The 144,179-nt window shown below is 48.8% G+C and overlaps 5 protein-coding genes across 17 annotated transcripts in view; 1 reads left to right on the top strand and 4 right to left on the bottom strand.

Moving 5' to 3' along the window:
• The window catches only part of LOC144737631 (uncharacterized), a 21,532-nt gene extending 21,472 nt beyond the window's left edge, over positions 1-60 (bottom strand). Inside the window, exon 1 of the mRNA XM_078620399.1 lies at positions 1-60. This exon is cut by the window's left edge and continues 328 nt beyond it. The gene's annotated coding sequence lies outside the window, so the exon portion shown is untranslated.
• Positions 61-8,912: 8,852 nt separating this feature from the next.
• Positions 8,913-40,578, bottom strand: LOC144737649 (uncharacterized). 9 transcript variants are annotated; one of them, XM_078620426.1, is made up of 8 exons: positions 40,416-40,578; positions 29,336-29,553; positions 28,761-28,919; positions 28,192-28,377; positions 23,208-23,612; positions 14,727-15,577; positions 11,358-11,399; positions 8,913-10,136 (listed from the first exon to the last, which is right to left on the bottom strand). In XM_078620426.1, the coding sequence occupies exons 2-8, from the start codon at positions 29,376-29,378 to the stop codon at positions 10,074-10,076; spliced, it is 1,749 nt and encodes a 582-aa protein (XP_078476552.1). In that variant the 5' UTR covers positions 29,379-29,553; positions 40,416-40,578; the 3' UTR covers positions 8,913-10,073. The 9 variants fall into 9 exon arrangements, with proteins under 9 accessions (XP_078476552.1, XP_078476554.1, XP_078476553.1 ...); XM_078620428.1 differs by having other exon boundaries at positions 11,338-11,399; XM_078620427.1 differs by having other exon boundaries at positions 8,913-10,139; positions 11,338-11,399.
• A 3,136-nt stretch (positions 40,579-43,714) lies between these two features.
• On the top strand, positions 43,715-70,406 carry LOC144737670 (uncharacterized). Its single transcript, XM_078620482.1, has 5 exons — positions 43,715-44,991; positions 49,466-49,585; positions 61,488-61,607; positions 68,199-68,492; positions 69,610-70,406. Exons 1-5 carry the CDS (start codon positions 44,952-44,954, stop codon positions 70,302-70,304), a joined length of 1,269 nt encoding a protein of 422 aa, XP_078476608.1. The 5' UTR covers positions 43,715-44,951; the 3' UTR covers positions 70,305-70,406.
• On the bottom strand, positions 47,070-109,983 carry LOC144737678 (uncharacterized). Of its 4 annotated transcripts, none has more exons than XM_078620503.1 (8): positions 109,858-109,983; positions 105,660-105,929; positions 100,491-100,901; positions 99,727-99,861; positions 97,640-97,665; positions 95,329-95,457; positions 78,813-94,103; positions 47,070-56,864 (listed from the first exon to the last, which is right to left on the bottom strand). In XM_078620503.1, exons 1-6 carry the CDS (start codon positions 109,916-109,918, stop codon positions 95,335-95,337), a joined length of 1,026 nt encoding a protein of 341 aa, XP_078476629.1. In that variant the 5' UTR covers positions 109,919-109,983; the 3' UTR covers positions 47,070-56,864; positions 78,813-94,103; positions 95,329-95,334. The 4 variants fall into 4 exon arrangements, with proteins under 4 accessions (XP_078476629.1, XP_078476626.1, XP_078476627.1 ...); XM_078620500.1 differs by having other exon boundaries at positions 105,516-105,929; XM_078620501.1 differs by lacking the exon at positions 47,070-56,864 and adding an exon at positions 66,423-68,448 and having other exon boundaries at positions 88,835-94,103; positions 105,516-105,929.
• Positions 109,984-135,843: 25,860 nt separating this feature from the next.
• LOC144737671 (junctional adhesion molecule-like) overlaps positions 135,844-144,179 on the bottom strand; it is a 16,795-nt gene continuing 8,459 nt past the window's right edge. Inside the window, exon 5 of one of the 2 annotated variants that reach the window (XM_078620484.1) lies at positions 135,844-137,706. In XM_078620484.1, the coding sequence (XP_078476610.1) occupies positions 137,584-137,706 (123 nt within the window). In that variant the 3' untranslated portion in view covers positions 135,844-137,583. Of the gene's footprint in view, positions 143,469-144,179 lie in introns of both variants that reach the window. The other variant, XM_078620485.1, reaches the window with a different exon arrangement.

Below are 144,179 nucleotides of genomic sequence, written 5' to 3' on the forward strand. Positions count from 1 at the left end.
AGACGCAAACTTAGACACTCACTTAGACACTGGGTCATTGAGACACTCAGACACTCACTTTTTCACCGTGGACTGCAAGATTCAACAAGCCAGCTCACTTAGACACTCACTTAGACACTGGCTCACTTCGAAACCGTGGACTGCGAGATAAAACAAGCCAGCTCACTTAGACACTCACTTCGACACTGGCTCACTCAGACACTCACTTCGACACCGTGGACTGCGAGATACAACAAGCCAGCTCACTTAGACACTCACTTAGACACTGGTATAGTAGTGTATAGTGCAATGTATAGTAGTTTAGTCTATAGTAGTGTAGTGTGTAGTAGTGTAGTGTATAGTAGTGTAGTGTATAGTCGCGTAGTGAATAGTAGTGTATAGCAGTGTAGTGTATAGTAGTGTATATTAGTGTAGTGTATATTAGTGTAGTGTATAGTGTAGTGTATATTAGTGTAGTGTATAGTATTGTAGTGTATAGTGGTGTAGCAAGGCCGTAATTATATATATATTGGGGTGGACCATATCCCCCCAATATTCAAATATGCTCAAAATGTCCCCCCCAATATATTGCTATAAAATAGATTTCTGTTTATATTATTGTGGTTATGGTTGTACTTTATTAATCCCTAATCTCTGCCATTACATACAATGAAACAAAAAAAGGTAAAAAAGAAAAAACAGAGCAATGTAATACAATACACTATTAGACATTATTGTAAAAAATAAATTAAAAGTCCATCCTATGTGTTAGTGACCCCCAGACCCCCTGGAAGATTTGGTCCCCCCCAATGTTGACTCCATGGCTACGGCCTTGTGGTGTAGTGTATAATAGTGTAGTGTTTACCATTGGAACCTCATTTGCCAGAAGAAAAAATATGATAATAGTTTTTTTACCCTTTTATCTGGCAACAAAACTGACACCTTTTTTTTACAAGGAGTCATGTTTGCATAGACCACAATACCTGCAGTCGTAATGCAAACAAAAAAACATAACTCTGATAATGTACATTATATGTTTTTTGTTTGCATTACGACTGCAGGTATAGTGATCTATGCAAACATGACTCCTTGTAAAATCTTAATTTGGAGCTTTCGTGACTGCAGGAATTACTCTTTAGTTCTTTCTGTAAAGTCACGTATAAAGATAAAATAATAAATTAAATAATAGCATACGACGTTTCGATTGCAACACAAGCAATCATCAGGTATAAAAGAAATAGCAACAAAAATCTAACCAGAAAACTATAGACAGATATATAAGCAGACAGATATCACAAAGATACATAGAGAGAGAAGACACATCGGCACACAGAGAGAGAACGGCTCTGTGACGAGGCCTTAAATAGAGAGAGGGGGTGGGGCGGAGAGAGGGAGGGTTAGAGAAAAATTAGCATGTCAATGAGTAGGACGACGCGTGGTAAGGTACGCAAGCTTGAAAATTAGGAGAGCGGGAGAGAGACACACTAAATTAAATAACCTAGCAAAATATCGAAATGTAATGTAATGCAACACAGAGAGTCGGTCAACACACAATTAACGCATAGCCTGGTTGATTACGTATTTCAAAGATTGCTAAGTTATAAGTTAAGTGTGAAATTTGAAAGACACAAACACGAAGATCGATACACAGGCAGAGAGAGAGAACAAAAAACCCAGAGAGAGAGAAAAAGATCAACTTAAAACTTCCCCGTAGAAGTGGTTCAATCTTAATTTGGAGCTTTCGTGACTGCAGGAATTACTTTTTGGTTCTTTCGGTAAAGTCACGTATAAAGATAAAATAATAAATTAAATAATAGCATACGACGATATTTTGCTAGGTTATTTAATTTAGTGTGTCTCTCTCCTGCTCTCCTAATTTTCAAGCTTGCGTACCTTACCACGTGTCGTCCTACTCATTGATATGATAATTTTTCTCTAACCCCTCCCTCTCTCCGCCCCCACCCCCTCTCTCTATTTAAGGCCTCGTCACAGAGACGTTCTCTCTCTGTGTGCCGATGTGTGTTCTCTCTCTATGTATCTTTGTGATATCTGCCTGCTTATATGTCTGTCTATAGTTTTCTGGTTAGATTGTTGTTGCTATTTCTTTTATACCTGATGATGATTGCTTGTGTTGCAATCGAAGCGTCGTATGCTATTATTTAATTTATTATTTTATCTTTATACGTGACTTTACAGAAAGAACTAAAGAGTAATTCCTGCAGTCACGAAAGCTCCAAATTAAGATTTTACAAGGAGTCATGTTTGCATAGACCACAATACCTGCAGTCGTAATGCAAACAAAAAACATAACTCTGATAATGTATGCACTGTCCTTGAAGTTGATTGGTCCACACCCGAGACAGCTTTCCTTAGAGACTAGACTGTAAAAAAGGTGTCAGTTTTGTTGCCAGATATGAGGGTAAAAAAACAATTATATTTTTTCTTCTGGCAAATGAGGTTCCAATGGTGTAAATGCTTACCCCGAGCTCTCACACTCTGATGGTGCATTGTCTTTGAGTTGTGCGCCTTTTGGCGTCATCTGGTCCAACACCATGTGAGACTAGGCTCTAAGGAAAGCTGTCTCGGGTGTGGACCAATCAACTTCAAGGATAGTGCATACATTTTCAGAGGTATGTGTTTTGTTTGCATTACGACTGCAGGTATTGTGGTCTATACAAACATGACTCCTTGTAAAAAAGGTGTCAGTTTTATTGCCAGATAAAAGGGTAAAAAAACAATTAACATATTTTTTCTTCTGGCAAATGAGGTTCCAATGGTGTAAATGCTTACCCCGAGCTCTCATACTCTGATGGTGCATTGTCTTTGAGTCGTGCGCCTTTTGGCGTCATCTGGTCCAACACCATGTGAGACTAGGCTCTAAGGAAAGCTGTCTCGGGTGTGGACCAATCAACTTCAAGGACAGTGCATACATTATCAGAGTTATGTTTTTTGTTTGCATTATGACTGCAGGTATTGTGGTCTATGCAAACATGACTCCTTGTAAAAAAAGGTATCAGTTTTGTTGCCAGATAAAAGGGCAAAAAACAATTATCAGTGTAGTGTTTAGTGTAGTGTATATTAGTGTAGTGTATAGTAGTGTAGTGTTTAGTAATGTGGTGTTTAGTAGTGTAGTGTATAGTAGTGTATAGTAGTGTATTGTAGTGTATAGTAGTGTAGTGTATAGTCTAGTGTATAGTAGTGTATAGTAGTGTATAGTGTAGGGTGTAGTAGTATAGTGTATAATAGTGTAGTGTATAGTAGTGTATAGTGTAGTATAGTGTATAGTAGTGTAGTGTATAGTAGTACAGTGTATAGTAGTGTAGTGTATAGTGTAGTGTATAGTAGTGTATAATAGTGTAGTGTATAGTATTGTAGTGTATAGTAGTGTATAGTAGTATATAGTGTAGGGTATAGTAGTTTAGTGTATAATAGTGTAGTGTATAGTAGTGTAGTGTATAGTGTAGTATAGTGTATCGTAATTTATAGTGTAGTGTAGCATAGTGTATCATAGTGTAGTGTATAGTAGTGTAATATAGTGTAGTGTATAATAATGTATAGTGTAGTGTATAGTAGGGTGTAGTGGTGTAGTGTATGGTATTGTAGTTGTCTATAATAGTGGAGTGTATAGCAGAGTATAGTGGTGTAGTGTATATGAGTTTAGTCTATAATAGTGGAGTGTATAGCAGTGTATAGTGTAGTGTATAGTAGTGTATAGTAGCGTAGTGTATAGGAGTGTAGTTTATAAGTGTCGTGTATAGTAGTGCAGTATATAGTGTAGTGTAAAATAGTGTATAACTGTTTCTAGTAGTGTATAAACGTGTAGTGTATAGTAGTGTATGTATGATGAACTTCTTTCACGCCGTACATTAGCCAACCATAGCTAATCGGAGGTGCGAATACATATACTGTATAACCATTTTTAAAAATGAGATTAGGTATTTTATTAGTTGATAAATGTCACAAGGTTCGGATATATTGCCCGCGCGGCTGTATTTTTACATCGCAGATTAACAACGGAAATATTATTTGAGCAATTTTACACTTGCAAATAACACAAACTTCATAGTACGATCTTAATTTTAGAACTTTCGTGACTGCAGGAATTATTATTTGGTTCTTTCGGTTAAGTCACGTCTAAAGATAAAATAATAAATTAAATTAAATAATAGAATACGACGTTTCGATTGCAACACAAGCAATCATCATCAGGTATAATGAAATAGCGACATAAAATCTAACCAGAAAACTATAGACAGACATATTAGCAGACAGATATCACCAAGATACATAGCGAGAGCAACACAGGTAACAGAGAGGGGTGATCGTCTCTGTGGGGTGGCCTTAAATAGACAGTGGGGGGGCGGAGGCAGAGAGAGGGAGGGGGGTTAGAGACAAAATTAGCATATCAATGAGTGGTTAACAGACGTGGTGCTGCAAGTAAACGGCAAGCAAGCCTGAAAATCAGGAAAAAGACACACTAAAATTAAATAACCTAGTAAAATATCGAAATGTAATGTAATACAACACAGAGGGTCGGTCAACACACAATTAACGCATAGCCTGGTTGATTACGTATTTCAAAGATTGCTAAGTTAGAATTTAAGTGTGAACATTCTAAAGAGGACACAGGCAGAGAAAACAAGTCGCCAGAGAGAGAGAAAAAAGATAAGTTTAAAAGTTTAAAACTTGAACCACTTCTACGGGGAAGTTTTAAACTTATCTTTTTTCTCTCTCTCTGGCGACTTGTTTTCTCTGCCTGTGTCCTCTTTAGAATGTTCACACTTAAATTCTAACTTAGCAATCTTTGAAATACGTAATCAACCAGGCTATGCGTTAATTGTGTGTTGACCGACCCTCTGTGTTGTATTACATTACATTTCGATATTTTACTAGGTTATTTAATTTTAGTGTGTCTTTCTCCTGATTTTCAGGCTTGCTTGCCGTTTACTTGCAGCACCACGTCTGTTGACCACTCATTGATATGCTAATTTTGTCTCTAACCCCCCTCCCTCTCTCTGCCTCCGCCCCCCCTCTGTCTATTTAAGGCCACCCCACAGAGACGATCACCCCTCTCTGTTACCTGTGTTGCTCCCGCTATGTATCTTGGTGATATCTGGCTGCTAATATGTCTGTCTATAGTTTTCTGGTTAGATTTTATGTCGCTATTTCATTATACCTGATGATGATTGCTTGTGTTGCAATCGAAACGTCGTATTCTATTATTTAATTTAATTTATTATTTTATCTTTAGACGTGACTTAACCGAAAGAACCAAATAATAATTCATAGTACGACAAAAAATATCCAAGATCATATTTTAACATCCCCCCCCCCTCTTAAACTCTTCTACTACAACAAGTAACAACGACAAACAAAAATCATTATCAACAACATCATCTAAAGACCACATTATTTGGATGGTCGCACAGATACAATAATAATTTTGATTTTATATCCTGCGTCATTTATGCTAAACAGCATCCCGTAACGCCGTGACATCAATTATATATACGTGGACCAAATGTCATATACACAGCCACCACTACTACTACCAAGCAGTTCGAATCTCGGTTAATCCGTGACACTGGGCTAGAGGTTCTTGCACGATCCATCTGTCCAGATGTCTGGCCTGGACCCCTCAAGGCGCCAATGGGTGGTGCAGTATTAAACCGCTTAGGGGCTGTCCATAATGACGTCACGCGATTTTGGACGATATTTGACCCCCCCCCACCGTCACAAAAAGTCAGACCCCCCCCCCCTCAAATATGACGTCACAAAGCTCTGCCCCCCCCCCAAAAAAAAAACATGCTTCAAATTGCTTTAAACTATTGTCATTGTAGTGCGTATTTAATGTGGCGCTGCACTCTGATGTTGTAGGAGAATTAAGTAGAACGTGTTGTCTATATTTATTTAAAGTTACGCATTTTGATGTGACGTCACATTTCTCAACCCCCTCCCCCCCCGTCATCACACATCGACACAAATGTCTGAGCCCCCCCCGCACCCCCTAGGTGCGTGACATCATTTATGGACAGCCCCTTACAGTGTGATCAGGGAGTGCGTCGCTGCTTCCGAGCATCGATTGGGGCATCGTGACTGCCACGGGAAGCCAGAAGACACTATGGGACGTTAGAGCTGTATAGTAGTGCCTAGTGTATAGTAGTATGTAGTAGTTTATAGTAGTGTAGTATGTAATAGTTTATAGTAGTGCAGTGTGTAGTAGTGGAGCATACCTGTTAACCCATAATCAGTCCCCTACCTTATTACAGACCAATTCAGACCATTTTGATCACCCCGTGACCTTATAAATCTCAAAGTTCATCCTACAAAGTCCCATCACAAACGGCTGTAACGCCGTATGGTCCTGAAAAGTTAATTTCCCTGTACAAGAACACGCGGTAAGACCGTGTGGGAGTGCAGGACTGGTGGCCCCGCACGTGCTGGAGGTGGCTCCAAAGTGGCTTCGTGGCTATGTGGGGGTGACTAACGTCTACTCTGAGAACGTTGATTTATTTATCTAAATTTAGTGAAGGTATCTGACGTCATTGACTGTGGGCGTGGCTATGTGGGGGTGGCTGACGTCTACTCAGATAAAGTTGTTTTATTTATCTAAATTTAGTGAATGTATCTGGTGTCATTGACTGTGGGAAGACACGTGAAATAGCATTGGCTAAATAAATAACTTTTTTTGCGGGGGTCACCGTTATGCCTCCCGTAGTGAGCCGCCTTGTTGATGTGACGGTACGCGTTGACGTCATGCGCACGCGGTGGCACGCAGTTTCGGCCAATCAGAGCTGCTCGGAAAGTAGGGGGGGGGCTGAGCCGCGTGCAACCTCGACCAACCAGTGACGTCCCCTATTGTGAGCTGATTTCGACCTCGACTTGACTTTGTTTAACATTATACGTTTTTTTTGCTTTGCCAATCATGATCAGCTCTCTCTTGTGCAGACCTCAGTGATTTTTGTTAACTTCTTTTTTCAAGTTTAAGTGAATTCGATTCGAAGTTAAACTAATCTGTTAAACAATTTTAGAAACTAAACATTTGTTTTTATTTTACCAGGTAAGGGCCTCACTGAGCTGCGTAGTTCTTTTTTATGCACGATTTTATTTAACTCACTGTCTGTTGTTGTCGTATCCTCAAATATTGTAACTCAATTTTAACCCACTTCCCAATGTGGTATCGACTGCAAACTTGGTATACTTATGACAATACTATATTCTGTCATAAAAATATATAACATTTAAACCATCTTTTTTATATGTTATGTTTCGGCTTGGGTCTAATTGTCCACGCTCAACTGACGTTGGCTGTGAATCACCACGGTCCCTTACATTATGGTAAACTTCGGGGCCACTTCCTGGAGTCGTGGAGTTTTGCCATTACAAGTACGGTACATTTCATTAAAGCATGTTTAAAAAAAAGTATTTTTAAATATTACTTATTTTCAGAAGCGACCTGGCCATCACAAATGACAGCATTTGTGGCCAAATTATTGACGAAGAGGTATACGTTGGCGTCATGCACATGCGGTGGCGTCAATTTCGGCCAATCAGAGCTGCTCGTAAAGTGGGGGGCTGAGACCATGCCCTCGAGTCCTAGATCAATCAGCGACGACCCATTTGTGAGCGGGTTAAGACCTCGACTTGGCTTTGTTTAACATTACGTTTATTATCCATCAAGTTTTTTTTGGGGTTATATCGCGTGAATATAAGTATGTCATTATACCCGCAACCATCACCCAACACAGCCAATCAGTAAGGGGTTTGTCACGTAAAAAATCGTGCCAATTAAATACTAGTACAGCACTAACAGGACCCTGCGGGGTGGGCTGGTAGGAACGAATAACCAAAGAATATAAACATAATGTATTATTACACTTGTTTAGCCAGGAAAGCCCCACTGAGTCTAAAGGTTTTTGTAGGGTCCTGCCAAGTGTTTGCAGTAGGGGGCGATGTTGCTACACCTAATCGGACGATACGAAGGGAGAGTTTGAGGCCTAGTTCTAGGCTTTAGGCCTAGCTGTAGGCTTTAGGCCGCTGTGAGTTAATTTTTAATTTAAATGTTTTAATTATTTATGTAAAAGCTTTAAATTTAAATGTTTCTATTTAAAAACATCAGGGAATGTAACATTGTTAAACATTAACTCCCTTTCACACACGCGGGGGTACGATACGAAGGGAGAGTTTGAGGCCTAGTTCTAGGCTTTAGACCTAGCTGTAGGCTTTAGGCCGCTGTGAGTTAATTTTTAATTGAAATGTTTTTATTAAAAGCTATCTCAGGGAATTATAAGGGAATGTTACACTTGTTTAGCCAGGAAAGCCTCATTAATTTAAATGTTTTAATTAAAAGCTATCTCAGGGAATTATAAGGGAATGTTACACTTGTTTAGCCAGGAAAGCCTCACTGAGTCTAAAGGTTTTTGTAGGGTCATGCCAAGTGTTTGCAGTAGGGGGCGATGTTGCTACACCTAATCGGACATCGGACGGACGGATGGACGGACGATATAATCTATTGTAGGCTGGTTCGCTTCGTTTCTACCAGTATAACCCACTACATTTACAATTCGAGTAGCTGTGACATTTTGCCAGTAATTACAACAGCAACAAGCATCATCTGGTGACAGCCACAGAGTTGTGGAGAAATCCTCCTCCTGTTTCGGTCTTAAATAGAGGGATGGGTGATTATTTTTTCTCTTCTTCTCGGGTGCAATTGTGAACAACGGCCATACGAGTCACGAGTACATCCAGCTGGCGTGATCATTGGGTTTCACTGCAGCTCAAGGACTCGGTCCCTGCAAGGCAATTTGGTGCTTTGTTTCTTGTAGCAATTGGAGAGTTCCGGGTTGCCGGGCCCTTGAGCAGCGTGATGGAGGTGTTTCAACGCTGCACACGACCGCGATCCGCAAGCACCCAAAGACTCATAGCAGAATGTGCTTAGGCGTGAGCCACTCCCTCAAGGTTGGGCTCACCAGCTTTTTTTTTTTAACGGGTGCGACCGGCGTGGATTTCATACACGATTGATGCACAGCGTTATGGGATGCTATCAAGCAAGAATGACGTGATTTTATATATATAGGGTGCTTCAAAAAATGTTAACTTGAGAATTTGCAACACTACCACGAGAAATGTGCCTCCGGGCTCTGGAGACCACCTGGAGAAGATTCCAGTTCATGTGTTAACAGTGATGTCGAACAAGTGGAGCCTCGTTGACTTTTTGAAGCTATAAACATACATTTATCATGTTAGTGTATCTTATCCGTTATTTTTCCATCAAAAACGATCGTCCCATGTAAGTTAACAAGTTTTTGAAGCACCCTGCACATAAAATTACAGTACAGTAGACTCCCGATTATCCGCCGTGCACTTTGATGTAAATGAATAAACCCGTGGATTTTCCATTAAGAACGTGGCTCCTCCACACCCACCACCGGCGGAAGGGGAGTTTCACAATGAGCGATTCACTTTTTCGCCACTCCACCGCTGCCCCTCCTGGCGAAGGTTGCCCGGCTTTGGTTGACAAGTTGGGGCAGTGTGCTCTGGGTTGTGCAGTAGACCTCGTGGACTCATTTCTTTTGTCTTGTTGTTGTTTGGGTGCTATTTACAAGAGGTTTTTGGGCTAGATCACGTAAATATAAATGTGTCGTTAAACTCGCCACCACCCGTCTTGGCCAATTAGTAAGGTTTGTCACGTCAACAAAACCTACCAATTTAGTTACAAATTAAGCACACCGGTGTGTTGGAGAGTTAATCCAAAACATCTACAATTCAAATACTAGCTCCGATTGGCCGAAATTGGCACCACCGCGTGCACATATAACGTAAACGCCTTACAGTTACGCCAACAATTGGTAACATTAAGTCAAAACCCATGGCAGATTAACCGCGCACCTGAGATTTTGACAAACATTAAAAACTCATGTATTTTCCCTTACGCTCACATTAGTAATCTAAAAACAGCTATGCATTGTTATTCTTGGAAATATTTATTTCCAAGTCACGGTGCTTAAACTGAACAAATATGTTGTGCCACTTAATTTGATATCCACGTGATCGCACCTACAGTACAGTAGTTGCAACATCTTTATAACAGTGGGCTAAGTTTGATTGATGTTGATTGGCTGTGGCTCTGCTGTCATCCACTTAGTGGGCCGAGTCTTCTGCTGGACGAGAAGAGAAAAGTGTTATGATCACTGAGCACGCGCATCATCGATCGGTCGACCGTTAGTATTCATTCTACATCGAAAGAGTAACAATCGAGTTTGTGCTTTATTTTAAAAATTAGTTATATTTTTGTATTATTCATGATTTTGTATTATCCGCAGCCGTCCTCCCCATCATTAGCGTGCATAATCGAGAGTCTACTGTCTTATTATTAGTATATCTGTGCGAGCCTCCAACCTTCACAGCACTGGATTACGAGGCCAGGTGCATAGCCACCACCGCCCGGTTACCTACACCGAATATATAAAATCCACGGGGAGCGTTTTACAATCTGCGCAAAATACGTACGCACATTGAACTTCTTTCACACCCGTACGTAGCCGACCGTGCTCAATCGATGGTGCTGGGGGTGTTAATCGGAGGTAGCTTTATATTCTTAGGTTTTTTCGGTAAAGTCACGTAGGTAAAACATCAAAATTTATGAAAATAAAATAAAAACAAAAATCACGACGTTTCGGAGGCAACACAAGTCTCCGTCATCAGGTGGGACCGTCACAGCCAGATTAGCTGCATCAGGAGGTAGCTTTGTATGAGGCAGTCGTTTTAAATGATATAGGCAGGCCAGTATCCAATAAGGACCTTGGGCAGCAGCTAACTCTTGTGGCCGCAGGTTTCGCGCGATGATGGTTTATGCTGCACAAAAAGATCAGCGAGCTGTCGTGGTTAATTTGTGGCAAGAACCTCACGCGTGTGACGTGTGACCTCATTGAATGGTACGTCATCTTAGGCAGGCTGTAGTGGTCGGTTTGAGTTGGGCCACGAGTCAACAGCTGGTGACCTGCTGGTTCTGCGGCAAATAACACCAGTTTAATGAATTTGAATACATCGACAGCAGCGGTTTTACAATCGGCGAAATTACGGTACCATTGTGTGCGAATCGCCCGTGTTAAATTATGTGACGGGCCAGTATCCAATAAGAACCTTGGGCAGCAGCTAACTCTTCTTGCATGGGCGAATGGGCGGATGCTCTCAGATGTCCTTTGTGGCTGATCTCTTTCTCTCTCTTGTGGGAGACTGCATCGCCGTTCAAATGCAGCAGGACAAATAATGAAATCGCTTGCCTTTGTCACCGCTGCACTCACCACCAGTTTGAAAGTTAACTCACAAACAATCAAATGCCACGTTGGTGTGAAGTACCCAAAGCAGAAGATCCCCACCTGGGGTTTTGATCTTCCACGAAGCCGCTCATGGTCCACCGCCTAAACCGCATCCATACAAAACATGGCAGTAGATGCAGATACCTGATGCACAAATGGAAAATTATAAACTCTCTAGTAGTAGTGGTGCGACTGTGGTCACCCAGAACAGAGGCCGTACACAACGTATAACGACGCAATGGCCCCATCCACAAATACGAGGGAGACATCACAGCGATGATGATACACTACTCCGCTTGCTGACGCGGTTGTCTGGGCTTGACCACATGAATGTGAAACTGTAGTCGTTGCTCTGCGGACGTCTAGAACGCTCTTCTGCGGCTGTCTGGAAGGCTCTTCCTTCCGAAATTAGGAATCCTTTAGGAGCTACGCACTTTTACATCATCCAGATTGACAAACTATAAAAAAAAAACTGCTTGTTTAGTTTCTTGTCCTTCGTCTGCCCCCCCCTGCCCCCCCGGCACTTCCAATTAGCACGGTTGGCTACGTAAGGCGGTGCAAAAGAAGTTCAACTTACACACATACAAACTACTATACACTACACTATACACTACAGACTACACGATTACATACTACTTTCCACTACACTACTATACGTTGTCCTCGTCATCGGCAGTCCCTCAGGGTTTGAATATGACGTCCATCAGGTTTAGTGTTGGCTCTTGAGGTGGCAGAGGAGTCCAATTCTGGAACCGCAGATCTTTGGCCATTCAGGGCACCACACAGTCCCGGAATGAAGTGGAATCCGCAGTGTGGGTTGGTTTCCTTTTCCTTTATTTTTTGGCAGCGATCCACTTCGGCATCGAGACCTTGGGTCTCGGATTCGGGCCGCGGCCTGGTGGATGCAGCGGCGCCACACTAGGCGGTCGGCAGCCTGTTCCTCCTAGTCTTGAAGGCTGATTTTTCCGTGCTTCAGGGAGGGTATCCTTGAACCGCTTCCTTTGTCGTCCCCTCCTCCGTTGATCATTTGAGAGTTGGGAGAAAAGGATCTGGCGAGGAAGGCGGTTCTCACGCATGCGGATGCAGTGGCCAGTCCATCGGAGTTGGTTTTTTAGAAGTGTCGCTTCACTGCTGGTGGTGTCAGCTTGGAGGAGGACACTCGCATCGGTGCAGTGATCTTTCCACTCGATCCCCTGGATTTGATGGAGCCAGCGCCGATGAAAGCCGCTCGAGCGTAGTGATGTGGTGCCGGTTGGCTGTCCACATTTCGCTGCAGTCGAGCAGTATTGGGATGACAACAGCGCACCGGTAAACTAGGAGCTTTGTTGTCCTGCAGAGATCTTTGTCATTGAAGGCGACGCTGGCGCACCAGACTCTGTGTTGGATCTCCTCGTTGACGATGGCCGTTTGGGAGAGATGAGGTAAGGGAAAAACACTCCACGTATTCAGGGGCCTCTCCATTGACATAGTCGGTGGGGTGTTTGGCTGGTTGGATGGCGGTTGGTGGAGGACCTTGGATTTGGTAATGTTCAGGGTTAAACAAAGTCTCCTATATGCAGAGTTGAATATATCGAGGGTCATCTGGATGTCTTGCGCAGAGTGAGCCACCGAGAATCTCTCTCCGATCACTAGCATGGACGATGACATAGTCCAGGAAGTGCCATTGCTGCAACCTGGGGTGTTTCCATGTAGTCTTTTGTTGGTCTTTCTGGCGAAAGACTTTGTTTCTTTTGATCCGGCCGTGTTGGGTACACTTGGTTAGGCAGAGGATGTCGTTGGCGTTGACTTTTCCACCCCGTCCATGCCAATGGTTCTGCTCTAGATGCTGTGGTCACATCCAACCTGGGTATTGAAGTCACCCAGGAGTATGACCTCGTCGCTCCTCGGGATGGTGGTGAGGGTGTCATCGAGATCGGAGTAGAACTACTCCTTGATGCTGTCATCAGTGTTGAGGGTTGGAGCATAGGCACTGATGACGGTTGTGGAGGCGGAGGGTCATCAGCCTTTCATTGACACCCTTGTGTGGGCAGTTCCAGGAGTGCATTGGCAATCTTATTTTTGACTGTGCAGCCAACCCCGTGGATCTGAGGTTCAATATCCATCTTCCCCTTCCAGGAGAAGGTTTAATACCCTCCTTTCCCTCCCCTCAGTTGCCCCTCTCCAGGAAATCGTGCGTCAATGAGAGCAGCGATGTCAATGTTGTGCTTCGCTAACTCTCTGGACACAATGGCCATTCCTCATTCAGGGCAATCACTCTTGATGTTGTCTGTGAGTGTTCTTACTTACCAGGTGTGCAAAATGTATCTTTCTTTTCGTTTGCTTAATGCCCGTTTAGTTTTTGTTCTGCAAAAACTATACGGTGATCACCCTGGGTGCGGTTTCCCAGCCAGGAAATGTGGAGTAGCCTATGTCAAGGTCACCTTTTCTAGCTCCTTTCCCCATGTGAGAGTGACCAGAGGGCATCCTAAAGAGTATTGCTCACCCGCCGATGTTACTGCCAAAGGACACCCCTATCCCAGTGGAGGGTTTCCAACGACCATATCACATCCACCGCATGCATGTAGAGTCTTGACCGAGGGCTTCCAGGTTCACGGCCCCGGCCCTACTTTCGGCAATCGTCCATCGCCGCAGGACTTTTCACGAACCTGATGAGAACCTGCGCGTGGATTTACGTGGGGACCCCGGTGCGCATGGGGTGGGGGGGGGGGATCCAAACAATCTTGACAGGTTAGTGGCTGGATCCAGTGGTGACAACTGGAGCCGCTTTGCCATTTTTCCCACTGCAGCCGTCGTTTGACCTTGCCGCCATGGATGACGCTACCAGGAGCACGAGGCTACCAGGAGCACGAGGCTCCTGACGGCTCTGCTCTTGGGATCATTGAAACAAGCAGACCTCTCCACCACAATACACTACTATACTACATTGAGAACTAATTTCTTTCGAACTGCTCGTTTGTTGTCGTTGCGTTTAGTTTTATGTTCTTCCACCACCTCCAATTAGTACGGCTGGCTACATACGTTATGGTGCACATGCACGCACGCGTACGTATGAAAGAAAAAGCGTGACATTTTCCCCTCCACCCAACTTCAGTCGACAGCCACGTAGCCTCCCCCCACCCTCTTCTTCTTCCCCTGCCGCCCCCTGCCACTGGAGTGGGTCGCCATGTGCCGCCTGAGCACCTTTGAGTGGGTGAAGCTTTTGCCACAGACGGCGCAGGCGTGCGGCCTCTCACCACTGTGGATGAGCACGTGGCTCTTGAGGTACGAGGGGTCGGCGTAGCACTTGGCGCACACGGGGCAGCGGTGGGGCCGCTCGCCCGTGTGTGTGAGCATGTGGCTCTTGAGGATGGACGACTGCGTGAAGCTGTTGCCGCACACGGGGCAGCGGTGGGGCCTCTCGCCCGTGTGCGTGCGCATGTGCACCCTCACCTTGGACGGGCAGATGAAGCGCTTGCCGCAGACGGCGCACGGGTGGGGCTTGTCGCCCGTGTGCGTGCGCATGTGGCTCTTGAGGTAGGAGGACTGCGTGAAGCCGTGGCCGCACACGGCGCAGCGGTGGGGCCGCTCGCCCGTGTGCGTGAGCATGTGACTCTTAAGGACGGACGACTGAGTGAAGCCGTTGCTGCACACGGGGCACACGTGGGGCCGCTCGCCCGTGTGAGTGCGCATGTGGATCCTGAGCTTCGAGGGACAGATGAACCCCTTGCCGCACAGGCGGCAGCCATTGGGCTTCTCGCCTGTGTGAGTCATCATGTGGATCTTGAGGTGGGGCGTCTGGGTGAAGGCCTTGCCGCATATGGGGCACACGTGGGGCTTCTCGCCCGTGTGCGTCATCACGTGAATCTTGAGGTGCGCTGCGCGGACGAAGCTCTTGCCGCACGCAGGGCAAACGTGCGAAGGCCCCGCACCAGATGCCCTCTCGCACGCCGGGCACCTGCGCCAGTGGTGGCTGTGGCCGGGCTTCTTGACGTGAGCCTCCCGGCGATCGTCCGGGCGCGAGGCGCCGCCTGCCGCATCCTCTCCGCAGTCACGGCACCGGAAGGACCGCGGGCGGGCGGTCATCGGTGCGGCCGTCGGAGCTTCCGGCCCCAACGGCCCTTCGTTCGCGATGACGGTCCGTGGAGGTTCGTCGTCGTCGTCGCCGCCGAGCGGGCGCTGCTCCGTTCGCAACGGGCGGAGGTCGCGACGCAGACTGTGGAAGCCGGGAGGCCGGAAGCCGAGCGCAGCACTGAGATTCTCCCCCCTGCTAAATGCGCCGGGGCGTCTTCTCACAGCTATCCCTGCAAGAGACAGAGGTTGGGGGGGGGGGGGAGGGGGATGCCGACATTGGTTGGGTCTTACGGTATGGACTGTAAGTAAAACTCGACAATTTTTTGTTATATATGACCAGGTAAAGGCCCCATTGATCAGCTCTTTTTTCAGAAGCAACAGCTCAACGAAGTGGCTGACATCATCATCATCATCATCACGTGGGAATTTGTAGCAGCCAAATATTCTGAACGTGTGTTTCTACAGACTCAGGAGACCCACCCAGACCCATAGAGACCCATACTCAGAGCCCTAGAGACCCCCAGAGATCCAGAAACTCGTGCAGAACCATAGAGACCCATACAGATTCACTCATCGAGACCCATACTAAAACTAAACTAATTATTACTAAGGAATGCCCCAAACTTAATTGTGCAACTTTTTTTTCCAGAAGTGACCTGGTCATCACAAATGATAGCTAATCGAAGTGCCTTGGTCACGTGGAAATTCATAGCAGGAGCCAAATACTCAAAATGTTTCTAAATGTAGAGGGAAAAAACTGGCGGAACCCAGAGAAAAATCAACGTCACCACGGGGAGACAGACACGGGCATACAGACATCCAAATATACAGCAGGCATCAGGGTCAAACCCACAACCTCCTGTATACCAGGCGAGGTAGTTAACATATCCTGGCCACTGTGGCGCCCAACTGCATAATTCACATCGACGCATCCAGGATCTCAATGCGTGATCCGAATACTCACACACATCAAAACGCAGTGTCGACAGGCAGACTGTGGAGACAATACAGATGTAGTGGTGGTGTTGACGCGCGCCCGCAGTGAGAGATCACGGGGCGGCGCGGGGTGCGTGGTTGTGCGCGCTGACACAAGGTGGGAAAGAAGATCGTGGGCAGCGCGCAGTGATTGGTCAACTGGGGTGGGTGCTCTCAGCGACGTCCGCATGAAGGACTATAAAGGGGGACGCGCGGGAGCACTCGGGGAGTTGTTAACCAGTCGAAGACCGAAGACGGAGTTCAAGGGGTAGGCCCTGAGACCCCTAGTCCTGCTGTCCTTGTCAGGACCGGGGCCCTGTGTGGCTCGGAGGCGAGACTGTGGGACCCGTAGTCTGACGTCCATGTGGGCCGAGACTGTGGGACCCAGAGTCGAGATGGACACCCCGGCTGGGTGTGTTCCGAGAGGCTACGGGGCGTAAGAGCCCGTGTGGGTGTAGCCGGGGTTACCCTGTGGGTTAAGGCTGGAGTTAGCCACCCGTGTAATATAAGTTGCTGTTAAATAAAGAGTGTGCTACCCGTAAGGTCGTCTCCCGCCAAGTTCCTAGATTACAACTGGCGTCAGAAGTAAACCTGTCTTCAAAAGGATGGATACTAGGAAGACTACCCGTACCCACGAGCGTGATCGGGAAGACGACGGCGTACCGGAGCCACAAACCTCGGAAGGCGAGGACGAGGAGTTGCCGCCAATGCAGCACTTCGCGGCTATGGCCGACGCTCCGCTCGCCTCCGACACCAGCCTTCAGGATGCACACTCCCGCCTGGCGGAGTTGCTGCTCGCCGCTGCTTCGATTTTGGCAGAAATCACCGTTGCAGCGGGCGCGAGGACGACTACGAGGTTGGAGGAAAGAGCGCGGCCGGAGGGATCCCGCCAGAATGCGCTTCGCGCCGAAAGTTTTGAATTTGGCGCCATTTCTGCAGGGTCCACCATCGGTTGGCGGGAAGCGTGGACACCACGTGGTCGGAGACCTCCACTCTGCACAGCCCGCGTCATCGGCGCGCGCCAGAGCTCTCCACCATGCGCCTGCCGACGGAGCCGACATTTTCATCAACCACAGCGGTGCGCGGGAAAAGCATTCTTCGGAGGACGACGACCAGGTCTTCCAGCAACGACTGCCCGCGCTGACGGCGTTCAAGGCGGATGGGGGCGATTGGGGGGCCTTCCAACGAAGGTTCCTCGCACATCAAGAAATGTCGGGGTGGTCCGACACCACTGCCCTACGCGCGCTGCCAGCGACGCTCGACGACGACGCGCTTGCGGCCTTCACATCCGCCCCAAGGTCGCCCCGCTCAACGCTCCAGGCCGCGCTACATCTAATGGCTAAGGTGTTCGGGCCGCCCTCCACCTGTCGCCACCAGTTCTACGAATGGCGCAAGATGGTGGGAGAAACTACGCTTGCCTATCGCACGGCGCTGCTCGCCCTGGAGGACGCCGCTTTTCCCCGCATGGACAAGGAGGGGAAGGACGCCATGGTGACGGAGCAGCTGCTGGCGTTGGCTCACGACCTGGGAGTCCCCATCAATACGGCGGACGAAATGGACATCTGCTCCTTGGGGATTGCTACAAGTATTCACGCACATGAGGTCCTCAAGCGCAAGCGGACGGTCGTCTGTGCGTCGGCGGGGATCGCGGCACCTGCCGCGACGGTCGCCGAGCCTCAGACTGCTACGGCTCGGAAGGAGACCTTCACCGTGTCGAGACCGGGGGAGTGGAGATCGGGAGGTCGTTCGCCCACACGTTCATCCCGCAAGCTGGAGCAACCGAAACCCACGACGTCCCTCGTCATGTGTTACAACTGCGGCCTTCGGGGTCACGTCGCGTCCGGGTGCCGGGCTCCGCGTCAGCGCGCCACGGGACCACGTCCGGACGACGACCAAGGCCCCAAGTCGTCCCAGCTAACCCCGGCAAGTCGCGGCACCCCACACGCTCGGTCCACATACACGGCACACTCGGGTCGCCGCTTCGCGGTGGGGGGACCGCGTATGGGTACCGGGGATTCGGTTCGGCGAGGGGAGTTCGTACACGGCCCGAAAGCAGTCGAATGGTCCGAATTGGCCCACAGGATAGTGGCTGCGTCGGCCGGGTCGTCCGTGGTAACGAGTTTTATTGACGGGGTTGAGGTCCGGGTGCTGGTGGACACGGGTGCGTCAGCCACTATCATTTTGGACCTTATTTATAACATCCTTCCCGTCCAATGTCGACCCCTTTTGCCGGTGGACGTACCATTTTACGCAGCGGACGGGGGATCTTTGGGAATCATCGGACAGATTCGGGCGACTATTTGTATTGGCGATATCAAATTGGCGGGTCCTATTTTTGTATCATCATCTCTGGCAGTTCCTTGTTTACTAGGTACGGACTTTCTCGCTAAAATGCCCATTAAAATTCTCATCGATCAGGCCTGCATTGAGCTTCCATCGGGACGGCGGGTTGCATTTTTGACGAGTCCTACAAAAATACGCACGGTTTGTGCGACGGTTCAGGCGCTGGCAACTCCGACTGTACGGGTGCCCCCGGGATCGCAAATGTTGGTACCCCTTCGATTGAGAAAACCCCTCGGGGTGGATGCGGGGGAACAGGGTGTTCTGTTTGGGCCGTCAAACAGAGCTGTTGGGGGCCTCGACTTAGCGGTAGCTCAGACCATGGTGCGGGCGGACAGTGAGCCGTTCGTTATGGTTCTGAATACGGGGTCGCGGCCAGCTGTAATTACACAGGGCACGGTGCTGGCTCACGCGGCGCCGCTACCCGTCGATGAACAGCTCGTTGCACACGCGGATTCTGGCCTCGATACGCATCCTCCATTTGAGGAGGGGATGGAGTGGTTGGACTCGTTGTGTGCTGGGTCTAGTAACTTGTCTAGTGTGCAGTTGGGAGCGTTGAGGGGCTTGCTACTCGAATTCGCTGACGTGTTTAGCAGACACAAGTACGATATTGGCTGCACGGACCTGTTGCGCCACCACATAGCGACGGGTGACGCGGCCCCTATTCGGCAGAATCCCTTCCGGCTCAGCCCAGCCGAGAAGGAGCATGTGCAGTCGGCTGTTAATGACATGTTGGCGGCCGACATCATTTCGCCCTCTTCCAGTCCGTGGGGTGCTCCCATCGTCCTTGTTAAAAAACAGGACGGCTCCTTGCGGTTCTGTGTGGATTTCCGCCACCTAAACAAAATCTGAATGGCCGACGCGTATCCACTCCCCAGGATGGATGAGTCGCTGGATGCCTTGGCGGGAGCACAGTTTTTTTCGACGCTTGACCTGCTTTCGGGATTTTGGCAATTGCCCCTCGATGATGAATCGAAACCAAAGACCGCTTTCCGGACACCGGGAGGCCTATTTGAATTCAATCGATTGCCCATGGGCTTACATTCCGCTCCCGCCACGTTCCAGAGGCTCATGGAATTGGTTTTGTCAGGACTCCAATGGGACACCTGTTTGATTTACCTCGATGATATCATCGTTTTCAGCCGGACTTTCGAGGAGCACCTCCAGCGACTGAGAGCGGTGTTCCTCAGGATGCGTTCCGCTAAATTAAAATTTAAACCGGCAAAATGTTACCTGCTTCGGGAATCGGTCAGGTACTTGGGGCATTACGTTGGCCATTCAGGGATCTCTACGGACCCTGCTAAGACGCACTGCGTCAGCTCATGGCCAACGCCAACCTCAGTCACTGAAGTCCGCAGCTTCATAGGATTCGCCTCCTACTACCGCCGTTTTGTCGAACATTTTGCCACCATAGCCAGGCCCCTACACGCTTTGACGGCTAAAGGAGTAAGGTTTCACTGGGGGCCGGAAGAGGAGGCTGCGTTCTGCTCCCTCCGAGACGCCTTGGTGCGGGCTCCCCCCTTGTGTTACCCCGATTTCACGCAACCGTTCCTGCTTGACACGGATGCCAGTAACACGGGTATTGGGGGAGTGCTCTCACAGGTGGTCGGGGGGGTCGAACGGGTGGTCGCCTACGGTAGCAGAGTTTTGTCACCTGCGGAACAACGCTACTGTGTAACACGTCGTGAATTGCTAGCGATCGTTTTTTTTATACAGCAATTCAGGCCGTATCTCTACGGCCGTCATTTTACTGTCCGTACGGACCACGCGGCTCTCCAATACGCTATGCGGGTGGCGCAACCCTCCGGCCAATTGTCCCGATGGCAGGAGGTCCTCCAAGACTACCAATTCACGACGATTTACCGTAAGGGATTGCGGCACTCGAATGCGGATGCCTTGTCGCGATTGCCACCTCGCTCGGAATGTGCATGTCTTCTGGGATCGGCGCGGTGTAAACCTCCTGTCGCCGTCCCCGCGGAAGTTTTGCTCGCCGCCACTGACGCTCCGGGGGTCGACGCGGCCGCCGCGCCCACGGGGAGGGACTCGTTACTAGCGTTGCCTCTTATCGAGTGGGGCCGTCTCCAAATGGCCGACAGCTCCCTACTCACGCTGCGTCGGAAGGCTGACGCTCCCGGGGGGGGGGGGGAGACGCGGGTCGGTTCCTGGGTGGTCAGACAGGGCCTCCTGATGAAGTGGGACAATATGTCTCGGCGTCATGCGCTCGTTGTGCCATTTGCTATGCGGGGTAAGGTCGTTCTGGCTGCTCACGAACGACTCATGCATTTGGGATTTCACAAAACGCTCGCCCTAATCCAACGGGACTATTATTGGCCGGGTATGGGCAAGGACGTGGCAAACATCCTTAAGGGATGTGTGGGGTGCGCCCAAAGGAAACCGCCACCAATAGCGGCAAATCCACCGCTACAATCCATTCAGGTTTCGCGCACGAACGAACTGGTTGCGCTCGACATCTTGGGGCCCTTTCCCGCTACACCTAGGTGTAATAAGTACCTGCTGGTTGGCGTAGAATACTTCACCCGATGGCCCATGGCATGGCCACTCGCCAACCAGTCGGCTGCGGCAGTGGCGGACGCCTTTGTCCAGGGCTATGTTTTGGACAAAGGCGCCCCCGAACGCTTGCTGACGGACCAAGGGAAGAATTTTTTGAGCGTTTTGTTGCGCGAGGTGTGCGACCTGTTGGGTACAAAGAAAGTGCGTACCTCCCCGTACCACCCGCAGACTGATGGAATGGTTGAACGTCTGAACAGGACCATTACTTCTATGCTGTGCCAACAGGTCTGCAACGATCAGGTTGATTGGGACTTACAGGTACCTGGGGTACTCGCGGCCTATCGTATGGCCCCTCATGCGGCGACGGGGTTTTCCCCATTTTTTCTCATGTATGGGCGGGAGGCCGATCCGGCCATGGATGTCCAACTGGGGATTTCCCAGCCACGTGCGAAATCTAAATTGGCCGACCACATCAAATTTAATATCGCCAAACTGGCTGAAGCGCGAGAAGCTGCGAGGTTGAATTCGAGGTCTCGCCAGATTGCTAACGAAAGATAGCACGAACGTAGGGTGCATACGCACGATTGGAAACCAGGCGATAAGGCCTGGCTGCACTGTCCACATGCACCGTTGGCTATGTCCCCTAAATTGTTGAGACCATGGAGGGGACCGGTGGAAATCGTGCGTGTTGCACGACCCCAGAGTATCCAGATGAAATGGGAAAAACGCCGTTGGTACGTACACCCCTTCCGGCTGAAACCCTTCGCGGCACCGCATGGCCTCCCTTTGTGCCGTAACGACCGAGCGTGTGATGTGGCCGTCGACTCGGGGAGGGATGTGTCGCAGGCTGATCCTCACGTGTCTCTACCTGACCCACTCCCAGGTGTCTCGGACCTGACGGCTGTTGACCGTCGGGAACCGGAACCCCGCGGCACGCGCGGATCTCCCATGCCTGCCCCGTGCCTTCCTGGACTGCTGGCACCACCGGTCGGTCAACTGCGTCTGGTGCCGTACGACGGACCGGCCAGACGGACTCGTGCTAAGACACAACACTTTTCATGAAAAAAAAAACGAAAGAGAAGAAAAAAATAAAAACCCGAGCTCGCCGCCGCGTCCCCCTTCTGCCCGGTGTAATGTTCCGTTCAAGGGGCGCTCGGAAATGAAGGGACGCTGCACGAGTCATTTTTTTGCATACACTTTATTGTTGTCGCTCGCCGCGTTGTACATATTGTTCTTGTTGTTGTTGTTGCTTGTGTTACGGGGCACACACGGGGGGGGGGGGTAATAAAAGTTTTTTTGTAGCAGCTGGGTCGACTGCGAGCTATGTGGTAGGGGGTGATGTAGTGGTGGTGTTGACGCGCGCCCGCAGAGAGAGATCACGGGGCGGCGCGGGGTGCGTGGTTGTGCGCGCTGACACAAGGTGGGAAAGAGGATCGTGGGCAGCGCGCAGTGATTGGTCAACTGGGGTGGGTGCTCTCAGCGACGTCCGCATGAAGGACTATAAAGGGGGACGCGCGGGAGCACTCGGGGAGTTGTTAACCAGTCGAAGACCGAAGACGGAGTTCAAGGGGTAGGCCCTGAGACCCCTAGTCCCGCTGTCCTTGTCAGGACCGGGGCCCTGTGTGGCTCGGAGGCGAGACTGTGGGACCCGTAGTCTGACGTCCATGTGGGCCGAGACTGTGGGACCCAGAGTCGAGACGGACACCCCGGCTGGGTGTGTTCCGAGAGGCTACGGGGCGTAAGAGCCCGTGTGGGTGTAGCCGGGGTTACCCTGTGGGTTAAGGCTGGAGTTAGCCACCCGTGTAATATAAGTTGGTGTTAAATAAAGAGTGTGCTACCCGTAAGGTCGTCTCCCGCCAAGTTCCTACATTACACAGAGACTAGAGGGATAGACACTAGACAGAGCAGGGCTGGTGGCTCCCTCCCTCCCTTCCTCTCCATCTCCCTTCCTCCCTCCCTCCCGCCCCTCCCTCCCTCCTCCGTGTCCTTCCTCCGTGTCCCTCCCCCCCTCCCTCCCCTTCCCCCCAACCTCACCTTTATCATCATTGTCGTCCTCCTCCACCTCCACCTCGATCTCCGCCACATCCACCGAAGCCGCCGGTCGTTCTGCCCACCGCCGCGAGCCCCACAGCTCTGCGGGCTTCACGCTGGGACCTCCTCCTGCTCCTCCTTCATTATCAGAGCCGATGGCCGCCATGCGACGACTGAGAACCACCTCCCATCCGGCGCCGGCGTGCGTGTCCACCTTTACGATGCGAAGATCGTGGCGTCGTGGGACGACGTGCAGTTCCTCGCTCTTGATCGCGCCTCCTCCCTTTCCACCTCCCCCCGCTCTTCCTCCTCCGTCGTCGTAGGAGCCGGTTTGATCGTCGACAATTTCGTCCTTTCGCTCCGCTTTGACGTCCTCCTCTTTGATGCGAACGTCGAAGGTCCCTCGAGCTGCGACGGGGGTAGGAGGGGGGGAGGAGAGATGATGGAGATGACCATGGAGATGACGACGCCGGTCTCATCGAGGAGAGGAAAAATCACCGCCGTCGTCATCGAGCGCACAAACTCCTCCCCCCCCCCCAGGGGGGGGGGGGAGGAGTTTGTCGTCGAACAAAGATGGTCACCGCACCGCGCGGCGCTTTCCGATGCACTTCTTCTGCGGTCGTCGATATTCGGAAGCCACAAACTCATTTCTTTAGAACTGCTTCTTGGTGTTGTCTTTTGTCCTAACCCCCACCCCCGCCCCCCCCCCCATGACACCTCCGATTAGCATGGATGGCTACACATGGTGGTATGAAAGAGAAGTTCACACGTACGGACATACATGATGACGATGATTATACATGTACGTTTGAGCACAACACAAACATACTTAACAAACATGGGGAACTGATGCTGCTCATGAAGAATGACGATCAGAGATACAGGCAGCAGCAGGAGCGGCAGTAGCATCGTTACGTTTAATATTTCCGCAAAAAACCTTGCCTGAAAATGTTGACGTTGAAAGTCAAACCTTCCCCTCTTGAATCACAACTTCCAGTCTTTCAACCCTTTCCCGTTCCGATAACGTATGTGTAAGTCATCAAAACAAAATGGAAGAAAAGGTAAAACAAAATAACATTCATCGGAACCGAGGCTCACCCCCACAAGGCGCAGGATGGTTGTGTGTGCTGCAGTGTGGCATCTGTGGCGCGGTACAGTTTGTGGCATGGTACAGTTTGTGGCGCGGTACAGTTTGTGGCACGGTACAATTTGTGGAGCGGTACAGTTTGTGGCACGGTACAGTTTGTGGCGCGGTACAGTTTGTGGTACGGTACAGTTTGTGGAGCGGTACAGTTTGTGGAGCGGTACAGTTTGTGGAGCGGTACAGTTTGTGGCGCGGTACAGTTTGTGGAGCGGTACAGTTTGTGGAGCGCTACAGTTTGTGGAGCGCTACAGTTTGTGGAGCGGTACAGTTTGTGGCGCGGTACAGTTTGTGGAGCGGTACAGTTTGTGGAGTGGTACAGTTTGTGGAGCGGTACAGTTTGTGGCGCGGTACAGTTTGTCGAGCGGTACAGTTTGTTGAGCGGTACAGTTTGTGGCGCGGTACAGTCTGTGGCGCGGTACAGTCTGTGAAGCGGTACAGTTTTTGGTGCGGTACAGTCTGTGGCACGGTAGAGTTTGTGGCGCCAGCTACCATAGAGAGTGGCGATGGTCATGCCGCTACAGTTCTCTGTGGTGAGTAACGACCTCTTTATGAAACACAATGGCGCTGCTGCCACTACTATGCCTCACTGCAATAAAATTAATGTTGAGCCGCTCCCACATTCCGAGATTCAGCCGCGAACCAGACACCACCCACCCTGCAACTTGTAGACATCCTGGGCATGCTAAAAGGGGCTAAGAAGCCTGCTGTCAAATCACCCAGGATCAGAATCAAAATGGTTTTTATACTGTAGTAATCCGATGAGCAACAACAACCGCCTATTCGCCACTAAGTGGCGGTGACGTAACCACAGCACTTGTGCCAGGCTATGTGCACGTTAAGGCCACGTGAAGTCTTGAATGCCCGCTGGCAGGAGGATACGGGACAGACCCAGGTGCCATGAGTTGACAGATGACTGGCCGATGCACCACCTGTGCCCTCTAGTGTGCCAACTTGCTGTGTTTAAGCCACCCGGCGCTGCGTTCATTGTTGTGAGCGTCGCTTCTCTGCCCTCCGTTGTTAATGGAGAGCCACTACCTCCAACTGCCCAGTATCATCCTTCACGAGCCTCCTCCGCAGAGGCCGATCTTGATACTGCAGGTAACAGTCATTGGCAGGTCCAATCAGCTCTACATCCTCTCGTGCCACATCATTCCACCAATGGGACTGTGCCCAGATCTTTCAAGGATTCGTGAGCTCCTCACACAATGCAGCCTGGTTAAACCCAAGACTGATCATAGGCAGGACAGCCAGCATATCTCTAACTGGCATATATGTTCCATTAAGGGGGTCCACGTTTCACAAACATAGAGAAGGGAGGGATTGACCGTGGTCGAGAAGACTTGAAGCTTTGCGTGGAGCTACACCGTGTTACGCAGCCGATGAAAAGACAATGCCGCTCGACGAATTCGGAGTGAGACTTCTGATGTCAAACCGGTGCTGGTCATAAGCACACCACCCTGATACAGAAACTTTTCTACTCTCTCCACAACTCCCCCACTAATAGGGGTTGAGGGGATGGAGTGCTCAATGATACAAAATACCCAGGCAGGTGCTTAGTTTTTGTGGGGCTGATGGTAAGGCCCCACCTCTTGATGGCACGCTCCAGATTCAGCAGCAGCGTCTCCAACTCCTTCTCTGAGTGAGCAGCAATCTCCAGATCATCAGCATACATAAAATGGTTGATCAATAGGGAGCCATCCCTTGACTGCACCCAAGCATCGATCAACCTTCCATTGTATCTGTACCAGATGGAGATTCCTACTGGTACAGCCATGGAAAACTTCTTGAACTACATGGTCAAAAAATATGTTAAATAATGTAGGAGCCAGAGGTCAATAAAGCAAAGATGTAGGTCTTTTTGGAATTCCCTACAGTTCTGCTGTAGCAGATGGACAGACAATACGGCATCCGTGCATGACCGCCCTGGTCTAAAACCACATTGGGGCTCCGCAAGCCTCTCCTCTGCATCCTTGGCAAGGCGATGTTGAATAATCCTTGCCAGGATCTTTCCCGGCACAATGAGGAGGGAGATGCCCCTGTAGTTGTTCCAGTCTGTGTGGTCCCCCTTCTTCTTCAAGAGGGGGACCACCAGGGCATCCTTCCAATCCTGCGGAACCCGTCCAGTGATCCATACAGTCATTATGTCATATAGGGCAGTCTACACACAAACTCCACCCTCCCTCATCAGATCGATTGGGGGATCATCTCTGCCCGGCACTTTTCCTGGTCGCAGACTCTGGATCAACTTCCATACTTCCTCAACAGATGGTACCTCAGCCAGCCACTCACAGGTGGTGACTACTTCCAATATTTGAGGGACAGCAGCCTCAGCAGGGTCATCCCCCTTTTGCCCCATGATGTTTTCTGGGCTGAGGGATTTCTGCTCCCCCAAGATCTCACATAAATGTTCAGCAAACCTGCAAACCTGTTCCAGCGGGTCAGAGATAAGATCACGTTTCTGTGTGGCACTGCAAATTACATTTTTGATGAGATTAAAGAGTGATATGTGATCATGGGCATTTGAGGCAAATTCCATCTCCTTAGCAACTCGCAACCACCACTCATCCTGGCAGTGCCGCACGGCTCTCCGAACCTCTGAGCGAAGGCTGCGGTACGCCTCCTCATTCACCAACGTGGGATGCTGTAGATCGTGGGAGTGGACCTGTCGCTTGTTCTCCTCCATCAGCCAGGGAAAGTCTGGGCTGCATTCCCAAAGCAGCCATTGCAGTTGCATGAGCCACAGTCCTAACCCTCGCTCATTCCCTTGTCATCAGGAGGAAGGGGGTGGAACGATGCCAACCCCAGCTGCAAGCGATGATGAAATTCTTGCAACTTTCATCAGCTCGCTGAGACCATGCCACTGTGGGTTTGAATGGGGTCCTTGATGTACACCCACCACCAGAGTGGAAGAATAGCAGGTGCATCTTACAGATGACAAGCCGATGGTCAGAGGGCAAATCAGGTCCACGGTAGGTCCTGGTGTCAAGGACATGGGCCCCCATCCGCTGTTCCGTCACTAGCAGCAGATGTTCGTGCTTGGACCCGGCATGCATCCATGATGTTGTGTGGATGCGTCAATGATGGAACAGCGTGTTGGTAATTAGAAGCAGATGGGCTGCAGAAAAATCTGGCAGCCTCCTACCGTTGTTATTGAGCTGATCTGGATATTTTTCACAGACGTCCAGTAGGGGTACGCGGGTCAGAAAGTTACAGCAACAAATTATATTAAAAACACGATAGGAGTGCAGGGTATAGGGAAGGTAAGCAGGAAAAGTCCACCGAGGTATTAGCGTATTTTTCAGAAGCAACCTGACCACAAATGATAGCTCAAAGAAGTGGGCTTATCGCCATCACGTTTAAATTCATGGCAGCAGCCAAAAACTCTAAACGCGTGACGTTCATTCTAAATGTGGAGGGAAAACCGTAGGACCCAAAGAAAAATCCACGTGACCACGGGGCGAGAGAGACGCGCAAACTGTGGGTCTCTGGTTCTATAGAAGTATGGGTCTATGGTTCTATATGGTTCTATATGAGTATGGGTCTCTCTGGATCTATAGGAGTATGGGTCTCTAATGAGTGTAGAATCAACGTGCTGCTATACATTTCCACACGATGATGATGATGATATCAGCCCACTTTGTTGGGCTATCACTTGTGATGGCCAGGTCACTTCTGACGAAGAGCTACACAGCTCAGTGGGGCCTTACCTGGTCACGTAAACATCGTTAATAGTTTAAGAGTTTAGTTTATGATGGCCAGGCTGCTTCTGATGAAGAACTACACAACTAAGTGAGGCCTTACCTGGTAAAAAAAAATGAAAATAAAGATTTAGCTTAGAGTCACCTGCGATGCCACAGACCCATGACATCCCCACAGCGGCAGTCTCTGGCGAACCGGCGGCATCGCGACCCCAGGCGTGGTCAAGGCAGCCGCCTGTCCCTTGCCTGGGCCATGGCCCGGAACGATGGCGACGGGACGAGCAAGGGGACGAGGGTGAGGGCACGACCGGAACCGGAACGCCACCATAGCCTTGCGCGCACGCACACACACACGCACGCACGCACACAATTAAAGGGGGTCCCCCTCCCTATCTAGCTCAAACAGTCTGTTGGGGCAAGTGCTGTTACTATTACTTACTGTTTTAGTAAGTAATACTAACTCATAGAGACCCGTACTTGTAAAGAACCATAGAGATCTACTCATATAGAACCAGAGACCCATGCTCATACCGAACCATCGACACCCATATTCATGCAGACCCATAGAGACCCATACTCATATAGAAACATAGAGAACTACAGACCCATTCTCATCGAGACCCACAGAGATTCAGAGACTTATATACAACCATAAAAGACCCACAAAGACTCATTCTCAGAGTCCCACAGAGATCCAGAGACTTAAGCACTCACTCTTGTCGTCGTCGTCCTCCTCCTGTCTCTCCACCTTCACCTGCACGCACGTCTCACTCCAGCGCCTCTCGACATCTCCTCCGCTCACCGACGGCTCCGTTGGACGAACGGCGGCCACCTCCTCCTCCACCTCCTCTTTCTGCTCCTGCTCAACATCACCTGCGCGGAGTGAAATTCAGCACAGCAGAGAGAGACTCAGGCTGCTGCTGCGGATGATGATCTCTCTCGCTGTAGACCAAATCAAGCCTCCAGTAAACCACGTGGCTTCTGTGTACGCAGTGTTAAGTCTATGGCGCAGTGTTGAGTTTGTGGGCAGTGTTGAGTCTGGGGGCAGTGCTAAGTCAATGGCAGTGCTGAGTCTATGGCAGTGTTGAGTCTATGGCAGTGCTGAGTCTATGGTGGCAGTGCTGAGTCTATGGTGGCAGTGCTGAGTCTATGGTGGCAGTGCTGAGTCTATGGGTAGCAGTGCTGAGTCTATGGCAGTGCTGAGTCTATGGCAGTGCTGAGTCTATGGGCAGTGCTGAGTCTATGGCAGTGTTGAGTCTATGGCAGTGCTGAGTCTATGGAGTCCTCACCCCCAGCAGCGTCTCCGCTCCGTGTGTCCCCTCTGTGCGACATCTCACGGCCCTCGCGGTCTCCTGCAGCTCCGCGCCACCGGACGGCGATGGCGATGGAGACTCTTCCTACTCCTCCTCTTCACACGATGATGGTGGTCGAGCAGCTTCCTTGTTCACCTCGGCTCCCGTGAACTCAAGACGCCGGCCATCGTGGTCGCCGTCGACTGGATAGAGATCTTTTGGAGAAAAAAAAGTTTCAAAAAAGTTAATTCTAAAAAAGTTAAAAAAAGAAAAGTAAACACAAGTCTAAAGAAAGTAAAATAAGAAAAAAGTCTATTTTTAAAAAAGAAAGTTTAAAAAGGTTAAAAAGGTAAAAAGAAAGTCAAAAAAATGTGAACAAAAAGTCAAAATAAAGTTGTGCAGATTCATCAATGTGGAGACCGCTGCTTCCCAGCTCCTTCTCTCTCCCCGCTCATGGCCTTATTTCGATTCAAAACCGTTGATTTATTTTTGTCCCACCAGCAGTGAGCCCCCCACCCCCGGCTGAGCTGCGTAGTCACTCTTTGTTCTTCGGAAAGCGAACTCCGGCCATCGCTCGTAACGATAGCCCGATGAAGTGGGCTTCATCGTCGTCATCGTAACCATGTTTATGTGACCAGGTAAGGCCCTACTGAGAGTGTAGATCTTCAGAAGTGACCTGGCCATCACAAACTAAACTCTTCAACTATTAACTACTAGCTTTTTTTGCCTGTCCAAGGACGGGTGTATATTGCAGTAAATCTGAAATATTCAATAGAAAAATTGTTCAGCTCATGATTATTAATGAGGGGGGGGGGGTTTGCCCCATGTGGAGTGACGTCACACGCTAATGGTTATTGTGGAGGGGTGCATGTGGAGTGACGTCACCCGCTCATGATTATTAATGAGGGGAATGGTGCGGCATGTGGAGTGCGCGACCTCCTTGTGCGTTAATGTAAAATTCCACGCAGGCATAAATATTAATAAAGGGGGGGGGGCCTCTTTTGCAGTGACATCACGCACGGATGTAGCACTGTGCTGCGTATAAAAATTTTCTGTAAAGAAATGTCGTCATATTTGAAGCGACTTTGCGTAATAAATAATTTGATTAATCTCGACCTTCCTCTGCGTTAGTGTAAAAATCCACCCAATCATGAATATTAATGAAGGGGGGTGGACCTCATGTGGAGTGACGTCACGCGGGGGGGGGGGCTCATGTGGAGTGACGTCACGCGGGGGACACACATTCTTGGCTCATTATATTAACTATGTTAACGTGACCAGGTAAGGCCCCTCTGAGCTGTGTAGCTCTTCGTCAGATGTGGTCTGGCCATCACAAACGAATCTCTTCAACTATTAACTATATTCTTTGGTTCTTTCGGTAAAGTCACGTAGGTATAAAATAAAATAAATTAAATAAATTTTCTACCTACGTGACTTTACCGAAAGAACCAAAGAGTATGGATCCCTACAGTCACGAAAACTTCAAATCTCGATTGAACTATTAACGATGTTTATGTGACCAGGTAAGGCCCCACTGAGAGTGTAGATCTTTTTAGAAGTGACCTGGCCATCACAAGTGATAGCCCAACGAAGTGGGCTGTCATCATCATCATGTGGAAATATATAGGACCCACATTGATGCTACACTCATTAGAGACCATTACTCATGTAGAACCAGATAGACCCATACTCATATAGAACCATAGACCCATACTCATATATCATCATCGTGTGGAAATGGATAGCTGCCAATTTAATGCAACACTCATTAGAGACCCATACTCATAAAGACCCATAGAAACCCATACAGAACTATTGAGACTCATACTCATAGAACCATAGATACCCACTCATATAGACCCATTAGAAACCCACTCATATAGGACCATAGAGACCATAGTCATATAAAGCTATAGAGAGCCATACTCATATTAGAAGCGTAGAGACCCAAAATAACCCATACCTATCGATACCTATATTAAAACGAAACTATTTTTTATTTCACCAGGTAATACCCACAGAGCTATGCTGTTATTGTTTTCAAAAGCGACCCTGACCACCACAAATGTCAGCCCAACAAAGTGGACTGATATCATCGTCGTGTGGAAATTTATAGCAGCAGCAGCCAAATAACTCTCTAAATGTGGAGGGGAAAATCCAGAGGATCCGGAGAAAAATCCACGCGACCATGGGGAGAGACGCAGACTCCAAACATACAGCAGGCTTCAGGTTCGGGATCGAATCCACGACCTCCTGCATACTAGGAGAGGTAGTTAACATCTCCCAGCCACAAAAAAATCAGCAGACTCCCTGCTGGATCTCCTCACTGTTTCGAAGAACAAATGTGACCCAAGGTCTTCGCTCATGTACCAGCATCACATTCCTTCATGTCATACAAATACAGGAGGAAGGGCCTTTGCTATTGATGCCCCCAGGATCTGGAATGCTATCGCCAATAAATTGCAACTTGGATCATTACCTTTGAGATCTTCACTCAAAACTGCTCTAGAGGAGCTGTACACCCCTAGCTGCCACTGCTATTCAGAGTGGCCTGAAATCAAAAGTATCACTCCGAATGACCGCTACAAAGTATGATCTTGAGTTTGTATTATCGTGTGCTGATCTTTAAAGGTGCATTGAACATTTTTTATACTCCTACTGATACTCCTGGGGTTATGGAGTGACTCATGCTGCCAGCTATGGCTGCAAAATTTTATCGTACATGTTATGTATATCGTTTATTGTTAAATTTTTACATTGCTTTTACAGATAGTCCCCGAGTTATGATGGTCCGACCTACGATATTTCGATCTTTCGATGGCGATACGACAAAATTGTTAAATATTTTAAATTTTGCGCGGCAGGCAAACGCAGCAGCGTACGAGGTACGATACTGCACGTTGGGACGCTGCCAGGATGTACGCATCTCCCGCCTTTCTATTAAATTGCAGCTCATGTAGGTCGGCTAAGAATTTACCTTATTTTTTTACTTTACATTTTACTGTGCAATACAGTATTGTAATTAATAAATACATACAGTATATAGTTTATACAGTACGGTACTGTAAATTGCTCTGTTTTGCTAAATTATTATCATTCTTTAAGACTCCTGGGTAGGCTAGGCCATCTTCGACTTACGATGGGGTCGTCGTAACGCATCTCCATCGTAAGTAGAGGACTACCTGTATAGGTTTATTTTGGTGATTTTGAAAACGTTTTGGTTTAGCCATGTTTTTTTGTTGAAGTTTCAGAGTTAGCCTGAAAACTTTACTCTAAATTGTCTTATGGTTATTGTTTGACTTGTATCCCACTGGGATTTTTGTACACAGCATTGATATGCGGTGCTTTTTCTGGAAGATTTTGATGTTTTTTCCTGTTGCGTGTAGTCACTTTAAGATGTTCTTTGTTCATGTTTTTGTTTGTTGCACATGGCTCACAGAGCTATACCTAATACATGTGTAGTACCGTCGAATACAGGTCGACACCCGGGATTGAGGCACACTGATGTTTATTTACAGTAAGCACAGGGGACACGTAATACTGGAGGGGGTAACGGCCCCCTCACCCGGATAGCTGGGAACACACGGCTATCTATCCTAACCTGCCTCTTAATCCTCCAATTACTGGGCTAGGGGAGGCTGTCTGGCCCGACACTGGTGAGTCGGGCTACGGCACCCGGAGTCCCAGAGTCCTAGCTCTGATTCACGGGGCCCCGCCGCTGGCTCGGTCCTGCGCGGCCCTTACAAGGGCGGCGTTCCAGGGGAGACCAGGGCTCTCACTAGGCAGTCTTCAATCTTCAAGAGTTACCAACATATTCTGCCCCGAGCCCTCCGGCTCATCCCCTTATATCTCGAACCCCTCCCCGCTGGGGTGGGCCCTGTGCGGACGTCGTTGCGAGCACCCTCCCGTGTGCTCACGAAGCCCCGCCCACTGTGCTAGTTTCTCGTACGATCCCATACATATCACCTCTACACATATCTCCTCCGTAAGACCCCTACATCACCCCCCCCTGTACAGCTCGCAGCCGTCCCGGCTGCAACATTGACATTAAAAGTGTAAACCATCTCCATCCCCCCAGCGTGTGCCTCATTTTTTTTCAACAATAACGCAACGAGAAGAACAACAGGAAGGAAAAATAACCCGACGAACCCCCCCCGAATAAATACGAAATCCGTAGGACGAGCGTATATACACGTGTTTCTTTTCCTGGAACCCCCCCAGCACACACAGAACACACAGAACACACACAGCACGCCCAACAATCGTACAATGCAACGTGCCGGGAACACAGCACGGACGCCCCACACCGTGAGCACAACATGCGAATGTACACCGGAAAAGAGAAACCAAAATTTTTTTAAATTTTTTTTTCCTTCTATTTTTTTTCACAAGAGTTTTCGCATTTTTGCGCGCGTCCTCGCCGCAGGCCCGTCACACGGGACAGGCCCGGCCGGCAGGTCGTCGGCCGGCAGGTGTTCATCACCGAGTGAGTCTGTTGCTGACGTCGCAAGACCCTCAGCATCCCCTGTGGGGGTCGTCGGGCGTGAGCCCGTCACTCCCGGTGCACCTGGGGGTGGGACAGCCGGCAGCACGTTAGGCGAGAGCAACGGAGAAGACCTCTCTGAGTCGGACGCCCCCCCACGTTTGGCCACGCGCGTGTGTAGTGGGATCTCGCACCGCAACGAAGGGTTTTAGCCTGGAGGGGTGTACAAACCATCGGCGCCTCCCCCATTGAATGCGCACGCACTGAGGTCTCAGGACCTCAACCACCTCGACGGGACCCCGCCATGGTCGCAGCAGTTTAGAGGAGGACGCGAGCGGTACCTGGGGACAGTGCAACCATGCCCTGTCCCCCGGCTTCCACTGTAGCACATGCGCGTGACCCATTCTGAGGCGCTCATTAGCCCTCTGCATGGCAGCATCCCGCGCCTCCGTCAATTTTTCCAGGTTGAATTTAACATGTTCGGCCAATTGAGTTTTTCCCTGCGGCACCGGGATCTGCAGCTGGGCCTGAACAGGTGGCTCCGGTTCGCGGCCATACATAAGGAAAAAGGGGGAAAATCCCGTCGCAGCATGGGGGGCCAACCGGTATGCTGACAGGACCCCCTGAATTTTCAAATCCCAATCTGTCTGTGAGTCAGAAACGTGCTGCGACAACATCGACGTGATGGTACGATGCAACCGCTCGACCATCCCGTCGGTTTGTGGGTGATATGGAGAGGTGCGAATCTTTTTAGTGCCAAGGATCTCACAGACCTGTTTGAGCAATTTGCCTGAAAAATTTCTACCCTGGTCGGTCAGCAGCCGCTCGGGAGCACCTTTGTCAAGGACATATCCCTGGACAAAGGCCTCCACGATGGCTGCTGCCGACTGGTTGGCCAGGGGCCAGGCCATAGGCCAGCGCGTGAAATATTCAACACCGGTTAGCAAATACCTATTTCCCCTGGGGGTGGCGGGGAACGGTCCTAGAATATCCAGCGCGACGAGTTCGTTCACCCGGGAAACCCTGATAGATTGCAGGGGCGGGTTCGACTCCTTCGCTGGTGGTTTTCGCTGTGCACACCTAGGGCACGATCCTAATAGATCCCCGACATCCCTCGTCATGCCCGGCCAAAAGAAATCAAGTTGAAGCAAGGCCAGGGTCTTTTGGGTACCCAGGTGGAGGAGGCGCTCGTGAGCGGCCCACACCACCCTACCCCGTAACCCCGAAGGGCCCACCAGCCGGTGTCGATGGAATTTCCCGTCCCAATGCATTAACAACCCACCGAGCATTTCCCATGCGTCGGCATCACCCCTCCCCCGCCCCCGGTCCCTGACGCGGCGGCGCCACGCAAGGAGGGAAGTATCTTCCATTTGCAACCGACCCCATTCCGTAGCAGGCAACCCCAACAGGGAATCAGAACCCTGTTGTGCGATGGAATGAGTCATTGATGCTGCGTCGTCAGCAGCCGCCAAGACCGGAACAGGCAATTCAGCAGGATGCCTGCACCGACCCGACCCCAGGAGGCATGCGCATTCGGGGGTGGTCGGCATGCGTGACAGGGCGTCCGCGTTGGTGTGGCGAACGCCCTTACGGTACGTGGTCTGAAAATCAAAATCCTGGAGAACCTCCAGCCATCGAGACAATTGTCCCGATGGTTGTTGGACTCGCAGGGCGTACTGTAGCACCGCATGGTCTGTACGGACGGTGAAACACTGTCCGTACAGATATGGCCGGTACTGCTGGATGAAGTAGACAATTGCCAGCAGTTCCCGACGCGTGACACAATATTGTTGCTCCGCTGGAGACAACACTCGGCTACCGTACGCGACCACCCGTTCCACGCCCTCAACCACCTGGGACAGCACGCCCCCAATACCCGTGTTGCTCGCGTCGGTATCGAGCACAAAGGGTTTTGAAAAATCGGGATAAACCAGGGGAGGGGCATTAACCAGAGCGTCCCGAAGTGAGCGGAACGCAGCCTCCTCCTCCTGTCCCCAATGGAAGCGGACCCCCTTTGACGTCAAAGCGTGCAGGGGCTTAGCAATGGTGGCAAAGTCCGCGACAAAGCGTCGGTAGTATGACGCAAAACCAACAAAACTCCTGACCTCCCCCACCGAGGTGGGAGTCGGCCAGGAGCTGACGCACTGCGTTTTGGCGGGATCGGTAGCAATACCCGAGCGTCCTACGATGTGCCCCAAATAACGTACCGATTCGCGCAACAAATGACACTTTTGGGGTTTAAATTTCAAATTAGCAGCCCGCATTTTGAGGAAAACGGCCCGCAACCTCTGGAGATGCTCGTTAAATGTTCTGCTAAAGACGATAACGTCGTCCAAATAGATTAAACACGAATCCCACTGCAATCCAGCCAAAACCAATTCCATCAATCGCTGGAAAGTCGCCGGCGCCGAGTGTAATCCCATCGGCAACCGGTTAAATTGGAAGAGACCAAGTGGTGTACGGAATGCGGTTTTAGGCTTAGATTCATCGTCCAGAGGAAGCTGCCAGAATCCCGAAAGCAAATCCAATGTGGAGAAGAATCGCGCCCCCGCCAAGGCGTCGAGCGATTCATCAATACGGGGAAGCGGGTATGCGTCAGCAACGGAAATTTTGTTGAGGCGGCGAAAATCGACGCAAAACCGCAACGATCCATCCTGTTTCTTTACCAGAACGATCGGTGCTCCCCACGGGCTGGTAGAGGGAGAAATGATATCGGCGGCTAACATGTCATCAACAGCCGATTTGACATGGTCCTTCTCGGCGGGACTCAGCCGGAAGGGATTTTGGCGTATGGGCGCGCTGTCACCAGTATCAATATGGTGACGCAGCAAATGGGTGCAGCCCAGATCGAATTTGTTTTGACTAAACACATCGGCAAATTCGCGCAATAGTGTCCTAAGTTTTTGACGCTCTACATCCGACAGGTCCGTCGATCCCGCACAAAGCGCCTCAAGCCACCTTTCATCGGTGTCCGAATGTGGAGTCGGCAGAGTGGCAGCGCGCACGTGATTTGTGACAGACTCCTCACAGGGCACCGGCGTTGCGTGAGCAAGCACGGTCCCTTGGGGAATTACCACGGCCTGCGACCCCACATTGAGGACCGCGATGAAGGGGTCCCTGTCCCCCCTTACGATGGTCTGAGCGGGAATCAAATGCGGCCCGCTAACCCCAGCCCTAGATGGCCCCAGCAGGACACCCTGGTCCCCAACACCCTTAGCGAAGGGCCTACGAAACTTTAGGGGCACCAACATTTGTGCCCCCGGCGGCACGCGAACCGTTTGAACTACAAACGCGGGTACCGTCGCGAACGCCGACCGATCCGTAGTAGGGGAAGGCAAAAACGCCATCCGTCGTCCCGACGGGAGTTCAATGCAACCCTGATTAATCATAATCCGAATCGGCATTTTGCCCAAGAAATCCGTCCCCAGCAGGCACGGAACCGCCAGCGAGGAGGAAACGAAAATAGGGCCGGACAATTTAATATCACCGATCGAAATTTGCGCGCGAATCTGACCCATGATACCCAATGAGCCCCCGTTAGCAGCGTAGAATGGGACATTAACCGGTAGCAAGGGACGACTTTGGACAGGGAGAATGTTGTATATTAGTTCCGAAATGATGGTCGCCGACGCTCCTGTATCGACGAGGATACGCACTTCGACCCCGTCAATATACCCTACTACGGCCGACGACCCCGACGGCGCAGCCAGAACGCGATGGGCCAACACGGACCACTGGGCGGGTTCGATTTGGGTCCCCATAGTGGTTCGTGTTGGCCCCACGGTGTGCAATGTTGGCCCCCCGTTCGTTGCGGTGTGTACATGTGTAACGGGTGTGTGCTTTGGCCAAACATGTGGGGTGCCGCGACTCGCCGGGTCATGTCGGTGGAGCTTGGGAGGAGGAGGAGGGCCGGCGTCCCGGCGAGGCGTCGTCCCCCGCTGTCGAGGGGAGCGGCACCACGAGGCGACGTGGCCCCGGATGCCGCAGTTATAGCAGCGCGGGAGCGCAGGTGGTGAAGACGGGCGGTCGGAGCGGGCCGACCCATCCCGGTCCGCCCGTACTCCCATCCGCTGCTGCTGTCGGAAGTCGGCGGCGTAGACCTCCTCCGTCGGTGGGGTGATGGCAGCCACCGTACGCCCGGCCGCTGCCCTGCTGGCCTTCCTTCGCTGCGACAGGAGGTTAGCGTGGAGGTGCCTCGCCGCTTGGAGGGAACCCATCTCTGCGTCCTCCTGCGCGACGATAGCGACGTCCAGGTCGTCCGCCAGCAGAAGGATCTTCTCGGTGACCATGGCGTCCGCGCCTTGGTCATCCATGCGAGGGAAGGCCGTCTTTGCCAGCGCCAGAAGGCTCGTACGGTAGGCGAGGGGCGACTCCTTCGCACCCCGCTGGCGATCGTAGAATCGCTGCCTACACTCCGCCGAAGGTCCGTAGACCGCAGCCAGCAATTGCAGCGCCATCTGAAGAGTAGAGCGCTTGTCCCTCGGTGCGGACGTAAGAGCGGCGAGGGCGTCGCCGTCAAGGAGCGCCGGTAGCGCGCAGAGGGCTTCGGCATCTGACCACCCCGCCATCTCTTGATGCGCGAGGAAACGCCGCTGGAATCCCCCCCCCCCCAGTCGCCCTCCTCAGCCACAAACTCCTTCAGCGGGGGCAGCCTTTGGTGTAGCGCAGCGACCGCCGTGGAGGCCCGCACTTTGCTGTCCCCGCAACTCGGCTGAGCGTCTGCACGAACGACAGATGTAATCGCCTGTCGCGCAGATAGTGACGCTCCGTCCGAAGGAGGTGACGCGGCAGCCCCAGCGGAGCCGATGTCGGACCCCAGGTTGAGGTTGGCCACGCCCTCGGCAGCTGCTGCGGCGATGGCGGGACTTTCAAAAGTGCCGTCGGTAGAAATGGCGGGAAGGCGCAACGGCCGTCGGCCGTCCTCGCCCCGCGGTGGTCCAGCAGCCCCCAGCCGAGTGATGGTCTCGAGTGTGGCGGCAGCAGCATACAGCAGCTCCGCCAACCTCGCGTGCGCCAGCCGAAGTCCGTCGGACAGCGACTCCCCTTCCTCCCGATGCCCCGGTAATGATGCATTCGGTCCCGGCTGCTCGTTGCCCCCATCAGCCGTCTCTGGTACCGCACTTCCCGTGGTGTCCTCCGCCTCCTGCACCCCGGCCCGAGCTGTTCGGCGCGTGTCCATGTTCGTTGTTGTTTACTTCTGACGCCAGATGTAGTACCGTCGAATACAGGTCGACACCCGGGGTTGAGGCACACTGATGTTTATTTACAGTAAGCACAGGGGACACGTAATACTGGAGGGGGTAACGGCCCCCTCACCTGGATAGCTGGGAACACACGGCTATCTATCCTAACCTGCCTCTTAATCCTCCAATTACTGGGCTAGGGGAGGCTGTCTGGCCCGACACTGGTGAGTCGGGCTACGGCACCCGGAGTCCCAGAGTCCTAGCTCTGATTCACGGGGCCCCGCCGCTGGCTCGGTCCTGCGCGGCCCTTACAAGGGCGGCGTTCCAGGGGAGACCAGGGCTCTCACTAGGCAGTCTTCAATCTTCAAGAGTTACCAACATATTCTGCCCCGAGCCCTCCGGCTCATCCCCTTATATCTCGAACCCCTCCCCGCTGGGGTGGGCCCTGTGCGGACGTCGTTGCGAGCACCCTCCCGTGTGCTCACGAAGCCCCGCCCACTGTGCTAGTTTCTCGTACGATCCCATACACATCACCTCTACACATATCTCCTCCGTAAGACCCCTACACATGAAACTGAAATGAAACTGAACCGTGGCATTAGGTTCCGTATGGAACCCACGACCTCCTGCATACTAGGAGAGGTAGTTAACATCTCCATAGCCACCGCTGCGTTAGATTGGGGATCGACCCCACGACCTCCTGCATACCAGGAGAGGTAGTTAACATCTCCCAAGCCACAGTGGCACCCTACAGCATACACACAGTGCGAGTCTACTGCACAGGCTGGCTACGCACGGTACCTATGGTGCGTATGAACTTCAACATATATACGCTACACTACTATACACTACATACTCTACATACTCTACACTACAATATTATACACTACACTATACACTACACACACTATTATACACCACACTATAATACACTGCACTATAAACTACACTATATACACTACATTATACACACTACACTATATAAACTACACTATACATTACACTACAATGAGAACTGACAACTGTTTGTTGCTGTTGTTGTTGATATATCTATGTGTCGTGTATTGTTGTTGTGTCGTTTGTTGTTGGTGTTGTTGTGTCGTTTGTTGTCATCCCCCCCCACCCATCAACGCACTTTCGACGAGCTACGGGCTGGCCAGCGTACGAAGTTCACACCCACACACCACACGTACACACTACATACACACACTACATACAACACACCTACACACAACATACAACACACCCACACACAACATACAACACACCCACACACATCATACAACACACCCACACACATCATACAACACACCCACACACATCATACAACACACCCACACACAACATACAACACACAACACACCCACACACAACATACAACACACGTACACGCAACACACGTGCAACATACGTAGCACCACCATGCATCGCCGTAACCACCACCACCAGCGGCTTTGCAGGCACCTCCGTGCGGGAGACGGAGCCGATTGTGGTGATGATGGTGACAATAAAAAGAAGAATAAAGATGAATTGCCGAAAGAATCGAAGAGTAAAGATGATGGAAGTGTAAAATATAAAAAAATATATATATAAAAACACAAGTCCAAAGGACGGCTAAATGCGGGCCAAGACGCGGCGCTGAGGATTTGGAGGAGGAAGCGGCCCATCCCCCCCCCCCATCTTCTATTTAAGCTCAAAAACACGTAAGGCTTTCGCAGCCAATATCATCCATAATACAAATCTGGCTGTCCACCTGATGAAGCTAGTTGTAATTAGTGGCGAAACGGCGTACTCGGATTGTAAATGATGTGGCTTTGCTCTCCAACACACCGGTGTGCTGTACTAGTATACTACACTATACACTAATATACACTACACTATGCTATACACACACTACACTATATACTACACTATATACTACACTATACTATACACTACGCACTACACACACTACACTATATACTACACTATACTACACACTAGTGCTGTACTAGTAAACTATACACTACTATACACTACACTATACACCACACTATACACTATGCTATACACTACGCACTACACACACTACATTATATACTACACTATACACTACACACTAGTGCTGTACTAGTGTAGAACTCGTACCTACGCGACAGCTTCTTTGTCTTTCTCGTTTCTTTATTAACGCATATAGTTCACATCTCCTCCGACAGAATCACTCAATGTTCCTCCATACTCTTCAACGCACAACTCCCCATCAACCTCACTCAATGTCCCTCCGTTCGCTCGCTCCGCCCCGCTGCTTTGCTCTCTCTCTCCACCAAGGTCCGTTACTCCGCTTCTACCCTACGCTGTACTCGCTCCGTCCTTGCTACTCTATCCGTACTCTCTCTATCCACTGCTACCGTATACCGTATTCTCTTTGTCCACTGCTATCTTATACTATACACTCTTGTCCACTGCTACCTTATACTATACACTCTTGTCCCAGGCACCAACTCCAACTCCCGTTTCTCCATACGCTCTCTGTCTTTATCCCCGAACCAATTAGCCCCAATTAATTATGTCATCTCCCGCTTCGCTACTCGCCCCCCCCCCGCCCCCAGTGTCACACGATGTTGTTGTTGTAGACACCCCGGCGCCACTCTCAGACACTCACACCTCTCGACCAATCACCGGCCTGCGTCCTCGATTACCCTGAACACCTGCAGGTCTCCCTTAATTACCTTACCACCTTAATTGGCACAATAACAACAGTATGGCGCCCAGCTGGCTGTGTCCCCGTTTGCCCTTACTATCCCCCCGCGTGTCCGTATCCCAACCCAACGCGTGACGCGTGTTTTCTCAAATCCTACACTAGTAACGAATTGGCACATTCTGTTAACGTGACAAACCTTACTAATTGGCTGTGTCGGGTGGTGGCAGGTTTAACGACACTTTTATATATTTACGTGATCCAACCCCAAAAAACCTCTATTATGACGAAAAAAATAACATTAAACTGTTGATTATTTACGACTCGTTTAACACGTAGGCTTTTGCGACCAACATCATCCACAATATAGGTTTCTTTTTTGTGTTAGATCGTGTAACCCACCACCACCCGACACAGCCAATTAGTAAGGTTTGTCACGTAAACAGAACGTGCCAATTCGTTACTAGTACAGCACTAGTGTGTAGTGTAGTGTATAGTAGTGTATAGTGTAGTGTATAATAGTGTATAGTGTAGTTTATAGTGTAGTGTATAGTGTAATATACTAAATTTCGATTTAAAGCTTTCGTGACTGCAGGGATTCATCTTCTTGGTTCTTTCGGTAAAGTCACGTAGAAGGGAAGTAATAATATTAGAACCAAGAAGATGTAATATACTAGTCCAGCACACCGGTGTGTTGGAGAGCAAAGAAACAAACATTAACAATCCGAGTACGACGTTTTGCCAGTAATTACAACTAGCTTCATCAGGCGACAGCCATAGTTGTGGAGACATCCTCCTGTTATTATTTACTACTAGTTCATAAAGGGCTGTCTTGGCCAGGCAAACGTTCGCAACATGATATAATAATTAACTTGATATTATTTTTTGCTCTATTTTTTTAAAATCTACGATCAGTGAACACCGAACGCCTTTTGACATTCTCTGGTCTGACACTGGTAGTGAGGATAGCCCCGAAAGAAGGCTGCCATCTATGGTGTTGGCCAATCATTTTCAAAGACAATGCCATAGATTATAATCAGAGCCATGGTTCATCTTCTTGGTTCTTTCGGTAAAGTCCTCTTGATATGCAAATTATTTTGTCAAGGCGCTCTTCCCCTTCCAACCCAGCTTAAATATACGCTCCAAGCCTGGGGTGTTTCATTCAGACGCTGTCTTCCCGACAGACCTGTTCTTCACCTGAGGACGGCTGCTTGCGTTGTGGCTGAAACGTCGTGAGAATGATTTTATGTTTTATTTTTATTATTTTATTATTTCCCTTCTACGTGACTTTACCGAAAGAACCAAGAAGACAAATTTCAGCTGTCTACGTTGTCGGGAAGTGCCCTAGAGGGACACACAGATTGAGGTATTTTTTCACGTAGAAGATATATTTTTGTATCCTGTTGTGTGTGCCCTAAAATCTATCCGCGTACCAAATTGCAGCTGTCTACCTTGTCGGGAAGTTGCCCAGAGGTTTGTTGAGACACAGATTCAACGCTGTCGAATCATACATTTTACCCCGCATTCTTGTACAGGGAAATTGAGATTTCAGGTCCATACGGTGTACAGCCGTTTCAGTAAAGGGAACAACAAAGGTTTGTCTGTGTATTTTTCCCTTGTGATGGGGCTTTGTAGGATGAACATTGAAATGTATAAGGGGCACGGTGTGACCAATCAGGTCTGAATTGGTCTGTAATAAGATAGGCACCGTATGCAGATTAGGGTCTTTATTTATATACATGATAGAAGATAGACGTTTCTATCTCCTGTTGTATGTGCCATGAAAGCTGCCCATGTACCACATTTCAGCTGTCTACCTTGTCACGGAAGTCGCCCAGAGGTTTGTTGAGACGCACAGATTAAGGTTTGTATTTATATACATGATAGAAGATAGACGTTTATCCTTGTTGTGTGTGTACTACAAGCTAACTATGTCGCAAATTTCAGCCGTCTTCCTTGTCGGGAAGTCGCCCTAGATGTTTGTTGAGACGCACAGATTAAGGTTTTTATTATTATTGAGGGGGGGGGGGGTGTTCAGTACTCAAGTGAGCCGCTTTCTCCGCTATGTAGCCGCCTCCTTAGCTTGGTGGCGCGCAGCGTCTCGCCTGGGCTACATCCAGTCTACATCTAGCCTCCATCTAGCATCCATCCAGTCTACACCTACACCCAGTCCACATTCAGTCTACACCCAGTCTATATCTAGCCTCCATCTAGCATCCACCCAGTCTACATCTAGCCTCCATCAAGTCTACACCCAGTCCACACCCAGTAGTCTACACCATGTAGTCTACACCCTATAGTCTACACCCAGTAGTTTACACCAGTCTACACCCAGTCTACAGTCTACATCTAGTCCACACCCAGTCTACAGTCTACACCCAGTCCACGCCCAGTAGTCTACACCCAGTCCACATCCAGTCTACAGTCTACATCCAGTCCACACCCAGTCTACACCCAGTCTACAGCCTACATCCAGTCTACACCCAGTACACACCCAGTAGTCCACAACCAGTCTACAGTCTACACCCAGTCCACAACCAGTAGTCTACACCCAGTCCACACCCAGTCCACACCCAGTCTACACCCAGTCTGCAGTCTACACCCGTGCCCACACCCAGTCTTCACCCAGTCTACAGTCTACACCCAGTCTACAGTCTACACCCAGTCCACACCCAGTCTACACCCAGTTAACAGTCTACACCCAGTCCACACCCAGTCTATAGTCTACACCCAGTCTACACCCAGTCTACAGTCTACACTCAGTCTACAGTCTACACCCAGTCTACACCCAGTCTACAGTCTATACCCAGTCCACACCCATTCTACAGTCTACACCCAGTCTACATCCAATTCTACACCCAGTCCACACCCAGTAGTCTACACCCAGTCTACATCCAGTTTACACCCAGTCTACATCTAGGTTGCGTGAAGTTGCTTGAAGAAGTTGCATGAAGTCGCGTGCAGTTGCTTGAAGTTCATTGAAGTTGCTTGAAGAAGTTGCATGAAGTTCCTTGAAGCTGCGTGAAGTAGTTTGAAGTTGATCGAAGTTGCTTGACGCAACGTGAAGTAGCGTGAAGCAGTTGATCGAAGTTGCTTGACGCAGCGTGAAGTCGTGTGAAGTTGCTTGAAGTTGCGGGAAGAAGTTTCGTGAAGTTGCGTGAAGTTAATTAAAGCTGCGCCTGCCGTTCCGGGTCACGTTCCCGCGTCTTCTGTGCCCCCTGCAGAGTCGCCGGTGGCGTGAGAGCCGGGGGGGGGGGGGGGCACTGGGGGATGGCGTTTCGACGGGATGCTGACGGCGACGACGACGTCGGTGAATTTGGTGGTGGTGCTGCTGGTGGTGCTGCTGGTGCTGGTGGTGCTGCTGTTGGTGGTGCTGCTGGTGCTGGTGGTGGTGGTGCTGCTGGTGGTGCTGCTGCTGCTGGTGGTGCTGCTGGTGGTGCTGCTGGTGGTGGTGCTGCTGGTGGTGCTGCTGGTGGTGGTGCTGCTGGTGGTGGTGCTGCTGGTGGTGGTGCTGCTGGTGGTGGTGGTGGTGCTGTTGGTGGTGCTGGTGGTGGTGCTGCTGGTGGTGGTGCTGGTGGTGGTGCTGCTGGTGGTGGTGCTGGTGGTGCTGCTGGTGGTGGTGCTGCTGGTGGTGGTGCTGCTGGTGGTGCTATTGGTGGTGGTGCTGCTGCTGGTGGTGGTGCTGCTGCTGGTGGTGCTGCTGCTGGTGGTGGTGCTACTGGTGGTGGTGCTACTGGTGGTGGTGCTGGTGGTGGCACTGGAGGTGGCGGTGGTGGTGGTACTGGAGGTGGTGCTGGTGGTGTGGTGTGAGGGGGGGTGTGAGGGGAGCAGTGTGCTTCCACCACGCACTGAACTCCGGCAGAGACCCGGGTTCGATTCCCTCTCACGGTTCCCACCCGCGGCCACCATCACTAGTGACAGGCAATTATCTGAACAGGTTCCTGGGCCTGCTCCCCTAGGTCGACTCAGCTTCGAATGAGTACCTGGTGTGGCGGTGTGTATCAACACCTGTTGATAGCTTGGGTAATACATCTTTTGTACCAGATATTAATTTCTGTATTTTATGTACCGTACCAAATCTGACTCGGATGTTTTGTTCTTCCAAACATCTGGCTAGATTTGGCATGGTACATAAAATGCTTAAATGAATATCTGGTACAAAAGATGTATTACCGAAGCTGTCAACAGGTGTTTACCGGATCAATTGTACTTGTGGCAAATGCTATGTTGGGCAAACAGGACGAATGATCAGCAGGAGGCTAACAGAACACCAAAGAAATATAAAATACTCCCAAATACAACTGTCGGCAGCGGCAGAACACACGTGCCAACAAGGACACTCAATTGATTTTTGATAATGTTGATGTTTTGTGCGATACTAGTTACTACTGACCAAGGCTAATTAGAGAATCTATCGAAAATGAGAGAACTAAACATATTTTTTTACCGTTCAGATAGCTACAGACTTGGTGGTGCTTGGAAGCGAATCAATCAACAGGTCACCATACTTCAATACGGATTACAGTTGGTGGGGCTATTTTAGGACAAACAATTGACAGGAAGTATAACAACAATGGGCTTGCATAATGTGCATACATAATGTATGTTGATTACGATATAAATAACCCAAAAGGCAATGGATACCCATAGTTATTTATACGCATTCATTAATCCCCACCCACTTCGCGCAAGAAGAACACACAAGCGTTGTCATCACATCAACCCTCTATTTAAGGTACTTTAGAGGATGATTTCTCCACAAATCTGGCTGTCACCTGATGAAGCTAGTTGTAATTACTGGTGAAACGTCGTCTCAGATTGTAAATGATATGGCTTTGCTCTCCAACACACCGGTTTGCTGTACTAGTGTAGTATCAGTGGAGCGGGAGACAAGGTTTTTGAGGAGGCACCTGCTTTATTCAACACTTCAGGTTCACAGATTCTCCCTTGCTTCTCCCAAGTCGTCTAGCCTAGCCTTGACAGAACCCTGACCGTGTTACACCAACGGCGCCAACTATCTGGCCACGCAATATTTAGCGAAGACGGCAGTGACGAAGGCGGCGAATACGACAGCGACGACGAAACGAGTCCACTTCCTACAACCGGCAGCCACGAGCTCCCACTCTCCACTGCTTTTATGCTACCCGGCGCGGTCTGGCTCCACCCTGGCCGCGCCTCCGTTTTCGAACTCACTAGCGGGTTCCAGGGGCTTCCAGACGGGGTCTTCTATGACCCTTGCCCCGGTTCCTCTGCCCTGCCGACACACCCGCGTATATGCTCACCGGCGTGTGTACTGCTCGTCCACCGCTGGGCTATTGCTGGACAACAGACGGTGCTATTGCACTACACTAGTGTAGTAAGACCGAATTAGGTGCACACACACGCAACTTGGAGGCAACACTATTTATTAAACGGTAAATAATATAACACTCTACATGAGGTGGTGACCACCTTCCTCAACTCACTAACACTCTGGAACACGACACAGACTGGACCAGGCAGGCAACGGCCTGCCTGGCCCAGGACGACGACTCGGGACTTGACGACCGAAGATGTCTTCACCTTGGAGTACAGTACAACAGCTGCCTCGCTCTGCGTTCACACCACGCTTATATCTGGTTTGGCGTGGCTGGCTCCGCCCCGGCGTGGCTGGCTCTCTTCAGGCCACGCCTCCCTTCCCAGGACACGCCTCACTTCCCCCACCTCTGGGAGGGTCCGGATCCCTCCACCACGTGACCCCCCAGGCACCCCCTTGGGGCCCCCAGCCTTCGTATGGGCCGACACAGTAGTGACCTTTCTCTGTCACTACATCACCCCCCCCTGTATAAACACACAGCCGTCCCCGGCTGTAACACAACTGTGAAACATCGAAAAGGTGTGCCTCCGAACCAACAACATCAATAAATGACCGGCGACCGATAAGAAATACAATCACGTAATATATACAGAATCGACGAGGGTAAAAGGGAACCGCATAGAAAACGGGGAATTAACAACAATTATACATGAAAACTGGCTAACCCACTTACGCTCCAGCACAGCCCCCCCACCCGTTAGAATCACGCATGCAATGACAGTCACCCGTTAGCACCCCCCCGCCTTTCCGACGTGGCGTCACAACCAGTAGCACGCGTCGGCCATATCGGGGGGGAATTTCCATGTTACCACCCCACCGCCTTTCCGACGCGGCGTCACAACCAGTAGCACGCGTCGGCCATATCGGGGGGGAATTTCCATGTTACCACCCCACCGCCTTTCCGACGCGGCGTCACAACCAGTAACACACGTCGGCCATATCGGGGGGGGAATTTCCATGTTACCACCCCACCGCCTTTCCGACGCGGCGTCACAACCAGCAGCACACGTCGGCCATATCGGTGGGATTTTAACCCAGTCTCTCTCCAAGACTCGCATCGCAGCATATAGCTGTACCGACCGAGCTGAGACGACCCAGTCTCTCTCGAAGACTCGCATCGCAGCATATAACTGTACCGACCGAGCTGAGACGACCCAACGTTCACTCATTGCACAACATGCACCCTAACAACTGAGGGATACAGTCCCAACGTAACAGGACAACTCCACCTGAACCTTACGAATCTCCAGCCCACTGTTTCAACGCACCTCGGAGTGTCTCACTCTCCGGGCCGTCAGGTCAAGCCATCAGACACAGCATGATGGGACCACACTCTCTGAGCCATGTGAGCGCACAGCCCACTTGGCTAGACAAGCCACGGAGTGTCTCGATCTCCGGGCTGTCAGGTCAAGCTGTCAGACAGCATGACGGGACCACACTCTCTGAGCCATGTGAGCGCACAGCCCACTAGGCTAGACAAGCCACGGAGTGTCTCGATCTCCGGGCTGTCAGGTCAAGCTGTCAGACAGCATGACGGAACCCCACTTCTGACACCAAATGTAGTAAGACCGAATTAGGTGCACACACACGCAACTTGGAGGCAACACTATTTATTAAACGGTAAATAATATAACACTCTACATGAGGTGGTGACCACCTTCCTCAACTCACTAACACTCTGGAACACGACACAGACTGGACCAGGCAGGCAACGGCCTGCCTGGCCCAGGACGACGACTCGGGACTTGACGACCGAAGATGTCTTCACCTTGGAGTACAGTACAACAGCTGCCTCGCTCTGCGTTCACACCACGCTTATATCTGGTTTGGCGTGGCTGGCTCCGCCCCGGCGTGGCTGGCTCTCTTCAGGCCACGCCTCCCTTCCCAGGACACGCCTCACTTCCCCCACCTCTGGGAGGGTCCGGATCCCTCCACCACGTGACCCCCCAGGCACCCCCTTGGGGCCCCCAGCCTTCGTACGGGCCGACACAGTAGTGACCTTTCTCTGTCACTACACTAGTAACGATTTGGCATGTTCTGATTACGTGACACACCTTACTAATTGGCTGTGTCGAGTGGTAGCGGGTTTAACGATACATTTATATATTTACGAGATCTGACCCAATCAACCTGTATTATGGATGAAATTGGTCATGAAAGCCTACGTGTTAAACTGACTATACAATGCACTATAAACTACACTACTATACACTACACTATACACTACACTAAACACGACACTATACACTACACTATACACTACACGACTATATACTACACTACACTGTACACTTCACTATACACTCCACTATGCACAGGTTGCAAGTAAAGGTTTAAGAACCACCGGTCTGAATGAATTATTCCTCCTGCAGTATGAAATAAGTCGAACCGATTCTCGCTGTCTTTTTCTTTGTTGGTTTCGGGACAGGCGATGCGGTGGAGCATTCCCCATCGTGGCCACTGACCGTCAAGCGAGAGGCTGGCGGACACGGGGCCGGGGCTGAGACGCGGCCACGCGTGAAGGTGGAGCCACGAGAGCCGCACGACGGTGAGTGGACAACTGTGGAATGGAATCTCTGTGGTGGAGTAGAATCTCTGTGGAGTGGAATCTCTGTGGAATGTAATTTGTGGAGTGGATCTCTGTGGAATGGATCTCTGTGGAGTGTATTTTGTGGAGTGTATTATGTGGAGTGGAATCTGTGGAGTAGAATCTCTGTGGAGTGGATCTCTGTGGAGTGGATCTCTGTGGAGTGGAATCTCTGTGGAGTGGAATTTGTGAAGTGGAATTTGTGGAGTGGAATCTGTGAAGTGGATCTCTGTGGAGACCCACAGGGACCCATAGAGACTCATGGAGACCCACAGAAAGACACAGAAACCCATAGAGACTCATCCTTAACTCCCCTTTCCCCGTGTCTGAGACGTCTGCTAGTCGCAGGGTCAGGGGTGGGTGTCCCCATTAACCACCCAATCTCGGGGAATGTGCAAAGCGGCTGAAGCATTAATTTTATTGCAAGCGAGGCACAGTAGCAGCAGCGTCGTTGTGTGTTTATTAAAGACGACATCACTCACCGCAGAGAACCATAGCGGCACGTCCGCCGCCATTCTCTATGGTAGCTGGCACCACACGACAACCCATCTGCACGTAGTCCTTGTTGGTTCTGCGGTGCCAAATGAGATGCTAACTACTTCGTCTGGTATGGAGGAGGTAGTGGGTGCGATCCAGACCCTGACGCCTGCTGCTGTAGATTTGGAGTTTGCGTCTCTCTCTCTCACCATGGCTAAGAGATGTTACCTCCCTCGCCTTGTATGCATGAGGTCGTGGGTTCGATCCCGACCCTGACGTCTGCGGCTATAAGGAGTCTGCGTGTCTCTCTTTCGTCATGGCCGTGTGGAATTTTCTCCGGGTCCTTCGGTTTTTTCCCTCCACATTTAGAACCAACATCACCACGCGTTTAGAGAGTAATTTGGCTGCCACTATAAATTTCCACGTGATGATGATGATAACAGCCCACTTCGCTGAGCTATCATCTGTGATGGGCCAGGGTCGCTTCTGAAAAAGACTTATGTAACTCAGTGGGTTCTTACCCCTGGTAAAATAAAAACAAGTAGGGTTTTGCGACCAATATTATCCATAATACTTATTTTTTTTTGGGTGAGATCACATAAATACAGGATGCTTCAAAATTATTTATTAAACTTCTGAGAATTTGCAACAATACCACAAGAAATGTGCCTCCGGGTTCTGGAGACCACCTGGAGAAGATTCCATGCATGTGTTTACAATGATGGTGAACAAGTGGAGACTATTTGACTTTTTGAAGCTATTAACATGCGTTTGTTATGTTACAGTGTATTATCCGTTCTTTTCCATTAAAAACGATAGTTTCATATAAGTGTTAAAATATTTTTAAGCAACCTGTATATAAAAGTGTCGTTAAACCTGCCACCACCCGACACAACCATTTAGTAAGGTTTGTCATGTAAACTGAACGTGCAAATTCGTTACTGGTACAGCACACTGGTTGTGTGTTGGAGAGCAAATCCACAACATTTACAATCTGGGTACGATCTGTTGTGGTTTTGCTCTCCAACACACCGGTGCGCTGTACTAGTAACGAATTGGCATGTTCTGTTTACGTGACAAACCTTACTATACACTACCCTACACTACTATACAGTACACACTACACTACTGTACACTATACTATACACTGTGCTATACACAATTAAACACTACACTATACACTACACGTTTATACACTACACACTACACTATTTTACACTACACACTACTATACACTACACGACTATACATGACACTGCTACCCTATACACTACTATATACTACACAGCTATACACACCACTATACACTACACTGGTATACACTACAATACTATCCACTATACTATAGACTACACTGGTATACACTACTATACATAACACTATCTACTACACTATAATAGTGTAATAACGTTCCAGGAGACTTGGACGCCGGGGTTGGAGGCACACGTATTTATTCCGTGTCGGGTACAGCACAACACTGGACATACAACACTGGTGGGGGTATCGGCCCCCTCACCCGTCTAACTGGGAATACACCCTCTAGCTACGCCTAGCCTACCTCTTGGTCCTCCACTAACGGGCTAGGGGAGGCTAGCTAGCCGACACTGGTAAGCCGGGCTCACGGTACCCGGAGTCCCAGACCAGCTCTTACAAGAGCACCGGCTCTGGCTCTCGGGACCACGCCGCTGGCTCGATCCTGTTCGGCCCTGATAAGGGCGGCGATCCAGGGGAGTCCAGGGCTCTATCTAGACGACCTTCTGTCTTCACTGGTTAGCTTCAACATCTCTCCCCGAGCCCTCCGGCTCATCCCCTTTTATACCAAAACCCCCGCTGAGGGGTGGGGCCCCGGGGGATCCCAGCTCCGAGTCAGCCCCCCAGGCTGCCCGATGCGGACGTCGCTGGGAGCACCTTCCCGTGCACCGACATAGCCACGCCCACTGTTTCTTTCCCGTGTGATCCCATTGTATAACAGCCCCTCTGTAACACCCCTACATCACCCCCCCCCTGTACAGCTCGCAGCCGTCCCGGCTGCAACAAAACGACAATAAAAGTGTATTTACCCCTTGAACCCGCGTGTGCCTCACAATTTTTTTTAACAATAACAACAACAAGAACAACAACAAGAACAACAACAAGAACAACAACAGCAAGAAGAGAAAATAACCCGACGCACCCCCCCCGAATAAATACGAATTCCGTAAGAGCACCATATATACAATTAGCAGGAAACCACACCACACACACAACACACAGTGAACACAACATATATACAATCCTCCGGGCATCACAAAAGTCTGCGCATTTTCGCGCGCGTTCTTGCAGCAGGCCCGTCACACGGGGCAACCCCGGATGGCGGACTGTTGGGTGGCAACCGTCCGTGTCCGAGTGAGTCACTTTCTGTTGCCGCGTGACCCTCGGCATCCCCAGGAGGGGTTGACGGGCGTGAGCCCGTCACTCCCGGTGCACCTGGGGGTGGGACAGCCGGCAGCACGTTAGGTGAGAGCAGCGGAGGCGGACCCTGGGAGTCGGCGGACCCCCCACATGTTTGGCCATGCGTGTGTGAAGTGGGAACTCGGACCGCAACGAACGGTTTCAATCTGGAGGGGTGCACAAACCACCGCCGCTTCCCCCATTTGATACGTACACACTGAGGCCGCAAAACCTGAACCACCTCCACAGGACCCCGCCACGGCCGCACCAGTTTAGAGGAGGTTGCAAGTGGTACTTGGGGACAGTGTAACCATGCCCTGTCACCTGGTTTCCACTGCAGCACGTGCGCCCGACCCAGCCTGAGCCTCTCGTTAGCCTTCTGGCGGAGGTCAGAATTTTGCATAGCAGCCTCCCGTGCCTCTGTTAATTTAGCAATATTGAATTTCACATGGTCGGCCAATTTAGATTTACCCCGCGGCGTGGAGATCTGCAGCTGGGTCTGAACAGGTGGGTCAGGTTCGCGGCCGTACATCAGGAAGAAGGGGGGAAATCCCGTCGCCGCATGGGGAGCCATTCTATATGCTGCCAACACCCCTTGAATTTGAAGGTCCCAATTGGTCTGTGAGTCCGAGACCTGTTGGGACAGCATTGACGTAATGGTTCGATGCAGACGCTCCACCATCCCGTCAGTTTGCGGATGATATGGGGAGGTACGAATTTTTTTCGTGCCCAGGAGCTCACAGACCTCTTGGAGAAGTTTACCAGAAAATGTTTTGCCCTGGTCGGTCAGCAGCCGCTCCGGAGCACCTTTGTCCAGGACGTATCCCTGGACAAAGGCCTCCGCGATGGCTGCTGCCGACTGGTTGGCAAGGGGCCAGGCCATAGGCCAGCGCGTAAAATATTCCACCCCAGTCAACAGGTATCTGTTGCCACTGGGGGTAGCGGGGAATGGGCCCAGAATATCAAGCGCGACAAGCTCGTTGACCCTGGAAACTCTGATGGATTGCAAAGGCGGGTTAGACTCCCGTGCTGGTGGTTTACGTTGCGCACACCGAGGACATGACCCCAACAGATCCCCGACATCCCTTGTCATACCCGGCCAAAAAAAATCCAGCTGGAGCATGGCGAGGGTCTTTTGAGTCCCCAGGTGGAGGAGACGCTCATGCGCGGCCCACACCACCTTACCCCGCAAACCAGAAGGGACCACCAGCCGGTGTCGATGGGATCTCCCGTCCCAATGCATTAACAGACCCTGGACCATCTCCCATGAGTCGACATCACCCCTCTCCCGCCCAGCACTTCCGACGCGACGACGCAACGCGAGGAGGGAGGTGTCCTCCATCTGGAGGCGCCCCCATTCAGCAACAGGCAACCCCAGCAAGGAATCTTTTCCCTGTTGTGCAATCGAACCCGTCATCGACGTTGTGTCAGCGGCAGCCGCCAGGACCGGAACGGACATGTCACTCGGAGGCCTGCAACGCCCCGACCCCAGGAGGCATGCGCATTCGGAGGTGGTTGGCAGCCGTGACAGAGCGTCCGCATTGGTGTGGCGAACGCCCTTACGGTACGTAGTTTCGAAATCTAAGTCCTGGAGAATCTCGAACCATTGAGACAATTGTCCCGATGGTTGTTCAACTCGCAGGGCGTACTGTAGTGCCGCATGATCTGTGCGGACGGTGAAATGCTGACCGTACAGATATGGGCGATACTGTTGGATAAAGTTAACAATTGCCAACAGTTCCCGACGGGTGACACAATATCTTTGCTCCGCTGGAGACAACACCCGACTACCGTACGCTACTACCCGTTCCACGCCGTCAACCACCTGCGAAAGCACGCCTCCAATTCCCCTGTTGCTCGCGTCCGTGTCGAGCAAAAAGGGTTTGGAAAAATCAGGGTAAACCAAAGGAGGAGCCTTTACCAGAGCGTCCCGGAGGGATCTGAAAGCAGCCTCCTCCTCCTGTCCCCAGTGAAACCGGACCCCCTTAGATGTCAAAGCATGTAAGGGCTTTGCAATCGTTGCAAAATCCGCGACAAACCGTCGGTAATATGACGCAAAACCAACGAAACTCCTGACCTCTCCCACAGAGGTGGGAGTCGGCCAGGAGCTGACACACTGCGTTTTGGCGGGATCGGTAGCAATACCTGAGCGTCCGACAATATATCCCAAATAACGCACAGATTCGCGTAACAAATGACACTTCTGGGGTTTAAATTTCAAATTAGCAGCCCGCATTTTGAGGAAAACCGCCCGCAACCTCTGGAGATGTTCGTCGAATGTTTTGCTAAAGACGATAACGTCATCCAAATAAATCAAGCACGAGTCCCATTGTAACCCAGCCAAGACCAATTCCATCAATCGCTGGAAAGTTGCCGGCGCTGAGTGGAGTCCCATCGGCAACCGGTTGAATTGGAACAGGCCGTGCGGTGTACGGAATGCAGTTTTGGGTTTCGAATCATCGTCCAGAGGAAGCTGCCAGAATCCCGAAAGCAAATCCAATGTGGAGAAGAATCGCACCCCCGCCAAGGCGTCAAGCGATTCGTCCATCCGTGGGAGCGGGTATGCATCGGCAACAGAAATTTTGTTGAGGCGACTAAAATCGACGCAAAACCGCAACGAGCCGTCATGTTTTTTAACTAAGACAATCGGCGCTCCCCAAGGGCTGGTAGAAGGAGAAATGATGTCGGCGGCTAACATGTCATCAACGGCCGATTTGACATGGTCCTTTTCGGCGGAACTTAACCGAAAAGGATTCTGGCGTATTGGCGCGCTGTCACCCGTATCAATATGGTGACGCAGCAGATGAGTACAGCCCAGATCGTATTTGTTCCGACTGAAAACGTCGGAAAATTCACGCAGCAGTGTTTTAAGCTTTTGACGCTGTAAGTCTGACAGGTCCGTCGATCCCGCACAAAGCGCCTCGAGCCACCCCTCATCACTGTCCGTATGTGGTCGCGGCAGAGGGGCAGCGCTTACATGATTTACGACGGGCTCCTCACAGGGCACCGGCGTTGCATGCGCAAGCACGGTCCCCTGTGGAACCACCACCGTCCGCGACCCCACATTGAGGACCGCGATGAAAGGGTCCCCGTCCCCTTTAACGATGGTCTGGGCCGGAATTAAGTGAGGTCCGCTAACCCCGACCCTAGACAGTCCCAGCAGAACCCCCTGGTCCCCAATCTTCTTAGCGAAAGGCCGACGTAGTTTAAGAGGCACCAGCATCTGGGCCCCCGGCGGTACGCGTACCGTTCTATCGACGAGCGCCGGTACCGTCGCGAACGCCGTCCGACCCGCAGAGGGAGACGGCAGAAATGACATACGTCGGCCCGACGGGAGCTCAATACAGCACTGGTCGACTAAGATACGGATTGGCATTTTGGCCAGGAAGTCCGTCCCCAGCAGGCACGGAACCACCAGCGAGGAGGAGACAAAAATTGGGCCAGAAAATTTGATATCCCTGATAGAAATTTGCGCTCGAATTTGTCCAATGATGCCAAGTGAGCCCCCGTTAGCAGCATAGAATGGAACATCAATGGGCAGCAAAGGACGGCTCTGAGCAGGAAGAATGTTGTAAATTAATTCCGAAATAATGGTCGCCGATGCTCCCGTATCGACCAGGATGCGCACCTCAACCCCATCAATGTGCCCCACAACGACTGACGACCCCGACGACGCGGCCACAACGCGATGGGCCAACATGGACCACTGGCTGGGTTAGATATTAGTCCCCACAGTGGTACGTGTTGGCGCGACGGTGTGCAATTTCAGACCCCTGTTCGTTGCGGTGCGTGAGTGTGTGATGGGTGTGTGTGTAGGCCAACCATGTGGGGTGCCGCGACTCGCCGGGTTATGTTGTTGGAGCTTGGGAAGAGGCGCGGCGTCCTGTCGAGGCGTCGCCCCGCGCTGCCGAGGAGACCGGCATCCCGAGGCCACATGACCCCGGAGGCCGCAATTGTAGCAGCGCGGGAGCGCTCCCGATGACTTTGGCTGGTCGAGGCGGCTCGGTCCGTCCCGAGCCGGCCGTACTCCCGCTCTCCACTCCAGCTGACGGTCGACGGCGCAAATTTCCTCCGCCGGGAGGGTGGCTGCAGCTACGGCACGGCCGGTCGCCGCCTTGCTGGCCTTTCGTCGCTGCGAGAGTAAGTTGGCGTGGAGGTGTCGTGCGGCCCGGAGGGAAGACATCTCAGCGTCGTCCTGCGCCACGACGACAATATCCAATTCGTCAACCAGCAAGAGGATCTTCTCTGTCACCATGGCATCCACTCCTTCGTCATCCATTCGCGGGAAAGCCGTTCTTGCCAGTGCCAGGAGAGCTGTGCGATATGCCAGGGGCTGGAGGCACACGTATTTATTCCGTGTCGGGTACAGCACAACACTGGACATACAACACTGGAGGGGGTATCGGCCCCCTCACCCGTCTAACTGGGAATACACCCTCTAGCTACGCCTAGCCTACCTCTTGGTCCTCCACTAACGGGCTAGGGGAGGCTAGCTAGCCGACACTGGTAAGTCGGGCTCACGGTACCCGGAGTCCCAGACCAGCTCTTACAAGAGCACCGGCTCTGGCTCTCGGGACCACGCCGCTGGCTCGATCCTGTTCGGCCCTGATAAGGGCGGCGATCCAGGGGAGTCCAGGGCTCTATCTAGACGACCTTCTGTCTTCACTGGTTAGCTTCAACATCTCTCCCCGTGCCCTCCGGCTCATCCCCTTTTATACCAAAACCCCCGCTGAGGGGTGGGGCCCCGGGGGATCCCAGCTCCGAGTCAGCCCCCCAGGTTGCCCGATGCGGACGTCGCTGGGAGCACCTTCCCGTGCACCGACATAGCCACGCCCACTGTGTTTCTTTCCCGTGTGATCCCATTGTATAACAGCCCCTCCGTAACACCCCTACACTAGTACGCACTATGCTACTATATACTCTCCACTACTATACATAACACTACAGTATGCTATACAATACTACACACAACACTACTATATAACACACTTCTGTACACTACACTATACACTGCACTGCTATACACTACACCACTATACTACTGTAGTGTCATTGAATTGGAGACGAGGTTTGTAGGAGGCACCTTTGAGTTAGAACATTCACGGTTTCGTCTGCACACTCTCTGCAGTCGCTTAGCCGACCTATACACAACACTAGCCGTCTATAACACAGATGGCGCTGACTGAGACGGCCAACTGCTATCTAGAAGCGCAATATCGAGCGAAGACGGCGGCGATGACGGCGACGAGACGACAGTAACGACGAGACAAATCCAATCCCAGAACCGGCAGCCTCGAGCTCCTGCTCTCGGCTCCTTTTATCCTACCAGCACGGCCTGACTCAGCCCTGGCCGCGCCTCCCTTGTCGAACCCACTAGCAGGTTCCAGGGGCTTTCAGATGGGGTCCTTCGTGACCCTTTCCCCATTTCTACGGCTTGCCAACACACCCATGTACACGTTCACCAGCGTGTGTACTGTCTGTCCACCACAGTTGCCGCTGCTGTCCACCAGCCGACACTATTACACTATGCTACATTGAGAACTAATGGCTTTAGAACTCCTTGTTGTGTTTAGTTTGTTGTCCTTCCACCACCCGCACCTCCGATTAGCTACGGTTGGCTACGTACGATTCGAAAGAAGTTCAACATACACAGATACACACATGCGCATACACGCCATTCATCACTAAGTGGAGGTGACGTCGCCACGGCACTTGTGCCAGGCTATGTGCACGTTAAGGCCTTAACCTACGCCCACACAAACACACAAACATATGCCGACACAACAGAAAACAAAGACAAATATCCCCCATATAACCTGTAACAGACTGTTGGTGCAAGTGCTGTTAGCAAGAACCTTTGAAGGCCGGCATGGTACGTGAGGGGGTCGGTGGCTAGCACCACGCCCGACCACCTTTGTCTTCCTAGTGGCGATGTTTACTACACACCGCACCAGGAAACGCATTTGAGGCTGAGTCGACTGAGAGGAGGCCCTGGACCGATTCAGATAACACTGGTCTACAATTTTTTAGACGTCATCTGCTTCAGAAATGAAATGTGCTGTTTATTATCGATGTTTACGTGCTTAATTCAAATATGACAATTAAAACAACTGATTGGTTTCTGTTCCCAAGATATTCAAGTTTTTACATTTTTAGTCTTTGTATATTGTGTAGATAATAGAGTTTGACTCATAAATTGTAAACCTAGGTCTTTTCATGTGTTTATCGTTGCTTTACATGATAACATGTCACTTTTACTTTTTCATGTAACACTTTAAAAATCATCAAAATGGTTAAAAAATGAAAGGTATTATGAAACAAAAGGCAAAAAACTACTATCAAACCTTAGTAATTGGCTGTGTGTGAGGGAAAAAAGTATTTGATCCCCTGATGATTTTGTACGTTTGCCCACTGACAAAGAAATGATCAGTCTATAATTTTAATGGTAGGTTTATTTGAACAGTGAGAGACAGAATAACAACAAAAACATCCAGAAAAACGCATGTCAAAAATGTTATAAATTGATTTGGATTTTAATGAGGGAAATAAGTATTTGACCCCTCTGCAAAACATGACTTAGTACTTGGTGGCAAAACCCTTGTTGGCAATCACAGAGGTCAGACGTTTCTTGTAGTTGGCCACCAGGTTCGCACAAATCTCAGGAGGGATTTTGTCCCACTCCCCTTTGCAGATCTTCTCCAAGTCATTAAGGTTTCGAGGCTGACGTTTGGCAAATCGAACCTTCAGCTCCCTCCACATATTTTCTATAGGATTAAGGTCTGGAGACTGGCTAAGCCACTCCAGGACCTTAATATGCTTCTTCTTGAGCCACTCCTTTGTTGCCTTGACCGTGTGTTTTGGGTCATTGTCATGCTGGAATACCCATCCACGACCCATTTTCAATGCCCTGGCTGAGGGAAAGAGGTTCTCACCCAAGATTTGACGGTACATGGCCCCGTCCATCGTCCCTTTGATGCGGTGAAGTTGTCCTGTCCCCTTAGCAGAAAAACACCCCCAAAGCATAATGTTTCCACCTCCATGTTTGACGGTGGAGATGGTGTTCTTGGGGTCATAGGCAGCATTCCTCTTCCTCCAAACACGGCGAGTTGAGTTGATGCCAAAGAGCTCCATTTTGGTCTCATCTGACCACAACATTTTCACCCAGTTGTCCTCTGAATCATTCAGATGTTCATTGGCAAACTTCAGACGGGCATGTGTATGTGCTTTCTTGAGCAGGGGGACCTTGCGGGCGCTGCAGGATTTCAGTCCTTCACGGCGTAGTGTGTTACCAACTGTTTTCTTCGTGACTATGGTCCCAGCTGCCTTGAGATCATTGACAAGATCCTCCCGTGTAGTTCTGGGCTGATTCCTCACCGTTCTCATGATCATTGCAACTCCACGAGGTGAGATCTTGCATGGAGCCCCAGGCCGAGGGAGATTGACAGTTCTATTGTGTTTCTGACATTTGCGAATAATCGCACCAACTGTTGTCACCTTCTCACCAAGCTGCTTGGCGATGGTCTTGTAGCCCATTCGAGCCTTGTGTAGGTCTACAATCTTGTCCCTGACATCCTTGGAGAGCTCTTTGGTCTTGGCCATGGTGAAGAGTTTGGAATCTGATTGATTGATTGCTTCTGTGAACAGGTGTCTTTTATACAGGTAACAAGCTGAGATTAGGAGCACTCCCTTTAAGAGTGTGCTCCTAATCTCGGCTCGTTACCTGTGTAGGGGTGTTACGGAGGGGCTGTATACAATGGGATCAGATGGGAAAGAAACACAGTGGGCGTGGCTATGACGGTGCACGGGCAGGTGCTCCCAGCGACGTCCGCATCGGGCAGCCTGGGGGGCTGACTCGGAGCTGGGATCCCCCGGGGCCCCACCCCTCAGCGGGGGGTTTGGTATAAAAGGGGATGAGCCGGAGGGCTCGGGGAGAATGTTAAGCTAAACCAGTGAAGACCGAAGATCGTCCAGATAGAGCCCTGGACTCCCCTGGATCGCCGCCCTTATCAGGGCCGAACAGGACCGAGCCAGCGGCGTGGTCCCGAGAGCCAGAGCCGGTGCTCTTATCAGAGCTGGTCTGGGACTCCGGGTACCGTAAGCCCGACTTACCAGTGTCGGTCCAGATAGCCTCCCCTAGCCCGTTAGTGGAGGACTAGGAGGTAGGTTAGGCATAGCTAGCAAGTGTATCCCCAGCTAGCCGGGTGAGGGGGCCGATACCCCCTCCAGTGTTGTATGTCCGTGATTGTGCCAACTGACGCGGAATAAATACGTGTGCCTCCAACCCCGGCGTCCAAGAGTCCTCAACTATATTACACCTGTATAAAAGACACCTGGGAGCCAAAAATCTTTCTGTTTGAGAGGGGGTCAAATACTTATTTCCCTTATTAAATTGCAAATCAATTTATAACATTTTTGACATGCGTTTTTCTGGATTTTGTTGTTGTTATTCTGTCTCTCACTGTTCAAATAAACCTACCATTAAAATTATAGACTGATCATTTCTTTGTCAGTGGGCAAACGTACAAAATCAGCAGGGGATCAAATACTTTTTTCCCTCACTGTATATATTTATGAGATCTAACCTTAACAACCTGTATTATGGATGATATTGGTCGTGAAAGCCTACGTGTTAAACTGACTATACAATGCACTATACACTACACTACTATACAGTATACTACTATACACTACACTGTACACTACACGACTATACACTATACTATACACTACACTAAACACGACACTATACACTACACTACTATACTACTATACACTACACTATACACTACGCGACTATATACTACACTACACTGAACACTACACTATACACTCCACTATGCACAGGCTGCAAGAAAAGGTTTAAGAACCACCGGTCTGAATTAATTATTCCTCCTACAGTATGAAATAAGTCGAACCGATTCTTGCCGTGTCTTTTCCTTTGTTGCTTTCGGGACAGGCGATGCGGTGGAGCATTTCCCGTCGTGGCCACCGACTGTCAAGCGAGAGGCTGGCGGACACGAGGCCGGGGCTGAGACGCGGCCACGCGTGAAGGTGGAGCCACGAGAGTCGCACGACGGTGAGTGGACAACTGTGGAGTGGAATCTCTGTGGTGGAGTGGAATTTCTGGAGTGGAATATCTGTGGAATGGAATCTGTGTGGAATGGAATCTGTGGAATGGAATCTGTGGAGTGGATATTTGTGGAGTGGAATCTCTGGAGTGGAATCTTTGTGGAGTGGAATCTCTGTGGAGTGGAATCTGCGTGTATTGGTATCTCTGTGGAGTGGAATCTCTGTGGAATGGAATCTCTGTGGAATGGAATCTGTGGAGTGGATCTCTGTGGAATGGATCTCTGTGGAGTGTATTTTGTGGAGTGGAATCTGTTGAGTGGATCTATGGAGTGGATATCTGTGGAGTGGAATTTGTGAAGTGTAATCTGTGGAGTGGAATATCTGTGGAGTGGATTTTTGTGGAGTGGAATCTGTGGAGTGGAATCTGTGGAGTGGAATCTGTGGAGTGGAATCTGTGGAGTGGAATCTCTGTGGAGTGGAATCTGTGGAGTGGCATCTCTGTGGAGTGGAATCTGTGGAGTAGAATCTCTGTGGAGTGGATCTCTGTGGAGTGGAATCTCTGTGGAGACCCACAGGGACCCATAGAGACCCACGGAGACCCACAGAAACACACTGAAACCCATAGAGACCCATCCTTAACTCCCCTTTCCTCTTGTCCGAGACGTCTGCTAGTCAGTGACTTCAATGTCCGAGTTGGTCATGATGCTGGCACCTGGTTGGAGTGATTGGAAGGCATGGGCCAGATCAGCTCAATAACAATGGTAACAGGCTGTTACATTTTTGTGCTGCCCATGGGCTTGTAATTACCAACACGCTGTTCCGGCATCGGCGCATCCACACAACATCATGGATGCATGCCGGGTCCAAGCAAGAACATCTGCTGGACTACATAGTGACGGACCAGCGGATGCGAGCCCATGTCCTTGACACCAGGACCTACCGTGGAGCTAATCTGCCCTTTGACCATCGACTTGTCATCTGTAAGATGCGCCTGCCATTCTTTCACTCCGGTGGTGGGTGTACACCCAGGACCCCATTCCAACCTAAGGTGGCCTGGTCTCAGCTAGCTGATGGAAGTTACAAGCGAGAATTTCATCATCGCTTGCGGCTGGGGTTAGCATTGTCCCCCACTTCCCCTGATGTCGAGGGTAAATGGGCGAGATTTAGGACTGTGACACATGCAGCTGCAATGGCTGCTTTGGGTACGCGGTCCAGACCTCCCCAGAGACCCTGGCTGACAGAGGTGTTCGGGATGGTTGAGAAAAAGCGATAGGCCCACTCTTGTCGTGTACAGGATCCCACGTCAGAGAATGAGGCTTACCGAAGCCTTCGCACGGAGGTTTGGAGAGCTGTGAGGTGCTGCAAGGATTGGTGGTGGTCGTGGTTTGCTGAGGAGATGGAGTCTGCCTCAATGGCCCACGATCACACATCCCTATTTACCTCCATCAAAAAAGTAACCTGCAGCGCCACACCTATTACCATCATTAAGGGAAAGAACGGTGATCCTATCTCAGACCCCCAGGAACAGGTTTGCAGATTTGCTGAGCATATCTGTGAGGTCCTGGGGGAGGGGAAATCCCTCAGCCTGGAAAACATCATGGGACAAAGTGGGGATGACCCTGCTGAGGCTACGGTGCCTCAAATATTGGAGGAGGAAGTTTGTCCTAATTTTCAGGTTTGCCTCCTGTGCCGCGTCTATCATCTCACTTACAATAGGAGTACGTTGGCGTGCACCCATTGATCTCCCTGCCCTCTCCCTCCCCCCGTCCCCTCCCCCTCCTCTCTATATTTAAGGGACCGTCACAGAAACGACCATCTCTTTGTGCCGATTTGTGTCCTCTCTCTGTGTGCCGTTGTGATGTCTGTCTGCTTGTATGTCTGTCTATAGTTTTCTAGTTAGATTTTTGTTGCTCACACAGCCGATTTGTGTCTTCTCTCTGTGTGCCGTTGTGATGTCTGTCTGCTTGTATGTCTGTCTAGTTTTCTAGTTAGATATTTGTTGCTCACACTTAAAATTCTAACTTAGCAAATTTTGAAACACGTAGTCAACCAGGCCATGCGTTAATTGTGTGTTAACCGACTCTCTGTGTTGTATTACATCACATTTCAATATTTTACTAGGTTATTTAATTTTCGTGTGCCTGTATACTCCTCTCTATGTGTGCCGTTGTGATGTCTGTCTGCTTGTATGTCGGTCTATAGTTTTCTGGTTAGATTTTTGTTGCTATTTCTTTTATGCCTGATGATGATTGCTTGTGTTGCAATCGAAACGTCGTAATGTGTTGTTTTATTTTGATTTATTATTTTATTTTTAGACGTGACTTAACCGAAAAGAACCAAAGAATAATTCCTGCAGTCACGAAAGCTCCCAAATTAAGAGGAAGTCACCCCCTGTGAGTGGCTGGCTGAGGTGCCATCTGTTGAGGAAGTACTAAGGGCGACCCAGAGTTTGAGACCAGGAAAGGCACCGGGCAGAGATGATCTCCCAAGTGAAATGCTGAGGGAAGGTGGCGTTTGTGCACAGATTGCCCTACAGGACATCATAAACAGTCTGGGCCACTAGACGGGTTCTGCAGGATTGGAAGGACGCCCTGGTGGTCCCCCTCTTTAAGAAGGGGAACCGCACATACTGTAACAACTACAGGGGCACCTCAGTGTGCCGGGTAAGGTCCTGGCAAGGATTATTCAACATCGCCTTGCCAGGCACGCTGAGGAGAGGCTTGCAGAGCCCCAATGTGGTTTCAGGAAAGGGCGGTCCTGCACAGATGCCATATTTTCTGTCTGTCTGCTACAGCAGAGGTGTAGGGAATTCCAACAAGACCTACATCTCTGCTTTATTGATCTGGTCAAGGCCTATGATACCATCAGTAGGCCTGGGCTCTGGGTTGTTCTTTGTGCTTTCGGAGTCCCTGACCCTCTGCTCACGCTCATTAAGGACGTTCATGACGGTGAGCAGGCCCAGGTAAAACTACATGGCCGGGAGTCAGAGCCATTCCTTGTACACCTTGGGGTGCGACGGGGATGTCCTCTGGTTCCCACATTATTTAACATCTATTTCGACCACGTAGTTCCTGAAGCCTTCAGTAGCTGTACCGGAGGAATTTCCATCTGGTTCAGATACAATAGGAGGCTGATCGATGCCCGGGTACGGTCAAGGGATGGCTCCCTCTTGGTCAACCACGTTATGTATGCCGATGACCTGGTAATTGTGGCTCACTCAGAGGAGGAGTTGGAGGTGCTGTTGCTGAAACTGGAGTATGCCACTAAGAGGTGGGACCTTACCATCACCCCCACCAAAACGAAGCACCTGCCTGGGTATTTTGTACCATCGGGCACTCCACCCCCACAACTCCCAATCGGTGATGGGGCATTTGTGGAGAGAGTGGAGAGATCCTCAAACCTGGGTGTGTGCTCATGACCGGCTCCGGTTTAACAGCAGAGGTCTCACTCTGAATCAGTCGAATGGCATTATCTTTTCATCAGTTGCGTAACGCTGTGTGGAAGCTACCTGGTCTGTCGCTCCGCACGAAGCTTCGGTTCTTCTCAGCCACAGTCATTCCCTCCCTTCTCTATGCTTGCGAAACGTAGACCTCCCTAATAGAACATCTTCGCTGGTTAGAAATATTTAGGCTGGCCTGCCTACGATCAATCCTGGGTTTAACCAGGCTGGATTGTGTGAGGAGCTCACAAATCCTCGAAAGATCTGGACAAAGTCCCATTGGTGGGCTACTCCGGCAGGCAAGACTGCATTGGCTGGGCTATGTAGCCCGCATTCTCAATCACCGCATGCCCAAACAGCTTTTGTTCGGCCAGATTGAGGGGGCTAAACGGGCGCGGCATGGGCTAGAGAAGAGGGAGTGATGTGGTACAGGAGGATGTGGAGCTGAGTGGACTTGCCGATGACTGGTACCAGCGGTGTACAGATCGGCCTCTGTGGAGAAGGCTCGTAAAGGATGCTACTGGGCAGTTGGAGGCAGTCGCCCTCCAACAACAACGGAGGGCGTATGAGCGACGCTCACAACAACGAGCAGAGTGCCGGGTGGCTAAAGCACAGAAAGTTGGCACAGTAGGGGGTACAGGTGGTGCATCAACCAGTCATCAGTAGAACCGTGGCACCTTGGTCTATCCCGTAACCTCCTGCCAGCGAGCGTTCGACACTTCACGTGGCCTCAAGGTGCACATAGCCTGGCACAAGCGTCGTGGTGACATCACCTCCACTTAGTGGCGAATGGCGGTTGTTGTTGTTGTAAGTGTGTGTAGGTCGATGTGTGTGTCTGTCTTTTTCGCCCGGGCAACACCGGGTACTTCCCGCTAGTGTATATATAAGTACATATTTTAGTCCTTATTTAGTGTCTACTCGACGCTTCTTGGCTTGTCTATTGTAGTCATTAAATTGAGCATCTCTTCACTGTCCAGCAATAGTCTGCAAGCATTGATGGGCTCCATTTTCCCTGATAGCGTTTCTCCATTGTTGAAATGTCTTTAACAATTTCCTTTTTCTGTTCAACCACTGGTGAAGATTTGTTGCACAAGTGTTGCAGCACATGTGTATGGCTCCCATCCTGTCCTGATCTCCAAATTTGCAGCCAAAATAAAGGTTCTAGATTTGAAGCTTTCGTGACTGCAAGGATTCATACTCTTAGGTTCTTTCGGTAAAGTCACGTAGGTAAAAATAATAATAATAAAAAATAAATAAATGAAAATAACTAAATTCAATCACGATGTTTCGGAAGCAACACAAGCCTCCGTCATCAGGTGTAACTGCTCCAGTAAAATTACTGTAGCGTGTGAAGAAAGCTATTTAAGACACGTTTTTTTAATATATAGGGTGCTGGGCAGGTAGGAGCCCATGAGTGGGGGGGGGGGGGGATAACCATCTCGGTGCTTGTACACTGCAAGTACGGTGCTTGTACACTGCAAGTACGGTGCTTGTACACTGCAAGTACGGTGCTTGTACACTGCATGTACGGTGCTTGTACACTGCATGTACGGCTCCTCCCTGCCCAGCACCCTATATATAAAAATACGTGTCTTGAATAGCTTTCTTCACACGCTACAGTAATTTTACTGGAGCAGTTTCACCTGATGACAGAGGCTTGTGTTGCTTCCGAAACGTCGTGATTTAATTTAGTTATTTTCATTTTATTTTTTGAACCTACGTGACTTTACCGAAAGAACCTAAGAGTACAAAATAAAGGTGATAGGCTTTCTTAACCATCATGGTTATACTGTGCTTTTGTGATGCACTTCACCACAAACATAACATAAGTTATCTGCTTTGTTCACACAAGTACGAGGCATCTCTGCTCACTTTGGCTAAACAGAAATGTGTCCCTTTACAAAATCAAACACTGACAAATAAGAGAGCACCACACTGTATGATTTATAGAGCTGATATAGGGCATCTTGTTCAGCAGAGGGATGTAAGCCTAGTTATGATTGCACCATCCATGACTTCTATGAATATCATGATGCAATTCATATAATGTATGATGCAATACCAGGTTCAGATTGCATCATTCATAATTTTGCTCAAAAAGCAATTACTGTCCAAACCCAGTCATAGATTTATTCATAGATTCAGTCAAATTTGTATTTTAGTAATTTCTGGTTTAAATTGAGATCCCTTCCCTTTGTAATGTTCTTGAAGGAGACGGAGACTTCTTAGAGGCCACACGCTTTTATTCACCAATACTTACTACACCTAACACAAGGGGTATATGGTCCCCTTACCCGTTATCCTGAGGAGCTACAGACTCCGGACTTGCCGGCTATCTCCCCCACTAGCCTAGCGTCCTCCGGCTGGGACCTAGGGGAGGCACACTGACCCGCCGCTGGCCCGGCGGGTCCCCGACCTCTGGTCGCTCAAGACCTTCGCCCTCACAAGGCCGGGAAGGCTGGGAGCCAGGGTCCTATCCAGGACCTATCTCCCCTGACCACTGGTTACACTGAGCCCCAGCCCTGACAAGGGCTGGAAGGCTTGGTCCAGGGTCCTAGCTGTCTTTGGCCGACTTGGGTCTTCGTGTAGCAAAACTAACCAAGAGCTCTCAGCGCTCCGGCTTTTATACCTGTTCGTGGCCGGGTTAACCAATCCCCGGCCACCTCTTGGACCCCTCCGATTGGTCCTTCCCAATCTGGCGTTTGGATCCTACCTCACCCCATTTGACCCTAACTGTTTGATTGAGCGGGAAAACCTTGTTTACCAACTGCTCTCTCACAGCTTGCGAACAGCGAGTAGTTATCACCACTACACCTTTATAACTCACTTATTCTCGACCATTCCCAAGTCAAGGATCGTATATACTGACCTAGTAGCATATCTTGAAAACTAGAGCCAATCAACAATTTCTAGCATCATTTTCATTCTCAGTGAACCAGAATTAGTAAAGTTGGACTACATTTATTTCGGAAGCATTTTGGCTGTAGACCAGTGTAATTGTCGCTGGTGTTGGCCGTGAGTGAGAATCGACCTCGGGTCACCAGGTTCATAGTGCAGCGTAGTGCTGACTGCTATGCTACCCTCCGGGGTATGTTTCCGCAGAGCTGAACATTCACGAGGATGTTTTTCATTTTTGTTCACCCCCTCTTCCCCCCCCAGTTCTAGGAGCTCACGTTCAGATTAAAGAAGAGGACCTTCTGGGTGAACACCGTGACCTTCACATTAAACAGGAGAAGGAGGAGGTGGTGGAGGTGAAGGTTGAGGGTGACGATGAAGACGATGAAGAAGCAGAGGAGGAGGCTTTGGACGACCGCATGCGGCGCGACAAATCCTTTCCATGGCCTGGAGAGCCGTTAGTGTCCTGTCGGGAGCTGGCGGCTTCGTCAGATGTGGCGGAGATCGAAGTGACCTTGGAAGAGGAGGAGGACGGCAATGGTGTTTGTGCTGGTGGTGGTAAGGAGCGAGTGTGAGTCTGTGTGTGGGGGAGCGGTAGTGTAGCGGTTTGCGTGCTGTGCTTACATTTAAAAAACTACATGTAAGCACCCTGTATATACACTTGTCTTTTTGGCAGAACTCATCGGGCTACTTTTTGCAGCCCTTGGTCTGTTACAGGTCAGTGTGTAGTAGGTTCAAAGAGACTTGGACGACGTAGTCGGAGGCACACTTATTTATTAAACGTTCCACTATATACAGGCCAAGGTATACAACACTCGAAGGGGTATCGGCCCCTTCACCCGTCTAACAGGGAGATCCCACAATCTCTATCCCAGCTAGCCTACTCCCAGGTCCTCCACTACAGAGCTAGGGGAGGCTAGCTGACCAGCTCTGGCCAAGCTGGGATTACGGCACCCTGAGTCCCCAGACCGGCTCTTACAAGAACATCAGTTCTGGGCTCTCGGGGCCATGCCACTGGCTTGCCCTGGTCGGTCCTTAGAAGGACGGCGATCCAGGGGAGTCCCAGGGCCTATCTAGCCGGTCTTCCTTCTTCGCTGGTTTAAGCTAAACACTGAACCCCGAGCCCACCGGCTCACCGCCTTATATAGCAACTCCCCCACCGAGGGGTGGGGCCGTGGGGGATCACAGCGCCGTTTTAGCCCCCCAGGCTAAACGGTGCAGACGTGGATGTAAGCATCCTTCCACGTGCGGGCATAACCACCCCTGGTGTGTTTGTTCGCCCTCCCGTAACACCTCTTACAAGGGCAACCCCTGTACTAGACCTTTAAATTGTTATTTTAAAAAAATCAGGAGGGGTTTCGGCGTCTCGAGATGGCAAGCGGTGGTTTTCACGTCGCGTTCAAAAATACATGGTTTTCAAAAAACATGTTAACACTTGTATGGGACTATCGTTTTTAATGGGAAAAGAATGGATAATACACCGTAACATGATAACAAATGTATGTTAATATCTTCAAAAAGTCAGAGTCTCCACTTATTCGCTATCATTGTCAACACATGCCTAGAATATTCTCCAGGTAGTCTCCAGAGCTCGGAGGCACATTTCTCATGGTATTTTTGCAAATTCTAAAAAGTGTAAAATAAAAGTTTGTCAATTTCTATTTGTGTGATACAGCGACACTGCTGGAAGGCGAACAGCAGCAGGGGCTCTCGGCCGCAGTTCGCGGGAAGGCGCTCCTCAACAAGAAACTTCAATTGCCAGCGCAGGGCAGTAGCAACTTCAAGGGGTTAAAATGCTCATCAGAACCGAAGCGCCACGCGAGGGCTCTCACTGGCGAGAGGCCGCACGTCTGCGGCGTGTGCGGAAAGGGCTTCGCCGCGTCGTCGAACCTCAGGAGCCACGCGAGGGTCCACACGGGCGACAGGCCGCACGCATGCCCTGTGTGCGGCGCGGCTTTCGCCCGCCCGTGGGACCTCAGGGGCCACGCAAGGATGCACACGGGCGAGAGGCCGCACGTCTGTGCCGTGTGCGGCAAGGGCTTCGCGCTGTCGTCGAACCTCAGGTGCCACATGAGGATCCACACCGGCGACAGGCCGCACGAGTGTGCCGTGTGCGGCAAGGGCTTCATCCGCCCTTCGGCCCTGGCCAACCATGTGAGGACGCACACGGGCGAGAGGCCGCACGTCTGCCCAGAGTGCGGGATGGCATTTTTCCACGCCTACGTCCTCAGGAGCCACGCAATAATCCACACGGGGGAGCACCCGTACCAGTGCTTGGTGTGCGGCAAGGCCTTCGCACGCCCGTCGAATCTCAGAAGCCACGCGAAGATCCACGCCCGGGCGGGAGAGAAGCCTCCACAAGTGTCGTGAGTGCGGGGAAGGCTTTTTTAGTTTCGACCCGTCGGATCTCAGAAACCACACAAAGATCAACACTTGGGTGGGGCAAAACCCCAATAAGTGTCGTGGGTGCGGGGAAGGATTTTTTGTGCGCCCCCGTGGGATCTCAGAAGCCACGCGAAGATTCACACCCGGGCGGGAGAGAAGCCCTGCACAATTGTTGTGAGTACCACAGGGCTTCTGTGCCCCCCGTGGGATCTCTGAGCTACTACATAGCTCTTTTTCAGATGCGACCTGGATGTCACAAATTATAGCTCAATGAAGTGACTGATCAAAGTGTGGAAATTTATAGCAGTAGCCAAATACTCTAAAACGCACGTTATTGTATGTGGAGGGAAAACCTGGAGGACCCGGAGAAAAATCAACGTGGGAGAACATACAAACTCCAAGAACACAGGCGTCAGGGTCGGAAATCAAACCCATGACCTCCTGTATACAAGGCGAGGTAGTTGACATCTCCTAACCACGACATCGCACTCAGAACACTGGTTGAACACAAGGTACATGAGCTAAATTATTGAAACAAAACTCGGAGCAGATGTTTCAAGATTCACAAATTATATAAAAATAAGTATTAAAAATATTAGAACAACTTAAGATGCACGATTGTATAAATTGGTATACATTGCAAAACGTAATCATTGTGAATAATGTAAACATTTAACTGAACCAGATAAGAAGGTACAAATAAAAATCATCCAGTATTTATTACATGAAATAATTACGATTATTTCATGAAGGTATTCCATAAATTTGAACGCAAGTAAAAGTGTCGCTTTAATCAGAATGGTAATAAACTCACATTTTGAATCAATCGTGAGATTTAAATATGTTTTATTAACTGTTTTATTTTTACAGGTAGGGCCCACTTTGCATAAGCGATCTGGCTATCACAAATGATAACTCAATGAAGTGGCTTTTCATTTGAAAATGTATAGCAGCCAAATAGTTGGATTTTTTTTTTAATGTGGAGCTAAAAACTGGAGGACCCGGAGAAAATTCCACATGACCACGGGGAGAACACACAAACTCCAAATATACAGCAGGCGTCATGGTTGGGAGTGAACCCACAACCTTCTGTATACCAGGCGAGGTAGTTAACATCTCGCCATCATGATGCCACCGTATAGGACCGCCTTGGCTGTGAACCAAGAAACACCGCTGTCATTTGCCTGAACAATACAAGCAACATGCAACGCGTCTTCATCAACGTCCTCATTTCGACAACGAAGCAATTTCGGGCCAGAGTGTGTTGCCCCTCGTAGTGGGTGGCATGATCACTGCCTAAAGCAGGCCCCTAGTGCCACACACACTTGGCCAGTCTGTACTTTCTCCGGTTTTTTCGTGGCCTCAGGTGGTGCGTGCCATGGCCATTTTGGGCCGTGCCTCGTCTCACCTAATAGACGGGGAATTACTTTGTTGATGATACGAATTTACACGGCAGTGGTCCCGTTGCATGCGATGTAAGCACAGCCTCAAGTCGGCCTCTTGCGCTGCACCCACGGCGAATCTGTACTTCCCCCCACTCTTTCGCGGCCTTTAGAAGTGTGTGGAGTGCTCATATCAGGCCATGCCTGATCTCGCTTGACAGGGGGGGAACCGCTCCATTTACGATGTGAATTATATGGCGGTAGCCCATCCGAGAGCGGCGTAACAGCCTAAATTAGGCCCCTTGTACCACACACACGCAGCAAATCTGTTCTTCTCCCGCTCTTTCGTGGCCTGATAAGAGGGGGAGCCGCTCTGTTCATGATACAAATTACATGGTGGTGGTCCATCTGCGCGTGGTGTGCACACGGCCGCACTAACAGTGATATTGCACTTTACCTGCTCTTTTGTGACCTCTAGCAGTGCGTAGCATAGTTATATCTGTAGGACTTGAAATATCACGCGCCACGCGTTCTGTTGCTAGGCGAGCGAGCAGAGTACAGTGGGAGCATCTGAGGACACGGTTGTTGTCGTGGCATTAAGGGGGGGGGGTCGTTAAGAGACGCGACAGGTGTTAGGGGTGACTGAGGACGCAGGCCGGTGATTGGTCAGGAGGGTGAGTGGCTAATGACCGGTGCCAGCCTGGCGGCAATAACATGGTCACGTGAGGATGGGGGCCTGGGGGCGAGTAGCAAAGCAGGGGATGCGATCATTGATTGGGACTGATTGGTGCGGGGATAAAGGGCACAGCGTAACGGAGAGACGAGAGTCTTGGTTGGTGTTGGAGTTGGAGTGGTTGGTGCCCGGGACAGAGACGGAGCAGCAGGGAGCAGGAATAGATACGATGAGAGTGGATAGAGAGAACACAGTGTACGGTTAGCAGTGGATAGAGAGAACACAGTGTACGGTAGCAGTGGATAGAGAGAACACAGTGTACGGTAGCAGTGGATAGAGAGAATACAGTGTACGGTAGGAACGGGGAGACATGGAGTGTTGTTAATGGCGGGTTGTGCATCGGAGCGAATGGAGAGACACAGAGCGATGATGAGGAGGAGGTGTGAACTCTACGCGTGAATAAACGAGACGAGAAAGACAACGAGAGTACGAGTCCTACATATCGGACCGTGCCTGGTGTTTTACTGATCGAGGGGAAACCGCTGTGTTTACGATGTGAATTATACAGCGGTGCCCTGTATGAGAGCGACGTGAGTACGGCTTAAAGTGGGCCCCTCACACCATACCTACGGCGAACCCGTACTTCCTCCGCTCTTACGCGGTCTCTCGCGGCACGTGGTGTACTCCTATCGGGCCGTGCCTGACCTCGCCTGAAAGAGAAGGAACCACTCTGTTTACGATACAAATTACACGGCGGTGGCCTGTCTGAGAGCGGCATGAGTAACAGCCTAAATTAGGCCCCTCGTGCCACATACACCACTCCCCCTCCCCTCGGGTACCCTCTCCACCCGAGGCTGACGCGGCTTTCCCACGGCTAAGGGAGACAGCTCTTCAGGGGTGAAGACCCCTGCGTCACGCCTTGCTGGCAGCGAGGGAAGGTTTTCCAAACCGATGGCCTCCCGTTCGGGCCAAGCTCTTTTATAAAAATAGCTACTCTGCTTAACAACAGCACTCACTTGGTCAACAACAACAACCGCCATTCGCCACTAAGTGGCAGTGGTGTCACCACGATTCTTGTGCCAGGCTATGTGCACCTTGAGGCTATGTGAAGTGTCGAACGCCCACTGGCACGAAGGTCACGGGGCAGACCCAGATGCCACAGGTCGACTGACTGAGATGAGTGGCTGATGCACCACCTGTGCCCCCTACTGTGCCAACTTGCTGTGCTTTAGCCACCCGGCGCTCTGCTCATTGTTGTGAGCGTCGCTCCTCTGCCCTCCATTGTTAATGGAGAGCGACGACCTCCAACTGCCCAGTAGCATCCATCATGAGCCTCCTCCACAGAGGCCGATCTTGACACCGCTGGTACCAGTCATCGGCAAGTCCACTCAGCTCCACATCCTCCTGTACCACATCACTCCATCTCTTCTTTAGCCCATGCCACGCCCGTTTAGCCCCCTCAATCCGGCCAAGCAAAAGCTGTTTAGGCATGCGGTGGCTGGGCATGTGGGCTACATGGCCCAGCCAACGCAGCCTTGCCTGCCGTAGGAGCTCACCGATGGGACTTTGTCCAGATCTTTCAAGAATTTGTGAGCTCCTTACACAATCCAGTCTGGTTAAACCCAGGATGGATCGTAGGCAGGCCAGCCGAAATGTTTCTAACCGGCGAAGATGTTCCATTAGGGGGGTCCACGTTTCGCAAGTGTAGAAAAGGGAGGGATTACCGTGGCGTGAAGACCTGAAGCTTCGTGCGGAGCGAGAGACCAGGTAGCTTCCACACAGCATTACGCAACCAATGAAACGATAATGCCGCTCCACTGATTTGGAGTGAGACCTCTGCTGTTAAGCCGGAGCCGGTCATGAGCACACTGCCCAGGTATGGGAAACTCTCCACTCTCTCCACAACTGCCCTATCACCAATTGGGGAGTTGTGGGGGTGGAGTGTCCGATGGTACAAAATACCCATTCAGGCGCTTCGTTTTGGTGGGGGTGATGTAAGGCCCCGCCTCTTAGTGTCACACTTCAGTTTCAGCACCAACGCCTCCAACCCCTCCTCTGAGTGAGCCGCAATTACCAGGTCATCGGCATACATAACGTGGTTGACCAGGAGGGAGCCATCCCTTCACCACACCGGGGCATCGATCAGCCTCCCATTGTATCTGTACCAGATGGAAATTCCTCCGGTACAGCTACTGAAGGCTTCATGAACTACGTGGTCGAAATAGATGTTAAATAATGTTGGAGCCAGAGGACATCCCTGTCGCACTCCAAGGTATACAGGGAATGGCTCTGACTCCCGGCCATGTAGTTTTACCCGGGCCTGCTCACTGATGAGTTTGAGCAGAGGGTCAGGTACTCCGAAAGCACGAAGAACAACCCAGAGCCCAGGCCTACTGATGGTATCATAGGCCTTGACCAAGTCAATAAAGCATAGATGTAGGTCTTGTTGGAATTCCCTACACCTCTGCTGTAGCAGACGGATAGAAAATATGGCATCTGTGCAGGACCGACCTTTCCTGAAACCGCATTGGGGCTCCGCAAGCCTCTCAGCGTGCCTAGCAAGGCAATGTTGAATAATCCTTGCCAGGATTTTTCCCAGCACACTGCGGGGTGAGATGCCCATGTAGTTGTTACAGTCTGTGGGGTACCCCTTCTTAAAGAGGGGGACCACCAGGACATCCTTATGTAGTGGGCTCAAATAGGCGCACACACTTCTTGGGAGGCAACACTATTAACACCAACACGTTCTATCACATAGGGTGGAAACCACCGTCCTACTGTAGCTAACACACACACACTTCTCTAGCACTGACTCTCAGATACTCTAGCGTGACCCAGCCAGGTGGGCTACTGGTGGGTCCGCTGACTGGACAATTAACTCTTCTTGGCATCTTCACGATGCATCTTCATTCTTGATACGGACAGCCTCGAACCTCGTAAGGAGGCTGCTTATATGGGCCTCGGTGTGCCTGGGCCCCACCCCAGTCACGCCTCCCTTCGAGAACCCTCTTAAAGCCTCCCTGCTGTCCACGTGCCTCTGTCCAGCCGGGGTTACAGAGAGTGCCACGGCCTCACACCACCCCCGTGGCCTCCCGAGTCCAGAACCGGCCCTGACGTCATTCCCGCCTCCAGCCGGATGACGTCATGTGTGTGCGTAGACCCGCGTGGTAGTGACACTCCCCCGCATAGTGACGTCAAATGTGTGCATGTGTGTGTGTACACAGTAGTGACGCTATTGGTCACTACACTTACAATCCTGCGGAACCCGTCCAGTGGTCCAGACTGTTGTTATGATGTCATGGAGGGCAGTCTGTGCACAAACGCCACCCTCCCTCAGCATTTCACTTAGGATATCATCTCTGGCCGGTGCCTTTCCTGGTCTCAGACTCTGGATCGCCTTCAGTACTTCCTCAACAGATGGCACCTCAGCCAGCCACTCACAGGGGGTGACTTCTTCCAATATTTGAGGAACCGCAGCCTCGGCAGGGTCATCCCCACTTAGTCCCACGTTGTGTTCCTGGTTGAGGGATTTCCCCTCCCCCAGGACCTCACAGAAATGCTCAGCAAATCTGCAAACCTGTTCCTGGGTGTCGGAAATTGGATCACCGTTCTTTGCCCTAATGATGGTAATAGGTGTGGTGCTGCAGGTTACTTTTTTGATGGAATTAAAGAGCGATTTGTGATCGTGGGCCATTGAGGCAGACTTTCTGCAACTGCGACCACCACCCATCATTGCAGTGCCTTACAGCTCTCCGAACCTCCGAGCGAAGGCTGTGGTAGGCCTCCTCATTCTCTGACGTGGGATGCTGTAGCCGATGAGAGTGGGCCTGTCACTTTTTCTCAGCCAGCTTGAACACTTCCTCTGTCAGTTCGGGTTTCCGGGGAGGTCTGGACCGTGTACCCAAAGCAGCCATTTTAGCTGCATGAGCCACAGTCCTAAACAACGCCCATTTCCCCTCAACATCAGGAGGAGTGGTGGACGATGCCAACCCCAGCCGCAAGCGATGATGAAATTCTCGCTTGCAACTTTCATCAGCTAGCTGAGACCATGCCACTAAGGGTTTGAATGGGGTCCTGGGTGTACACCCACTACCGGAGTGGAAGAATGGCAGGCGCATCTTACAGATGACAAGTCGATGGTCAGTGGGCAGATCAGCTCCACGGTCGGTGCTGGTGTCAAGGACATGGTCCAGCATCCTCTGTTCCATGACTGGATGCAGGAGCCAGAGCCGGTCCACCGGACCTCCTGAATACCACAGAGATCCAGGCGGGAAAAGTCTAGCCCAGCACGGTGGCCTCTGGAACCTAGCAGTTGCGTGTTCCAGCGGAATCCGACACCTTCCATTGGGGCCACCTAAGTTCACCCTCCAGCACACGCTCCACCATACTGCCTCTTTCCAACACTCATGCCTCCCGCTTCCTGGTCTCCACCCTCTCCCGGGCCTAGCTCCCTGATTCTCTGCTGGTTTGAAGAGGGGTCTCGCAGGATTCGCCAGCGCTGATTACGCCACTGGGACCCTCCCATTGCACCCCTCGCCTCCTCCTTCAGCTGCCTGCAAACTGGATGGTGGTGAGAGGGCGCCATGGTGGCTAGGAGATGTTGACTACATCGCCTGATATACAGAAGGACGTGGGTCGCAGGGATTTTTCTATGGGTTTTATGGTTTTTCCCTCCACATTTAGAATAATGCGTTTAAAGTATTTGACTGCTATACATTTCCCCATGATAAGCCAATTCGTTGAGCTATCATTTGTGATAGCCAGGTCGCTTCTGAAAAAGAGCTACATAGCTGAGTGGGCCTTACCTGGTAATTTTTTTTTTTTACAGTTTAGTTTAAAATCACCTTTTTAATTACTCCCAGCGAGAAGTGGTCAGTCTCACGGGGTTGGGCTAGGTCATGTCCTTCTGCTGGGGACCACCACTGATCAACGTTGAGACTCATACATTAGGAAAACAACACATTGTCAGGCATCTAACTTGGAGTGACTTTGCCAAAAAACCTTCCTCCGTTGTGTGAGAAACGGCGGTCCTAACATTAACAGAGTGATACAGACAGAGAGAAAGCCATAACCAATAGCACGTGCGTATTATTCCTACACGATTCCGTTATGATTCCGTTTTTTTGGTGCTTGCTCATGTAACCGGCTCGTCCTATCCCTCTCCTCCCGTGATTGTAACGAGGGGACAGGCCGGCTAATAAATACAACAATAGACGAATTCTGAGGTGATGAGTGAATACCCTTGTGTTGTGTTTCTGCCCTCCTCTTGAGGATCGAGTGACTCCACCACCAAGGTACAACTCTTTCTTTCAAAGTGTTCTTCTGGGGAGCAGGCATGCATATGCAATTATGACCAGATGCACACCTATCGACCCCAACGTTACACAGCACCTCACTGCTCAATCCCTGTACCTCGTCCACCCGAATCTGAATAGACACCCTGTACTCCGATTTGATTATTCCACTGTGCAGTCACGTGAGTCTATGAGTCCAATCCATGGTCATTATTAACTCCATTCACAATTATACGTGTGATTCATCACATTTGTGTAATAAAGGACTCCTTCACACTTCGTTGTTCTCCGTGTCCTTTATTGGGTTTTTCCACGCACCCGCTGTTCCTCGTTCCGGCCTCGCCTTCCGCACGTCTGTGCGCCCCGCGCACGCTCCCCTGTGGCTCTCGCCCACGCCGTCACCTGGCTCCCTTCCGTGTGCTCTCCCTCACTCGGCCCGGCCACACCGCCCTTCGGGTACTCCGCACACGCTCCCTTCTGTCTCTCTCTCCGTGCGATCCCGCACGCTCCCCTGTCTCTCTCTCCGTGCGATCCCGCACGCTCCCCTGTCTCTCTCCGTGCGATCCCGCACGCTCCCCTGTCTGGCTGCTCCCCACGCACGCTGCCTTCCCGTCGGCGCCTATCCCTTCTCGACCACGTGGCAATGGCGCCACGGCTCCTTCCACCCTCCTGCGTGGATCCCTCTTTGGTTCTCACTCTCTCCTCCCGTTCTCCTTCCGGCCCTCCTCTTATATCCCCTTCTCCCACGTGACCCAACTCCACCTTCCATCCTACCTCTGCCTCCGCCCCCCCATTCACCCCGCTCCCATTGGAGCGAGGTGAGCAGTGGCCCCTCCCACACGCTCTCACTACACCGGCGCGTGTGAGCGGCGCGGAGGCCGGCAACCACCCTGTCCTTGCTCGCATTACATGACCCCCCCCCCTGATGAAAAAGCCAGCCGTCCTCGGCTGCAAACAGAACAAAAATAATGCGAGCAACACACGACACAGTCATAAAAAGACACTGGAGATTATAGTAACAACAATTAACAAAAGGAAAGGGATTTAGACCGCATGCGAGTCGCCGGCCCGTCCCGCACGGGGCCGCCCCCCCGCGCGGACCGCGGCCGCGACGGGGTTTTAGGAGCGACGGGACTGCACTCACCCGCCGCTGTTGGAGGCCCGTCACTCCCCGCGTCCCGTTCCCCAACAGGGCTCGTCATCGAGTTCTCCCGTGACTGCGTCCGAGGTGGGGTTGTAGGAGCAGCGGGGTCAAGTGTCCCCGTCGCCGTGGTAGGCCCACTCGGAGCAGGAATCCCCATGTCCGGCAGGATCACAGCCGGTCCGTCTACAGGAGGCACGACAGGCGCGGTTGCAGGTTGAACAGGCAAGGTCAGTGGCGCGTCGGTCGCAACAGACACTGGCAAGGCAACATTAGGAGATGACGCATCCGTCAGCGGGGCCACATAGGGTTTCAATCGGGACGTGTGAACATACCAACGACGCGCGCCGAACCGAACACGCGCGGACTGCGGACTAGGGACCTCAACAAGCACCACCGGCCCCTGCCACGGCCTATGCAACTTAGGGGAGGTCCCCACCGGTACCTGCGGGCAGTGCAGCCAGGCCATGCCCTCCACTCGCCAGGAGGACTCACCATGCGAGCGTCATGCGCAACGTTTGTTCCGGGCCTGGGTCTTGGCAGTAGCCAATCGGGCCCCCTCCCGCGCCTCCGCCACGTGACGAACGGTGTCCCGAATGTACTCGGGGAGAGGTTTAACAGGACCCTTCACCCCTGTGCCCAGCTGCACGTCCACCGGCGGCACGTTCTCGCGGCCGTACATCAAAAAGAAAGGCGAGTACCCCGTCGACGCATGTGGCGTCATACGGTAAGCGGAGAGCACCCCAGGGATATGCAAGTCCCAATCAGCCTGCTTTTCGCTAACCGTATGACAGAGCATCGCCGTTAGGGTCCGATTAAGACGTTCAACCATCCCATCCGTCTTGGTCCCCAGTGCAGCGCATACTTCCGCCAATAATTTGGAAGAAAAATTTCGCCCTTGGTCCGTAAGCAACCTTTCAGGTGCCCCTTTGTCCATTACATACCCGAACAGAAACGCCTCCGTAATAGACGCCGCTGACTGATTGGCTAAGGGCCAGGCCACCGGCCAGCGGGAAAGATATTCCACTCCAACCAATACAAATTTGTTACCCCGAGCGAAAAGGCGCGTCGGTCGCAACAGACACCAGCAAGGCAACATTAGGAGATGACGCATCCGTCCGCGGGGCCACATAGGGTTTCAATCGGGACGTGTGAACGTACCAACGCCGCGCGCCGAACCGAACACGCGCGGACTGCGGACTAGGGACCTCAACAAGCACCACCGGCCCCTGCCACGGCCTATGCAACTTAGGGGAGGTCCCCACCGGTACCTGCGGGCAGTGCAGCCAGGCCATGCCCTCCACTCGCCAGGGGGACTCACCATGCGAACGTCATGCGCAACGTTTGTTCCGGGCCTGGGTCTTGGCAGTAGCCAATCGGGCCCCCTCCCGCGCCTCCGCCACGTGACGAACGGTGTCCCGAATGTACTCGGGGAGAGGTTTAACAGGACCCTTCACCCCTGTGCCCAGCTGCACGTCCACCGGCGGCACGTTCTCGCGGCCGTACATCAAAAAGAAAGGCGAGTACCCCGTCGACGCATGTGGCGTCATACGGTAAGCGGAGAGCACCCCAGGGATATGCAAGTCCCAATCAGCCTGCTTTTCGCTAACCGTATGACAGAGCATCGCTGTTAGGGTCCGATTAAGACGTTCAACCATCCCATCCGTCTTGGTCCCCAGTGCAGCGCATACTTCCGCCAATAATTTGGAAGAAAAATTTCGCCCTTGGTCCGTAAGCAACCTTTCAGGTGCCCCTTTGTCCATTACATACCCGAACAGAAACGCCTCCGTAATAGACGCCGCTGACTGATTGGCTAAGGGCCAGGCCACCGGCCAGCGGGAAAGATATTCCACTCCAACCAATACAAATTTGTTACCCCGAGCGAAAAGGCGTGTCGGTCGCAACAGACACCGGCAAGGCAACATTAGGAGATGACGCATCCGTCCGCGGGGCCACATAGGGTTTCAATCGGGACGTGTGAACGTACCAACACCGCGCGCCGAACCGAACACGCACGGACTGCGGACTAGGGACCTCAACAAGCACCACCGGCCCCTGCCACGGCCTATGCAACTTAGGGGAGGTCCCCACCGGTACCTGCGGGCAGTGCAGCCAGGCCATGCCCTCCACTCGCCAGGGGGACTCACCATGCGAGCGTCATGCGCAACGTTTGTTCCGGGCCTGGGTCTTGGCAGTAGCCAATCGGGCCCCCTCCCGCGCCTCCGCCACGTGACGAACGGTGTCCCGAATGTACTCGGGGAGAGGTTTAACAGGACCCTTCACCCACAGGGGTACAGGCCCAGCTGCACGTCCGCCGGCGGCACGTTCTCGCGGCCGTACATCAAAAAGAAAGGCGAGTACCCCGTCGACGCATGTGGCGTCATACGGTAAGCGGAGAGCACCCCAGGGATATGCAAGTCCCAATCAGCCTGCTTTTCGCTAACCGTATGACAGAGCATCGCCGTTAGGGTCCGATTAAGACGTTCAACCATCCCATCCGTCTTGGTCCCCAGTGCAGCGCATACTTCCGCCAATAATTTGGAAGAAAAATTTCGCCCTTGGTCCGTAAGCAACCTTTCAGGTGCCCCTTTGTCCATTACATACCCGAACAGAAACGCCTCCGTAATAGACGCCGCTGACTGATTGGCTAAGGGCCAGGCCACCGGCCAGCGGGAAAGATATTCCACTCCAACCAATAAAAATTTGTTACCCCGAGCGGAGGGCAGAAAAGGTCCCAAAATATCCAACGCCACCAATTTATTAATGCGTGACACCTGTATGGACTGCACTGGAGGAACATATGGGTGTTTGGGTGGTTTCCGTCAGGCACAGTCGGAGCACGCCCGAATGTGCCCGACGACATCAGTCGTCATGCCATGCCAAAAATAATCCCGTTGTAATGTCAACAAGGTTTTCTGCACTCTGAGATGTAACAACTTCTCAGAATGCAGAATCCGTATCAATTCATATCGCAGCGATACCGGCACAACAAGACGCCAGCGATCGTGCAAGCCTTCTCTCCACATCAGCAAGCCATCCCGGAGAGCAGCTCCCGGCGTCCCATCGGACAACGGGCTACCGCCCCCCTTTTCAGCCCGACCCCGCAAGGCCCCCAGCGAGTCATCGAGCAATTGCTCGTGGACCCATACCGAACGTGGCAGATTCAAAACCCCATCCGCCGGCTCTGGGCACGCGGGAGCCTCAGGCACCTGCACCGCGGACATCACCGGCCGCGGTGGCAGCGGAGCCTGCGTGCACCTATTCGTGCCCGCAGTGCAAGCGCAAGGGGACCCCTGCGGCAATCTAGAAAGTGCGTCCGCGTTCGCGTGATGCGATCCCTTCCGATACTGAATTTCAAACGAAAATTCCTGCAGGGTTTCCAACCATCGTGCCAATTGGCCAGACGGTTGATCAACCCTCAGAGTATATTGCAGAGCCGCATGATCCGTGCGCACAATAAACGCCCAACCGTATAAATACGGCCGGTATTGGCGTAGAAAATGTACTATGGCCAACAGTTCCCGACGAGTAACGCAGTAGCGAGTCTCCGCCGGAGACAGCACATGGCTTCCGTAAGCCACTACACGTTCGACGCCGTTCCTAGATTGGGACAGAACGGCCCTAATCCCCGTGTCACTCGCATCGGTATCCAGGATAAATGGCCGAGTAAAATCCGGATAGTCCAGTGTCGGTGCCGAAGCCAACCGGTCGCGTAGGCCCTGAAATGCCGTCTCCTTCGCCGGTCCCCAACTGAACCGTCGGCCCTTTGCCATAAGGAGGTGTAATAGCCTCGCGATTGTGGCAAAGTCTGGTACGAACCTGCGGTAATAGGACGCGAACCTGACGAACCGGCGCACGTCCCCCACTGAGGCCGGAGTCGGCCAGTTTCGGACGCACGCCGTCTTCTCCGGGTCCGTGGCCACCCCATCCGAGCTGACTATATGGCCCAAATAGCGCACGGATCGCTGCAACAGGTGGCACTTTTTAGGCTTAAACTTCAAATTAGCGGAACGCATCCTCGCAAACACCGCGTCCAATCGCCGCAGATGCTCGTCAAACGTGCGGCTGAAGACGATAACATCGTCCAAATATATTAGACACGTGTCCCACTGCAACCCGGTCAACAAAAGTTCCAACAATCGTTGAAACGTCGCCAGGGCGGCATTCAACCCCATGGGGAGACAATTAAATTGAAACAAGCCCTGCGGCGTACGGAAAGCCGTCTTTTCCCTCGAGGACTCGTCGAGGGGAAGCTGCCAAAATCCCGATGAAAGATCGAGAGTCGAAAAAAATGTAGCCCCAGACAAGGCATCGAGGGAATCGTCCATACGTGGCAGGGGGTACGCATCCGCAACCGACACTTTATTCAACCGACGAAAATCGACACAAAACCGCAGTTTCCCATCCTTCTTCTTGCCAAGGACCACTGGAGCACCCCACGGACTGTTTGACGGGGAAATAATGTCGGCGGCCAACATATTCTCCACCGCGCCCCGTATGTGATCCCGCTCCGATGGACTCAACCGAAGCGGGTTCATCCGAATCGGAGCGGCATACCCCGTATCAATATGGTGGGAGAGCAGAGTAGTGCGTCCCAAATCGAAATCGTCCGGACTAAAAACGTCGGAATACTTCCCCAACAGCGTGCGAAGTGCGAATCGTTGGTCCCCAGTTAAAGACCCATTTTCTCCGCACAATTCTGCAATCTAGCGATCGTCCTGTGCCGTGGAGGTCGAGACCCCCCCTACGAGGCCCCGAAGGCCCCCATCGTCATGGGCCGTGAAAGCAGTCATAGCATGAGCTAAAACCGTTCCGGCCCGCACACTAACATTCTCTGCCGTCCCATTCAATACCTGCAAAAACGGGGGTTACCCGGGCCGAACAATCGTCTGCGCCCCCACTAATGTCAAGCCCCCCGTTACAACATTGGGCGGCGACAACAAGACACCTGCCGCCCTCTCGATTCCCAGGAGTGGTTTCCGATAACGCAGCGGAATAAGCATTTGCGATCCAGGTGGAACATCAACCGATACCTCGGAGAGCGCCTGCACCTGGTGGTTAGGAACGGACTGGCTCCAGGGTGATGGTAAAAAGGCAATCTGGCGACCCCCCGGTAATTGAATACAATTCGGATCCACCCTAATCTGAATGACATTTTCGCCAGAAAATCCGTTCCCAACAAACAGGGCACAGCGAGGGACCTAGAAATTAACACCGTCCCAGATACCGAAACCCCCCCAACCGCTATGCTGGCGTCCACCTGACCCACAATGCCCATACTACCCCCATTCGCCGCTATGCACGAGTCATAAACCGGTCCCACCCGCTCCGGAGGAATGGACAGAAGGTGAAATATGACGTCCGAGATAATAGTTGCGGACGCACCCGAGTCCACCAAAATACGCACGTCCACCCCTTGGATGGAACCCAGCACAGTGGATGACCCAGTAGCGGCCGCAACTACCCTCCGTGCCAATTTGCGCCACTGCGTGAGCGAGCGACGCGGCTCTTCCCGCGCTCCCCCGCTAGTACCATTATCCGGACCCCGCGGCGAAAGTGATGCATGAGGTGACAGGCCTTGCCGGGTGTCTGATGCGTACCGACTTGCCTGTCGTGGTTGTTCTTGACTCGTCACAGCCTTGGCAGGGGCCTCCTGCTGGAGCGGCGGGCGAGGGTGAGCCCAACATTCCCTGGCGAAATGGCCCCGACGGCCACAGCGGAAGCACAACAGAACGGGCCGCCGTCCGGCGCCCCCCCTGTCCTGGCGATCTCGCAATGGTGGTCCCGGTCCCAACTCCGCACCCCCGCGAGTAGGCGGCTGGGTCGCGGCTGCCGTCAACTCCGCAGGCCTCCTCTCGTCCGGCATGTACACGGCCTTGGACGGGTCCCATTCCGTGGCACCGCCCTCGATCTTGGGGCTCCCCGTCCAGGCTGTTACTTGCTTCCAACGGCGCAGGTTGAATTGCGAGTCCAGGCACTTAGCCGCTATCCGGGAGGTCAGTTGTTCGTGACCGCACACCGGCATAGGAATGCCCAAGTCCCTGGATAGCTCCAACATCTTCCCTAAAATCAAGGGCTCCAACAAGTCCGGCTCCGTGTCCGGGTATGCGGCCATAGCCAACTCCAGGACAGCACCCCGGAAAACCACAGGAGATTCCTCCGGAGCCCATTGCCGTTGAATGAACCTGCGATGAGCATCGTCCGGGGGATCATAGGCCTCTGCCATCTCTTCAAAAACGGCCTTGAGCGTCGTCTTCCTTGCGGCTTTAATGGAGCGTAAAAAACGGACCGATTCGTCATCGAGGAGCGTCGGCAGGACTTCCAGAGCCTCCGCATCCGTCCACTTTGCAGAGCGGACCGCCGCCTCGAAGTGGCAGGCGAACGCACTCCAGTCCCCTCAATGGAAAATTCTTTCAGCGTCGTCAGACGATGGCTGCGGTTCCCCGAGTCGCCACAATCCGCTGACGGAAGTCGACACGGTGACGAGACGACCAGATCTTCCCGCGTTGACAAGACGGTAGCTGCATGCGGTGACAAGATGGCGGCACCCCGCGTGTCGTCCACGGCCCCGCCCAAGATAGCGGCTTCCCGTGCCTCGTCCATGGCCCCGCCCAAGATGGCGGCTTCCCGCGCTTCGTCCACGGCCCCGCCCAAGATGGCGGCGTCTTGCCGCGTGGCGGAGAAGGCGGGAAGCGTCGCACGGGCCCCACTCGGTCGATCCGGCCTCGTCGTCGCCATCACCAGGGCGCACAATTGTGTGAGTGTGGCCCGCAGCAACTCCAGTTGAGCCGTGACGTGTCGCCAGCCCTCCTCGGCGCCCGCTGCAGCAGACGGCCCCGCCGCTCCTACGACCTCTTGCACCCCCAGCGTGTCGCCTGTCAGCACCTCGCCTCCTCCTTCTGTTGTCGGGAACGCCGCTGTTGGTGTACTCTTGTCTTCGTCGTCCAAGGACGGTGCAGGTACGATCCTCTTCTTAAGATGCTTGGACATCTTGGTTCACTTCTGACACCAGTGTAATAAAGGACTCCTTCACACTTCGTTGTTCTCCGTGTCCTTTATTGGGTTCTTCCATGCACCCGCTGTTCCTCGTTTTGGCCTCGCCTTCCGCATGTCCGTGCGCCCCGCGCACGCTCCCCTGTGGCTCTCGCCCACGCCGTCACCTGGCTCCCTTCCGTGTGCTCTCCCTCACCCGGCCCGGCCACACCACCCTTCGGGTACTCCGCACACGCTCCCTTCTGTCTCTCTCTCCGTGCGATCCCGCACGCTCCCCTGTCTCTCTCTCCGTGCAATCTCGCACGCTCCCCTGTCTCTCTCTCCGTGCGATCCCGCACGCTCCCCTGTCTGGCCGCTCCCCACGCATGCTGCCTTCCCGTGGGCGCCTATCCCTTCTCGACCACGTGGCAATGGCGCCACGGCTCCTTCCACCCTCCTGCGTGGATCCCTCTTTGGATCTCACTCTCTCCTCCCCTTCTCCTTCCGGCCTTCCTCTTATATCCCCTTCTCCCACGTGACCCAACTCCACCTTCCATCCTGCCTCTGCCTCCGCCCCCCCGTTCACCCCGCTCCCATTGGAGCGAGGTGAGCAGTGGCCCCTCCCACACGCTCTCACTACACCGGCGCGTGTGAGCGGCACGGAGGCCGGCAACCACCCTGTCCTTGCTCGCATTACATTTGTAATGACAATAGAGCCAACCTACAGTGCAAGTGGACTGGTGGCCACAATAATGATCGAGAAAAGGCGCGTGGCCAGCTGATGAAATGGGACAGTGGAGTCAACCTGTAGAGCGAGTGGTCTCGGGCTCGCGAGAAGGTTCGGTAATAGGGGCGTGGCCACGGGACAGGGGCGTGGCCGCGCATCGCATTTAAGGGAAATGCGCGGAAGAGCTGTGGCAGTGGGCTCTTCCGAGGGTGAGCGTGGCTCCTTAATAAGTCGTCTTAACACATTAAGCCCATACCGGCTACATGCGCGATCGAAGGAGTCGCCCTTCCCTGCCGTACTCGGGCATATGTAGCCAACAAAGGGAACCCCTCGATAAGGGAGTCCTATGCATGCTTATTAGATTTTGCGTGGCTGCGGTAGCACGTATGTGTGTATAATTGCAGCATCAACAATGTCTTCCGTACTCAGAGGTGCAACAATTTATCTTCATGCACCACCCGCAAGGCAGTGGGGAACACTATACAATGGCGCTGCAGCCCCTCATCCCACCTCATCAAAAGTCCTCCAAGGACTATTTGGGATACTCCAGTTGGAGTGAGATTTTTGCTCAGCATCGACACGTCTTCCACCTGCAGCCGTCCCTACTCGGCGTGCGTGAGGCCCAACGTGCTGTCCCCTAGGGCAGGGGTCGGCAACCTACGGCTCCGGAGCCGCATGCGGCTCTTTACGGGCTGCTTCTTGACGATATGTACGTATGTACAGTATGTACTCAGATGCATTGCGGCTCTTGAAATACTGAATTTTGTACCGAATTGGAAAGAAATGGCTCTTCTTGTTATTTTGGTTGCCGACCCCTGCCCTAGGGTAACCTCAGCTGGTAATGCATCTCTATACTCCGCCACGACCTGTGGCAACCCAGCAACAGGTGGTTTACTTCTGGCAGCACCCACTGATCACGCACATCGCTCACCCGGCGGCAAGCGGGACAGTGTATCTGCATTGCAGACTGTTGTATATGTCGGGTCTTTTAAAAAAAAAAATAATAATCTAATGAAATGGGGAAATATGTAAATATCTCAAATATGCTAATTCATGTAATTATGCAGATATGTTATGCTAATTAGGGAGGTGTCCGTGTATTGGGTTATCCAAATGTATGCGATTATGCCAATGTATGCAGTTATGATAATTCGGCTCAAACTCGTTGTCTCGGGTCATATTATCAGTCGGGATAATACAATGAGTTGTATGAAGTTATGCAAGTGTGATGTAATTAAGCTGATTAAGCTCGGCTTCGTTGTCTAGGGTTGTATGATCAATTGGGATAATACAATGATTCTCGCTTTAACATTAACTGATTATGTTTTGTGTGTTTATGTCAGGTCTCCAAATTCAAATCTCACCGCAGGATACAGTTCTCATAATTATTATGCATGAACTTAGAAAGGCATCACTCAGCCACTTCTGTGTTAAGCAACTTTAATTTCTAAACAAAAACACAACACTCTAATATGCGAACTCTTATGCTTGGAATTGTCACAGTACTCCTGGAGATGTTCTCCTCATTGATCCGTACATTTAACCCTCAATGATTACGTTTGTTAAACTGGGTGACAGAACAATTGATTAATTCCTCAGAGTAACGCGAGCATATAAGGCGATAGGAAAAAGTACTTAAAAATTAATGTGACGATATTCATACGAACGGCAATAAAGAAACATGTCCCAAAGGCAAAAGTAGACCTAAATGAATTCATTGGTAAAATTATGTAATTAACGAAATGTCTTGGAACAATGGTGTGCGTCAGTGTGCCTGCTTCAGCAAATGCTTATCAATTGACTCTGTCTACTCGACAGACCTGCTCTCCACCTGAGGACGGCTGCTTGCGTTGTGGCCGAAACGTCGTGAGAATTATTTTATTGTTTTATTTTTATTATTTTATTATTTCCATTCTACGTGACTTTACCGAAAGAACCAAGAAGATGAATTGGCTAAGGCTTCAATACATTCGCGGGCAAGATTCTGTGATCAAAAGAAAGATTTCAACACAAGTCTCCCTGTGAGTGGAATCGTAACGTAGGTTTCTAAACGTTTAGTTTAATAAATGAATACATTGGTACAGTTATGCAATGAACAAAAAGAACGACTAAAATACTTCTAAACGACCATATCCATGTAACTCAATGAGCAGCAATTTTATTCATTATCAGCTAATAGTTGACGCACTCTTATCATTAGTCTTATTATTAGTCCCGATATGTGCATTATGTGCGTGTTGGTGGTTTGTCTTCTTGTTCAACTCTTTGCGTTAAGCAGACGCCGGGCGATGCGTTGTGAGTGTGTGAGTGTGGGGGAGGGGCATACAAACAGGTTCCTCGCTCTCTCGCTCGGCAGCAGCTGCTTGTCCACTGCTCGATGAAGAGAGTCAGCACGACGCTCGCCGTCGGCGGTGCACGATGATTCCATCGTCAGATAGCGCCCGCAGCTCGTCCGCTGGTCGCCGTTCCTCACTCTTGTCTTGGTTTCCAGCTGGTGCTGGTCGGCGTGTGTGGGTCGAACCCACGGCGCTCTCGCCGGCGCTCTCCTCTTCCTCACGGGCGGCTGGTCAGGCTCTTTCCCCTGCTCCCTGCTCTCTCCTTGATCGTGCAGCTGCCAGGTGAGAGCTGGCACTGGATGTAGAATAACTTTGAGTGATACTTCGTCTGTCAGTGCCGAACTCGTATTCGGTGACACATCGCTACTCGGCAAGCCTCGCCATCCTTGCCGTTTGCAGTACTGGCTCTTTGCGTTTACTTCGTAGACTCGTGGCTTCTGCTGATGCAGCTCGTTGATGATGTGCCAGTCACGGGGGCAGGTTCCCGGAGCCTGCCGATAGCAGCACTGCTGGCTTGATCGATGCTTGGTGTTTTCCGCCCTTCCTCGAGGTTGATTGACATTGCTCGTCACTCTTTCTCTCGGGCTGCTGCTCGTGGGAGCTGGCACTCACTCTCAAAACTTATAAATTGTATTCGCACACCTCTTACACAACTGTGAAAGCTTAGTACAATACAACTTATCACAATCCTTGAATCTGCAAGTGACTCAAAACATCAGCATAACTGTAGAATAAAACTTTCAGCAATACTCTGTCGGTCCATGCCGATCACCCCGCCCCTCTTCTCTGCGAGACACAACACCCATTGTTGATCTCGAGGCCATGCCCCGGAGTCTGCACGTTGCAGTATTCTCTTGCATGATCTGTCATTGGTTATATGTGAAATTCTCTCCCCTCTGTGCGTCTCTTGCGAGAGAAAAAAAACAGATGCCCTCTGTCTGTCCTCCTCCCGTGGCCGCCTGGTTGCCCCCTCCCCCCTTTTTGACCTTTGACTGTTTTACCATCACATTTTGTTTGTTTGCATCCCCCCCCCTCTCTTCGTGGTCTAAGCTAAAAGGGAGGGGAGGCACTCTCCCTTCATACGTATTTTATGGCTACCATGTGTTGTGTTAAATTGTTGGAAGACAAAGGTGGCCAGGAAGGCTCTGATTCCATGGAATACATATTTTCTGGTCTTGTGTGTTTGACCTATTTTTCTTGCATCTCTTTTGAGTTACCCCCGGTCTAATATCTCGTGGTTATTTGGTTTATGTTTAACCAAGACTCGTAATGCCCCTTGTTGTTACCACCACTATTCCAAGGGTTTTGCTAAGCTTTGTTCTCAGTCCGTGTCGCCAGGGATCGGTGTTGTATTCTCGAGTTATGTTTTGATATCCGGAGGTTGGAGATATAGCTTAGTTTTGACTTAAGCTTTCTTGACTGCCGGAATTCATATTCCCTGGTTCTCTTGGTAAAGTCACGTAGATAGAAAGATACAATAAGAAATACAATAAGGAATACTGCAGTCTATAATGTCGACTTATTCTTATAGCCAAGTTTCGAACTTTTACCGTATTAGAAGAAAAATGTTCAGTTATAATGTCCGTTTGTCCCTGCTACGTGCCTGTTTTACGGCTCTGCAGATTTGTTTGTGAACTGTCCAAAACGTCCGTGGGGAGGTCATGGCATGCGGTCCTTTGACAATCTGGAGATTTCCCAGATCGTCGTTAACCCCTCTTTGCCCCGGAGTTACATTTTAAATGTTTTTTTAATGACCTCCAGATGTTTGGTGTGGCTTGTGCGAGGTAGCGGGGTGATGGTGTTTGTTCCATTTATTTATTACTTCAAAATATATTGGCAGAAATATTTTTCATATGAAATTTTGGAAAAAGGCCTACAGGTACAACAAGACCTTTTCAGTAAATACCCTGAATGAGTACTCTTGCAGTATTTCCAGCCAACGTGAAAGCTGGCCAGAAGGCTGGTCGACTCGCAAGGAATACTGGGGGGCCACGTGGTCCGGGCAAACTACAAAGTCCCTGCCATAAAAGTTATGGCCTATAATGCTGTATAAAATATACCATGGCCAAAAGCTCCCTGCAGGTTAAGCAATAGCACTGCTCTGTGATGGACAGGACACGATTACCATATGCGACCACCCTTTAAACGCCATTCTTTAACTGGGACAAGACAGCGCTATGCCCATATCACTGGCATCCATATCTAACACGAATGGCAAGGAGAAATGCGGATAGCCAAGGGGAGGCGCATTATCAAGGTGATCACGCAGTGCGGCGAATGCGTCCTCCTCCTCCCCCCATCAAAACCTTTGTTTTTTAGCGGTCAAAGCATGAAGTGGTTTGGCAATCATCGCGAATTGAGGAATAAACCGCCATTAATAGGATGCAAACCCAATAAAACTGCAAACTTCATCCACCGACTTGGGAGTTGACCAATCACAAACGCACGCCGTCTTGTCTGGATCCATGGCTATTCCGGAAGCGCTGACAATGCGACCCAAATACCGCACTTGAGATTAGCGGACCGTATCCTGACGAACATAGAATGCAACCGCTGCAAATGCTCATCAAAAGTGTGCCCGGACACAATGACGTCGTCGAAATAAATAAAGAATGAATCCCATTGTAGACTTGCCAAGACCATTTCCATTAGCCTTTGGAACATGCCTGGCGCCGAATGCAACCCCATAGGAAGGCAGTTAAACCGGAATACTCCCTGGGGAGTTCGGAATGCAGTTTTTGGTTTGGAATTCTCGTCAAGGGGTAGGAGTATGGGTCTTGGTTGATACGGGTGCCTCGGCTACCATCATTTTGGATGTGATTCATGAACCGTTGTATTAGGCCGGTCGCAAACGCGTGTGTTGCTATCAACGTGAGGAGCATGGGGATTGTTGGACAAATAGAGGCACGCATCAGGATCGGTGAGATCACGATGTCCGGTCCTGTAATGGTTTCGAGGACGTTGGCAGTGCCTTACCTCCTGGATTACTTTTTCGGCAAGATGCCTCTGAAAATTTTGACCGACCAGGACTGTGTTGAGATGCCGTCAGGAGGGCAGTTACCCTTTTTGCATTCTCCAGGTAGGGTGACTGTGGCCACCGCCATGGTCCAAGCACTGGCGAGGGAATGTTGAAATCCCGCCGGGTGTACAGATGTTGGTTCCGCTGCACTACCATAAGTGGCTACAGTTCGCCGATTCCTTGAACAGAGCGACTTGGGGCCCCACGCTAGTGGGTGCTCAAGACGGTCCGGAGGACGGACCGGAAGCGATTCCTGCAAGTGTTAAACGTCGGGTTGGGAACAGTTATTGTCCAGACCGGCAGTCTTGGCTCACGCGATGGCTGCGGGCTGTGAAGCAGTCGACCCAGCTGCAGCAAGGGTCGTTGGCCGCAGTAAAACAGGGAGGCGAGTCGGATAGCACATGGGCAGACAAGTTGTGCGCATAGAATCCGGACTTGTCTCGAGAGCAACGGGACGAGTTGCGTACCTTGCTGCGGGAATTCACTGATATTTTCAGCCAGGGAAAATTTAATATCGGCCACACCCCTTTGCTGCAACACCGCATTGACACTGGCGATGTAGCTCCCATTAGGCAAAACTCGTATAGGCTGAGCCCAAGGGAGAAAGAAAATGTTCAGCAGGCGGTTGAGGAGATGTTGGCCGCTGACATTATTTCTCCCTCTACCAGCCCTTGGGGCGCCCCCATAGTGCTAGTTAAAAACGGGATGGGAGCCTGCGGTTTTGCCTCGCTTTTCGCAAACTAAATAAGGTCTCAGTAGCTACATATCCCCTCCCCTGGATGGACAATTCCCTGGACGCGTTCTCGGGTGCATGGTTCTTCTCGACTCTTGATTTGTTAGCGGGGTTTTGGCAGATACCCCTTGACGAGGGCGACTTCCACGGCGAGATGACCCCGATTCCCACGAACAGCCTCTAGCTCCCTCTCTCACCCCTTTATGCTTGCAGCGGGGCCAGGACCCACGCTGGCCACGCCCCCCTTCTCGAACCTTATAGCTTGTTCTGGGAGCTCATAGATGGATATGTTCTATGACCCTTGGTGCAGTTTTTCTCCTTGGGTAGATACACCCGCAATTGCTACTCCTGGTCACCATTATTATCAGAACATGTTCTGTGTTTTACAACGAGCATGATGTGTGTTTAATGCCAACTCTGATGCCTTGCAATAATAGGCATGTGTGTCCATTGGTGTTTGAACATCTTGACACAACTCCTGTGGTATTATTGCCGGAAAGGGTATAAATCCCATAATAAAGGTTGTTGGGTTAGATCGTGCACGTTTCAATGCGTCGTAACCCTCCACCACCCGACACAGCCGGTAAGGTGTCACATAAACAAAATGTGCCAATTAGTTACTACTTCAGCCCACTACACTACTATACACTACACATTACACTACTATACACAACACTGCACTATACACTACAATATACACTAGACTACTATACAATACACTACTATGCACTACACAACTCTAAAACTACACTACTATGCCAGATTTGAAAATCGACCTTCACGTGTGTTGATCCAATGCTGGCTTTGATTAATGTATGGCCTTCGATAAGTGAACAGCTTACTGCAGTGCACAACTTAAGGCAGGGGTGCCACAGTGGCTAGAATGTGTTAACTACCTCGCCTGGTATACAGGTCTTGGGTTCGAACCTGACCCTAACGCCTGTTGTATATCATCACGGTGGCTCAGAGATGTTCACTACCTCGCCTCGTATACAGGAGGTCGCGTAGGTTCGATCCCGACCATGACGCCTGTGTATTTGGCGTTTGCATGCCTTTCTCTCTCCTCGTGGTTGCATGGATTTTTCTCCAGGTCCTCCGGTTTTTTTCCTTATAATCAACATCACCACGCGTTTAGAGTAATTTGGCTGTTGCTATGAATGTTCATGTAATGATCATAAGCGCACTTCGTTGAGCTATCATTTGTGATGGCCACGTTGCTTTTGAAAAAGAGCTACGCAGCTTAGTGGGGCGATTTGTCTATACCAGACAGAGCAATTATGTGTATCCTTGTTCTGTTTACCTAGGCATTTGCTTTGTTGAAAGTAACAAAAAATACTGGAGGCTAGGTAAGGATGCTGTGGTTGTAAACTCACTTTACCCGATTCTAGTGGCTAACTGTTGAGTATATCACATTCGAGTAAGTATGAACATTGTTTCTGTCTTCCGATGTGCCGGTTATTCGTTCCACCCGCACTGCATCGTACGTGATCGGAGTCTCCCTCACGACCTGTGGAATGGACACACAGAAGTAAATGCTCAAAGCGAGAATAAAAACCCTCTCTCGCCCCCTTTTATGCTTGCAGCGGGGCCAGGACCCGCCCTGGCCACGCCCCCCTTCTCGAACCTTATAGCTGGTTCTGGGAGCTCATATATGGATCCGTTCTATGACCCTTGGCACAGTTTTTCCCCTTGGATAGGTACACCCGCAATTGCTACTCCTGGTCACCATTATTATCGGAGCATGTTCTGTCGCATGTTTTACAACGAGCATGATGTGTGGTTAATGCCAACTCTGATGCCTTGCAATAATAGGCATGTGTGTCCATTGGTGTTGAACATCTTGACAACTCCTGTGGTATTATTGCTGGAAAGGGTATAAATCCCATAATAAAGGTTTTTGAGTTAGATCGTGCACGTTTCAATGCGTCGTAACCCTCCACCTCCCGACACAGCCGGTAAGGTTTGTCACGTAAACAAAATGTGCCAATTAGTTACTTCAGCCCACTACACTACTATACACTACACATTACACTACACTACTATACACTACAATATACACTAGACTACTTTACAATACACTACTATGCGCTACACAACTCTAAACTACACTACTATGCCAGATTTGAAAATCGACCTTCACGTGTGATGATCCAATGCTGGCTTTGATTAATTTATGGCCTTCGATAAGTGAACAGCTTACTGCAGTACACAACTTAAGGCAGGGGTGCCACAGTGGCTAGAATGTGTTAACTACCTCGCCTGGTATACAGGAGATCTTGGGTTCGATCCTGACGCCTGTTGTATATCATCAAGGTGGCTCAGAGATGTTCACTACCTCGCCTCGTGTACAGGAGGTCGCGTAGGTTCGATCCCGACCATGACGCCTGTGTATTTGGAGTTTGCATGCCTTTCTCTCTCCCCGTGGTTGCGTGGATTTTACTCCAGGTCCTCCGGTTTTTTCCTTAGAATCAACATCACCACGCGTTCAGAGTAATTTGGCTGTTGCTATGAATGTTCATGTAATGATGATAAGCGCACTTCGTTGAGCTATCATTTGTGATGGCCACGTTGCTTTTGAAAAAGAGCTACAAAGCTCAGTGGGGCGATTTGTCTATACCAGACAGAGCAATTATGTGTATCCTTGTTCTGTTTACCCAGGCATTTGCTTTGTTGAAAGTAACAAAAAATACTGGAGGCTAGGTAAGGATGCTGTGGTTGTAAACTCACTTTACCCGATTCTAGTGGCTAACTGTTGAGTAAATCACATTCGAGTAAGTATGAAAATTGTTTCTGTCTTCCGATGTGCCAGTTACACGTTCCACCCGCACTGCATCGTACGTGATCGGAGTCTCCCTCACGACCTGTGGAATGGACACACAGAAGTAAATGCTCAAAGCGAGAATAAAAACCGTGGGCATTTTCAACGCTCACCGTACCACGGGCAGAGGTCGGTCAATGCAAGTTCCCTTTAACACTTAGTAGTAGTCGGGCTTTCGCGACCAAAATTATCCATAGAGTTATTTTGGGTTAGATTGCATGGATATAAATGCGACGTTAAACCCGCCACCACCCCGAGACACAGCCAATTAGCAAGGGGTGTGTGTCAAGTAAAAAAAGGGCGGCCAATTCGTTACTAGTTGAGCACTAACCAGTTGCGCGTTGGAGAGTAAACCCACCACAACATCTACAATTCGAGTAGCCATAACGTTTCGCCGGTAATTACAAAAATAACAACAACAAGCAGCAACATCAGGCAGACAGCCACAGTTTTGCGGAAAAATCCTCCTCCTATTTCGGTTTTAAGTGGAGCGGAGGGTGTCAATGTGATGTCGTCACTTGTGAGAACAATCAGGTGATAAGACCAGAGGGGGGACAATTGGTGGGGGTTAATGTATGCATATAAAAACCCTTTGTAATTATTATGGATAAAGCAAGTTGACCTTTATGGGTCCCGAGGTTCGTCACGTTAATGTTCGCCGACTCATTTCGACTTGGCTCTCGAGCGCATTGTTACGCGTGCGCTGGAACAGGATAAAATGAATCCACGACAGAATGAAGGATAATCTATGTTCATGCTTTAGAACCATATATGGAGTAATGGGCCGTGGCTTTGCCCATGTAAGGAATTGTGGAACGAGAATCGTCGTGTTTTTATTGTTTCAATGGTCGATTAAACGGGAATTGACTGATTTTTTACAATATAAAGCTTGATCCGTGCTTGATCCACACTCGAACATTTTTAAATCGTTACAGTGATTTCTGTCTCATGATTTGTGGATCGAAAAAGCCCATATGAGGCCACCCCCTGACGCTGACTGGCTTCCGTCTACATGGACGTAACTTAATTATCATTCATTCTGTCGCGGATTAATTTTATCCTGTTACAGCTCGAATTCACTTCGACGCCTGTAATGTTCAGACAGGCCACGGTGGGGCCACAACGGTTGGAGGGGGGTTGATATAATCACCCCACCTATATAGACAGCGGTTCAGATATTAAGGAGACAGCATTGCCAGAGGAGGAGACATCGGCGTGGCTGAGACGTCACGTTTGAATGGGGCAGAAAGCATTAAGGCACTTTTGGAGTTGAAGACGGCAGCCTTCACGCGCGGCCCACTCTGTTAAGTGAGAAATCATGACTACCGTCGACGTGCCGACTGAACATCGATCATCGATCTCCCGGTCTCCAGAGCAGCAACAGCAACACACTACCACTATCATCACCACTACCAACATTGATCATCGATCTCCCGGTCTCCAGATTACCAACAATAACAACCGCCATTCACCACTAAGTGGCGGTGATGTCACCATGACAACAATAACACACACACTATCACCATCACCACCATTACCACCATCACCTCCACCACGAGTAACATCAATCATCAATCAGCCGGTCTCTATATTAATAACAATAACACACACACTAACACCATCACCACCATCATCATTACCACTACTAATATCAATAATCGACCTCCCTTGTCTCCAAAGCAACAACACACACACTACCACCATCACCACCACCATTACCACCACTACTAACATCGATGATCGATCTTCCAGTCTCCAGAACAACAACACGAGCCACGCCAACGGACCCTCTTCAGGGCCAAACGACGATACACCAGATAGGCCCTGGGACGAGGATCCTCCGACAACATTGAGGGACTCTCACAGGCGAAGTGCGAAAGCCATACCGACTTGCCAGGAAAAGGCGAGACACAAATAATGTTGTCCCCCACCTGGTCGGTCTGTATGGGATCGAGTGTTACCCCTCGCACACAGGTGGGTTTTCTCCGGGCGCTCCGGTATCCTCACGCATATAATCACTCGTTCGTTGGCCGATGAACGAGCCGTCTATATGTGCGACCTCACGACGCATTCGTTCGGCGACCGGAAGCCAATGCGGCTCGGCGGGGACTGGGCGGATGCGGTCGGACCTTGAAGCGCCCATCATGAGGGGCGCCAGAGGAGTTTTGTACACGAGATGCGGGAGTCTGACAAGCAGCATGAGCTCCTCTTCAAAGGATTCTCACCATAGTCAATGACGATCTCTTCAAAGCTGAGAACGAAAGAACAAAAAAAGACATTGCATAGCAAGTCAACTGCGGTCCATTCTCCCGTAACTGCACATATGCGTGTTGTTGTTTTCATAACGGAAATAGGATATACAGATTGATTATCTGGCGTGCGATCATTCAGCTTCTAACTTTATATGGTGGTCCCGAACTGATTCGGCGAAACGGGCAAAACCGCTAGAAAAAGGCTGTAACCCAGTCCAGCAATCGGAACCATGTGCGTGACAAAAAAAGTAGCTATGCTTGATTTCAGTGTCAAATATATATGGAACATTATACACTACATACAACAACTTATGCAATGAACATACTGCAGTCTTCTAGATTGGAGTGGTAAGTACGGTACAGTAAATACAGTAACTTTTAAAAGTAGGATGTTTATTTTGTCTTGATTTTTATTTATGCCAATTTCACATAGTAAACAAATTTAGAACACTAAAAAAACCTTTTACACAGCACCTAAAACATGTCATGCAAGAATGTGCAAAAATGTTCTATTTTAAATAAAGACAATATGGTGATTATGGGGCGTTTTGGAAAATCCGGCGCACCCTTACCCCCCGAAGCCACTGGATAATCTATGATTGACTGCGTAACGTGATCGAGAGACATCTCTGACGCTGGTGCCAGGGTTATTGAGTTTTTGTATCAGCTCCAAGGTTGATTCAAACTCAAGACGGCAGACCGGGGAGAATTGGCTGCCTTCGAGTTCAACATAACAAGGGCTGAAATACAGGACCTGTCCAACGCCATGAGGAGATCATCTGCCATGCAAATCAAGGCGGACTCAGTTGCACGATCGGCCCTGAAGCCTGATTGAGTTACAGCAAAGAAGCATTCGGCCTCAAGACACGACTCCAACTGGGAGGAGGCCACCCTTTCTATAATCTTCCCAAAAAATTTAAGATTGGAAATTGGGTGATAGTCAGCCAGGATATCAACATCCAGACCCGTTTCCTTTAAAAGTTGTCACACTAAAGCCTTTGTCAGTCCCGGTGTAACAGGCCATAGTATACCCACAGGCCGTAATATACCCGGGGTTAAAATGGCCTAGGCTAGATTATACCCAGGTATATCATGGCCTAGGCCAATTTATACTCTGGGGTATATTATGGCCTAGGCCAAATTATGCCCCTCTAGGCCAAATCATACCTGCATGATAGTAATAGTGTTGAGCGATATACACATGAATTCCTAAATTTTTCCAACATTTTATTTAAAACAGTAAACACATAGACTTTGATTGCTTCAACCAGAAAAACTTTAATAATAACCCTAACCCTAAAAATGCTTCCTTTGATCAAACTGAGATTCTTACTTCCATTTATACGCCTTTTAGATATCGATTGAAGTTCGTTGTCGGCTGTTCTCTGTATGGATAATTGCCTTTGAACTTTCACATGGGGCATATTCTGGCCTGGAGGGGTATGGTCTGGCCCAGTCTAGTTTAAACCCCCGGGTATGGTTTAGCCTAGGACACTTTATCCCCCCGGGTATACTCTGGCCTGAGCCACACTATACACGGGTTTAATCGGGGCAGGGGTTATTTTAGCCTGTTACACCGGGAACATTTCTTTTGAGAGGGAAGAGTTGACCAATTCGGTCACCATTGGGATCACTGGCTCAAAGGCCTCCTTAAGAAGACAAGAGGGACAGGGATTTAAATCACACGTGGTCCATTACATCCCCGCAATAGTCTGTATGGCAGGACCAGTAAAAAAGCCTCAAAGACGAGAGGAGCCCTTGAGTCCAAGCAATGCGATTGATCTTATTAGCAAATAAATAATGAAAATCTTTAAATTGCTCTCCAGAAGAAGCAACCTTTATGGACGTAGAGATTGGTGAATCATCCTGTTATTGTGTAATGTGCCATATTTTATTTGGTGTTTAGTGAAGAAACGGGCAAGTTAGTTAAGCTACGAGGTGTCTGACCCACGGCAATTCCCAGGAACCTAACACGACAATCCCCTGCGGGTTTTGCGAGTGAATTCCGTGTAGACAGTTTGTTATTGTTGTTCACCCCTCACATCATCGAAAGCGTTCACCTCTGGCTCGGAGTGCCCTCTGCACAACGCACGCGATGACGGCACCCAGAGAGATGGAGCCGATGGATATCACGGTAACCGTGATGGAAGATGTTGAGTTAGATGCAGTAGTCACATTGTCTTCCATGGAGACATCTGCGCAATGGAGTTCACGTGACATTGTGGTTAGACGACTGGATCTGGACTGCGCAAGGTTGCAACTTCATATCCTGCTTGTGTGACAAATCAGCCGATGGAGGTGTTTTAAGAGACATGGCCAGATTTCTGATCACAATGGAGTTGTTTTTAAGAGACATGGCCAGATTTCTGAAAACAATGCACTTTGAGTGGTGCTAAATCCATGATGTAGCAGAACCAGACTGTATTCGGGAAGACATTGCCAAGAATTGTCACCAGAAATGGCTTCCGTGCCAAGTTTATATTCTGACATTAATAAAAAAAACCTGATCATCGCTCCCCCTACTGGATAACAAGCGATGGGAATTTATATCATATCAAGGACCGAGGATACATGCGTCTACAAGGATATGTTCTTTTTCATTAAACACATGTTATCGAGCATTTAATTTTTGTCTGATGAACGAATTTTCATTTCCTTAGCCATGGCTGATCATAATGAATGCATTGCAATTGACGATTGTCCTCAAGTTGACCCTGTGCGACGTGGCGAACAAAGAGGGCATGGAAATGGAACTTTGAGACGGGTGACTGTGCATCAGAGGGTCGCCTGTGTACACGCAAGCTCGAACGTATGGCCCACGTACCGTCGACGACCAGGAGGGTTCCAAGTTGGTCAGCGTAATTATACTCTCGGTTTCCCTGTTGGTTCATTTTCAACTCTTTGATATGACAGAAGTAGGCATTTGTGTCACTACAGTTCAGGTTGGTAATGTTGATGCTCGCTTCCCCCTTGGTTGGGTCTCCAACCAGTCTCAGTCGATCCTGGAATTTCCCTTCGATGTAGTTATTTGAACTGTTGAATATGAGCAGTCCCTTGTTGACCTCCTGGAGTCTCCACTCCACGTGGACTTGGTTTGAGAGAGAATTAAGCGAGAAGGTGCAGGGCAAGAGGGCAGAGCTGCCCACCATGCCCATGACGAACCTCTCAGTACACATGCTCGCCCTGTAGCTGAAATTGGAGCACTGAAGACTCCCGTCTCCCTCAGAGACTGCACCTGAAAAAGAATGCGAATGAGATTGGTTCTTTGACAGCATGAGTCTGTGATGGAGTGCTAATAGGAGGTAGATTGAGGGTTTGCACTGAGAGCACAATGTACATGGTCCCTGGTAAACTACATGGCTATGAAGGTGGAGTGACATATATTGGGTCACTTTGGCGCCCAGCGCCAGTTACTGATAGAAAGAAGAACTGGATTGTAATTAGCCCTCTCTGCCAGCAGGGTGTGCTTTGCCATGGTAAATGGTCCAGAAGGAGCATGGTTATAGCGGCGGGCAGAGAGAGAGCATGTGAAGACATAGCAGCCCGATTGGCAGGCAAGGGCACGTGACAGGACAGGGTAAGGATGTGGGCCAAAGGTGACAGAAGGGACATGTGATGGAAGGCCCAGAGTCTTCTAGTGAGTTCTAGAAGGGGGCATGGCCGTGGCGGAGCCAGGCCATGCTGAGTGGCATAAAAGGGAGGTCCCAAGGTCCGATCCGGGCTCTTTACTGGAATGGAACCCGCCGTGCTACGTCTCTTCGGTCTTCACGCTCGGCATCGTGGTTCAGGCAGTGTGTTAACTGACCTAATCCGGTTATGTAGTTACCCCGTGGTGGTTACCGCTATATAGTTACCCCGTTGTTACATTTATGTAGTTACCCCATTGTGGTCATACAATAAACGTGTTGCCTCCTAAGTCAAGTGTGTCTCTCAAGTGAACCCACTATATCTGGCAAGCACATTAACCCTTTCCCATTGTGATGACGTACGTTATGTCATCAGTTTTTTTCGATTTAAAGCTTTCGTGACTGCAGGGATTCATCTTCTTGGTTCTTTCGGTAAAGTCACGTAGAAGGGAAGTAATAAAATAATAAAAATAAAACATAATAAAACAATTCTCACGACGTTTCGGCCACAACGCAAGCAGCAGTCCTCAGGCGAAGAATGAAGCACCTCCAAGCTTGGAGCGTATATTTAAGCTGGGTTAGAGGGGGGAAGGTGGGAAGAAGAGCACCTAAACAAAATAATTTGCATATCAAGAGGAATTCAGCATATGGAAAATGCGTAGGAGGTGGGCGGGGGGGGGGGTTCCAAATCAATACTATGTCCGTGCATTATGCAGGATTAGCAGCATCAAAGAGGGGGGGGGAGGGGGGTAGCATTAACAAAGGAAAGGAATGTTAATAGTATCTAGCTGCAGTTACTAAACAACCACGTAAAAAACTAAAGTAAAAACTGCATAACAAACTAAAGTATAAACTACATAGCATCATCAGTATACTTACTATACTCTACAATAAGCTGAGTTACTAACAGTAAGTAATACATAAAAAATTCTACGTTGTAAAAAATTATATAATATGCTTCCATCTAAACTTTATTCTCTTACATCACACGCGTCTATACCGTACGATATACTGCCATAGGCCAACCCAACATTATATTACATACTGTATTGCTATAAACCACCCTATACCTTATACATTTTAATATAACACTATGTATTATTCTACCCACCCTAATGTGTATCGAAATGGTTTATTACGTCCTTCCAGTGATTGCTAAGCCAGAATCCATCTTCTCGGTTAAAATTGTCTCTGTGTTTGTATATGTGGATCGCCTCATGAACGAATCTCTCATGATAGCCAGATGGCTTGCAGAGAACCTCTGTCTTGGAGAAGTCAATGTCATGTGAGCTCACTGAGTTGTAACAGTGATCTGCCACGGCTGAGGTGTTTGTCCTACCGTGTTTCAGGTCAGCTTTATGTTCACGGATGCGGTCTGAGACATGTCGTTTGGTTTCCCCAATGTAACTGCTACCACAGAGGCAACTTAGTTTGTAGACACCAGGGTACTGTATGTCTGGAACCACATCTTTTACAGACGGTACCAGATCACGGATTTTATGTACTGTGTTGAATCGGACCTGGATCTTGTGTTTAATCAGGATTTTGGAGATCTTTTTTGTGACCCCAGCAATGTAGGGTAAGGTGATGGTCTTGAAAGGCTCCTCAACAGGATACTTCTTGATGGTTGGAGTGATGGCTTTGCGGATTGTGTAGTCGGAGTAACCATTAGCCTTAAGCGCTTGGCGTACGTGTTTGAGTTCACTGGAAATGTGTTCATGGTCGGAGATGCATTGGGCTCTATGATATAGAGTCTTGATGAGGGAATTCTTCTGGGATGGATGGTGGTGGGAATCCGGTTTTAGATAAGCATCCGTGTGGGTGGCTTTCCTGTAGACAGAGTGGCTCATTGAACCATCAGGTCTCCTTTTGATTAGGACATCCAAAAAGGGTAGCTTGCCATCATTTTCGACTTCCATGGTGAATCTGATGGCTGGGTGTATGGAATTGATGTGGTCGAGAAATTGGTCTAGAGCAGGCCGGCCATGTGGCCAGATGACAAAAGTGTCGTCTACGTACCTCTTCCATAAGGTCGGGCGTAGAGTGGCAGTCTGGATGGCGTCCGTCTCAAATTTCTCCATGAAGATGTTGGCTACAACCGGAGATAGGGGGGAGCCCATTGGGGTGCCCTCAATTTGCTTGTAGAAGGTTCCATTCCAGGTGAAGTATGTATTGGTTAAGCAGTGTCTCACCAGGGGGGGTACCCCAGCATTCAGTCCTTGATGAACCAAGTCTTCAATGATTGCGATGGTGTCAGGCACAGGCACCTTGGTGAACAAGGAAACCACATCAAAACTGACAAGCAGGTCGTCTGGGGACAGGGCAATCCCCTTGATTGTCGATACCAGGTCAGTAGAGTTTAGTACTGCAGAGGTGGTTTTTCCAGTGAAAGGCCGTAGGATTTCGGACAAAAAACGAGCCAGTTTGTAAGTGGGGGAGTTGATAGTAGAGACAATGGGACGAAGAGGTGTATCTTCTTTATGTATCTTTGGCAAGCCGTACAATCTTGGTGGCCTGGCTGCAGAAGGTTTCATCGAGAACTGTTTGGTCTGATCAATTAATGCGGTTGAAGCAGAAATGATGTTGTTGGTTTTGGAGACGAGGCTGTTGGTGGGGTCTCTTTTTATTTTTGTATAGCTGCCATCGTTGAGTAGTTCTTGAATTTTGTTGTTGTATTCTATTTTGTCCATCATCAGTTTTTCTTCTGATTCCGTAACAGAAGATGTACTGAGGTTCCCACAAGGCCATGCAGTGGAGGGTTGTGTTCTGGGGGTATGTTCACACAGGAATTTCCTGATATGATGGTGTTGAGTTTGGTCACGTGACCAGGAAGTTACGAGTTAAGGGTCTCTAAGTCATAAGGCCAGGCAAGGGCGTCAGCCATTACAATGAGTACAAAATGGAGGCACAATTAGCGTCTCAGTCAAGACGGGTGCATCTGTCCATTGCGGGACTTTAAGAAGCATTGTCTGTAAGTTCGTTTATGTTCTTATAATACCGGTGTAATGACAGTGTGGAGCGATAGTGGGACAGTGTGGCTCCCTGGGACCATGGTTACTAATGGATGAGCTAATGAAGATTAATGAGAGAAGAGCCAATGGCGGGGAAGGACGAGCTAATGAGGATAATGAGACGGGAGCCAATGGCGGGGAAGGACAAGCTAATGAGGATAATGAGTCGGGAGCCAATGGCAGGGAAGTGTGAGAAGGGCGGTGGGAGGCAGGGCCAGGTGCGGTGAGGAGGATTGAGACATAGGGCGTGGCCGGACTGGGCGAGGATAAATCGCAGCGCGAGTGGAGGCTTGGGGCTGCTTGGTGTGGGGAACTGCCGTCATCGTCACCTGGGATCGGGCTGTCTCCATTGCCTGCAAGTTGTCTGGAGCTTGGAAGCTAGATTGTCTCCGAGTAGGGTTGTTTCGTCACCTCAGTGTACGAAGTCATTCGTGTTACGTGTTGAGTTGTTATTGGACTTTATTCTTGATAAACATACAAAAGACAAGACTGAGAGCTACATTACACTGGGCATGCTGTTATAATGTTAGGATTGCCGTTATAACGCTGTAAATGCCTTTATAATGATGTTAAATTGTTAAGATGAATATGGGGCCTAGATAACAACGAAGCCTGCCATGATTGTGAATGTTATTTGTAGTTGCATAATTCGAGCCAAACTAATGCCCATGTGGCTGTAATGCATTCTTAAGTGCAAGGATATGGAAGTATCTCATCCACAGTTCAGTGTTATATGCAGCACTGTACATTTAGGCTGCAGTATGGTGATTACACAAAATGACCTGATTTAACACAGTAGCTATTATCTTGTTGTATAGCTATTCAGTGCTAATGTAGGTGCCTGATCCATCCAGGACCTATTGTTGAGTTTCATGTTATCTAAGACAATGTTATGATGCTGCAATGTTCATTCATTGTATTGATGTTGCAAGTATTAACAAATGCTGTATTTGTGCTGTGCTTTTCCATCAGTTTTACCTCGTTTCATTCATTAAATACGTTGAAGACAGATGTTCACCCTGGCTCTGAAGGTTTATTGAATGAGAGGTTAACTACTCGGATAGTGGTGCAATGCAGCGCACAGCAAGGCCGAGACAACTCGTGATGATTTTCCTAAAGCTAGCCCTGCACGTGTCATTGCCGCAATGGAGAGGCAGGGGTCCTGAAATATTTGTTACCTGAACCGGATCTCAATACCGAGACAACATGTACCTTGGACGAGCAGGTGGGTTCCATGATGACCATAGTAATTATATTCTTTGATTCTTTGTTCACTCATATCCCACTCTTTGATTCGGCAGAAGTAGGTGTTTATGTCCGCACGTTTCAGGTTGATGATGCTGATGTTTGCCTCACCCTTGCCTGGGTCTCCCAGCAGTCTGAGTCGTTCCCTGAAATTGTCGGCAGTATAATTGTTATTCGAACTGTTGAATATGACTGCTCCATTATTGACCTCCTTGAGTCTCCACTCCACACTGACTTGGTTCAAGGGAGAACGAAGCGAGAAGGTGCAGGGCAGGAGCACAGAGCGGCCAACCACACTCATGACGGACCTCTTGGTACACACGCTCGCCGTGGAACCGAATTTGGAGCAGAGAAGACGCTCGTCTTCCTCAGAGGCTGCACCTGAAAAGGATGCGGACAGGGATTAGTGAAGTGACTGGTCCGGCAACGCCTGTGATGCAGTGATTATAGGAGGTGGGGTTGGATGATCGACCGGAGATGATACCACGCATGGTTATCACGTTTAATTTACATGACTGTTCGACTCGCTTCCAGAGCTGCTAGCAGATCTCTCAACTGACTCATTGTTGAGTCATCACATAGATCGTTCTATGCTCTGCGCATCACTGAGTTGGCTCAGGACCTCCGTGCTCTGTGGTGTGTCGTGAAGGGTCCTGCTGCACTCCAACCACCCATCAACATCAAAGCGGTCTTTGCGCAGTACAGGGAGTCCTCTACTTACAAAAATTTAACTTAAGAACTAAAGCTGCCCGTATGTCCAGTTGCCTGTTTGGACCAAGAATCGGTAGTTCTATAGGAGCTTATACAACTTCTAAAGGCATTCCCCGTGTTTAGTGTCTATGCCATACAACATGTTTAGAATCGCACAAATCGACTTACAAACAGATCACTGGAACCTAACTCGTTTGTAAGAAGAGCAGTCACTGTATTTGCATCGTTCTTCAATAAAAAGTGACAATCGAGACAGCAGTTTCTAAAACTCTTTGGTTCTTTCGGTAAAGTCACGTAGGTATAAAATAAAATAAATTGAATCACGACGTTTCGGGCGCAACACAAGTGCCCGTCATCAGGTGGAAGCACCCAAAGCAATAAACAATTGCTAAAATGGGCAAAAGTAGGCTGCTTGTGACACGAGGCTATATATACGTAAGAGGGGGGGGGGGAGCCAGGGAGGAGAGATAAAGAGGGTGGTGGTGTGGGGTAGGGAGAGTGGCGAAGTTCAAGTTGCACCCGAGCCCGAGTACAACACAATGCCGGGGCTTTGAAGTGCAAGCTCCAACCCGAGCACGACAAAATGTCGGGTCAGGGAAGTGAGCGGGACTGGAGGGTATGAGGCTGAAGAGACTGGAGATGCAGATACGAAGGCAAACTATAAAGTAGTAAAGGTTTTACCTGGTTACTAACATCCTTGAAGGCAATGCATTCCCTCGGTCTGCCATCTGAGTTTGATCAACCTCGAACCAATGCAAAACTCGATAACCCTGGCACCAACGTTGTTTGCAGAGCTGCTGATATTCATCATACGGTAGCCAAATTAGACATCGCCACTTGACTACATTCTGCACATTAATTCTCACATTACGCTCAGATGGGCTCGCACCGCCGATTGTTCACATTGCAAATGTTTCCTTCAGCGAGGGCTGTTTCCCAGACCATATCAGAATGGTGCAGGTAACACCGCTCCTGAAAAAAATAGCTGAAGCCATAGTGAACCCACAACCTATCGCCCGGACACAAACCAGAGCACGATTTTAAAGGTCATAGAGCGCCTATGGTTAAAGTGTTTACTTCCCCAGGTCACTGCAATAGGCAGATCTAACCCATTGCAGTCGTCGTACCGGATGTTCCACAGCACTGAGATGGCACTACTAAAGATCACTAATGACCTCTACAAGATCACGGATGACAGGTTGGTTGGACTCGATGTTTCCGCCTTTCACACCATTGACCATGAGATACTCATTGGGTGGCTAAGGTCAATGTTTTATGTATTGGGTACACCACTGGGGTGGATTTAGTTATACCCGCATGGTCGATCACAGTTCGTCAAGTGGGGGACGAACAGTCATCACCTATGCCATGCCGAGTACCACAGCGGTCCGTCCTCAGGCCCTTCCTGTTTTCAAGATACGTCTCTCCGATCGCCGATGTCATCTCGTCACATGCCATCAAGTTCCATAAATTTGCTGACGATGCAAAATTGTAAATGTCAGTGAAGTCAAAGTACGATATGGAGAGCCTCTGTAACCTTGAACATCCTTGCAAGCGGCGCACGTGTGGTTAGCGCGAAAGAAAATGCTGCTTAATCCAGAAAAATCTGAGGTTCTGCTGATTGCACTCAGGCTCAGGCTAAAACAATTGTGGGAGGATCAGATGTGGGTGGTCGCAGACTCCAGGATTCAGTTTTCTACTCATATAAAGAGTGTCGGCACCATACTCGAACAGAATGTCGTTTGATCACCACGTGCAACAACATAGTAAGGTCCTGCAATTTCCATATCAGGGCTCTATGGCACATTCGATAACTACTGAGTTATAACATAGCCAACACGGTGGCGTGTAGCATAGTATTTACAAGGATTTATTATTGCAACTCACTACTCTCACGAGACGTCTGGAACAAAACATTAACAAAGTGCAGAGTGTACAACATTCTTTGGCACGTGTCGTGACGGGCATTGCAAGATCCGACAAAGTTCGTCCAGTGGTCGCCGAGCTGCATTGGCTTCGGTTGCTGAACTAATACATTGTAAGGTCGTTCTCACTACAAACAAGGTGCTTGCCACAAATGAACCACAACACCTTACTAATCTCGTCAAGGCACATAAATGATCACGCAAACTCCGGTCATCATCGCAGGTACCATATAGCAGTCACTGCTGATGTAAGCCATGGCCTGGAATTAAACTCGGGTAACCTGGTTCATAACAAAGTGCTATGCATAGCTATAAACATCTGTACAGTCAGTGTGGGAAGGCAGGTTACTGAAAGGACAAAGCATAAAAAACATTGCAATCAGCATTTTCCACTAGCATATATATTCACATTTCCTGGAGAAGCTAGGTCACTGAGATGAACATCAGTGACATGCAAAAGTTAGCTACAAAACCAAAATGAGGGTGGTGGGAAAGTTTTTAAGAGCGGACATGTAAAGGTCGAATGTCAACTGCAAAAGTTACGAAAGAAAGTGGTGGCGATGTGTCGTATCATGAACAACACTGGACGCAATGACCTCCAGAAATTGCGTCCATCTCGCCATCGCATGGCATCAGGGTTGCTAGGAGATGTTAACTACCTCGCCTGGCATACAGGAGGTCGTGGGTTTGATCCCGACCCTGACACCTGCTGTATATTTTAAGTTTTCATGTTCTCTCTCCCCGTGGTCGCGTGGATTTTTCGTCGGGTCCTTCAGTTTTTTCCTCCACATTTATAATCAACACGCATTTAGAGTATTTGGCTGCTGCTATAAATGTCCACATGATGAACCCACTTTGTTGAGCTATAATTTGTGGTAACCAGGTCGCTTATGAAAAAATAACTACATAGTTTGGTGACCTTGTAAAATAAAACTAATATTTTAGCTTTAAGTTCATCAGGTCGCACTCATTACACTCAAAGTGCTTGCCACAAATGAACCTCAATGCCTTTACTGATATCGTCCAGGAGCATAGACCATCATCACACAAACTCCGCTCATCCTCGCAGCAGCGGCTTTTAGTTAACCATAAAACAAAGACGGTCACCGCATGGTGCGCTTTCCGATGCATTTCTCCGAGCGTCTTGTACGCCCTTCCCTCCGATATTTGGAAGCCACTGGGAGCTATGAACTTTTCAATCATCTAGGTTGAAAACTCTTTTTTTAAATGATTGTTGTGTTAAGTTTGTTTTCCTTCCCCCGCACCTCTGATTATCTACGGTGTGAAATAAGTTCAACATACATACATACAAAATGGTGGTGATGGTGGTGATGATGCGGCCAATCATGTCGAAATTCCCAGCAGCAAAATACTCTAAACGCATGTTTCTAAATGTGGAGGGAAAACCCGGAGGACCCGGAGAAAAATGCACACGGCCAGGGTTGGAATTGAACATACCAAGGGAGGGAGTTAAATTCCCCTAGCTACCATGGCGCCCATAAAGCATCTGTCGTCCGACTTGGCAAGGCAAATCGTACAATGATAAATACACCGTCCGGTAAGGCGTCTTGAGATGTGGTTGAAGTCAATCCCTACGTAGCACGCACACCCACACACACATGCGTGCGTGTGTACACGACTGTGTGCTTGTGTGAACCGTGGGAATCACTCACCACGTGCCCCGTTCACCCAGAGCCCCAGCACCAAACACGCACGAGCGACGAGAGCGACCATCTCGGACTCGCACTCAAAATCTTGTGCCGTCTTTGCCCAGGATAAGGGCCGATTTTATACCACGGGGGTGGGTGACGGTGGTGGGGGGGTGACGGTGGGGGTGGTGGTGACGGTTGGGGTGGTGGTGACTGTGGGGGGGGGGGGGGTGACGGGGGGGGGGGGTGACGGTGGGGGGGCCTCAAGATCAGCCAGCCACTGAGGGAGGGGCGACGTGGCAGGGGCTCCACACTAACCACTCCAACAAAGTGAGAAGCTAGAACGGTGTCGTCATATTTTAATCTGCTCCAGCTGTTGAGTCACACACACGTAGGGGGTGGGTGATTAGCAGAGGTCGCAAACGGGTTTTGATTCCTTACCCGTACCCGTACCCGACCGCACCAGGGTCGCAAACGGGTACCCGTACCCGTATCCTACCCGATACCTGGCTACCCGTACCCGGACGGGTATCGGGTAGGGTACGGGTACCCGATTGCGACCTCTGGGATGAAGCCATGTTGCAGGCGCGGGTGGGTTGATTCTAGGAACTTGAATTGTGAGAAGAGACAAGACGTTGGGAAATGAGTGACAAACGGTGACTCACCAGTGACTCACTGCCTACCCGTACCCGTACCCGGCCGCACCAGGGTCGCAAACGGGTACCCGTACCCGTACCCGGCTGGGTACGGGTAGCCGGGTATCGGGTAGGGTACGGGTATCGGGTACCCAGTTGCGACCTCTGGTGATTAGCACCACACCCCTGGCTGCCTTTGTCTTCCCAGCAACGAGTATACATCATCGCACCAGGTACTAGCTTGAGGCCGAGTCGACCTAGGGGAGGCCCAGGATCGGTTACGATAATGGCAACTGGTGTTGTCCACGAGTGGGAATCGAGTATACTGTGTATCGATGTATTTAAAAATGCATCTTGTCTAATAATACGCTAAGAAACTTTTTTCCCCGTAACATTCTGCCCCTCTGGTTGGCTGCTTTGTCGTGGTGACGTCACGCACCACAACCAAACGGCGCGCGCGACTCATCGCCATATTGTTTTACTTAGCACCGTCACACAGGCTGGGTGGCTGCTTCCTGACCGTCGCCTCTCCTATAAATTTGCCTGCAAACGTGACGATACAAACCTCCAATAATAAAATACCCGTGCACAAGTTAATAATCCTGTGCTGCAAAATGCACCATTATCTGCAACTCGCCGTCAAAACGCTTTAATGGGCTATACTCTTAGTTCTTTCGGTAAAATCACGTAGGTAAAAAATGAAATTAAAATTAATAAAAATAAAACAATAAAATCACGACGTTTCGGAGGCAACACAAGTCTCCGTCATCAGGTGGGACCGTCACAGCCAGATTTGCTGCATCAAGTGAGGGAGGGATTCAAGATGCAAGCTCTTAAGTACCAGTTAAGGGGGGGAGGAGAGGGGGAGGGGCTTATCAGAATGTGGTAGCCAATGAATGGAACGTATCAGGAGGGGGGGGCGGGGCTAAAAGAGGGACGGGGTATTCGTGGTCGTGGATGTGTTTGTGCGCAAGTCACTGTGGATGTACATAAGAGAAAAGGAACGAAAATGCCCATGTTTATACCAGTGTTGGCTGACAATAAAGAGAGTACTGTTAAACGCTAGGGATGTTAACACTCGGTAAAGTAAAATAGTGCCTATCAGATAAGATGGTTCAAAAATGTGTAATTAAATCTTTTTTGCATGGTTGATAACATCTTTCCAATGATTACTAAGTTTGTACCCATCATCACGGTTGAAATTATGTCTCTGTTTGTATATCTGAATGGTTTCGTGTACAAACCTTTGATGGTAGCCAGAGGGTTTGCAGAGCAACTTAGTCTCGGAGAAAACAATCTCATGAGAGCCCACCTCGTTGTAGCAATGATCGGCAATGGCGGAAGACTCAATTTTGCCGTGTTTCAAATCTGACTTGTGCTCACGGACACGATCAGAGACATGACGTTTCGTTTCCCCAATGTAACAGTCACCACAGCTGCAACTCAGTTTATAGACTCCAGGGGATTGTTTTTCCGAGACTAAGGTGCTCTGCAAACCCTCTGGCTACCATCAAAGGTTTGTACACGAAGCCATTCAGATATACAAACACAGACATAATTTCAACCGTGATGATGGGTACAAATTTAGTAATCATTGGAAAGATTCTTTGGTTCTTTCGGTAAAGTCACGTATAAAGATAAAATAATAAATTAAATAATAGCATACTACGACGTTTCGATTGCAACACAAGCAATCATCATCAGGTATAAAAGAAATAGCAACAAAAATATAACCAGAAAACTATAGACAGACATATAAGCAGACAGATATCACAAAGATACACAGAGAGAGAGCACGCATTGGCACAAAGCGAGAGATCGTCTCTGTGGCGAGGCCTTAAATTGAGAGAGGGGGGCGGGGGTAGAGAGAGGGAGGGGGCAGAGAAAAATGTTGCATGTCAATGAGTAGGGCGACTTGTGGTATGGTGCGCAAGCTTGAAAATTAGGAGAACGGGAGAAAGACACACTAAAATTAAATAACCTAGCAAAATATCGAAATGTAATATAATGCAACACAGAGAGTCGGTGATATATGTCTGCTTATATGTCTGTCTATAGTTTTCTGGTTAGATTTGTGTTGCTATTTATTTTATACCTAATGATGATTGCTTGTGTTGCAATCGAAACGTCGTAGTATTGTATTATTTAATTTATTATTTTATCTTTATACGTGACTTTACCGAAAGAACCAAAGAGTAATTCCTGCAGTCACGAAAGCTCCAAATTAACATTGGAAAGATGTTATCAACCATGCAAAAAAGATTTAATTACACATTTTTGGACCATCTTATCTGACAGGCACTATTTTACTTTACCGAGTGTTAACATCCCTAGCGTTTAACAGTACTCTCTTTATTGTCAGCCAACACTGGTATAAACATGGGCATTTTTGTTCTAGATTTGAAGCTTTCGTGACTGCAAGGATTCATATTCTTAGGTTTTTTCGGTAAAGTCACGTAGGTAAAACATCAAAATTAATAAAAATAAAATAAAACAAAAATCACGACGTTTCGGAGGCAACACAAGTCTCCGTCATCAGGTGGGACCGTCACAGCCAGATTAGCTGCGTCAAGTGAGGCAATGATTCAAGATGTAATCCCTTAACAAGCAAGTTGAGGGGGAGGAGAGGGGGGGGAGCTAATCAGAATGTGGTAACCAATGAATGGAACGTATCGGGAAGGAGGGGGGGCGGGGCTCAAAGACGGCAAGGGGTGCCAACGTACAACGCATCGGGAGGGGGAGGGGGGGGGCGGGGCCAAAACTGTGCAACGCATCGGGAGGGGGAGGGGGCGGGACCAAAGAGTGCACGACGGCATCGACGCTGTTGCTGTTGCACAACGCCAACGCATAGGACAGAGAGGGGGAGGGGAGGCCTGATACACATGATAGAAAAGAACAACAATGCCCATGTTTATACCAATGCTGGCTGAACAATGAAGAGAGTACTGTTAAATACTGGGGATGTTAACACTCGGTAAAGTAAAGTAAGATAGTGCCTATCAGATAAGATGGTCCAAAAAAGTGTAATTAAGTCTTTTTTGCGTGGTTAATAACATCTTTCCAATGATTACTAAGTTTGTACCCATCATCACGGTTGAAATTATGTCTGTGTTTGTATATTTGTATGGCTTCGTGTACAAACCTTTGATGGTGGCCGGGAGGTTTGCAGAGAACCTTGGTCTCAGAAAAGACAATTTCATGAGAGCCCACCGAGTTGTAGCAATGATTGGCAACGGCCGAAGAATCAGTTCTGCCGTGTTTCAGATCTGACTTGTGCTCGTGGACACGATCAGAAACATGACGTTTCGTTTCTCCAATGTAGCAATCACCACAAATGCAACTCAATTTGTAGACTCCAGGATACTGTAAGTCAGGAACGACATCCTTCACAGATGGAATCAGATCACGGATTTTATGCACTGTACTGAATCGGACTTGGATCTTATGTTTGTTTAGAATTTTGGAGATCTTTTTGGTCACGCCTGCTATGTATGGTAACGTGATAGTTTTGGTCGGAGTTTGATGTGGCTGTTCCTGTGTGGTGGGAGAGACAGCTTGGCGGATAGTACGGTCAGAGTATCCGTTCATCCTGAGGGTCCGATGTACATGTCTTAATTCACCGGTCAGGTGGTGTTGGTCAGAAATGCCATGGGCTCTGTGGTATAGCGTTTTGATGAGAGAATTTTTTTGAGATGGGTGGTGGTGGGAATCGGTTTCAAGTAGGAATCTGTGTGGGTGGCTTTCCTGTAAACAGAATGTCCCAAGGATCCGTCAGGCCTCCTCTCAAACAGAATATCCAAGAATGGTAGTTTACCGTCTTTCTCCACTTCCATGGTGAATCTGATGGATGGGTGTCTAGAGTTGATGTGGTCCAAGAAGTGGTTCAATGCTGGGAGGCCATGTGGCCAGATGACGAAAGTGTCATCCACATACCTCTTCCACAGGGAAGGACGCAGGGTGGATGTCTGGATGGCGTCTGATTCAAACTTTTCCATGAACATGTTGGCTATAACTGGTGACAAGGGGGAGCCCATAGGGGTACCCTCATTCTGTTTGTAGAAGGTGCCATTCCAGGTAAAATAGGTGTTGGTGAGGCAATGCCTAACCAGCGCAAGTGCATCAGAATTCAGTCCATGTTGGACTAAGTCCTCAATTATTGTTAGGGTGTCCGGTACTGGGACTTTGGTAAACAAAGATACTACATCAAAGCTGACGAGGATGTCATCAGGGGATAGTACCATGTCCTTAACCATAGAGACTAATTGGGTTGAGTTGAGTACTGCCGAAGAGGTCTTGCCTGTGAAGGGGAGCAGAGTATCTGATAGAAAACGGGCTAGTTTGTACGTAGGAGAGTTTATCGTCGACACGATGGGTCGTAGCGGGGTGCCTTCCTTATGGATTTTGGGAAGACCATAGAGTCTGGGAGGTCTTGCCGCCGATGGTTTTAGAGAGGGACGTTTGCTTGGTTCGATTAGGGAAGTCGAACTCGTGATGATACTGTTGGTTTTCGTCGTTAGGCTTTTAGTGGGATCGTTTTTAATTTTGGAGTAACTCCCATCATTAAGAAGGTCCAGGATTTTGTTGTTGTATGAATCTTTATCCACGGTCATCATGGATAAAAATTCATACAACAACAAAATCCTGGACCTTCTTAATGATGGGAGTTACTCCAAAATTAAAAACGATCCCACTAAAAGCCTAACGACGAAACCCAACAGTATCATCACGAGTTCGACTTCCCTAATCGAACCAAGCAAACGTCCCTCTCTAAAACCATCGGCGGCAAGACCTCCCAGACTTGATGGTCTTCCCAAAATCCATAAGGAAGGCACCCCGCTACGACCCATCGTGTCGACAATAAACTCTCCTATGTACAAACTAGCCCGTTTTCTATCAGATACTCTGCTCCCCTTCACAGGCAAGACCTCTTCGGCAGTCAACTCAACCCAATTAGTCTCTATGGTTAAGGACATGGTACTATCCCCTGATGACATCCTCGTCAGCTTTGATGTAGTATCTTTGTTTACCAAAGTCCCAGTACCGGACACCCTAACAATAATTGAGGACTTAGTCCAACATGGACTGAATTCTGATGCACCTGCGCTGGTTAGGCATTGCCTCACCAACACCTATTTTACCTGGAATGGCACCTTCTACAAACAGAATGAGGGTACCCCTATGGGCTCCCCCTTATCACCAGTTATAGCCAACATGTTCATGAAAAAGTTTGAATCAGACGCCATCCAGACATCCACCCTGCGTCCTTCTCTGTGGAAGAGGTATGTGGATGACACTTTCGTCATCTGGCCACATGGCCTCCCAGCATTGAACCACGTCTTGGACCACATCAACTCTAGACACCCATCCATCAGATTCACCATGGAAGTGGAGAAAGACGGTAAACTACCATTCTTGGATATTCTGTTTGAGAGGAGGCCTGACGGATCCTTGGGACATTCTGTTTACAGGAAAGCCACCCACACAGATTCCTACTTGAAACCAGATTCCCACCACCACCCATCTCAAAAGAATTCTTTCATCAAAACGCTATACCACAGAGCCCATGGCATTTCTGACCAACACCACCTGACCGGTGAATTAAGACATGTACATCGGACCCTCAGGATGAACGGATACTCTGACCGTACTATCCGCCAAGCTGTCTCTCCCACCACACAGGAACAGCCACATGAAACTCCGACCAAAACTATCACATTACCACACATAGCAGGCGTGACCAAAAAGATCTCCAAAATTCTAAACAAACATAAGATCCAAGTCCGATTCAGTACAGTGCATAAAATCCGTGATCTGATTCCATCTGTGAAGGATGTCGTTCCTGACTTACAGTATCCTGGAGTCTACAAATTGAGTTGCATTTGTGGTGATTGCTACATTGGAGAAACGAAACGTCATGTTTCTGATCGTGTCCGCGAGCACAAGTCAGATCTGAAACACGGCAGAACTGATTCTTCGGCCGTTGCCGATCATTGCTACAACTCGGTGGGCTCTCATGAAATTGTCTTTTCCGAGACCAAGGTTCTCTGCAAACCTCCCGGCTACCATCAAAGGTTTGTACACGAAGCCATACAAATATACAAACACAGACATAATTTCAACCGTGATGATGGGTACAAACTTAGTAATCATTGGAAAGATGTTATTAACCACGCAAAAAAGACTTAATTACACTTTTTTGGACCATCTTATCTGACAGGCACTATCTTACTTTACTTTACCGAGTGTTAACATCCCCAGTATTTAACAGCACTCTCTTCATTGTTCAGCTGTTGTATGTGTCGGAGTTATGACATTTTGATGAAAATAATAAAAATTAATAATTTTCCGAAAAATGCGCAAATCGCATTAATTATGTTAATGTGTGTATTAACATGCATAAATTATGATAATGCGTGTAATTATATGCATATATTATGATAGTGTGAGTAATTATATGCATAAATTATGATAATCGCTGAGATAATCGTAGTAAGTTATGCGGATGCTTGCGATGATGTTAATGTGAGCAGTTGTGGTAATTAGGCTCAGCTTCGTTTATCCAGAGTTATGTCAATCAGGATAACACGATGATCAATGATTAAACGTTTACCGATTATCCTAGCGTGTGTTATGATATTTAGGTCTCCATTTTCATATCTCATCACAGGATACAGTTATCAAAAATATGATGGTTTTGCATGGACTTGGAAAGAAGCACTCGAACAGTTGGTGTTAAGCAATTTTATTCTAACAAGCATGTGACATTCTATCATACAGGTCAAACATGCGTCAATAATTCATGAATAACCAAACACTTATGCATTTGCGATATCAAGCATTCGATTAATATGGATAACTAAAATTCTTATGCAATTACGAGATTAAGCATTGACTAAAATGAATGAATGAACACTTATGCATTTACTAAATTGAATAACTCAAACTCTTATGCATTTTCGATATTGTGCATTTAACGAACTGAATGACCAAAAATTATTATGCAATCGTAACCTCTACCTCTCCACCAGGCATCTCATTAGTTCGTTTTTGTATCGATCACCATCGGCGACTGGCCGAGTTTGAAAACAAGCATGACACATTTCGTTTTGCGTTAATAAAAGCACTTATTGTATCCCCGAGGCGAAAGTATATGTCAATAGATTCATCGGTAAGTATAATTTCTTTTAACGGAATGTTGGAGTCAATGGTGGGTGAGGGCGTGTTGCGGGAGAGCTAATCTGGCTCTGTTTTAATTAATTCTTCGGCGAGGCTCTATGACAAAGGAAACTGGTTTGACAAGATTTTCTCTGTGTTTCCTCGAGTCTGTATGTGGGGAGTGATACAACCTCTCTGCCGTCTGTGCGAGTTGCAGCTGACACTTTCTCCGCGATGAGGTGAGCGGCGGCGCTTGGCGGCGCTTGGCGGCCCTCGGTAGCTGACGGCGCGGTGGCGCGCTCTCGTAGCTGACGGCGCGGTGGCGCGCTCTCGTAGCTGACGGCGCGGTGGCGCGCTCTCGTAGCTGACGGCGCGGTGGCGCGCTCTCGTAGCTGACGGCGCGGTGGCGCGCTCTCGTAGCTGACGGCGCGGTGGCGCGCTCTCGTAGCTGACGGCGCGGTGGCGCGCTCTCGTAGCTGACGGCGCGGTGGCGCGCTCTCGTAGCTGACGGCGCGGTGGCGCGCTCTCGTAGCTGACGGCGCGGTGGCGCGCTCTCGTAGCTGACGGCGCGGTGGCGCGCTCTCGTAGCTGACGGCGCGGTGGCGCGCTCTTTCTCTCCACTGCTGGATGACGAGTCGGTTCTCGTTGGTTGTCGCTCTGGCGATGAACGATGCTTTCGCTCGTTGCTGATATTGACGTTGGGTTGAAGTTGTTGGCTCGAGAGTGATAGCTGGAATCTCCGTCCGTTTCACTCGCAGCTCGGCGGCTCAGTGTAGTAATTCTTCTTAGGTGGTGCAGACCTCGGCTTGTAGCAGCACGTCGCTACCTCGCGATTCTCGTCATGCTGGATGACGAAGGCTTCTTGACGATCTGTGGTGGAGTCGAAGCCCTGGCGATGTGTGGTGGGGGGGCCAGGCCCCTGACGAAGTGAGTTGAATGGATTTTTCCCCGGCTTATGTTGAGAAAATGCCCTCCGTTTCCCGAGTTGTTCAAAGTCTGTCATAAAACCTTCCTGTGTGTGTGTGTTCGTCCGTGTGTGTGTCCGTCCGTGTGTTTCGCTTTGAAGACACAGTTGTTGTCGTTCTGGAAGGGGGGGGGTTCGTGACGGCGCCAACGAAGTTATACATTAGCCAGACCGATGATTCGCGTTGAGTTATATATATATAAAAGAGATATTCGAATCCATGTTTTTGTTACTGAATAATATTTGTCGCGACAACCTACGCGTTAAGCGAGCTTAATTATTTCCGCCCTCACTCGGGGATCATATCTTTTGTCTCACACAGCTTAAGTTGTTTTGGTTTGGAAGTTGAAATGCGACTTATTCCATTATGCCCCAGTTATGCCGAAACCGTGTTCCCGATGTTTCATCGTGACCCGATCTCTCATGGAGATTCCTTGCGTGTGCAATTTTTGCTGTCCGTGTTGTGGGAAGACAAAGACGGTTGTTTCCACGGTGGAAGCGCCCGGCGCATGCGCTTATTTATTTATTTCTGAGAGCGTGTTAATTTCCTTTGAGCCATTGCCCGGGAGTTTTATTGGTGTCATTTCCCGGCTTTGTGCCTGCGTGTGGAGATCCTCTCGGAAAGACAAAGACGGTCGTGTTGCTGCTGTTGTTTTCAGGGGGTTGTTGTGTTTGGTTAATTTTGAGAGCCTTATTCACCGTTAGCTCCTAGGATATTCACTTTAATTCCGTACTTATTATTTGACTTCTTGTGATTATTTAATCTGCTATCCCGGCTAAGAATTTTGTTTTGGAGCGAAATATATGCCATAATTGTTCTTCGATGCTTCGGCCCGGCCGTGTAGAAATTCTATAAAGGTAAATAATGTCAGTATTTAATTAACAATGATGGGTCGCGATTCTGGTGCAGACTGTAGTCTGATTTTCAATTGTAGTGAGGATGGATACTGTTTGCTTACTTCATGGCTAAGTTGTACTAGTTTGTCTAACATGGTTCAAAACCCGTTTGTGTTTTTTTGTTAATGTTGTTCCTTTGTTAAGAATATAATTATATATTTCGTGGCCTGGTTTTGTACTTATAAAAGGGTTTTTTTTCCCTTTACGAACGGATGTTTCTTCCAGAACCCCCCCGGCTACCATTCCCCCCTCCCTTGTTCCTCTTGTGTGAAATTCGGGGAGTTTTTTTATGATCTTGATTACCCTTCTTTCATGCCCTCTTTCCTTTGAAATGAGGTGTGCGCACATCTGTGTTAGTGTGTGGGGGCCTCTGTGGGAGTGTGAGGGCGTGTCCGTTCTCACGTTGCCCCGTGTATATTAAAAAAACGATATTATCTATGTTGGCAGAATAATTCTTAAAAAAAAAATAATTTTTAAAATTAAAAAGGGGGGCATATATCCAACAGTCCGCCCTTTTGAAAATTATCAGGGGTCGATTTGGCCACTGGCGAATTTTCAAACAAAGTAATGCCCCCTTTTTATGTCATGCATCCCATCAGCCGCCCTTACTCTCGGCGGTTATTTCTTACAACGCGCGTGCACGTATTACAATCTTAATCTGGTTACATCTGAATTAGCAAAGGAAATAACAACCGTTAACATCGATATTGCGTTACATTGGTTCTCGTACATCATAATTCCGACGAATATTCATTTTTGTTTTTGCTTACCATGGTTACATTTGAATTAAGCAAGGAAATTAACAACACGTTAAAACATCGATATCATCAGTTACATGGTTCTCATACATCATAATTCCGACGAATTTCATCTTTGTTTTTGTTAAATCCTGGGAAACGCTAGGTAGCGGTTTCGAACGCATTTATGCGTTACCTTCCTCATGTTGCCTGGTTTACCACTTATCACTTTGATAATTCGATCACGGTTTTCGGGTTCGTTTTTGTAATTTTCTCTCTCACTCTCTCGCGTCGTGGGAGTGTGTGGTGAAAAATTGTGCTGTACATAATCAGAATTCGCGCACACAACCCACTTTGACACTTTGTTCGTGGCATTCGCTCTCTCTGCGATTACATGCACATTTGCCGAGTTTGTGTGTCGATTTAATTCTGTCCCTCGTAATGTTGCCCTCTTTGTTTTTACGAGTGTGTTAGATTTTAACACCATTCCCGATATATCATGAACATTCGTCTCCATTTTAGCACTCCGATCCACATACATTTTGGTTTCCCTTGGATATTTTCCATTCAAAGGCTCACGCCTGCGCTCCTCAGGGCGTGTCTCTGTGTGCTCTCTTTGTCTCTGCTGTCCGTTATCTACTGTCCGATCACGCTCCAATGCAACCCCGCCCCCGCATTCGATTCGCGCGTCATTTACAAGAGCACTGCTCGTGTTTTTGCCCGCCCTGTCACCTGCAGCCTGCTTGTATTTCCCATTGAGCTCGGGGTTTAACAAAACCTCGGCGGGTGGTTCATCATGTATTTGGACCGCATTCTGTGTTATTCCTCTATTCCCTCCTGGTATAGCCGGTGGAGGAATTGGTCGGAATTGGATCGATTGTGTTTGACCTCCCATCCTGCGATTCTCCTGAATGTTCGCATCCATATCTCCGCGGTCTGTGTAACACCTTCCCGCTAGGTGGTTATCTCGCCATCTTAGTGTGCAACTTTGGCCTCGTGTGTGTCGTGGCATGGGGTGTTGGTATGGTTCTGTTCTGAACCTCTCCCTCCTACGATTCTCGTACATTTTTGGCCCAGTGTTTTTCCCATTTGGGTGCCAAATTTTTTTTGGATTGTTACTTCGCCATCTCTGTGGGTAATTTTGACCTTGTGTGTGTCGTGGCATGGGGTGTTGGTATGGTTCTGTTCTGAACCTCCCCCTCCTGTGATTCCTCTGAATGTTCGGCTTTGTGCCGCTCTCATTCTCGTGCCAACCTCTCTCTGGTTTATTTTGCCATGTGTGCGTGTGTGTTTGCTCTTCTAGGCATTGTGGGACTGTTCGGCGATTTTTATTCCTCTCTGAGAGGCTGGGTTCCTTATCCCTCTCCCTGTGTTCTGGATCCGAATTCTGATTCTTAGCTCTGTATAACCATGCCATGCACGCCTTGCTCTCTATGCGGCGTAAGGATGCGGTTTCTGGATTCAAAACCATTCTCACCCTTTCTGTAATCTCTGGGCTCAAGGATTCAAAAAACATAATTTTGAACATTTTATCTCCTTCGTGGTATTGATTCACATCGCCTGCGTAATACGCTCTTTTAAATTGTACGAGGTAGTCACGTGGATCTTGGTCCATGCCCTGGGTCATCGATTTTACAGCATAAAACCCTTCAGTGAGTGTCGAATATTCTCCAAACTTCCGAATCACTGCCAGGCTCAGTTGTTTAAAATCATTTCTAACCTTGTGTGGTAGTGACTTTACCCATGGAATAGAATCTTTATGTAAGCTTCGTTTCAACAAACTCGCTTTTTCATCCCGTCTCATCAGCCCTCTAATCATTGCCTCCTCTTCTATTGTTGCGATATGTGTGTGGATATCCATAGTCTTATTGTGGGGGTCAAAATCGGGAATTCTGATTAGAGCCTTGTCCATCAATTTAAGGGTTTTACTGGTGAATAGGTATTCCGAAAGTTGATTGCCGACAGCGTCATCATCAAACAAGTTATCATCAGGCAATCTGTCACTTTTATCTGTTCTGTGTGGGGCGTGATTAAGCGGTGTGCATTTTCTGTGTGCGCGCCCAGTGCCGTGTCGCTCGTGTTGCCATTTCCCTTCAGTTTTTGCCTCTGCCCTTAGTGGAGCATGTCCAGTCGACTTTACTTTAACATTTTGCCTCCCTCTATCTGTGAAGTTGTCAGTCTCACATGTTTTTGTTTGCATATGTATCTCTCCATCCCTTCTCTCGAATTGTGAAGGTTTCTGTTTGTCAATAATTTTTTGTTCGATATCCATAATTTTTTTGCGATTAGTCCCTGGACTCTGTCCACGTACCCAAGAGTGTGATTTAATGTTACTTCCATATTTATTCTGTGGATCCACGTCTGTGAGTTTCGCTGGTGTCGCGAGCCCTGATTTCTCCTCCCTTACGATGGTGTGAGGACATTTTTCCTCGTTTATTAGAGACGATTTCTCTCCTGTTTCCATTCCGAATTTTCCTTCATTCCACCATCCCTGTCTGTATGCCTGTGTGAAAAGGCATGAGTCCTGTCCTGCCTTCTCTGCAGCTTTTGCATCGTGTTCGCCTTCCTTACATTTTATCCAGTCAATTAGTTTCCCCCGAGGTGTGTTCGTGTTATCGATACAGCTCCCTTCCCATATGTCTCTCTGACTGTACTGCTTTGTAACAGATTGGTCGGTACGTTTTAATACGAGCTCCCCGTATCCCGTAACCCATTCAAAAATTATTCCTAATCCTAGCATCTTAGGTATGGCAAGAGTTCCTTTGACAATTCCTTTTAGAGTGCATATAAAACAATTATCTCACAGAGTGTAGTCAGTTTGACTCGAGCTATTGTTATTTTCCGATTCAGAGTGCGTACCTCTAACACCACTTATCACAGGATGCAATCGGTTTGATACGATATTATCTTAATTCCACTCTCTGTTTCAACCTGCTATTCTGGGTTTTGACCTTAGAGGGCGTTTTTTTTTTGTTTTACGCCCGTTTACAATCACAATGCAATGTTTGGTCACGATATTCTGGTTAACACGAAGTGATTCATTCCTTCATCCATGCAAAACACTGTCTGCGAGAGATCCCGGACGAGCCACCCATTATGTTGTATGTGTCGGAGTTATGACATTTTGATGAAAATAATAAAAATTAATAATTTTCCGAAAAATGCGCAAATCGCATTAATTATGTTAATGTGTGTATTAACATGCATAAATTATGATAATGCGTGTAATTATATGCATATATTATGATAGTGTGAGTAATTATATGCATAAATTATGATAATCGCTGAGATAATCGTAGTAAGTTATGCGGATGCTTGCGATGATGTTAATGTGAGCAGTTGTGGTAATTAGGCTCAGCTTCGTTTATCCAGAGTTATGTCAATCAGGATAACACGATGATCAATGATTAAACGTTTACCGATTATCCTAGCGTGTGTTATGATATTTAGGTCTCCATTTTCATATCTCATCACAGGATACAGTTATCAAAAATATGATGGTTTTGCATGGACTTGGAAAGAAGCACTCGAACAGTTGGTGTTAAGCAATTTTATTCTAACAAGCATGTGACATTCTATCATACAGGTCAAACATGCGTCAATAATTCATGAATAACCAAACACTTATGCATTTGCGATATCAAGCATTCGATTAATATGGATAACTAAAATTCTTATGCAATTACGAGATTAAGCATTGACTAAAATGAATGAATGAACACTTATGCATTTACTAAATTGAATAACTCAAACTCTTATGCATTTTCGATATTGTGCATTTAACGAACTGAATGACCAAAAATTATTATGCAATCGTAACCTCTACCTCTCCACCAGGCATCTCATTAGTTCGTTTTTGTATCGATCACCATCGGCGACTGGCCGAGTTTGAAAACAAGCATGACACATTTCGTTTTGCGTTAATAAAAGCACTTATTGTATCCCCGAGGCGAAAGTATATGTCAATAGATTCATCGGTAAGTATAATTTCTTTTAACGGAATGTTGGAGTCAATGGTGGGTGAGGGCGTGTTGCGGGAGAGCTAATCTGGCTCTGTTTTAATTAATTCTTCGGCGAGGCTCTATGACAAAGGAAACTGGTTTGACAAGATTTTCTCTGTGTTTCCTCGAGTCTGTATGTGGGGAGTGATACAACCTCTCTGCCGTCTGTGCGAGTTGCAGCTGACACTTTCTCCGCGATGAGGTGAGCGGCGGCGCTTGGCGGCGCTTGGCGGCCCTCGGTAGCTGACGGCGCGGTGGCGCGCTCTCGTAGCTGACGGCGCGGTGGCGCGCTCTCGTAGCTGACGGCGCGGTGGCGCGCTCTCGTAGCTGACGGCGCGGTGGCGCGCTCTCGTAGCTGACGGCGCGGTGGCGCGCTCTCGTAGCTGACGGCGCGGTGGCGCGCTCTCGTAGCTGACGGCGCGGTGGCGCGCTCTCGTAGCTGACGGCGCGGTGGCGCGCTCTCGTAGCTGACGGCGCGGTGGCGCGCTCTCGTAGCTGACGGCGCGGTGGCGCGCTCTTTCTCTCCACTGCTGGATGACGAGTCGGTTCTCGTTGGTTGTCGCTCTGGCGATGAACGATGCTTTCGCTCGTTGCTGATATTGACGTTGGGTTGAAGTTGTTGGCTCGAGAGTGATAGCTGGAATCTCCGTCCGTTTCACTCGCAGCTCGGCGGCTCAGTGTAGTAATTCTTCTTAGGTGGTGCAGACCTCGGCTTGTAGCAGCACGTCGCTACCTCGCGATTCTCGTCATGCTGGATGACGAAGGCTTCTTGACGATCTGTGGTGGAGTCGAAGCCCTGGCGATGTGTGGTGGGGGGGCCAGGCCCCTGACGAAGTGAGTTGAATGGATTTTTCCCCGGCTTATGTTGAGAAAATGCCCTCCGTTTCCCGAGTTGTTCAAAGTCTGTCATAAAACCTTCCTGTGTGTGTGTGTTCGTCCGTGTGTGTGTCCGTCCGTGTGTTTCGCTTTGAAGACACAGTTGTTGTCGTTCTGGAAGGGGGGGGGTTCGTGACGGCGCCAACGAAGTTATACATTAGCCAGACCGATGATTCGCGTTGAGTTATATATATATAAAAGAGATATTCGAATCCATGTTTTTGTTACTGAATAATATTTGTCGCGACAACCTACGCGTTAAGCGAGCTTAATTATTTCCGCCCTCACTCGGGGATCATATCTTTTGTCTCACACAGCTTAAGTTGTTTTGGTTTGGAAGTTGAAATGCGACTTATTCCATTATGCCCCAGTTATGCCGAAACCGTGTTCCCGATGTTTCATCGTGACCCGATCTCTCATGGAGATTCCTTGCGTGTGCAATTTTTGCTGTCCGTGTTGTGGGAAGACAAAGACGGTTGTTTCCACGGTGGAAGCGCCCGGCGCATGCGCTTATTTATTTATTTCTGAGAGCGTGTTAATTTCCTTTGAGCCATTGCCCGGGAGTTTTATTGGTGTCATTTCCCGGCTTTGTGCCTGCGTGTGGAGATCCTCTCGGAAAGACAAAGACGGTCGTGTTGCTGCTGTTGTTTTCAGGGGGTTGTTGTGTTTGGTTAATTTTGAGAGCCTTATTCACCGTTAGCTCCTAGGATATTCACTTTAATTCCGTACTTATTATTTGACTTCTTGTGATTATTTAATCTGCTATCCCGGCTAAGAATTTTGTTTTGGAGCGAAATATATGCCATAATTGTTCTTCGATGCTTCGGCCCGGCCGTGTAGAAATTCTATAAAGGTAAATAATGTCAGTATTTAATTAACAATGATGGGTCGCGATTCTGGTGCAGACTGTAGTCTGATTTTCAATTGTAGTGAGGATGGATACTGTTTGCTTACTTCATGGCTAAGTTGTACTAGTTTGTCTAACATGGTTCAAAACCCGTTTGTGTTTTTTTGTTAATGTTGTTCCTTTGTTAAGAATATAATTATATATTTCGTGGCCTGGTTTTGTACTTATAAAAGGGTTTTTTTTCCCTTTACGAACGGATGTTTCTTCCAGAACCCCCCCGGCTACCATTCCCCCCTCCCTTGTTCCTCTTGTGTGAAATTCGGGGAGTTTTTTTATGATCTTGATTACCCTTCTTTCATGCCCTCTTTCCTTTGAAATGAGGTGTGCGCACATCTGTGTTAGTGTGTGGGGGCCTCTGTGGGAGTGTGAGGGCGTGTCCGTTCTCACGTTGCCCCGTGTATATTAAAAAAACGATATTATCTATGTTGGCAGAATAATTCTTAAAAAAAAAATAATTTTTAAAATTAAAAAGGGGGGCATATATCCAACACAGCCAGCATTGGTATAAACATGGGCATTGTTGTTCTTTTCTATCATGTGTATCAGGCCTCCCCTCCCCCTCTCTGTCCAATGCGTTGGCGTTGTGCAACAGCAACAGCGTCGATGCCGTCGTGCACTCTTTGGTCCCCCCTCCCCCTCCCGATGCGTTGTACGTTGGCACTCCTTGCCGCATTTGAGCCCCGCCCCCCCTCCCTCCCGATACGTTCCATTCATTGGCTACCACATTCTGATTAGCTCCCCCCCCCCTCTCCTCCCCCTCAACTTGCTTGTTAAGGGATTACATCTTGAATCATTGCCTCACTTGATGCAGCTAATCCGGCTGTGACGGTCCCACCTGATGACGGAGACTTGTGTTGCCTCCGAAACGTCGTGATTTTTGTTTTATTTTATTTTTGTTAATTTTGATGTTTTACCTACGTGGCATTTTTGTTCCTTTTCTATTATGTACATCCACAGTGACTTGCGCACAAACACGTCCACGACCACGAGTACCCCGTCCCTCTTTTAGCCCCGCCCCCCCTTCCCGATACGTTCCATTCTTTGGCTACCACATTCTGATAAGCCCTCCCCCCCTCTCCTCCCCCCCTTAACTGGTACTTAAGAGCTTGCATCTTGAATCCCTCCCTCACTTGATGCAGCAAATCTGGCTGTGACGGTCCCACCTGATGACGGAGACTTGTGTTGCCTCCGAAACGTCGTGATTTTATTGTTTTATTTTTATTAATTTTAATTTCATTTTTTACCTACGTGACTTTACCGAAAGAACTAAGTGTATGAATCCTTGCAGTCACGAAAGCTTCAAATCTACTTTAATGGGCTGTCCCCAGCCTTACGAACGGGCTGTGTTCCTGAGGCCCGTTAATTGGTTCAACAGATGTCATTCTTCGATACGCTCATTAGACGAAAGCTCCACTTGCGACGATACGGAGATAACAAATTCCGTGTGAAACAACTGTTTCAATACATAATCAAGGGTTTTTGGGTTAGATCGCGTATGTATAAATGTGTCGAAACCCTCTAGCACCCGACACGGCCAATCAGTCAGAGATTTGTCACGTAAACGAAATGACAAATAGTTACTACTTCAGCCCACCGGCGTGTTGAAGAGCGAATCCAGAACATTTACGATTTGAGTACGACGTTTCGCTGGCAATTACATGCAACATCATTGGGCGATTTGCCAGAATAGTGAAGCCATTCACCTGCTTCCAGTCTTAAATAGAGCAGGACGACGAGGGGGGTATTGTAATTATATAATAGATTAGTAATCAGTTAATTCGTATGTGATTATTCTATCTAAGGGATTGTAATATGTATTACTTAATAATTGAGCCCAATAACTGAACCCAATCAGGTGCAGAGATCAGAAGTGGAGAAGGGGAGGGGGTTATTGTAATTATATACTAGATTAGTCATCAGTTCATTAGTATGTGTTTTCCCCCTATAAGTAATTGTAATATGTATGACTTAATAATACACTTCCAGGCTGCACGAAACCTGTAGCTAGCAGAGCCATTAAAATTATTTGTATCTCTCTCAATTTCAATGGATTCTATAATACATTTTGGCCAGTAATAATTACTCTTTGTTTTTTTCGGTAAAAACCAAAGAGTATGGATCCTTTCAGTCACGAAAACTTCAAATCTAGAATCAGTAATAATTAGTTTTACATAACACTTCAACGTTATCAAAATCAATTGTGTCCTTGTTGGCAAGCATGTTCTGCCACTACCGACAGTTGTGTTTGAGAGAATCTTATATTCCTTTAGTGTTATTTTAATCTTACGCTAATGTTACATCCCGTCTGTCCAAAATAGCATTTACCGCATACCATGTGGTCAGACAACCAAAGTGTCATCAACATATCTAAAACAAAAAGATGGGTTGAATGTACTTGAGGCAAGTGCTTTTGTTTCAAAGATTTCCATGTACACTGTAAAAACCGAGACTGGGGTTAATTAATGTTTAGTAAATATATAAGAGTAGCCTATACATAAAAATAATGACTATGTGTAGTTTGGAATGACATTGAGCTGAATTCAACACATTTCTATTAGTTATTAATTGTATTTTACTCAGTTTTGTTCGAATAAAATCAGCCATCAATAACTAAGTAAAATTTAATTGTATTTTATCAGGAAAGTCAAAAATGCAAAAATTGATTAATTTTATTAATCGGGAGGTTTTTGAATTTAATAACGTTACACTTCCGCCCCAACTCGAGGCATTTTTTCGCGCCACGTGCATGTCAACCATTTTCTTCCACAGACACGTTTCAGGGACCGCCGTTCTACCAAAGGTAAGGCATGTTTAATTATTTCAGCGAACAATTTTTAACAAAGGTGTGGTAGCAGTTGAACATTGTTTTATGTTACTGCATGTTACCAGCATGCCAATGTAACTGGCTGTAACGTATAACAGAATTAACTAGCACCACGTTAGGCCTTTGGAAGTCAGTCTGATTCGACTAAAAGCCATAGGTGGGACAAAGTCATTGTTATGCAAGTCCAAGTCGAGTCGCAAGTCATCAAATTCATGACTCGAGTCTGACTCGAGTCCAAGTCACATGACTCGAGTCCACATCTCATAGGTGGGACAAAGTCATTGTTATGCAAGTCCAAGTCGAGTCGCAAGTCATCAAATTCATGACTCGAGTCTGACTCGAGTCCAAGTCACATGACTCGAGTCCACACCTCTGCTAAAAGCACGAGACTATAATTTTTGTTCCGCACACGAAAAAGTAACGTGCGTGATTAAAACTAGACTATATTCATTCGGATCACAGCGTGTACTGAACCAAAAGTCCTGTACCTGCCGTTACACCTCTAGTATATTATATCTTGGTGTTGATGTACGTACAGTATGCTAACGTTAGCTAGCTTTCCACCAGTCAGTTAGCGTCACCTTTACGTTGTGGCTAGCTTGTTGTGTAGTTGCTAGCTAGCTAGATGATGTGAGTGACAAGAAGTTAATGTGCTAAATTTGAGCATGAAAATTTGAATATAAAAAATAATAAAGAATTATCTTGTAAATGTGATTATATTGTCCTCATGTGATTAGAGACCTGGTGGCCTTGCATCTGATACATGGACCTTTTTCTGCCTCAGGTTTTCGCTTATGGCATGGAAGTGTAAGATCTGCAAGTCTTTGTCTGCCACAAAGGGAAATCTACTAAAGCATTACAGACAACACGCAACATTTGGTCGTGGGCAATCCCAGCCATGCCTATATGACAGTTGCCCTTGCACATTTAAAACGCAGAGTGCCCTTCGCACACATTTGTCCAGATACCATTCAGATGAAGAAAGTCTACGGTCAGGAAACATCTCTGCTTTTAAGTGTTTAGTTTACAATGCTTGTTGTTCTATAGAGAAGGACTACTTTCAGCATATTGGAAATCATCTGAAGAGCCACGAAACTGTCTTTTGTGTATTTGAAGGATGCAGCTTTCAGACAAATATATACAATACATTTCTAAAACACAAAAGCAGAAGACACAATACTATTCTTTGAGTGATTTTAAGAAAGACGTGTATGAGAGTCGCCATAATCAGACTGTTTACCATTATGATTTACCAGAGGCCAGTGATGGTGAGGGCACTAGTTTAGATTGTGATCAGGAAAGTGCATCATACTTAGTTCTTCAAAGAATTGGCTTACTTCTGCTGAAGCTAGAAACCATCTATAATGCCTCAGTGAAGTGCATTGATGCCTTGGTTGAAGACCTTCAGTTAATTTCATCTTCAGTATCAGTTGCAGTTGTTAGAAACATACTAGATTCAACATTGAAGGTGAATAAATGCATTGTTGACCAGGCCATCGTAACTGAATTGTCAGAGCAGTTGTGCAACTTCCATCCCATTAGTGCAGCACTTGGAGCAGGTGGTCCACTTGGTTCGGCTTTTAAGAGAAGAAAGTATTTTAAGGTGCATTTCCAGTGTGTTGATAGCATTGAATATATTATTGATACTGAAAAGAACAAGACCTTTCAATATGTGCCTATTCTCCAAACTTTGCAGGAAGTCTTGAAGAATAAAGACATTGCAGAAATAATTTTATCCAGAAAATCAAATAGTACTGGATATATTAAGTCAATTTTTGATGGAAAATCCTTCAAGCAAAATGTATTTTATGCTGGGGAAGAAACAAGACTGTCTATAATCCATTACGTTGACGACTTTGAGGTGTGTAACCCACTAGAAACTTCGAGAAAAAAACACAAAATAACAGCTGTTTATTGGGTTTTGGCAAATGTTCCAACAAAGTTGCAATCTGCATTAACGTCAATACACCTAGCTTTACTTTGCAAAGCTGTTGATGTCAAACAGTTTGAATACAGAGCAGTTTTGGAACCAATCTTGAAGGATCTTGTCATTCTAGAACAGGAAGGGATTTTCATTTCCAGTGTTGGAAAAAACATTAAAGGGACAGTACATTGTGTTGTAGCTGACAATCTCGATGCACATTCTATCAGTGGACTAGTTGAAAGTTTCACGGGGCCGTACATCTGTAGATTTTGTCTTGGACATACTTCAGAGTACCAGACACACGAAGTGCGGATTGGAGTGTTTCCACCTCGGACAAAGAAGGAACATAGTTTGCATGTGCAAACTGGGAGAGAAAATCCAAATGTTACTCATTGCTTTGGCGTAAAGCGGTCGTGTCCATTGACTGATAAATTAAATCACTTTCATTTTGAGTCTGGGTACCCACCAGATGTACTACATGACCTTTTGGGAGGCATAGTCCCAAGGGAACTAGCATTGTGTTTTCAGATTTTCACCAATAAGAAGTACTTCAGTTTGACTGAGCTTAACGAGTTAATAACTGAGTCTGACTGTCAAAGTTCAGCGTTATAGGCCTATACATCTGATAGGCTATCAGAGAATGCACTGATTTGTTATTGAAAGCTATCTTTATTTTTGTTTAATGTTTCTTGGGTGTTCTAACATTATGCTTTCTTCTGATGTGACGCTGACCTAGGCCATTGCAAGTGTTTGTTCGAAAGGAATAGATGTAAGATGCATAGAACATCTGTAGGCTGTGCTAGTTTACTTGTTAGGAAGCCATGCTTGTAATTGTGCATGTTAAAAAGATAGGTCCACCCGGATTGTGGATTATGGCTACTAGTATAAGTACAGGGAATGCAAGTCAATTCACGTGATGTTTTAATCTCTTTTAGCTGTTTGAAAAACATATTGGCCCTTAGGATTTCAATTTGCGCATATAAAAAAGAAATAATATGAAAGTATTTTTACAGATTTTTTTTAAAACAGTCGTAATTTAAATGTGCTAACAAGACATAAACCTTGAATCACATCCAAAAAAGTAATCTGTGCCTGTAATGCCCACAAATTATAAATACCTCCAGTATTGTATCCCTATTGTACACATACATGATTTCTGTCTTTGTTTTGTACTTGTAATATGTTGGATAAACATGTTGAGACAAAATTGCACGAATAAATGTTAACCTGCTGTTCCTTTTCATGGTTCTTATCTTTTTTATGGTGATCGATTGACTTAACGTAAGTGAATTGTGGCACCACGAAGGCATGATATTGGGTGGATTAGAAATAGAAAAGTTATGGCAACAGACATTCAATATAAGTATTTTATTTAGTAAATCCAAATCATTTTGATCCAGACATTTAGTAAGCTTATATCAATTTCACCCAGACAATTAGTAAATGTAAATAAATTTCACCCAGACCATTAATAAATATTAATCAGATTCCACCAGATATTTAGTAAATCTAAATTACCATTGCTCAGATATTAAGTAAATATAAATCACTTTTCCTTGTAAAATCTATTTGGATTTACACAATTTTTTTAGGCTATATAACTCATTTGGAATCCTATTACTAAATCCAACACATTTTAACTGTTGCTTTTATTACCATGTACTTATTTTTTATTATTATTTTTTAGTTAATTTATTCAATACTTTTTATTCAAAGTTGTAGTGCTTAAAATCTACTCAATTATATCACGTGTCACTTTGTTGCCATAATTTTTTTAAGTAACAATGTGTCACATTTTTTACAGTGTACAGATTTACTTTAGCAGGAGATAAAGGAGAATCCATTGATGCTCCTTCCTTTTGTTTAAATAAATCACTTATCCATAAGAAATAAGTGTTATTTAGACAATGGTCAGCTAGTTTTGGAATATCTTCTGATAAACCTGTCTTCTTGACGAGTGTATCAAGTAATTTAAGCGACTCATTAACTGGAACCTGAGTGAATACAGAAATTAAATCAAAACTCACCAGAATATCATTAGGGTTAAGTTTCATATCTTTTATCACATTCTAAAGATGTTCTGAATTTCTTATGAATGAAGATGTCCTACCGATGTAGGGCTGTATTTGTTTAGTTACATATTTTTTTTAATTTATGGCAGAGCCTATTGTACTTATGGGTCGTAATGGGATACTGATTTTACGAATCTTTGGTAGCCCATCTAGGTGGTTTTGAGGCCCTTGGCTTAATTTGGTATTGCTCAGTCTTGGGGGTTAATAAATTTGCAATGATTGCAGTAGTTTTACGTTCTAAAGTATTAGTTGGATCTCGTTTAATTTTAATACAGGTACTTTCCTCTAGTAAATCTTTAATTTTATTATCATAATCTGCTCGTGACATCACTACAGTAGTGTGACCTTTATCAGCTGACAGAATTCGAATATCTTTATTTAATCGAAGCTCTCTTAAGGCTTTTACTTCGTTAAAGCACCTCTCCTGGATGCATATTATTAAGTAACTAGCTTCTTCTTTGCCAGTCTTAGGACGGAAGCTGTAATATTTACCAAAAAAATCGAGCAGAGTATAATTGTATCTTGTGTAAATTCAATGGCAGTGAATCTTGCACACAAGTATGTCATAAAACACTTCACTGCAGTTCACTGTAGCACTGTATTAATGGCAGTGATTCTTGCACAAAACTACATCATAAACCACCTCACTGAATGTCACTGTAGCACTGTATATAACTAACCTTCAATTTGTTAAAATTCACTGCTCTGATACTTTATTCTCTTCTGCTTTCGGTCGCTGGAGTTGAAATAAATTGGAAATCGATGCAATGTGAAAAATCGCCGAGAAATGTCTATTTTACCATAATGTAGAAGCATACAGTAGACTTACCTTATGACTCAAGTGCCGAAGAAATAAATAAAGACACCAAATCCACTTTGTTGCTGTGTAGAATTATTTATCACATTCACTATCAATGAAGAAACGTCAAACTTAAAGCGATTTTGCGAAAATAAATTACTACTCGACCTGCGTGAGTGTAAAAATCCACCCGCCCATGATTATTAATGAGGGGGGGGGGGGGGGCTCTTGACGTCCCGTATGGATGTAGCACTGTGCTGCGTAGATATATTTTTGACTTTCTGTAAAAAAAACGTCATATTTGAAGCGACTTTGCGAAAAAAAATATCTTTCTGCTCGACCTTCTTCCACGTGAGTGTAAAAATTCACCCGCGCATGATTATTTTATTAAAGGGGGGGGGGGGGTGCGGAATGTGGAGTGATGTCACGCACGTTTCGATTCTAAATCCCTAATTTCGATCGGATCATTGGGGTTTATTGGTAATAAATCGGCATTTTGCGACCCTCACTGCCACTATATAGCAGAGGTGTGGACTCGAGTCATGTGACTTGGACTCGAGTCAGACTCGAGTCATGAATTTGATGACTTGCGACTCGACTTGGACTTGCATAACAATGACTTTGTCCCACCTATGAGATGTGGACTCGAGTCATGTGACTTGGACTCGAGTCAGACTCGAGTCATGAATTTGATGACTTGCGACTCGACTTGGACTTGCATAACAATGACTTTGTCCCACCTCTGCTATATAGCATGCCAGGCACTCTATGAGATGATAGGACAATAGTCTGAGTCCATAATTGGCAATAACGGCAAAGCAGTTATAAGTGATTCAGAATTGTGTGCAGTTGCGTATAAAGTGCACGACTTCCCTGAAGGCAAATACCTTCAGCGAGCGCGATGCCGATCACACGGTTCGAATTCGACCCTCGAACGATGGTTGCAGAAGCGCCCGAGGACGAGTCCTTACTTACTAACAACTCCTATCATTTTTCATTGCTGGAGGGGTTGCCCCCCCTACCTGAAAATCCTGGCTCCGCCTCTGACAGCATTGCTCATGTGGTTGTCCATAAACGTGACAAGAATGGGACATTCGGTTAAAAGCATTTTATTTTCACTAATCGCCAAGAAATGCACGCACAATTGTCGAATAATTAATTAATTAATATCGTGTAAATAACAAGGATAGAATTACAAGAATTCTAGAGAGAGAAAAAATCCAGGAGTAGAGAAGAGAGTTAAAGGCTTAAAATAGGCAGATAAGCCTCACACTCGATATCTACACTCCCAGTCTCTACAGTCCCCCTCTATGCCTCTCTCGTTCCTTCTCCCTTCTCGCTCCACCTTCACTGCAAACAACTCTCAACTGCAGCACACAGATCGACCATCGTCACTATAACAGCAACAGCAGCCTGCAGCTTCCGTACCTCCATTAGACTCAACCTTATTATTATGCTCCTTCCCAAGCCCAGGTTCGGCAACCTGCGGCTCCCGAGCCGCGTATGGCGGCTCTTCAAGGGACAGCTGCTTCGTGACGTCATTTGTCAAGGACCATCCCCGTCTCGTACTCACCAAACAGTGCACCGCGGCTCTTGACACTTAGTTATTTTTGACCGAATTCGAGATAATTAATGGCGCCTCTTGTTATTTTGGTTTTCGACCTCCTGACCTAGCCCATCCTGCCCCAGCTACGACCACCCCTATCATTATCACTACCCCTATCATTATCACTACCCCTATCATTATCACTACCCCATCACAATCACTACCCCATCACAATCACTACCCCTATCACTATCCCTATAATTATTACTACCCATATCACTATCTCTACGCCTATCACTACCACTATCAATGTAACTACCTACATCACTACCCATATCACTATAACTACTCATATCACTACCCCTATCACTATCACTACCCATATCACTATAACTACTCATATCACTGTAACTACCCCTATCACTACCATTATTACTACCCTTATCTTATCTGTAACCCTATCACTCTCCCTATCGCGACACCAACTGCAATCCCTCCTTAACATCTGCAACCTATTCTCCTGACACCGTGACCACAACACTTTTTAAAGTTCTTCTACTCCATTACTTCAACTACTGTCATCTTAGGTACAATTGTATAATAGTTGGAGAGCGCCTTGCATTAAGGCGCTATGTCCATTCATACAAGTGTAATAAAGGACTCTTTCACTGTGTCTGTCTCCGTTGTCCTTTATTTGGGTTCTTACAACTTTGCCCCACACGGCCCTCGCTCAGAGCCTTTCTCCACCTTCCGCTTGGCAGCCCTTCTGCTGCCGTCGCTCACGTAGCCTTTTCTCCTCGCTCCCGATGCAGCTCCGCTGCTGGCTTCCCTCTCAGCCTCTCCGCTCTTATGCAGTCTCTCGGCTGCTCTCTCTGCAGCCCCACTGCTGCTCTCCGTCTTCCCCGTGCCCGGACACCACTGGCCGACGGTGCCGAGTCCCGTTCTGTGGCGATCACGCCACTCTCCACTCTCTGCCCCGCGTGGCCTCCTCCCGTCTTTATTCTTACACTCTCCCCCTGTCTCTTCCGGTTCCCGCCCTTAAGAGCTTTCCCTTCTCCCCCACGTGACCTAACCCCTCCCCCCGTTACGTCATATCCACGAGGCCGTTTACGCCCGCATTACACAAGATAAGAAATGTGCCAATTTTCACGAGTGTAGAAATGACGAGTGCTCTTGATCAATGGCTTGGGAACCGAGACTAAAAAAGTTATTATAGGTCAATGGTCCTGGACCAGGGTTACGCGAACCCCTGGGGGTACGTGGCAATATCCCAGGGAGGCGTTATGTACGGAGGTGATATATGATCGTGTGAAATTATATCATACTTCAGTTATTACATACGCACTACACTGCTGCACACTACACAATACACTACACTATGCAATACTATACTCTATACTACGCTACTATACAATACACTACTACACACTACGTTACTATACACTACACTTACACTATACACTACACCATTGTGGTTCTGAACCGGAGGCACACCGACCCTTGGGTATACGTAGCAATATCCCAGGTTGTTACATACGGAGGTGATTTATGAACGTGTGTGAAATTACATCATTCATGAGAGTCATTGGTGAATAATCATGTGTGATGAATCTATATGGTAACCTGTAACGATATAAACTGCCTTTTTAATCCTCATTGATCATAAACAATGCGGTGATTTCCAAGCGTATCCAGCGAGCGTGAACAAATTACATTGAGTGTGCAGAGCAGTTAATTAGCTAGCTAGGACATACCTCACAAAATCGTCAATCGGTTAAAATATAGACGTTCATTATTCACAGTACATGTATTTATCAGCACCATGTTAGGCCAGGCAAGGCGGGGGAGGGGAGGGGTTACTCGGTTGAAACAAATTTCAGCAAGGAGGGTATAACACCAGCACAAGGATGAGAACCACTGCATGTAGGCAGTGGTTAGCAACATTGGGACATGGATGGACTACGTTCCACTTCAAGGGATGCTAAACATAAATAACAGTTTCTTCAAACGCAATCATTGATTTTTGTTGTTTTTCAGTCAGGCCTCCAAAGATTCCATCTCTCCTCCTCACTGCTACTGGCTATCACAAACGATCGCTCAACGAAGTGGGCTTATCATCATCATCATGTGGACATTTATAGCAGCAGGCAAATACTCTAAACGCGTGATGTTCATTCTAAATGTGGAGGGGAAAACCCGGAGGACCAGGAAAAAAATCCACACGACCACAGGGAGAGAGACATGCAAACTTCAAATATGCAGCAGGCGCCGTCACAGTCAGGATAGAACCCATGACCTCCTGTATCGCAGACGAGATAATTAACATCACGCCATACACATCCTTCACACCTTCTGCCTGTTAAAAATAGGGGAAAGGTCAATCTGCAATGCTTGTAAGCTCGGCAACAGAAGTCTACTGTGGAGTGCATATTGTACTGGTCTCTATGAATGTTGATTTTGCAAAGGCCGCTGTGTCTCCACGCCTCGACGATACCGTAGCGCCCGATTCCTCGACAACTTCAGGCTCCATCGCAACCTGAAATTGGGCATCAGAGTTATAATTCATGCTCCGGATAATCGTTCAACTTGATGGCTGCTTTATCACGATTCTCCCTGAAGGTCAATAGATCATTGTAGAGAGTAATTACTTGCACAAACGGAGGGGCAGTCAGACACATGCGTGAACATCATGTGTACCGCGAAGCAGACGAGCAACAATGGCTACCTATTGGCTGAAACGGTACACCTATGAATAAGCGCACTCGCCATTGATGGAGGGAGACGAATGACGTCAGACGTACCTCCTGACGCGTCAGGTGAGAGGTCAGAAGGTTTGCGCAGCAATTGGGAGATGAGAAGAGGTAGTGACGAGAGACGGGAGGAGAGAAGTGATTGGATGGAGAGAAACGGGAGAGAAAGTGCGGGGAAAAAGAAAAAGAGGAGGAGAGGATCGGGGAAGGCTCGGCGCACTTTTGATGGTGGAAGTTGACATGAACGCACGCTGCAGAAGATAATAACATCTTCTTGCACCTTTTCTACAACCAACGTGTTGGAGTCATTACAATTGTAACCGAAAAGCATTTTTTTGTAAACGTACATTGTCAATCATTTCTTCAAGATTCTGCATTTGTCGTACAGTAAACAAATGACCTTTAACATTTACAGCATCTCACGTTTAGGTATTTTGACGCACGTACCACTCCAATGCCTATGTTAAAAATACATCTGGTTAATGTGACATTTCATAACATGCAACAGCAATAACACTGGTCAACAAAAAAATGATGGCCTGGACTTTTGCAGCTGTTTTAGACTAATTTCAGGGTGCTGATTCCAAATCTTATCTCAGATTTGCTCTATCACATCTCATTTTTATGCTATCGGCATACCCCATTTTCATTGATTTTACCCGAAATTAACTCTGTCACTTATGATTGCAAGTTGTTGCGAGTCAGTGACTGCTTTGGTGTTAAAATATGGTGCTGTATTTTTAGGATAGTGTGTTTATAATATCATTGTATGTAGATATCCACATTTATTTAATATTTTTCTTCTGCAGGGCGTGATCTAACAATGGCTACAACATCCGAAAGAAGGAAATGCAGTAATGACCCAGATATCTTCTGCTACATCTGTGGCAGCTTCACTTTGCAGGATCAAAGAAGGTTTATCTTGCCTACTTTAAAGTACGACTTGGAGACCAAGACAACAATTGGGCTCCTCACAAAGTTGGCAAAACCTGTGTTGAAACTTTGCGATCATGGTCTAAAGGAAAGAATGCTAAGCTCAAGTTTGGTGTGCCAATGGTTTGGAGAGAACCTACAAACCATTTGTATAACTGCTACTTCTGCCTTGTAAATGTAAGATGTTTCAATAAGAAAAACAAACAACACTTACAATACCCAGATATCCCATCTGCCAGACGACCAGTTGAGCACTGTGAGGAAATACCTGTGCCTGTATTTACTGAGCTACCAGAGATTGATGTTGAATCCCTCAGTTTACCTGCTTCTACAAATGATGATGATGCTCAGATCGACTATACGCCATCTGATGCAGATTGTGATAAAATGTCTCTGTTTAGTCAGCCTGAATTGAATAATCTTGTAAGAGATTTGTATTTGCCAAAGCATGCTGAATTGTTGGCTTCCAGGCTGCAAGAGAAAGGACTACTCAGACCTGGCACTAGTGTCTCCTTTTATCGTAACAGAGAAGCAGCACTGCGAAAGTACTTCCATTCAGATGGTCAACTTGTTTATTGTAATGATGTTGAAGGGCTTCTTCTCAATATGGGACTGCCGCATATGATTCAAGTGAATGGAGACTTTTTATTGACAGTAGTAAAAGGAATTCTAGATTTGAAGCTTTCGTGACTGCAAGGATTCATATTCTTAGGTTTTTTCGGTAAAGTCACGTAGGTAAAAAATTAAAATTAAAATTAATAAAAGTAAAATAAAAATAAAATAAAAATCACGACGTTTTGGAGGCAGCACAAGCTTCCGTCTTCAGGTGGAACCGTCACAGCACGATTGCTGTTTTAAGTAAGGGAAATTCCAAGAAAACAGTCCTTGTATATATACTGGTTGAGGGTGGGAGGAGCCAAGACAGGCCCCTGGATACTATTATTGTGAGGTTCGGTGCGGCTAAAGCACGCTGCTAGGAATGAGCCTTTGTTGTGTAGACTGGTTGAACTGGGAGGTTCCAAGAGTTGTTAAGGTGCGGCTGATGTAAAGGTGCGGCTGCTGTGAATGGGACTGAGCCTTTGTTATGTAGATGAAACAGCACTTTGCTACGTTTCTGGGATTAATTCTAGATTTGCCAAATATGTGTGGTAAAACTTAAAGCAGGAAAACCAGTGTGTGAAAAAAGAAGAACAAACTATACGGTAACTGAAGAATAGTGCCTGTCAAATAAGATGGTCCAAATATGTGTAGTTAAATCTTTTTTGCATGGTTAATAACATCTTTCCAATGATTACAAAGTTTGTACCCATCATCACGGTTGAAATTATGTCTGTGTTTGTATATTTGGATGGCTTCGTGTACAAACCTTTGATGGTATCCAGGAGGTTTGCAAAGCACCTTGGTCTCGGAAAAGACAATTTCAGTCGTAAAAGGAGTTTGAAATGTGTGTTACTTCACAACAGAAATATATAGGGTTCAATCCCAATAGGACACTCTGTAAAAATAAATTAAGAGTATGCCAACATCAAGATTTTTCTGGATATATTGGAATACCATGTTTATGGGTGGCTAATTTGTGTTTATTTGAAAATGGTTAATTTTCTGCTGGGTCAGCAAGGAGGTCACACCAAATACCCTTGTTTCCTGTGCTACTGGGACAGTAGGGCTACATTAGAACACTGGGTTAAAAAGAACTGGCCACCAAGAATCAGTTTGACGCCTGGTGACAAGAACATCAAGAATGAGCCTATGCTTGATAGGAATAAAATTGTATTTCCCCCACTGCACATAAAACTTGGGTTAATGAAGCAATTCGTCAAAGCTCTTGATCACACTGGAGATTGCTTCAGCTATATATGTTCAACCTTTTCAAGTCTCAGTGCTGAGAAGAAAAGGCAGGAATATTTGATGGCCCTCAAATAAGAACACTCATCAGGGATCCACACTTTGTTTCAACAATGACTGCGGCAGAGGCTAGAGCTTGGAATGCATTCTCTGATGTGGTGCAGAATTTCCTTGGGAACAGGAAAGCGGACAACTATCGAGAGATTGTGGAGGAGCTGCTCTTGAGTTTCCAAGCACTTGGATGTAGAATGAGCATCAAGGTTCACTACTTACATAGTCACTTGGCCCAGTTTCCAGAGAACATGGGTCACGTGAGCGAACAACAAGGTGAACGCTTTCATCAAGACATTAAAGTTATGGAAGAACGTTACCAAGGCCGATGGGACTCAAACATGATGGCAGATTACTGTTGTTCCTTGATGAGAGACATTCCACAAGCTGTACATCGGAGATCGTCAAAGAAGAGGTCGTTTATGCAGATGTAACATCACTATTGTGAATGACCTTTTTGTACATATTTTTCTTATTTTCACAATTCAATTATTACATGGTAATATGCATTCACTCACATTGATATGCAGTCACTATCACAACGTTGTGCTACGGCTCATTAAATGTTTGTTTCATTATTATTGTATATTGTATCTTATCTTATTCTTGTATGGATGTCTGTTTAGCTATTCGTATATGAGCATAAATTTGCTGTTTTTATTGAAAATTCAATATTCGATATCTCAAAAACCTGACGAAAACTGATGCCAGATTTGGAATCAGCACCCCAAAATTACCTTAAAACCGTTGGAATACCTTATGCCAGAAATAATGTGTTGACCAGTGTAATATATCTCTTGTGGCACTACTCCAGATCTGGACGCAGAATTTGTATGACTCTTTGAGTCAGCCAAGGCTTTTGTCTTTTTTTTTCTTCCCCCTGCCCCCCACATTTCTGATGACCACGGTTGGCTACGTACGGTGGGAAAGAAGTTCAACATGCACACGCACACACGACTATATACTACACATTACACTACTATACAGTAGACTGTACACTAGACGATACACAACACTACTACCCTATACACTACTATGTATCTACTACATTACACAAGTGTAGTGTCTTCAAAATTACTCACACCGACACGTTGTAACAAGTCACCTGCTTACACTTTATTTCACCTGTTCTCGCACCAGTTGTAGGCACTCCTATAACTATCTGTACGGTCACATAGACGTGGCTTCTCCCCGCTCTTATCTATTCTGCACCTCACTTATCCTGCACTCAGCAACTCTGCTCTCAGCAACTCCGCACACAGCAGCTCCGCACTCAGCGACTCCGCACACAGCAGCTCCGCACTCAGTGACTCCGCACACAGCAGCTCTGCACTCAGCAATTCTGCTCTCAGCAACTCTGCTCTCAGCAACTCCGCACTCAGCGACTCCGCACATAGCAGCTCCGCACTTAGCGAGTCTGCACACAGCAGCTCTGCACTCAGCAACTCTGCACTCAGCAACTCTGCTCTCAGCAACTCCGCACACAGCAGCTCCGCACTCAGCGACTCCGCACACAGCAGCTCCGCACTCAGCGAGTCTGCACACAGCGACTTCGCACTCAGCAACTCTGCACACAGCAGTATGCACTCAGCGACTCTGCATCTCCACTGCTGCCCTCACCTACGCTCCTTCATGGCCGCTCACCCGTCTGTCCCGGGCGAGATGTTTTCACTCTTGGTACCCGGGCAACAACTCCCTTCGCTTACACACACTCCCCTTATATATCCCACCTCATTCCGAGTCCTCACGTGCTCCCCCTCAAGCTGCCACCAGCCAGGCGCCTGATGTCCCATTAATCCCTTATCATCACCCCCCATCTCCCGTCTCTTCGACGCCAACCTTCGGTCACAGCATACCCACCTGTTTTGACCTTGGTTGCACCCACTTCTCACCTTAATTACTGACAGTTTGTCGGTGCAAACCTCATGTTGCAACGCACACACCTGTTTTTCCTCAGTTGCACCCGCTTAACTGCACATACCGCGTATTTCTCTCCTCTACACAAGTGTAGTGGGCCCAACTGAGTTGCAGACCTACTTCTTAGAGGCAACACATTTATTACACCAACACGAATACACAAAGGGATAGTTGCCCCTTTACCAGATACAGCCTAGGGAGTTAACTACAACTGACCGGACCCCTCTCGGGTCCTGGACCACGTGTTGGAGGCTTCTTCTTGACGTAGAACGTAGATTTTCAGATGACGGTAGCAACGACGACCGCGGTCCCTGCGGGGACCCGGCTTATATGTTCCCAGGTAGGGGTCGGCTCCACCCTTGGCCCCGCCCACCTTCGAGAGAGCTTTGGCTCTCTCTCGACTCTTCTCGAGCCCACTTTCCCCCGGAAAGTGGGCTCCCATCTGGGGACCCCTGTAAACTTTACCGGCCAAGTGCCGTCGGGGTCAACCAGAGTGCCATGGCCCAGGGTAACCCTGTCCCTGGGCTGACACTCTCCCACTCCCTCCGGTAGGAGACAGAACTGCACGCCATGCTTGGTGCCACTGCGCTATCCCAGCACTCACCAAGCCCTCACTAGGGGTGGTACTACACCCACCTATGGGGTGTCCGCGATGACGGTGCATCGCATGCCGTGCCTTGCTAGAGCCGGCATTACTCGGTGACATGCACGATGCTGCTACATACCTGATATCCGTGATGTGAGTACATTGCATGGCTTGCTTCTCTACGGCCGGCACCATACAGTGACATCCACGATGTCACTACACAAGTACAATGAGGGAAAAAAGTATATGATCCCCTGCTGATTTTGTACGTTTGCCCACTGACAAAGAAATGATCCGTCTATAATTTTAATGGTAGGTTTATTTGAACAGTGAGATACAGAATAACAACAACAAAATCCAGAAAACGCATGTCAAAAAATGTATAAATTGATTTGCATTTTAATGAGGGAAATAATTATTTGACCCCTCTGCAAAACATGACTTAATACTGGATGGCAAACCCCTTGTTGGCAATCACAGAGGTCAGACGTTTCTTGTAATTGGCCACCAGGTTTGCACACATCTCAGGAGGGATTTTTCCCACTCCTCTTTGCAGATCTTCTCCAAGTCATTAAGGTTTCGAGGCTGACGTTTGGCAACTTGAACCTTCAGCTCCCTCCACAGTTTTCTATGGGATTAAGGTCTGGAGACTGGCTAGGCCACTCCAGGACCTTAATGTGCTTCTTCTTGAGCCACTCCTTTGTTGCGTTGGCCGTGTGTTTTGGGTCATTGTCATGCTGGAATACCCATCCACGACCCATTTTCAATGCCCTGGCTGAGGGAAGGAGGTTCTCACTCAAAATTTGACGGTACATGGCCCCGTCCATCGTCCCTTTGATGCGGTGAAGTTGTCCTGTCCCCTTAGCAGAAAAACACCCCCAAAGCATAATGTTTCCACCTCCATGTTTGACGGTGGGGATGGTGTTC

This window comes from Lampetra planeri, chromosome 72, assembly GCF_965212315.1.
Source record: "Lampetra planeri chromosome 72, kcLamPlan1.2.h2, whole genome shotgun sequence".
Lineage (NCBI taxonomy): Eukaryota > Metazoa > Chordata > Hyperoartia > Petromyzontiformes > Petromyzontidae > Lampetra > Lampetra planeri.

What these genes read in the sequence shown, in the direction of transcription:
- LOC144737649 (XM_078620421.1), bottom strand. Translation starts at nt 29,378, where the DNA reads ATGTCGCACAGAGGGGACACACGGAGCGGAGACGCTGCTGGGG. An exon ending in GGAGGACGACGACGACAAGA is followed by an intron (nt 28,378 to 28,760) that starts GTGAGTGCTTAA and finishes CGTGCGCGCAAG; the next exon opens with GCTATGGTGGCGTTCCGGTT. An exon ending in GGACGACAATGATGATAAAG is followed by an intron (nt 15,578 to 23,207) that starts GTGAGGTTGGGG and finishes TGTCTCTTGCAG; the next exon opens with GGATAGCTGTGAGAAGACGC.
- LOC144737670 (XM_078620482.1), top strand. Translation starts at nt 44,952, where the DNA reads ATGGCGTTTCGACGGGATGCTGACGGCGACGACGACGTCG. An exon ending in GCCACGAGAGCCGCACGACG is followed by an intron (nt 49,586 to 61,487) that starts GTGAGTGGACAA and finishes CTTTCGGGACAG; the next exon opens with GCGATGCGGTGGAGCATTTC. An exon ending in GCCACGAGAGTCGCACGACG is followed by an intron (nt 61,608 to 68,198) that starts GTGAGTGGACAA and finishes TTCCCCCCCCAG; the next exon opens with TTCTAGGAGCTCACGTTCAG.
- LOC144737678 (XM_078620500.1), bottom strand. Translation starts at nt 109,918, where the DNA reads ATGGTCGCTCTCGTCGCTCGTGCGTGTTTGGTGCTGGGGCTCTGGGTG. An exon ending in CTGGGTGAACGGGGCACGTG is followed by an intron (nt 105,930 to 109,857) that starts GTGAGTGATTCC and finishes CATCCTTTTCAG; the next exon opens with GTGCAGCCTCTGAGGAAGAC. An exon ending in AGAGATCGTCATTGACTATG is followed by an intron (nt 95,458 to 97,639) that starts GTGAGAATCCTT and finishes TCCATTCCACAG; the next exon opens with GTCGTGAGGGAGACTCCGAT.